The sequence below is a fragment of the Scyliorhinus torazame genome, chromosome 12 (genome assembly GCF_047496885.1).
Source record: "Scyliorhinus torazame isolate Kashiwa2021f chromosome 12, sScyTor2.1, whole genome shotgun sequence".
NCBI lineage: Eukaryota > Metazoa > Chordata > Chondrichthyes > Carcharhiniformes > Scyliorhinidae > Scyliorhinus > Scyliorhinus torazame.
Window position 1 is genome coordinate 218,528,735 of NC_092718.1, and position 144,179 is coordinate 218,672,913.

At 50.9% G+C, this 144,179-nt stretch overlaps 3 protein-coding genes across 3 annotated transcripts in view; all 3 read right to left on the reverse strand.

Annotated features, from left to right (window-relative positions):
- Positions 1-10,696, reverse strand: part of LOC140386994 (transient receptor potential cation channel subfamily V member 3-like) — a 40,687-nt gene extending 29,991 nt beyond the window's left edge. The window contains exons 1-6 of the mRNA XM_072469953.1: positions 10,545-10,696; positions 7,160-7,231; positions 5,566-5,678; positions 4,863-5,015; positions 1,863-2,003; positions 286-566 (exon numbers count right to left, since the gene is read on the reverse strand). Coding sequence (XP_072326054.1) covers positions 286-566; positions 1,863-2,003; positions 4,863-5,015; positions 5,566-5,678; positions 7,160-7,227 — 756 coding nt within the window. The 5' untranslated portion in view covers positions 7,228-7,231; positions 10,545-10,696. The remainder of the gene's footprint in view (positions 1-285; positions 567-1,862; positions 2,004-4,862; positions 5,016-5,565; positions 5,679-7,159; positions 7,232-10,544) is intronic.
- An 18,250-nt stretch (positions 10,697-28,946) lies between these two features.
- Positions 28,947-89,824, reverse strand: LOC140386993 (transient receptor potential cation channel subfamily V member 3-like). Its single transcript, XM_072469952.1, has 19 exons — positions 89,743-89,824; positions 88,289-88,442; positions 71,238-71,333; positions 68,542-68,637; positions 67,142-67,216; positions 63,885-63,935; positions 61,376-61,509; positions 48,085-48,264; positions 47,826-47,969; positions 43,490-43,779; positions 43,165-43,341; positions 42,243-42,443; positions 39,503-39,592; positions 37,244-37,317; positions 36,173-36,338; positions 34,481-34,547; positions 33,373-33,641; positions 32,436-32,572; positions 28,947-30,108 (listed from the first exon to the last, which is right to left on the reverse strand). The coding sequence occupies exons 2-19, from the start codon at positions 88,402-88,404 to the stop codon at positions 30,036-30,038; spliced, it is 2,436 nt and encodes an 811-aa protein (XP_072326053.1). The 5' UTR covers positions 88,405-88,442; positions 89,743-89,824; the 3' UTR covers positions 28,947-30,035.
- Positions 89,825-104,935: 15,111 nt separating this feature from the next.
- Positions 104,936-144,179, reverse strand: part of LOC140386995 (transient receptor potential cation channel subfamily V member 1-like) — a 125,015-nt gene continuing 85,771 nt past the window's right edge. Inside the window, exons 13-16 of the mRNA XM_072469954.1 lie at positions 141,515-141,807; positions 140,932-141,059; positions 111,060-111,178; positions 104,936-106,580 (exon numbers count right to left, since the gene is read on the reverse strand). Of these exons, the coding sequence (XP_072326055.1) occupies positions 106,435-106,580; positions 111,060-111,178; positions 140,932-141,059; positions 141,515-141,807 (686 nt within the window). The 3' untranslated portion in view covers positions 104,936-106,434. The remainder of the gene's footprint in view (positions 106,581-111,059; positions 111,179-140,931; positions 141,060-141,514; positions 141,808-144,179) is intronic.

Sequence of the window (144,179 nt, forward strand, 5' to 3'; positions counted from 1 at the left end):
CGTGCAAACTCCACACGGACAGTGACCCAGAGCCGGGATCGAACCCGGGAACTCGGTGCTGTTAGGCAGCAGTGCTAACCACTGCGTCACCGTGCTGCCCTCATGCACACATGAACACGCGTGTGTTCGTGTGTGACTCTGACTGGATGCAGCCTGGCTCTGGCGCCCCTTTCTCATGACAGTTGAGGTGGGCACGGAAACAGGGAGCTGCTCGGGGCAGCTGCTACCTCTCGGTAATATAGCATCCAGTGCCCATCCTTGAGGGGGAAAAAAAACGTTTCTTACCTCCAGCTTGCCCAGTTTGGCTGCCAGCTGCAACGGGGTTAGTCCTTTTGCATTCGTTATTTCTTCCAGATTTTTCTCTTTGTTTTCAAGCAGGATCCTGTTGTACATTTCTGTTACAAAGTTTGTGTTGTCCTCATTGTCATCAGCTATGGAGACCAGCGCATGTAGCACTGTGTTCCCCCAGGAATCCTGCTCCCCAACGTTCGTTCTCGGATTGTCCAAGAGAAGTGTAACTATCTGTGGTTGATTGGTGCAGGCCGCCAAGGCCAGCGGGAGCTCACCTGTGAAGTATGACGCATTTAGCAACAGCAAAAGCCATCACTGCCTCTGTCAGCTCCCAGACTTGACTTTTCCCTGAATGCTTGCGCCCCATTTATGACCATCCTCCAGACTCTGTAACTAAAACCTCTGCTGCCAGTAATAATAATCTTTATTGTCACCAGTGGGCTTACATTAACACTGCAATGAAGTTACTGTGAAAAGCCCCTCGCCGCCACATTCCGGCGCCCGTTCTGAGGGAGAATTCAGGATGTCCAAATCACCTAACAGCACGTCTTTCGGGAAACCCACGCAGACACGGGGAGAACGTGCAGACTCCGCACAGACAGTGACCCAAGCCGGGAATCGAATCTGGGACCCGGGCACTGCGGAGCAACAGTGTTTTTTTTTCTTTCTTTTAAAAAATAAATTTAGAGTACCCAATTGTTTTCTTCAATTAAGGGGCAATTTGGCGTGGCCAATCCACCTAGCCTGCACATCTTTGGGTTGTGGGGGTGAAACCCATACAGACACGGGGAGATTGTGCAAACTCCACACGGACAGTGACCCAGGGCCGGGATTCAAATCCGGGTCCTCAGTGCATAGTCCCAGTACTAACCACTGCGCCGCGCGCCGGCCCCTGAAGCAACAGTGCTAACCACTGTGCTACCGTGCTGCCCCTTGCACCAAGCACCAGAGTTGGTAGTTTCCCTCTACCCTATCCAACCCTTTTAACATTTTAATACCCCAATTAAATCATCCCTTAATCTTTAAACACAGGCGAAACAAGTCTCATTTATCAATTCTCCTTATAATTTAACTCTTTTTGGCCCAGTATCACTGGGGTGAAGCTGTGCCACACACACTCCAAGCCAATATATCTTTCCTGATGTCTCGCGACTGGAAAGGAGTTCCACATGGGTCTGATCAATGCTCTGTCGTTAAAAGCATCACCTCTTTCCCATTATATTCAAGATAAAAGCCAATATTCCATTAGCCGCTTTGATTGCCCTTTAGACCTGTTCACTGCCTGTTAGTGAATTGTATTCATCGATACCCAGATGCCTGTGCGCCTCTGCTCCTCCATGTCTCTCGCTATTGAGTAAATCCAAAACGGATGACCTCAGATGTGGCCACATTTATTTCCTGCATGACCCAATCACTTACCGCATTTCTTTTATCAATCCAATAATAGTTCTGATTTTTCTCTTCCTCATTCCTTTCTAACTTCAGATTCTCTAGTCCTCAACACTCTTCCTCTTTTTAAAAAAGAAAAAATTAATTTGTGCAACCTGGAACTCGCCGGTTATTTAACTCACCAAAATAAAAGCCGTTATGCTTCCTGCTTGATCTGAAAAACTTCCCGTTCGCCTTTGCGTTGACACTGGCCCCTTTCTCCAGCAGGATTTGCACAATATCCGGACAGCGTCTCTCGATGGCGATGTGCAGGGCGGTTTGACCTCGGGGTAAAACAAAAGCAAATGTCGCAAATCTGAGAATCTGTTTCCGTCCCAAGGTCAAGATTGTGCAACAGTTGCGGCAGCCTGGAAGGTTGCAAATGTAACCCCGCTATTTAATAAGGGAGAGAGTGAGGAAACAGGAAATTACGGGCGGGACGGCGGCGCAGTGGTTAGCACTGCTGCGTCACGGCGCCGAGGTCCCAGGTTCGATCCCGGCCCTGGGCCACTGTCTGTGTGGAGTTTGCACATTCTCCCCGTGTCTGCGTGGGTTTCGCCCCCACAACCCAAAGATGTGCAGGATAGGTGGATTGGCCACGCCAAATTACCCCTTCATTGGAAAAAAAAATTGGGTGCTCTAAATTTATTTAAAAACAGAAACACAACATTATAGACCAGTTGGCCAAGCATCTGAAGTAGGGAAAATGCTGGAGTCTATTATAAAGGATGCGATAACAGGACAGTTAGAAAATACCAACGGACCCTGGACGGGATTCTCCCTTCTGGGGACTAATCCCCATGCCCGCCGGAAAACGGGCGGGAATCACTCCGGACTTTTTCCTAGGAAGTCCGGGGTGATTCTCCGTCTTCAAGGGGGCCAGCAGGGCCCCGACGTGCGTCCTGCAGCTCCGGCTGCTGGCGGGGCCATGCAGTTACGGCCGCGCGGCTGCGCACGGCGGCCTGCGTGGGTCCGCGCAAGCAAAATGGCAGAGCCCCACAGGGGCTCAGCGTGGAGGAACATAGACCCTCCCCCCAGAACAAGCACGTCCAGCGATCGGTAGCCACCGATCGCGGCGTGGCCACTGTGGAGCCCCCCCCCCCCCACCCGGGGTCGGATTCCCCCGCCCCCCCACCAGGACAGCCCCTGCAGCCAGAACGCTGAAATCCTGCCGGGTGGAACCACGCCGGCGGAACTCGGCGGGCTCTTGGCCCGTCGATCGTGCGACTGGCGGCGATTCTCCGGTCGCTGGAGAACCGTGTGCCGCCGTGGGAGCCTATTTTGGGTAATTCTCCGCCCCCGCGCCGAGCGCGATTTCGGCACGGAGGGTCAGAGAATGCCACCCCCTGTGACTGCGTGTGTTTGACCCCCACAACCCAAAGATGTGCACGGTAAGTGGATTGGCCGCGCTAAATTGCCCCTTCACTTAAAAAAATAAAAATATCAACAGGATTGGCTGAATAGGGGCTGGTTTAGCACAGGGCTAAAGAGCTGGCTTTGAAAGCAGACCAAGGCAGGCCAGCAGCACGGTTCAATTCCCGTACCAGCCTCCCCGAACAGGCGCCGGAATGTGGCGACTAGGGGCTTTTCACAGTAACTTCATTTGAAGCCTACTTGTGACAATAAGCGATTGTCATTTCATTTTCATTTCATTTCATGAAGTCAACATGGATTTATAGAAAGGAAATTATGTTTAACAAACCAACTGGAGTTTTTCGAGGGAATAACTAGTGGATTAGATAAGGGAGAACCAGTGAATGTGGTGTATTTGGATTTTCAGAAAGCTTTTGATTAAAAGGTTCGTAGTCAGTGTGTAAAATGGAAGCACGTGGGACTGGGGGCAATATACTGACATGGATTGAGGAAACAGTATGTAGGAAGTAATGGGTCTTTTTCAAAGTGGCAGGCAATGACCAGTGGGGTCCCACTGTCCACATTGCACATCAATTATGAGGGAAGATCGGGAACATGAGGAGGAGGGTTCAAGATGATTTAGACAAGTTGAGTGAGTGGGGAAAATACACGGCAGATGCAGTATAATGTGGAATAGTGTGAAGTTATCCACTTCAGATGGAGGAACAGAGGGACCTGGCTGTCCTAGTACACAGTCACTGAGAGTAAGCATGCAGGTACAGCAAACAGGGAGACAAATGGTTTTGTTTGTCTTCATTGCAAGAGGAGCAAGGACTTCTGACTGCAGCTGTGCAAGGCCTTAGTGAGACCGCACCTGGCGTATTGTGTGCAGTTTTGGTCTCCTTCTCTAAGAAAGGAAATACTTGCCAGAGAGTGCAGGAAGGTTTACGAGACTGATTCCTGAGACGGTAGGATTGTCATATGGGAAGAGATTGGGTCGTCTGGGCCTTCCGTAGCGCAGTGGCATTGTCACTCGACTAGTAATCCAGAGATCCAGGTAATCCTCTGAGGACCTGGGATCAAATCACGCTCTGGCAGGCGGTGAAATTTGAATTGAATATAAATCTGAAATTAAAAATCTGATGATGACCATTGCTGACAGAGTGTAAAGAGCCATCTGATTCATTAATGTCCCTTAGGGAAGGAAATCTGCCGTCCTTACCCGGTCTGGCCAGCATGTGACTCCAGACCCACAGCAATGTGGTTGATTCTGAAATGCCCTCTGAAATGGTCCAGCAAGTCCCTCTGTGCAAGGGCAATTAGGGATGGGCAATAAATGCTCCAGCCAGCAACACCCAGGTCCCATGAATGAATTAAAAAAACACACACACACAAGCTATAAGGAGGAGGTGGGCTGCAGGAGGAAACGGAATTTCTATTCACTTGTCTGGCTTACACCGTAGAAATTCCTGTAAAGACTGGATTAGGCTGAACTGTTCATTTTGGGTCTCTGGAACTTTTTCGCAGTTAGTCCCGTTAACCTACCATTATATGTGGGCAGCATGGTGGCGCAGTGGGTTAGCACTGCGGCCTCACAGCGCTGAGGGGTCCCAGGCTCGATCCCGGCTCTGGGTCACTGTCCATGTGGAGTTTGCACATTCTCCCCGTGTTTGCGTGCGTTTCACCCCCGTAATCCAAAGATGTGCAGGGTAGGTGGATTGGCCACGCTAAATTGCCCCTTAATTGGAAAAAATGAATTGGGTACTCTAAATTTATTTTTATAAACCTACCATTATAATCTTTATCGCAATATTCAGCATTGATCAGCTGCTGTAAACAGTCATCTTGCTCCGCCACCGCTATCAATATCTCAACTATCACCTTTGTGTTGGCATTCAGGTTCAGTAAGGCTTTCATAAGGCAGGTTTTTCCTGTTTTGGGTTCTGTTTTGAAGGAAAAATAACAGTTATTGTACAATTCACTAATCCTCCCCCTCCAACTGGTTGACTATTTGGACTTTAGCGGTGTGACTTGCCTTCCTTACCCGGTCTGGGCCGATACGTGACCCCCCGACCCGCACTAACATCATGACCGACTCCTGCTCCTATTTCTTACCACCTTGTGACCCTTCACGGTCCTCCAAAGGCACAAGTCAGGAGTGCGATGGAATGCTCCCCAGTTGCCTGGATAAGTACAGCTCCAGCACCGCTCAACACCATCCAGGTCAGAGCGGCCGGCCATATCGCCCCATCTAACACCTTAAACTTTCACTTCCTCCATTACCGACACAAAGTGGACTGAAGTGAGGAGCGTTGGTACATTTACAGGAGTGCTGCTTAACCAAATGAGGAGAAAGGAATCGAAGGATATATTGATCGGGTGAGATGATGTAGAAGTGGGAGAAGGTTTGTGTGGGGGGGGTCGAAGAGGACCAGGTGGGCCGAATGGCCTGTATTTTGTTTTTGTGAGATCCAAGACAGTGTGACCCAATACCTGTGAGCTCTGTCAGCTTTACTCTGGCCGCCCGAAAACAACGCCTTATTCCATCCATATCCCCATCAGCAATGGAGGAGAACAACTGCCGTGTCAGATTACGCCGCAGGCTGCTGTGAAATTAAGAATAAATATATAATTGTTCATGTTTTTGAACAAGCTTCACAATATCCTTGTTTGTAAATGAAGAAAGTCCCAGAGAGGCTGATTATCCGCTCCCCTGCTCCAGATCCCAACAGATAACAAGGCACTGCTGACTCACACCATTTGCTCTGCAATTGTAGAACACGCATTTATTGAGCACCTTTCACCTTTATAAACATAAATTTAGAGTACCCAATTATTTTTTCCAATTAAGGGACAATTTAGCGTGGCTAATCCACCGAGGGAGAATGGGCAAACTCCACACGGACAGTGACCCAGGGCCAGGATTCGAACCTGGGACCCTGGCACTGTGAAGCAACAGTGCTAGCCACTGTGCTACGTGCATTCCAAATGACACTCAACAGGATACTTCACCCAGTCACTCCCTTCAACATCTCATAACATGGGTCGTGCGCACCCATAAAACCCTCTCTTGGCTGCTATAAGGATGCAGGTGGCCATTGAAGGTTGGAGGTGGCAATTGAAGGAGAGTTGATGCCATGGGCTGCTGGGACTGTTAGGTCAGCTTTCCACAAAGCCTTTCTACTGCTTTACCCGCAGACAGCGCGGGTTTCCTCCGGGTGCTCCGGTTTCCTCCCACAAGTCCCGAAAGACGTGCTTGTTAGGTGAATTGGACATTCTGAAATTCTCCCTCTGTGTACCCAAACAGGCGCCGGAGAGTGGCGACTAGGGGATTTCCACAGGAACTTCATTGCTGTGTTAATGTAAGCCTACTTGTGACAATAAAGATTATTAAAATTAAGTGAGCGCTGCACTCACCAGGACTGTCTGGAACAGTGATTGATGCGAGACCTTCTGACTATAATTCTTGAGGGTATTGGTGAGGCTGTGCCCGGAGTGGTGTGTATAGTTTTAGCCTCCTTACCTAAGAAAGGACATCCTTACTCTGGTGGGAGTGCAACGAAGGTTCACAAGACTGATTCTTGGGATGAGGAGATGAGGAGATTGTACAAGGCGGAAAGCCTTGATTCCCCAGAGTTGGAAAAATGAGAAATCTCGGCGAAACACGGAGGTTGTTTCCCGTGGCGGGGGAGTTGGGATATAAGGGACACAGTCTCAGAATAGGGGGCTGATCATTTCGGACAGAGATGAGAAATTCCTTCACTCAAAGGGTTGGGAATCTTTGGACTTCTCCTACCTCAAGGGTTGTGGGCGCCACAAGACTGAGAGTGATAGATTTTGGGGTATTAAGGAAACTCTGGAATATGGAGTTAGGAGGGGAAGCTGGAGTTACGGTAGAAGATCAGCTGGGATCTTGGTGAATTATGGAGTAGGCTCAAAGGACTGAACAACATGATCCAGCTCGTATTTCCCCTGTTCTAAGCAGGAATGCTAAGCACTGAGCTGAAGGCTGGTTCGCGTCCTGCGACTTGAGTAAAAGTACAAGCGCTATGGCTCGTGGTTTCACATTGATTGCAAAATTACTGACCTCTCCACGTTGTCAGCAATTCCGTCTAATATGTCAGACCGTATGAGTACTCGGAGATTTTTATCCATTGCCCTGTGGGAAACATACAGGAGAAAAGCGTGATACAAATGGGGCTACACTGTCACCCTTTAGCTTTGGGCAAGAGTTCTTTGATGTCAAGAAGAGATAAGTCAAGGAATATGAGCGGCAGAAACTTGAAGCACAAAGGAGGCCCTGCGGCCTGTCTGGTCTGCACTGGCTCTTTGAAAGAATAGCTGGGCTTAGTCCCACATCCCCACTTTTTTTCTGTGACCTTAAATTCTTCATCCTCTAGTACTTGGTCAACTCTGTAAAATAATTTATGGACTCCATGTACACCACTTTTTCGAATAGCGTTGAACGGAATGAAAAAAATCTCCATCTTCCCTCTGGATCCTTTGTCAATGATTTAGAATCTATGGGTTCTAGTTATTTATCTATTTGCCAGATGGGATGATTTTTCCCTCTCTGCTTTATTAAAACCTCTCACCTTAACCTTTTACTGGGTCACTTTCTAACCTTCTCAGTTCCAAGGAAATTAGTCCGATCTTTTCCAAAACCCTGCTCATAACTGAAGTTCTTCATAGCTCATCCATCGCTTCTCGCCTTTAAAAAGCCTTTATGTCTCCCCGAAGGAAGAAAACATTGCATTCATATAGCACCTTTGGTCCGTCGCAGTGTGCATTACAGCCAAATGTAGTCGCTGCAGTAACATAGGATATATGGCAGCCAATTTGTGCACTGCAAACTTATACAAATAGCAATGTGGTAATGACCAGATGATCTGTATTTACCACTCTTGGGGGAGGGCTCTTTTGGCCAAGACAATGGCAAGGCTGCCTCTGTTCTTCGAGTTGGTGCTCGGGGATCTTTTATATCCACCCAAAAGGCAAATTGGGCCTTGATTCAACATCTCACCTGAAAGATGACACTTCTGACAGTGCAGCACTCTCTCGATACTGAACTGGGAGTGACAGCCTGCATTACGTAGTCGATGAACTGGGGCTTGAACCTAACAGAACTTTGACCTCGTGGTCAGAGAGCTAACTGTTGAACTACAATCATAAAGATTCAGTGTTGATATTTGCTAGTGCCTGGCTGTGTGAGGGAAGATTAACCAGAATGATAGAGGAGCATTAGGGGTTAAATTCTGAGCACTGATTAAAGAAGGGTAGCTAAGCATCTCTAACATCCTAGTGTGAGTTAATAATCAGCAGGGACAGAAAGTGAATCCTTTTACTGGGGAGGAGCAGATCATGACTGACTTGGCCAGTCAACAAGACTTGCTGAGTTTTCCAGCATTTTCTGTTCTTATAAATGTGATCCTGGGCGAAATTCTCCGGTATCAGCGCGATGTCCGCCGACCGGCGCCAAAAACGGCGCAAATCAGTCGGGCATTGCGCCGCCCCAAAGGTGCGGAATCCTCCGCATCTTGGGGGGCCCAGCCCTAACCTTGAGGGGCTAGGCCCGCGCCGGACTGATTTCCGCCCCGCCAGCTGGCGGAAAAGGCCTTTGGTGCCCCGCCAGCTGGCGCGGAAATGACATTGCCGGGCGGCGCATGCACGGGAGCGTTAGCGGCCGCTCACGACATCCCCGCGCATGCGCTGTGGAGGGAGTCTCTTCCGCCTCCGCCATGGTGGAGACCATGGCGAAGGCGGAAGGAAAAGAGTGCCCCCACGGCACAGGCCCGCCAGCGGATCGGTGGGCCCCGATCGCGGGCCAGGCCACCGTGGGGGCACCCCCCGGGCCCAGATCGCCCCGCGCCCCCCCCCCAGGACCCCGGAGCCCGCCCGCGCCGACTTGTCCCACCGGTAAGGTAGGTGGTTTAATCCACGCCGGCGGGACAGGCATCCTTGTAGCGGGACTTCGGCCCATCCAGGCCGGAGAATCGCGGGGAGAGGCGCCAACCGGCGCAGCGCGATTCCCGCCCCTGCCGAATCTCCAGTGCCAGAGAATTCAGCAACCGGCGGGGGCGGGATTCACGCCAGCCCCCAGCGATTCTCCAATCCGGCGGGGGGTCGGAGAATCTCGCCCCAGTTATCTGAATCTCAGAGAACAATGGGCATCATCCAAGAGCAAAGTAAAATGGTTATGATTATTGAGGCCATTCATCTTATCCCCATGGTGGGCAGCACGGTGGCGCAGTGGCTTAGCCCTGTTGCCTCACGGCGCTGAAGTCCCAGGTTCGATCCCGGCTCTGGGTCACTGTCCGTGTGGAGTTTGCACGTTCTCCCCGTGTCTGCGTGGGTTTCGCCCCCACAACCCAAAGATGTGCAGGGTAGGTGGATTGGCCACGCTAAATTCCCCCTTAATTGGAAAAAATGAATTGGGTACTCTAAATTTATTTTTTTAAACGTTAAAAAAATCTTATCCCCATGGTCATTGCTGAGGATTTCCTCAGGGCAGTGTCCTAGACCCCACCATCTTCAGCTGCTTCATCGGTGACCTTCCCTCCAACATCAGGTTGGCAGTGGGGATGTTCGCTGGTGAGATGGCCAGTGCCATTCACAACTTCACGCAGACCAAAGCAGTTTATGTCTGTGCAGTGAGACATGGAGAACATTCAGGTTTGGGCTGACGAGTGCCAATTAATATTCGTGCCAGACAATGACCAACTCCAACATGAGAGAATCTAACTGCTCCTTCACCAGTCTGTACTGCCGGTGACTGAGGAGGACGTTCCCGTTACAGGAACTGCACGGCTAGCCTCGTTTTTAAGAAGGCCATTGACGTTTTGCTGCACTAAAACCCTCCCGGACTGTTCTGGAGTCTCCAGGCATTGAAGATTGGGCAGACACACAAAAACTTATTAGGTGCGTTTTTTCCCCAAAATTTTCTTTCAACGTTTCTGTTTATTGTTGCAAAAATATTGGCGCTGGAGAAAAAAAGAATATTCGACCGGCGGTCCCAAATTGTCCAGTCTTCACTTTGTGCCGCGCCTCGGAAGGTGGGCCGTTGAGGCGATGGACATTTCGGGCAACCAATTTAGGGGGGCGATTCGAGTGATTTAGGCCCAGGCACCTTAAGGCACAGCAACCAATGGTGGAGCAATTAAAATCAAGAGGGTGCAAGAGGCTCAAATTGCTTGAGCCGAGACTTTAATATGGAAGAACTTTAGGTTTCAGGAATGCAGTCGGAGGATGTGCAGCGACTACTGGCAACCGACAGCCTGTCATCGCTGAGAAATCAGCAGTGAGAGTGTCTCATTGCACAATGCAGTAAACCAGAAACAACTCTTAAAAAGACAACATACTAAATGAACGCTGGAAGTCTGAAATATAAACAGAAAATGCTGGCAAGCCACCAGTAAACCATTTGAATCATCATAGTTATCAAGAGGGTACAAGTGCGTATTAAGTCTCTTTACCTGGTTCTCACACTCACAAGGCTGAACAAACTTCTGCTGCTCCTGTTCCTGGCCTAACTGGCACATAAAATGGGGAAATGGAAAAGTGGAAATACAATCAGTGGTGTGGAAACCGCCAACCTCTTAGAAATATTCAGACACACATGGAAAGATCTAGAACATTTTAAGCAGTGAGGCTCGAGTACACAAACTGACAGCTCCCGAGCTGCACCCTCACTGTGAGGCAGGGGATCTGGGTCTCGGCCCCTCACAGCAGATCGTGTGAGGTTGTCTGTATCCTTGCGGTGGGTTAGGTTTCAGTGTCGACTGTAACGCAGTGGAAGGCACGCCCGAGTGTCAACAGGTTGTGGATTCATGTCCTACTCCAGAGATTTAAGCACATAATCCAGGCTGACACTCCCAGGGCAGCACGGATGGGACACTGCACTGTCGGAGACTCCATATTTTGGATAACACTCGTACTGAGGCTCCCCCGTCTCCTCGGGCGGATGTAAGAGATTGCAGGGGACAATTCTGCAAAAGAATAGGGGAGTTCTAGGCCAACTTGCAACTTTTAACCAATATCACTGGAAGTAGATTATCTTGTTATTATTAGATTGCTGACAGTGGGATCTTCCTGTGCACAAATTGATGCATTTTTAAAAAAGTACACGTGAAAGTACTTTGCGTTGTCCTGAAATATTTGCATTAGGTGCTGCATTGGTTTCTGTTCCTGCTTCTGCACTCTTACCTCTGGTCCTATCTCAACGCATCGGCTGATGAAACCCGCACCTGTGCATTTTGCTACCTCGAGACTTGACTGTTCCACGTCACTCCTGACCACCTCCCTGTATTCTACGCTCCATGAACTTGGGGTGATCTAAAACTCTGTTGCCCGTACTCCACTTTGCACCAAGCCCCGTTCATCCATCACCTCTGAATTGCTGAACTACATTGTTTCCCAGTTAACCAGTGCCTCTTCGTAAAAAATCTTTCCTTTGTTTTCAAATCTCTGTCTCTCTCTCCCTCCTTCAAGATGCTCTTTAAAACCTACCTGCCTTTTTGGTCACCTGTCTTAAAATTGCCTTCTGTGTTATATAAACACAAGTTGGTGTTTTAATAAAAATGCAAATCGATCTTCCTTTTCCTGTTCTGAGGGAGGTGATGGGCCTACACAGGCCAGGAGGATGGGAGCGATGGGGTTTTTCATGGACAGGATGTGGTAGTCACCACTGAGCAGTATTACATGTATTACAGTAAGACCGTATAGTAGAGGTACAGGGGTAAATCCCTGCCTGCTGGCTCCGCCCAGTAGGCGGAGTATAAATGTGTGTGCTCACCGAGCTGCAGCCATTCTAGTTCCAGCTACAGGAGGCACAACATCTTTGCTCAATAAAGCCTCGATTATTCCACTACTCTCGTCTTTGTGGTGATTGATAGTGCATCACAGGATTCTTATCTTTTCCTGCACAACTTTTAATGGACTGACTCAAGCAAGAGGTGTAGAGGAGGTAAGTGGAACTAACTTTTTCTCCCCACTCTTTGACCCTCCACCGAGGCTATCTGAGCTGCTGGGTGTGATCAGCGTTTCTGTTGTTTACCTCAGTTATTCAGCATCTGCAGGATTTTGCAATCACTCTACGAGCCAGAGAGTTTTGCAGCACAGCCACGAGGCCCTTCAGCCCATCGTGTCAGAGCCAGCCATCAAGCACCAGTCTATCCTAATCCCATTTTCCAGCATTGGTCCATAGCCTTGCGGGCTATGGATTTTCAAGTGTTTATCTTAAATGTTGAGGGTTCCCGCCTCGACCAGGGGCTGGTTTAGCACAGGGCTAAATCGCTGGCTTTGAAAGCAGACCAAGGCAGGCCAGCAGCACGGTTCAATTCCCGTACCAGCCTCCCCAAACAGGCGCCAGAACGTGGCGACTAGGGGCTTTTCACAGTAACTTCGTTTGCTGTGACAATAAGCCATTTTCATTTCATTTTTATTTTTCATTTTCGCCCAGCCTTTCAGGCAGTGAATTCCAGATCCCCACCACCCACTGGGTGAAACATTTCTCCTCAAATACCCTCTAAATCTCCTGCCCCTTACCATAAATCTATGCCCCCTGGTCATTGGCTCCTCCACTAAGGAGTAGATTTCCTTCCTATCTACCCCATTTTTGTCCCTCATAATTTTGTACACCTTGATCAGGTCCCCCCTCGGCCTTGTCTACTCCAAGGAAAACAACCCCAGCCTATCCAGCCTCTCTTTCTAGCTGAAACGCTCCAGCCCAGGCAACATCCTGGGGAATCTCCTCTGCACCCTCTCCAGTGCAATCACATCCTTCCTATAGTGTGGCGACAAGAACTGCACACAGTACTCTAGTTGGGGCTAACCACGTTTTATACAGCTCCATCATAACCTCCCTGCTCTTATATTCTCTGCCTCAATTAATAAAGGCCCTGTGCCACCTGATCTACCTCCTGCTGCCTTCAGGGATCTATGGACATGCACCCCAAGATCCCTCTGATCCTCTATACTTCCTAGCGTCCTATCATTCATTGTGTATTCCCTTGTCTTGTTCGTCCTCCCAAAATGCATCACCTCACACTTTTCATAGAATCTACGGCACGGAGACAGGCCCTTCGTCCAAAAAGGTCCCCATGAGGCGGAACGGTTCCAAGTGATTGAACACCTCCAGGGCCTCAGCCTGGATGAGGGCTGCCATTTTGCGCGCTTTTCGCAGACTCCCGCGCTTGTACGCACCAAACATGGAGGAACATAATGTGCAAGCGCGCACCACGCAGGACTGCTCCGCGCATGCGCGGTGGCGCAGCGAACGTCCTGACGTCGCAATGTGCGGCAACTGTGGCTCCGCCCATTTAAAGCAGCAATGCCCCGCAAAATCTCGACAATGCCTACGATGTGGAAGACTTGGCCACTATGCTGCCTGCTGTCGAGCAAATCTAGAATAGCCAATTCCCTTGATGGCTGAAGAATGTGCCGCTCTAAGAATCCATCCTTAAAACACTCGCTCATCTTCCAGGCTACACTAGCCAACCTGACTTGTCCAATCTATATGCAGATTAAAATTATACATGATTATCATCATATCTTTATCAAAAGTTCCCATTATATTTTCCTTTGTACCCTGTCCTACTGTGTGGTCACTGTTAAGAGGCCTATAAACGTGTCCACAAGTGACTCCCTACCTTTGCTATTTCCTACCTCGACCCAAACTGATTCTACATCTCGATCTTTAAAACTAGGTGATCTCTCTCTACTGATGTCATCCATAATTATCCATGTCATCCCAGGCATGACCATCTGGCAGCCATGACTCTGTTACGGCTATCAGGTCATACGTCCTTATTTCTATTTGTGGCCCTATTCATCTCTGCTGTTACAACTGCTGCAGGCATTTCGATACAGAGCCCTTTAGTTCTGCCCTTTCACTATTTCTCCAACCTTATCTGCTGCCCCACCTTCCTGCCACGCTCTGGTTACCACTTCTCCAACTGCTACCTTGCTTTCTTGCCTGGCCTTCCCTATTTGGTTGGCCACATCTTCCCAAACTTGACTTCTTGCCCGCATTGTTTAGTTTAAAGTGGCCCTAGTTGTACAACTTGCCAGAACACTGGTCCCAGCAAGGTTCTGCTGCAGCTAGTCCTTTCTCCAGTAGCGATGCTCATGTCCCGAGAATCTAAAGCCGTTTCGCCCACACCAGTCTTTGAGCCACACATTTAATTCTCTAATTTTATTTACTCTTTGCCAATTTGTTTGTGGCTGGGGTAATAATCAGCATTTTTTTTTTTTAACCTTTTGAAGTTCTGCTTTTTATAAATAAATTTAGAGTACCCAATTCATTTTTTTTTTCCAATTAAGGGGCAATTTAGCGTGGCCTATCCACCTACCCTGCACATCTTTGGGTTGTGGGGGTCAGCCCCACCCAGACACGGGGAGAATGTGCAAACTCCACACGGACAGTGACCCGGGGCCGGGATCGAACCTGGGACCTCGGCGCCATGAGGCAGCAGTGCTAACCACTGCGCCACCGTGTCGCCCCTGCAGTTCTGCTTTTTAATTTGGTCCCTATCTCCTCTTACTCTCTCTTTCCGACTCTTGCCTATGCTGTTGGCATCTACATGGATCACAACGACTGGATCGTCCCCCCTCCCATTGCAAGTTCCTCTCTGGTCCTGAGCAGATGTTCTCAAACCCTGGCTGTTTGGACTCCCTTGGCTGAGAGAACTGTGTCTGTCCCTCTGACTATGTTGTCCCCTATTACCCACTATATTCCTAGTAATTCCCACCCCGCCACACTTGAATGACTTCCTGTACCACGGGGTCTTGGTCAGTTTCCTCAACCACTCTACAGACACCACTTTTGTCCAAGCAAGCTGCAAGCACTTCAAACCTGTAGTACAATTGCAAGAGCTGGGGCTCCTCCACTTCTCCCGACCTGCCTCACTTGCAGTCACGCCCTCCTCTCCCCATCTGACCGCTGATCAAATCTGAAGACCCCATCCCAAGGGGTGTGGCCGCCTCCTGGAACGAAATGTCCAGGTAAACTTTCCCTTCCTGATGGATCACAGTGTCTGCAGCTCGGCCTCCAGCTCGTTGATTCAGACCCAAAGCTCTTTGAGCCACAACTACTTAATGCAGACATGTTTCTCTGGGTCACACCGGTATCCTGAAGCTCCTAGATTCTTCAGTCACCTGCCCTGCCATCTTTATTATGTATTAATTAAATATTTTTCTTAATTTATAATTAATAAACTCTTCGTTACTTAGGAATGGGGCGGCACGGTAGCACAGTGGTTAGCACTGCTGCTTCACAGAGCCAGGGACCCGGGTGCGATTCTCGGCGTGGGTCACTGTCTGTGTGGAGTTTGCACGTTCCCCCCCATGTCTGCGTGGGTTTCCCCCGGGTGCTCCGGTTTCCTCCCACAGTCCAAAGATGTGCAGGTTAGATGGATTGGTCATGTTAAGTTGCCTCATAGTGTCCAATCATTAGGTGGGGTTGCTGGGTTACGGTGATAGGGTGGAAATGTGGGTTTAGATAAGGTGCTCTTTCAGGGGCAGTGTAGACTCAATGGGCTGAATGGCCTCCTTCTGCACGGTAAATTCTATGATTCTAAATGACAAACAAAACACTCACCAACTGATCTATTACCTGTTTCCCACTGATGTCACAGTTTGATTTTGTTTTCCACAGGAGCGTCGGTCCACAGACTGACCTCGCCTGGATATCTTCCCTCCTCCCTCCTCCACCCACACCCCCTCCTCCACCCCCAACCCCCTCCTCCACCCACACCCCCCTCCTCCACCCCCACCCCCCTCCTCCACCCCCACCCCCCTCCTCCACCCCCCTCCTCCACCCCCCTCCTTCACCCCACTCCTTCACCCCCGTCCCCCTCCTCCACCCCCACCCCCTCCTCCACCCCCTCCTCCACCCCCTCCTACACCCGCACCCCCACCACCTCCTCCACCCCCGCCCCCTCATCCATCCCCACCCCCCTCCTCCACCCCCACCCCCTCCTCCACCCCCACCCCCCTCCTCCACCCCCCTCCTCCTCCTCCACCCCCTCCTCCACCCCCTCCTACACCCGCACCCCCACCACCTCCTCCACCCCCGCCCCCTCATCCATCCCCACCCCCCTCCTCCACCCCCACCCCCTCCTCCACCCCCACCCCCACCCTCCTCCTCCACTCCGCTCCCCTCCTCCACCCCGCCCCTCTCCTCCACCCCGCCCCTCTCCTCCACCCCCACCCGCCTCCTCCACCCCCCTCCTACACCCTGACCCCCTCCTCCACCCCCACCCCCTCCTCCACCCCCACCTTCCAACCCCACCACCTCCTCCACCCCCGCCCCCTCATCCACCCCCACCCCCCTCCTCCACCCCCACCCCCTCCTCCACCCCCACCCCCTCCTCCACCCCCACCCCCACCCTCCTCCTCCACTCCGCTCCCCTCCTCCACCCCGCCCCTCTCCTCCACCCCCGCCCCTCTCCTCCACCCCCACCCCCCTCCTCCACTCTGCCCCCCTCCTCCACCCCCACCCCCTCCTGCACCCCCTCCTCCACCCCCACCCGCCTCCTCCACCCCCCTCCTACACCCTGACCCCCTCCTCCACCCCCACCCCCTCCTCCACCCCCACCTTCCAACCCCACCACCTCCTCCACCCCCGCCCCCTCATCCATCCCTACCCCCACCCCCCTCCTCCACCCCCACCTTCCACCCCCACCACCTCCTCCACCCCGCCCCCTCATCCATCCCTACCCCCACCCCCCTCCTCCATCCCCGCCTCCCTCCTCCACCCCTGCCCCCACACTCCTCCTCCACTCCGCTCCCCTCCTCCACCCCCGCCCCTCTCCTCCACCCCCACCCCCCTCCTCCACTCTGCCCCCTCCTCCACCCCCACCCCCAACCCCCTCCTCCACTCCGCCCCCTCCTCCACGCCCGCCCCCTCCTCCACCCCGCCCCCTCCTCCACCCCCTCCTCCACCCCCGCCCCCCTCCTCCACCCCCACCCCCTCCTCCACGCCCGCCCCCTCCTCCACCCCCGCCCCCCTCCTCCACCCCCACCCCCACCCCCACCCCTTCCTCCACCCCGCCCCCTCTTTGCTGCCATTGGACCATCTACTGGGTTTTGAATTGGACTCCCTGTTTTAGCCAAACCTCCCTGTGTACTGGTAAAACCTCCAAAGGGCTGAGTCACCCACTGTAATTAGCAGTTCTAAAGAGCCACCTCACTAACTAACTGTGTAACTGTCACCAGCAGACAGCTACTTTACTGCTGACTAACACTGAAAGAAACTGCAAGTTAAGGTTGAAGTTACGGTAGATGCTATATGCAAAATGTAACTCATTTTTTAGAAAAAGATCAACTTTTAAAAGCCTTGAACGTCCTTCACTCCCTAAATCCCGTGAGGTTGGGATCACAGAGACGATCTGTGGAACTAGTCAAACAAAATCTCTGAATAAATAACCGGTTTGTTATTCAGTCAACTTGTTCCTGAGTGTTGGATCACAGACATAACTCTCCAAGTTTACATATTTACATTGAGGATGCCTCCCATTGTGTTGTGTGGCACTTCCACTGTGCCAGCTGGGATAGATTTCAAACAGACCTGGCAACACAAAACTGGGCCTGCAGGAGGCGCTGTGGGCCGTTACCAGCGGCAGAATTGTATCAACCCCAACCTGTAACCTCCTGGCCCGGCCTATACCCCGCTCCCCCATTACCCCCCAGCCAGGGGATGCACCCTGGTTTAAGGAAGAGTGCAGAACGGCACGCCAGGAGCAGAGCCAGGCATAACGAAAGATGAGGAGCTGGATTGTCCGGTTGCCAACGGCGAAATCGTGTTCGGCGATCGGCCAGAGAATCAAAATTCCCGACCAAATCGGGGGCAGCACCGCTTTCAGGATGCTCCCCTCCTCCAAGGCGGCGTACCCGCGCCACGTATCGACGGCCCCCCCCCCCCCCCCCCCCCCCATTCTCCGACCCCGATCGGCCGAGATCCCGACGGCGTCGGTCGCATGTGGTCTGATCCATCGGGAGCTCGGCGTGGTGGCTGCGCACTCAGTCCAGCGCCCCCACAGTTGGGGGAGGGCCGATCTGCGGGCAAGGGGGGGGGGACATTATTCGGGGCTGGGGCCACTGCAGGAGCAGGGGGCCGGGGCACGCGAGCCGGCCGAAGGGGGGTTACTATTTTGCGGGCCGCGTCTGCGAGCAGCCACCGTCATGTCGGACGGCGCGGCCGCTGCAGGCCGCCACCGTGCACATCCCCGGCCACGGACCCGGCAATTCTCCGGGCCGTATCGGCAGCAAGAGCTGGGAGCTCTACGCTGCCGGCATGCTAGCCCCCAGCAAAATGGGGAATCGATGGCCGTTTTACATCATCGTTCCCACGCCGGCGTGGGAATATAGCCCCAGAATCGGAGAACCCAGACCGAGGTGTCAACACGGTGACTATTACTTGAGGGCTACTTTGCTTGCCAAACAGCGGAAGCAGCATGAGATTGGCAGAGCTAAACACTCCTACAACTAACAGATCAGATCTAGGGCAGCACGGTGCGCAGTGGTTAGCACTGCTGCCTCACGGCGCCGAGGTCCCAGGTTCTATCCCGGCTCTGGGTCACTGTCCGTGTGGAGTTTGCACATTCTCCCCGTGTCTGCGTGGGTCTCACCCCCACAACCCAAGATGTGCAGGGCTAGGTAGATTGGCCACGTTAAATTACCCCTTAATTGGAAAAATTTAATTGGGTACTCTAAACAACCGATTAGATCTAAGCTTTGCCGTTCTGCCACGTCCAGCTGTGAATGGTGATGAACCAACTAAGCAAATCATTTGAGAAGCAATATCACATTCTCATTGATGGAGGAACTCGACACATCTGTGCTAAAGATCAGGCTGAAACATTTGCAACAATCTTCAGCCAGAAATGCTGTGTGGATAATCCATCTCGGCCTCTGATGTACCATCAATTGACGACAGACGAGGAGTTGGGAGAAAAGCTGTGGCTTTAACCAGCTTAAAGGCAGCTGCTGGCAGCCGGTCGCAGATGAGGGCAGGGCCGGAGGTTGGCCACCTTTATACCTGAGCCCGAGGGGAGGGGTCACAGGCGGAGCCAGCAGGGGCAAGCCCAGGCATGTAACAATACCACAGCCTCCTCCTGAGGTGCCCAACAAATGCCAGTCTTCAGCCAATTCACTCCATGTGGCATCAAGAAATGACTGCCAATGCTATGGGACCTGACAATGTTCTGGCAATAGTGCTGAGGACCTGTGCTCCAGAAATAGCTGTGCTCCTATCCAAGCTGTTCCAGTGTAGCTACAACACTGGCATCTTTCCGGCAATGGGGAAAATTGCCCTGGTACGTTCTGCCCACAAAAGCAGATCAAATCCAGCCCGGCCAATTACTGCCCTGTCAGCCTATTCTCAATCATCAGCAAAGTGATTGAAGGTGCTGTCGGCAGTTCTATCCAGCAGCCCTTACTCAGCAATAACCTGCTCAGTTTGGATTCTGCCGGGGTCATTCGGAACCTGACCTCACTACAGCCTTGGTTCAAACATGGACAGAAGCGCTGGGGTGAGAGTGGCTTTTCTTGACTTCAAGACGGCATCTAACAGACTTTGGCACCAAGACGCTCGAGCGAAACTGGAGTCAGCGGCAATCGGGGTTTCATACCTGGCACAAAGGAAGATGTTTGTGGTTGTTGGAAGTCATTGCAGGAGCTGCTCAGGGTCCAAACATCTTCAGCTGCTTCATCAATAACCATATTTCCATCGTAAGATCAGAATTGGGACTGCTCGCTGTTGCACAATGTTCAGGAACATTCGCGACTCCTCGAGTACTGTTCATATGGTAAGAATCAGGCTTGGGGTGGCAAATAACATTTGTGCCATATGAGTGCCAGGCAATGACCACCTCAACAAGAGAGAATATAAATATTACCATTGATCAGAAACTGAACTGGATCCAGCCATATTAATACTGTGGCTACAAGAGCAGGTCAGAGGCTGGGAATCCTGCAGAAAGTAATTCTCCCCCAGTCTCCCTAAAACCTGTCCACCGTCTACAAAACACAGGTCAGGAGTGTGATGGAATACTCTCCACTTGTCTGATGAGTGGCAATACTCAAGAATCTTCCAGGACAAAGCAACTACTTGATTTGCACCCCACCTGCCCCCTTCAAATTTCACTCCCTTCATCACCGACGCACTCTGTACAACCAACAGGATGCACCAAGACTTCTCCCGAAGCACCTTCCAAACGTGAGAACTCTATGACCTGGAAGCACAAGGGTAGCGGATAGCTGGGAACACCACCCCCTGCAAGTTCCCCTCCAAGCCACTCACCATGCTGATTTGGAAATATATTGCCGGTCCTTCCCTGTTACTGGGTCAAAATCCTGGAACTCGCTTCCTAACAGTGTGGCAGGTGGTAGCTCAGTTGGCGGGACAGCTGGTTTGTGATGCAGAGCGAGGCCAGCAGCGTGGGTTCAATTCCCGTACTGGCTGAGGCTATTCATGAAGGTCCCGCCTTCTCAACCTTGCCCCTCGCCTGAGGTGTGGTGATCCTCAGGTTAAACCACCACCAGTCAGCTCCACCCCTCAAAGGGGAGAGCAGCCTATGGTCATCTGGGACTGTGGCTACTTTACCTTACGAGGAGGTCCTACACCCCATGGACTGCAGCAGTTCTAAAATACAGTGCACCACCAGCTTTTCAAGATGTAAGGGGATGGGCAACTAATGCTGGCCTAGCCTGCAACGCCCACAAACTGAGAACAAATAAATAAAACTGCAGGTAGTGCATTCAGCCGTAATTCTCGGTAGCACTTTGCAGTATCTCCGAGATGTAACAGAATGGTTTCACAGTCTCGCTCTTGCATCCTGACTCATAGTCCAGATCTGAAACCAATCCAAATTTCAAAGACAAGGGATAAATTGTTTACCTGCCGGTGAATACAGAGTAGAAATTGAGTTCTGAAAATTCCCTCACGTCAGCCGCTGATACAGAAAGTGCCTGGGGCATGCTCCCAGTCCTTTCTATCCAATAGGGATTGTTCTATCAATCTTACTGATGCCGTTTGTTGTCAGGTGTTGCATTTCCAGTTTTTCGAGAATGGCACGTAAGGGTAAATGTTTGTCGTGTAGAATTGAATCTATAGAACAGATCCAGTCCACACTCCCCAACAGGTCTGTGCTTGTCTCTATATTCTGTCGCACAGTGGTTAGCACTGTTGCTTCACAATGCCAGGGTCCCAGGTTCGATTCCCGCTTGCGTCACTGTCTGTGCGGAGTCTGCACGTTCTCCCCGTGTCTGCGTGGGTTTTCCTCCAGGTGCTCCGGTTTCCTCCCACAAGTCCCGAAAGACGTGCTGTTAGGTGAATTGGACATTCTGAATTCTCCCTCTGTGTACCCGAACAGGCGCCGGAATGTGGCGACTAGGGTCTTTTCACAGTAACTTCATTGCAGTGTTAATGTAAGCCTACTTGTGACAATAATAAAGATTATTATTATTTCCACCTTTATTCCATTCTCTCTCATGTGTGCATCAAGCATTCCTTCATTGTTCTCTGCTCCAATCTGTTCCATGATATTATGTAGAATGTCTAGTACATAAAGGGTTAATGTAATATTATAACCGATCACTAGATGGAGCTGGGCAGCTGGCCTATAAAAAGGAATGCCTCTCAGGCTTCTGGGAGAGTCTGTAAGAAGGCGGGAGAAGATTAGAGAGACTAGGAGCAGAGCAGGGAACAATTTAAGATAGTGTGCATGAGACAAGTGTTGTATACTGTAGATTGTAGTTATAATATTGCTTGCTTTAGGAATAGTGATCGAACTGTATAATTAGTAGTGTAATAAATATTAGCTTTGTTTATTTGACTTTGCTTTTTGTCGTCTTTGTGTACACTACAAATCCATCTCGAATAAGCAACAGAAAGAATACCACAGGTTCCACCTGCTCAATGCACACTTTGTAAAGGAATTTCTCCTAAATTCCTAATTTGAATCTGTAAGTGACCACCTTCTATCCATGCCTTTCCAAAAGTGGAAACAGTTTTTTCACATCGAAACTCTGGAACCTCTTCATCATTTTTAAGAGCTCACTCAGGTCTCCTCTCAGGCTAGGTAAAATGGACGATGTTCAAAGGGACACAATGTGCAAACCTCTAGGTAAAGGAGAAAAACCATACCCAGTATCACCTTGATCCTGATGAGCACCTTTGTGCGTCGCTGCATTACGATGTGCACGGACCCTCAGTATGCAAGCACCAAGAGATTCTACCTGTCCCTGGCTTTGCGAAGGATTTGTTGGGCTATGTTGCGACGGAACGCTCGGACCGTGTGAAAAGGTTTATGCAGATAAACACCTTTGACCACAAATCCACCAGGCAGTGATCTGCACGTCACATCTGAGAAACTCTTGTCAGAAGGTTCGCTGAGCAGACATTTGGCAGAATGCCTCATTGCCAGAACTCTCGAACAAACAGCGAGACATAGCTTGGTTGGTGGTGAGAAAGACCCTCCCCGTCAGATCTTCCCTGTCTGCCTAGGGTTCGACCACCTTCTCGTGTTGCCCCTGAGGTGGCTGTCGTGGGGAACAGGCTGCTGTCCACCTACTCTGGAATGTGCCAGAGTACATTGCAAAGAAGGTCTGAAGAGCGATTGGTGCAGGGGTTTTTGTTGAGGCTGATCGCGAGCAGCTTCGTGACACTGCACTCCACGGGCTGTTCCCAGAGATACAGTGCTGGAGGACCATCAACTTGATGACAGACATTCTTTGGTCGGTTTACCTGAATGTTGTCCATTGCTGAGTGGATGCAGACTGGCACACATTCCAACGTTCAGGACTATGGCCTTGGGGCAGCTGCTTCAAAGATTGAGTGAGGAAAGGTCTTTCAGTCACAGCACACCAGGGGACCGATAACATTGGACAGCCCCTTGGGATGTGTGCCTGACATAGAATGTACATTGTAATTAGCAAGAATATTGCAACTGCATTGAGGCACCGAGGAATGGAATACACCATATGGAGATAAGTTGAATTTTATTGAACTTACTGTAATTTTCATGTTGAAATATTTGATATGCATTTTTATAAATTTTATGAATCAAGTATATTTTTGGAAAAGGGGAATTTTACATTTCTCCTGCCAACATATTTGAATATTTGGACGGCAAGGTGGCACAGTGGTTATCACTGTTGCCTCACAGTGCCAGGGACCCGGGTTCAATTGCAGCCTTAGGTGACTGACTGTGTGGAATTTGCACATTCTCCCCGTGTCTGCGTGGGTTTCCTCCGGGTGCTCCAGTTTCCTCCCACATTCCAAAGATGTGCAAAGATGTCCATTAGGTGGATTGGCCATGCTAAATTGCCTCTTAGTGTGCAAAGATTGGGTGGGGTTATTGGGTTATGGGGAGAGGGTGGAGGTGTGGGTTTAGATAGGGTGCTCTTTCCAAGGGCCGGTGCAGACTTGATGGGCCGAATTGCCTCCTTCTGCAGTGTAAATTCTATGATCTATGAATGTGCGAGGGGATCATAAAGTGCATTGTGTGGTTCCTCTCGTCCACACCAAACCTATCTCCCATTTCATGGGGCATGGCAGTGAAGGCATTGGACAGCACACTCATCCTTGGGCCTATTAAGGCTATATGGCTAATTAATGACCACTTAAAAGTGCCACATCCCACCACATCACTCTGCTACCCACAGGGGCAGACCCAGGCTAAATGGGAAACCCAGAAGGTTAGTGGGCAATCTGGTGCCTGGCAAGAAGGGGGAGGATCTCCTATGTGGGCCCTGTGCCCATCAGAGCATTCACCCCCCCCCCCCCGCCTCCCTCCCCCCTTGGTCCATAGCCCCTTGCGCCCCTGGCCTGTCATCAAATGCCACCCACCTCCCTCACTAGTGCCTGCCAACCAGACCCCTGCCGATATCCGGGACTTATCTGTAACCTCCTCTTCTTTGGGGACTGGCTGTAGCCCCAGTATGGTCACCTCTCGAGCCTGGCAGTTCTCGGACTACAGGGCTACTGGCCAATCTGATTGGCCGACAGCTCTCTCCCATGGGAGTTCCTCTCCAGGTGGCGATTTCATCAAGTTGGGTTGCTACTTTAGCAATTTATGTATCTCTATCTCCCAGATCTATTTGCTCCGCTACTCACTATTTAGTTTCTTGACCCATGTCAATCAACGGAGGTTTTGTCATATGACTCATTATTGACTTCCCCACAGCTTGGAATAGATTTAAATAGTTCCATGACACTGTGATGAAACTGAGACCCTGAAACATAATGGCCAGTCGCCCCCAGTGACAGTGATCACATTAGTTAGAGCAGGGTTTTTCAAAGTGCGGTTTGTGGGTGGGTGTCGGGGGCGGGCCGTGGAGTGATCAGTCGCGACGTTCCCGCTGTGGCCCCAATCGTGGGAGAAATGCTCCGCGGCTGCTACTGGCTTTTAAATGAGAATTAAATGAGGCTTTGTGCAGTCGTCCGACCATAGGTGGCAGCAGTGAGCAGGTTACACATCCTGCACATACATTTCCTGCACATACACTTGACGCCAAGCTCCCTGTACATCCATGCTTTTGGCACTAAATTATAGTGGAAAGCTTTGCCCATTTTCCAGTTACCGGCAAGCGAGGCATGAGGACTGTGAAGATGGATCATTTTGTTGTAAGGAAGAGATGGCCAGAGACACAAATAGGCAGTATGTCTACTGACCAAAAATTTACATCTGAATCTGCTGGAGAGAGCTGCTCAGGAGAATCCACTGCACGACATAGAAGTGTTAGTTGCTGTGCAGAGCTCCAGGGCCTCTGGTTAATAGCTTATGAAGAAGAAACTTAACTCCGGAATAAAGCAGTTTCGAGATGATTTCTTGAGGTATGGTTTTGTCAATTGTGCCAATGCAAATAAGGATGCAAAGCCCATATGTGTTATATGCAGGGAAGTACTGGCAAAGGGGAGGAGAAGTTTCAGATTTTGAAAGAGAAGAGGTGGGTGAAAATTTCCTTTTGAAGTTGACACCCCAGAGTCAGTTATTAACTTATAGCTGACTCTAAATGAAAAGACTACACTGCTGCACCTGACCTGTGACAGCACATTAAAAAATGCCAAAAATCCATGAGTCTGTCAGCATTCTGGAGTAGCATCTCCCAGGAGTATCTAGTGCTGAGTAAAACAAGCATTTTGTTGCTATTGTCCTTCACAACGACCTACATGTGCGAGGTTGGAATTTCCGACCTCACACAGATGAAGACAGCACAAAGGAATCGGCTGAATCCTGCACCTGATATGTACACTGCCCTCTCCTCCTCTGAACCTGATTGGAGTGAGATCGTTAGGACCAAGCAGGCTCACGTGTCCCATTAAAGGTGAGTGGATGTGGCGTGTGTCGCAAAGGTCAGCCAACTGGCAAAAATGGGTCCCGGGGAAAAGTTTGAAAAACACTGCGTTAGAGCACAAACGGGCTCAGGCCAGGAGGGGAAGGGAGCAGGATAGAGATTGAGAGAAAGGGAGGGGAGCAAATGGGGATGGAGAAGATGGGGGAGGGATGTAACTATGAGTGGAGGGTAGGGGAGGAGGGAGGAGAAGATGATCATTCCCATTTACTTATGAATTGCCTCTTCTAAGTATCCAAATGTAGTTCCTTTGTTACAAGTTTAAAAATAATTACATTTATTAAAAAGTAACTGAGATGCAAAGATTGAAATTTCCAGATCACACAATTTAATGACATATTTCAACAGAGGTTAAACATAGGAGACAATTCCTTTGCAAAATATCTTGTAAACTCTTAAGTTTGCAATATTCTAATTCACGATTAAGTTCCCTTATATTCAGAAAGCCTGTCGGATGGAAAAATCCAAGGGATGAGATAGCCTTTGGCAGTAGTGGGAGATCTCAGCTATCAATCAATCGGATGGGAAACAGGGCAGTGTTTATAATAGAGTGCCGGAAAACTATCGTCAGATTTACCCCTAGTCCCAATTCCAACCACCAATAGTATCATCAAAACGTTTTTTTAAATAAATGTAGAGTATCCAATTCATTTTTTCCAATTAAGGGGCAATTTAGCGTGGCCAATCCACCTACCCTGCACATCTTTTGGGTTGTGGGGGCGCAACCCATGCAGACACGGGGAGAATGTGCAAACTCCATACGGACAGTGACCCAGAGCCGGGATCGAACCTGGGACCTCGGCACCGTGAGGAAGCAGGGCTAACCCACTGTGCCACCATGCTGCCCACCAAAATGATTTTAGAGGGACTAGCCTGAGTGGCTCATTCTCCGTGTCATATTTTTTACTTTAACCTGCTGATATATATCATTGGAACAACACCACAAACTCCGCCATATCTCCATCGGATTGCTCGCAAAACCGAAACAGTCCAATTGACCGAAGCTTTTGGTCTACATGAGCTCCCTCGTACTCCTTGTTCTTCTCACCCTATCAAAATGTCCTTTGAAAGGGACATAGTCGCAATACAGTGACAAGCTGTAACGGAATAAAGTCCGACCGTTAGCCTTCTTTACAGGAGATTAATGGGTGACCTAATCAAGGTGTTTAAGATGATCAGAGATACGATAGGGTAGATGAAGAGAAAGTATTTCCTCTGATGGGGGTGGGGGGGGAAGGGGTGGGGGGCGTCCAGGGCAAAGGGGTAGAACCTTGAAATATTCGAGTCAGGCCGTCCAGGGGCGATGTCAGGAATCACCTCCTCACAGAAAGGAGGCTCAAAATCTGCAGCCCACTCCCCGAAAAATGCTGTTGAGATTGGGGACCAATTGAAAACTCCAAACTGAGATTGCACGTTGTTGATGGGTAAGAGTATTATGGGTCATGGATCCAAGATGGATAAATGGAGTTAAAATACAGATTGATAGCAGAGCAGAGGGCCAGGATGGCCTCTTGTGTTCCAGCTTTCAACATTTTCAAAAACTATTTCTGGCAAATGAGTGGTAAAGGTGTCTGAAACAAAGTCCACAAGGTGCCTGAACTTGATGTGTGTGTGTGTGTGACCCATCCAGGCCCATGTATGGCTGTGCGTGTGTGTGTCTTTGTGTGACCCAGCCAGGTGTGTGTGTCTGTGTGGGACCCATCCAGGTCACGTGTGTATCTGTGTGTGTGTGTATGTGTGTCTGTCTGTGTTTGTGTCTGACCCACCCAGCCAAGTGTGTGTGTCTGTGTGTGCGTGTGTGACCCAGCTAGGCATGTGTGTGTGTGTGTTGTCATGTGAGGGTACCTTTAAGAAATGGGTGTTTATCAGTGATGTCAGAGTGTGGGTGGAGCTGGGCTGTCTGTCAGCTTTTTACTTTCGCTTTAGGCTGTTTGCTGCAGTGTGTGTTTTAGTTTCGTTTTCAGAGCTGGATAGCTGCAGTCACAGCCAGAAGGTGTATGAATCTCTTGCTCCGTAATCTAAAGACTGTAAATCGATCCTTTGGTGATTTAAAACTAATAACTGCTCTCAGTAGTGACTTTAACCTGATTTGCTTCTGTTAAAAGTTTTTTAAAAAGTCTTATGGATGTTAAAAGGACAGCTTAAGGATTACTTAGTGTTGTATTCTTTGGGGGTTGTATTTAAATTAATGGTTGCTAAGATGTTCACTGTATGTTTTAAAAAGGTTAACTTGAGTTCATAGAATAAACATTGTTTTGCTTTAACAAATACTTTGCCATTTCTGCTATACCACACCTGTAGAGTGGGCCGTGTGCTCCCCATACCACAATCTATTAAAAGTTGTGGGTCAGGTGAACTCCATGATACACTTTGGGGTTATTTAAACCCTGGCCCATAACAGTGTGTGTGTGTCTGTGTGCGTGTGTCTGTGTGTGTGTCTGTGCGCGTGTGCCTGTGTGTGTGTCTGTGCATGTGTGTGTCTGTGCATGTGTTTGTGTGTGTGTGCGTGTGTCTGTGTGTGTGTCTGTGCGTGTGTCTGTGGGTGTGTGCGTGTGACTCACCCAGGTGGCCCAGGTATATGTTCTGGTTGGCGGAATGGGGCATAATTTAACTTGATCAATGGCCAGGATTGATTGGTTTCCTGATTTACACTCTACCTGGCGTTAAATGTGTGACGGACTCTCCCCCCACCTGGTCCAGTGCTGCTCCCAAAGTTGCCCTTTATTTTCAATATGTGGAATGCTGACGTCTGACATTTGGGACACTGCGTGCTCAAAGTCACTTAATATCGATTGTTCTGGTATTAAGTCTGCGGAAATAGTCCTCCCACAATGAACAGCAGAGTCTGGTGATATACCAGCTGTGACATGCTGACTGGATCTTCTATCCCTCAGTCAGGAGGTTGTGCGTTTATGTCCCGTTCATAAGAACACAGAACATTCCAGAGACTTGAACACAAAATCTGGGCTGACGTTGAGGGAGCGCAGCACAGTGAAGGGTCAACACTCCCTCAGTTGGAGGATCAGCACTGTGCGAGCACTGCGGTGTCAGAGGGTCAGAACTGAGGGAGTGCTGCACTGTCAGAGGGTCAGTACTGAGGGAGTACTGCACTATCAGAGGGTCAGTACTGAGGGAGTGCTGCACTGTCAGAGGGTCAGTACTGAGGGAGTGCTGCACTATCAGAGGGCCAGTACTGAGGGAGTGCTGCACTGTCAGAGGGTCAGTACTGAGGGAGTGCTGCACTGTCAGAGGGCCAGTACTGAGGGAGTGCTGCACTGTCAGCGGGTTAGTACTGAGGGAGTGCTGCACTATCAGAGGGTCAGTACTGAGGGAGTGCTGCACTGTCAGAGGGTTAGTACTGAGGGAGTGCTGCACTATCAGAGGGTCAGCACAGAGGGAGTGCTGCACTGTCAGAGGGTCAGTACTGAGGGAGTGCTGCACGGTCAGAGGGTCAGTACTGAAGGAGTGCTGCACTGTCAGATGGTCAGTACTGAGGGAGTGCTGCACTATCAGAGGGTCAGTACTGAGGGAGTGCTGCACTGTCAGAGGGTTAGTACTGAGGGAGTGCTGCACTATCAGAGGGTCAGCACAGAGGGAGTGCTGCACTGTCAGAGGGTCAGTACTGAGGGAGTGCTGCACTGTCAGAAGGTCAGTACTGAGGGAGTGCCGCACTGTCAGAGGGTCAGTACTGAGGGAATGCTGCAGTGTCAGAGGGTCAGTACTGAGGGAGTGCTGCACTGTCAGTGGGTCAGTACTGAGGGAGTGCTGCACTGTCTGAGGGTCAGTACTGAGGGAGTGCTGCACTGTCTGAGGTTCTGATTTTTGCATGCAACATTCAACTGAGGCTCCATCTGCCCTCTGAAGCAAACATTTCTCCCCATATCTGCGTAGATTTCCTCCGGGTGCTCCGGTTTCCTCCCACAAGTCCTGAAAGACGTGCTGTTGGGTGAATTGGACATTCTGAATTCTCCCTCTGTGTACCCGAACAGGCGCCGGAATGTGGCGAATGGGGGTTTTTCACAGTAACTTCACTGCAGTGTTAATGCAAGCCGCCTGCTTGTGACAATAAAGATTTATTATTAGAGACAATTCCATGACACTGTTTGAAAAATGAGCAGGGAGGTTCTTCCTGGTGTCTTGGTCAATATTTATTCTTCAACCAACATCGGGTTCCAATCCCACCGTGGCAAGTGATGGAATTTAAACTCAATAAAATATCTGAATCCATTGTCGATTGTCATAAAAACCCATCTGGTCCTTTAGGGAAGGAAATCTGCCGTCCTTACCCGGTCTGGCCTACATGTGACTCCAGACCCACAGCAATGGGGTTGACTCTTAACTGCGCCCTCAAGGGCAATTAGGGAGGGGCAATAAATGCTGGCCCAGCCTGCGACGCCCATGTTCCATCAACAAATAAAAAAACCTAAAAAGTTGATTAGCCAGTGCTGTGGCTAAATAGGCTCGATTACAACAGTGACTACACATCAAAAGTACTTCAGTGGCTGCAAAACACTTTGTGATGTCCTGACGTTGTGAAAGATGTTACCGCAATGCAAGTTCATTTTGTTTCCCTCAGTTACACACACCATCCGGGCAGCATTGTCGCTCCATCACTGGCCATCAATTGATTCAGTCAATGTTTCGATACGAGTGTCCCAGTCAATCCAGTTGACCTCGTTTAACCTGGTTCGTGTGAATTGAAGAACATGACATTAAATGCGGCTGATTGTTTATACCTGCTGTTGCCTATTTCTCCCCAGAGGTACTCGGTCTTGCAGGGGCAACACTTCCAGTGGGCATTGGCTGACATACTAGCACCTCACCACAAAGTCACACTTCAATGTCCCAATGGCTGCTACTGGTCATGGAGACCGTGGAGACCTCACCTGATATCCAGTCAATGCGAGGGTGGCAGTTCAATCTGTCATGGAAATTCGACAGTCCTGCCATTTGACCTATACGCTTCCCGATGTGATTCCATCTTAACGCCACCAACTTGGTGCGACCCCAGAATGAATGATGGCGGGGGAGGGGGTGGGTTGGTTTAAAACTGCTGGGTGTGCCCTGACTGGCATGAAGACTCACCTCTTGTGGTTCTAGCAGGGATCGGGCCTCAGAGAACATCCTGGCCTCGGAGAGAAAAAGCCCAAACGTTTAAAGGGACCTTGGTCAAAACCCAGTCTCAGCTCCCTGGCCTCCATTGCTGCCTTGGAGGTCGGGACCTCAGCAACGTTGTGACCACTCTTTGCGAACCCCCCGATCTAGCTGCTGTAAGGGTCCTTTCTGTTGATCCCCTTATTTCCACTTTCTTTATTTCTGCTGTTATCATTTTTATTGCTGGATGTTTAATGGACATACATCATAGAAACATCACAGTGCAGAAGGAGGCCATTCAGCCCATTGAGTCTGCACCGGCCCTTGGAAAGAGCACTGTAATTTTTGTTTTCCAATTTGAGGGGCAATTTAGCGTGGCCAATCCACCCACCCTGCACATCTTTGTGTTGTGGGGGCGAAACCCACGCAAAGACGGGGAGAATGTGCAAACTCCACACGGACAGTGACCCAGAGCCGGGATCGAACCTGGGACCACGGTGCCGTGAGACAGCAATGCTAGCCACTGAGCCACCGTGCTGCCCTCGAAAGAGCACTGTACTTAAGCCCACACCTCCACCCTATCCCCCTAACCCCTCCAACCTTTATTTTGGATACTAAGGGCAATTTATCATGGCCAATCCACCTAACCTGCACTTCTTTGGACAGTGGGAGGAAACCGGAGCTCCCGGAGGAAACCCACGCAGTCACGGGGAGAACGTGTAAACTCCACACAGACAGTGACCCGGAATTGAACCCGGATCCCTGGAGCTGTGAGGCAGCAGTGCTAAGCACTGTGCCACCGTGCCGCCCCTTTATCTTTAAGTCGAGCAGCGGATGTGAGGCATTCAAAAGTTTCAAAACAGAACACGGTGCTGGCCTTCTGACAGCAGAACACAGACATTTTGGCACTTGAGAGATCGGTGGGACTAGGTTCGATTGACCTGCTGGTGACCGATGAATTGGCCAAAAGGCCGTATTCTGCCGGTAACAGGTGGTGATTGGATTCAGCCTGAGTGGCATGATTTTCAGAGAGCCTGGGGAAGCTGTTGGGGTCCAGGAAGCGCAGAGGAAAGAAGCTGCTCTCTCTCCAGAATGGCCCCGTACCTGTACACAGAATTTACAGTGAATCCATTGACCTGAAAGCCTAGTTTGAAGGAAGGTGTGCTATAAAACAACCATCTGAAACAAAGACTTTTATCCCATTTACTTATTATTTTACCCCCCTTCTCCCCTCTGTGTTTGTCTGTCTTGTGTGTGTGTAGGGGGGTGGGATGAGTTTAAGTGCGGGGGGGGGGGGGTTAAGATTTAGATAATAGTTGACCTGTTGTATCAGCTGCATACTTAATTATAGTTATTGTTATTAATAAATTTAATTGTGTTTAAATGTTGCAAACCTGGTGACTGTAATGAAATTGGGCAACCAACCAAAGACTTTGGATGTTTTTCTAAGAATTATTTATTAATTTCCATTGTGTTGCGACTCCGGATCAAGAGGGGCTGGAATTGATCGTGCACTGGCCCAGGGGGCTGTAACACTGGTTACCGAGGTTTATTTTAATTTCACCAACACCCGTCCTTCCCATCCCCCACCATCCCCAGCCTCCGCTAATGAAAACCCATTCATTCCAGCCATGAGCAACTCCTGTGTTGGAAGGAGTGAATGGCTGGTGGGGAGGTGCAGGGCTGAAGGTTGAGATGCTGGTCTGATTTCTCCCTCGCCCCTGGTGGCCGATGATACCTCCCCAGCTCTTGTCCTGACTGACACTAGGAGCCGGGAAGTGGGGTTGGCTACGCGGCCATGTGTCCATAATGATCCAGTTGCCGTATGTTGTGGAGCACCGGCCAAACTCCAGAACCCAGTGGAGTGAGATTCCGACAAGTTTGTGTTGTTGTAAACGCTCGGACGCAGTGATTACCTCAGACAGCACCGCCTGTCTTCTCTCCCGTCAGGAGTGACTCCAACAGTCACCTCAGTGAAGCTGTGGCCGTTTTTACATCTGGTCCGTAGCCATTTAGGCAGCGTTCTCTCAAAGTGCAGAGTAGTCTCAGCTCTCTGGAAAGATCAGATAAAATTACATTGCACCTTTGGCCATTCGGCCCAACAGGTCCATGCTAGTGTTTATGCTCCATCGAGCGTCCTCCAACTTCCTCTCACCTTATCGATATACATCCTTCCATTCCCTTCTCCCTCATGTGTTTGTCCAGCTTCTCTTTAACTATATCTAAACTCTTCACTTCACCTGTTCCTGACGGCAGCGACTTCCACATTCCCACTATTTCCTGGGTTGAGATGTTTCTCCTGAATTCCCGATTGGATTTATTAGTGACAACTAGCTTTGTTGGCCCCGCGGTGGAAACATCCCAATATCTACCCTATTGGAAATATATCGGCCGTCCCTTCACTGTCGCTGGATAAAAATCCTGGAACTCCCTCACTAACAGCACAGTGGGTGTACCTACACCACACAGACTGCAGCGGTTCAAGAAGGCAGCTCACCACCACCTTCTGAAGAGCAACTAGGAATGGGCTATAAATGCTGGGCCTAACCACATCCCATAAAATGAATTTTTAAAAAGTGATTTAAAGACCTGTATCGGATCATCTGGGTCTTCTCTTTTCTCGAGGGAAGAGCCCAGCCCATTCACTCTTTTATGGGATTCTAGACATCATTGGCAATTAAGGCCTGTGTTTGTTACCCATGTGGCACTTTACAAAGAGTGTGCGCGAGCACCCACCAAGCTCGCATCCTGAGCCGCCCTTACACCATCCCACCAACTCTCCCACTCATCCCTTCCCAGCACAGGCAGGGGAACGGTGACGCGATGTGAAGCACCCGGGATTCCACCACCAACCTGCAGCTTCCAGATCTTCTCGCTTTCATTCGAAATCTTGGTCACGGTCTCTCCCATCAAGGCGATCAGCATGTTCAGGAGCAGGACAAAAGTCAGGATTACGTAGAGCACCAGGAGCATGCGGAAAAAGAAGGGGAATTTGGAATGTTCCTGGATGCTCAGGTCCCCCAATCCAATGGTGAGTTTGAAGAGCTCCAGGATGGCGGAGCTGAATCCATCATACGGACAGTCGCTATCTGGGGGGCATTCCTCAATCAGTGAGGCGAGTGCTGTTGGGAAAAGCACAGGCATTATTGTGACGTGTGCATGAAAATGAAAGGAAAGGGAGTGAATAGGAAGGGAGATTGCATTTCTGTAGCATCTTTCACAACCTCAGCGCATCAAAAAGCACTTTCCAGTCAATCGAGCACTTCCGAAGTCTAGTTACTATTGTCATGTAGGAAATGCAGCAGCCAATTTTTACACAGCAAGATCCCACAAACAGAAATGTAATAATGACCAGTTAGTTAGTGTTTGCGATGTTGGTTGAGGACACGGGGCGGGGAGGACAGCCCTATCGAGCTTCAAATAGTGTCCATAAGAGCTTTTGCAACGAGCTGACGGGCAGACCATGCCTCAGTTTAAGGTCTGATCCACAAGGCGGCACCTCTGATGCTGCAGTGCTCCCTCACTGGGAGAGTCGGCCAGGACTATGTGCTCATGTTTGTCTCAAACCCCTGACTTGTGCCTCCAGAATGAGAGTTGCTACTAAGTCACAGCAGAAAGAGCACTCCGCTGTATGTACCGGTGTACAAGATCGTCTCAAAACTCGACTCGAAGATTTAAGATTTGCGTGAACATACAGGAATAATAGTCAGGGGAAAATGCCAGCTGCCTCATTAAACCTGGCCCAACACCAAGGTTGCCACATTCCCTTTTCCCCGCTCTCCATTCCCACAACTCGGAACATTATAAAAAAAAGCTAGAAGGAACTCAGGGCAATGGGGGTAAATATTTCTCTGGGCTCCAACTCCACAGGCAACTCATTGCAGAAGGTCGCACAAGCCAAGTGTTCAACAAAAAGACAGCGACCAGCCAAGGGCACAAATATTTACAGAGACAACCTTACCTGCAGCAAATCCCACGATGAAAACTGCATAAACTAGTAGGAATCGCAGGATATCCTGCAGAATAATCTGTCAAACACAGTTAGAAGGATTTTTATTTAATTGAATTTGATTTTGCGGCTAGGGTCATTTCAGTTGTACCATAATCGCAGGGTAGGTAACCATGGTGATGGGTTACAGTTCATGCAGGGAGCTACTGTGGCAAAATTCACTTTTACATGCATGATTCTCTGGAGTTATGGATAGGGATGGTAGAGGCTCAAATGCCCTTTCCATCATGACTGGCCCGGAATCGCATCCACTCTTACCGCCTGCTATTGGTGTGCGTTGAAAGGATTGACTCAAGCTGTTTGGCCACATTATGAAATCACCTTCATATGGCTTCAAGGTCAGGTCACCGGCAAATCTGTGCACAAGAAGATTCCACAAAGGAAAGTACTTGCATTTGTGTAGCACCTTTCACCAACTCAGGACATCCCAACACCTCTTACAGCCAATGGAGCACTTTTTGAAGTGTAATTTAAGAAACAGAGCAACCAATTTGTACACAGCAAGCTCCCACAAACATCATTGCGATAAAGACCAGATGATCTTAATTTGAATGATGTTGGTTGAGGATGAAGTATTGGCCAGGACAGCCAGGATAACTCCCTGTTCATCATAAAGAGTGCCATGTTAGCTTTGTCATCCAGCAGAGCCAATGGAACAGGATTTGGGACTCAAACCTCTGCATGTCGGAACATAGCAACAGGAGGGGGTCGCACAGTGATAGAGTTTTGCAGCACAGTAAGCGGCATTTCGTGTCTGCACTGGCCATTAAGCACCTGTCTACTCTAATCCCATTTCCCAGCAGTTGGTCCGTAGCTTTGTGTGCTGTGACGTTTCAAGTGCTCACCTAAATGTTTCTTAAATGTTGTGAGGGTTCCCGTTTTTCCCACCCTTTCGGGCAGCGAGTTCCAGATTCCCGCCACCCTCTGGGTGAAAAGGTTCCCCCTCAAATTCCCTCTAAATTTCCTTTCCCTTACCCTATGGGCGGCAACAGGGGCTGGTTTAGCACACTGGGCTAAATCACTGGCTTTTAAAGCAGACCGAGGCAGGCCAGCAGCACGGTTCAATTCCCGTACCAGCCTCCCCGAACAGGCGGCGGAATGTGGTGACTAGGGGCTTTTCACAGTAACTTAATTTGAAGCCTACTTGTGACAATAAGCAATTTTCATTTTCATGTAGCACTGTTGCTTCACAGCGGCAGGGTCCCAGGTTCGATTCCCGGCTTGGGTCCCTGTCTGTGCTGAGTCTGTACATTCTCCCCGTGTCTGCGTGGGTTTCCTCCGGGTGCTCCGGTTTCCTCCCACAAGCACTGAATGACGTGCTGTTGGGTGAATTGGAGATTCGAAATTCTCCCTCTGTGTACCCGAACAGGCGCCGGAATGTGGCGACTAGGGTCTTTTCACAGTAACTTCATTGCAGTGTTAATGTAAGCCTACTTGTGACAATAAAGATTATTAGATTATTATTAAATCTATGCCCCCTGGTTATTGACCCCTTGACTAGGGGGAAAGGTTTGTTCTCTGCGTCCTTCATAATTCTGTACACCTCAATCAGGCTCCTGCGCAGTGGTACAGGACAGACCACCATTCATCCATGACCACAGTGTAAACAAGACACAATCTCACTGGGAACATTTCTCGACTTACTTTTTTAATCATCACGCAGTAAATCCCAGTCAGTTTGAAGCCACGTGTGTAATACAAAACGTTGAACCATCCCAGGGCCAGGGCTAGAACGAGCAGTATTTTGGAACCTTCCACTTCTGCCCAGCATAAGGTATTGAAGATGATCACGATGATAGACTGGAGAAAACTGACAAGAAAAAACAATTCACATGTTCACGAATACATATATGACCTGCACATAACTCCAGCATGGCTGTGCCTAACGCTCTCTCAGTGAAGCGAAGCTGTTGGGCTGACTGATCAATGTTCTGACACTGAAACAATTGGGAAAATTGCCAGAGGGGAGGTGTGCATTCTTAACACAGCACCTTAACATAATCTGGAACACGCTGCCTGAGACGGCAGGAGCAGATTCACAAATAATTTTCAGAAAGTAATTAATGAACTACTTCAGAAAGACGAAGGCCTGTGGGGGAGGAACAGGTGAGTGGGACGCTTTGGCCAATTCTTTCAAAGAGCCAGCAGAAATAAAATGGGCCAAATGGTCTCTGTCTTGTGACGTGCCAGCTTCGATGAGACACAACATTCTGTCTGCCTTCTTTTCTCTAATTTCTCTGCTCCTTTTCTGTAGACTTCGCCTTCATTGGGTAACAGCCCCTCTCAAGTCCGCCATCTTGCTCTCACTACTAGCTCACTCTAGCCCACCATCAAAGGAGTTCAAAGGGCGGCACGGTGGCACAGTGCTTAGCACTGCTGCCTCACAGCGCCAGGGACCCGGGTTCAATTCCGGCCTCGGGTCACTGTCTGTGCGCAGTCTGCACGTTTTCCCCGTGTCTGCGTGGGTTTCCTCCGGGTGCTCCGGTTTCCTCCCACAGTCCAACGATGTGCAGGTTCGGTGGATTGGCCATGGTCAATGGACGGGGAGTGGGCCAAGGTAGAGTGCTCTTTTGGAGGGTCGGTGCAAACTCAATGGGCCGAATGGCCTCCTTCTGCACTGTAGGGATTCTATGGAGTTGAGAATTGAGCAGGTGCTCATACAGACTCAGACTCTCATTCTCACTGACATTCACACTTCCAATGAATGGAACTTACTACAGAACATGAAAGAATCCATCCATCAGCACAGAGTGTAGAGTGGAACGACTCAAGTACATCATTTCTGCCGTCTGAAAGAAATAGAGGGAATTGATCAGCTTTGGATCTGTCTGCAACAGAAATGTCTGCTTCCAAATGCCTCCACTCCCCAGGCTCTATGAAAGAGGTTCCCCCGCCCCGTGGGCAGCACGGTAGCACAGTGGTTAACACAGTTGCTTCACAGCTCCAGGGTCCTAGGTTCAATTCCTGGCTTGGGTCACTGTCTGTGCGGAGTCTGCGCGTTCTCCCCGTGTCTACGTGGGTTTCCCCCGGGTGCTCCGGTTTCCTCCCACAGTCCAAAGATGTGCGGGTTAGGTGGATTGTCCGTGCTAAATTGTCCCTTAGTGTTCAAAAAGGTTGGGTAGGGTTACTGGGTTACGAGGATAGGATGGAGGTGTGGGCTTGGGTAGGGTGCTCTTTCCAAGGGCCGGTGCTGACTCGATGGGCTGAATGGCTTCCTTCTGCACTGTAAATTCTATGATTCTATGATAATCAATTCAATCCTCTGCCCGTTTCCCATTAACCTGCAACTTCTATCCCCTTCAAAGATATATCCAATATATCAATATATGCAGTGGTCCGAATGCAGAGGTGTTCAACACAGCTCCTCGCCGAGTGGGGAAGGTTAAAAGGTGATTCAACAAAACCCTGAAGGGTTTTAGAGCAAATGAGGAGAAATCGTTTCCAGTGACAAGTTTTGGCAGGCAATCAGGTGATTGGTAAATTTCAAAAAGGGCCTCACGGCGCCCAGGTACTTTAAAATCTTTTGTTTCTTTGCTTATCCCATTATATCATCTCCTGTTTCTGTGCATCATCATCCCTTCTGTCACTTCGGACTTCCTGCCTTCCATCCTGACGAACCTTCTATTTGCTTTCTTCCGCCACATGGCCATCTTCTCTCTGTCTAGACTTTCTGAACACCTCTCAGAGCTGTGTATTTCCCAGTTCTGACAGACATCATCGAGCTGCAACATTAACTCTGTCTCTTTCCCCACGGATGCTGCCTGACCCACCGGCATTTTGGCCGCAATTAGAATGGCCACGCTGCGCTGGAAAAGCAGCTCGCCACGGAGCAGCGAGGTTGATAAAAGCCGGTGATATACCATCAATTCACTGCGAGACTGTGAGAACGAGTGAACATAAGGCTTTATTATCCAGGAACTTGCCTGCCAGTGTCTGCTGTACAAATGAGTGCCGCCCACAGGTGGCCAGTCTATATATCGCCCTGGGGAGGGCGGAGCCAGAGGCGGAGCCCACCGGGGTTCCAGTACAATACCTGGAAGTAGATCGTAGTATCATTTCCTGGTCATAGGTCACAGTACTATACAGACAGTTCATATTCAGGTGAATACATTCACCACAGCTGGGAAACCCCGCACCTGGGATCTACCTGCCTCGCAACGCTTCGCGAGATGTTGCGATGTAATTTCTGCCCACAATGGTCTTTTGGCAAATCGGCATATTAGAGCGAGACAGTTAGTCTCATTCTAATGTGCAGATTCCCACGGTAATGGATGCGTTGGGATTCATCCTCTTCATCTCGGAGACCTCGGGCGAGCACCGTTTGGTACAAATGGGGACTAAACAGAACGGCATTCGTGGGGGTCTCCCAGGGGATTAGAGACCCTCAGCTGCATGCCTTCGGGCAGAGTGGTTCCCCGACACTGCTGGGACCATCTGGGCACCCTGGCAGTCCAGGAGAATAGAGTAGAAGAGGTAGAAGATGATTAGGCATAGGAGACATCAATTGTGGCTTTGAGAGTTCTGTAGTTAGAGATGACATAGTTTAATACAGTAACCTTATACTTTAGGAATAGGTACAAATCTTATTTAGTCGTGTTAATAAATTAGTTTTGTTCGTTAACGAAGCTTGTTCTTTGTTCAACGCAACGCAACAAAGCCACCTAGGTAAAGCAAAGCAGAGAACATCGCGCCCTCTTCTCATACCGTCTGTACTAGTGCGTGTGTGGGCCCAGGGGATGTGTGTGACGGAGGTTTTTTTAAATTCAGGAAATAGTTTATTTTGCTGACTGATTCTTTACAATCTGAAAGTATAAATCGTGGGATCCCTGTACTTTTGGCAAAAGCTCATCCTCTCTAAATTCACAAAAAAACCCTGTGATGGTCAGACCTGTGGAGGTAGAATAGGGGAATAATCTTTACCTCTCCTCACCTGGTCGTGACATATGCAAAGCACACACAGTACAGTAAACCCACCTCCTTAATCAGGAAGTACACAGCAGTCAATAGTATATAATCCTGTGCCTGAAAGTGCCAGGGCAAATAACTCAAGATAGATATCAGGGTCTGTGCAAAATCAGAGGAAAAGGCAATCAATTAAAATCATTAAAAATTTTATCAAAGATTTAGCGCACTCTTACAGCACATTAAAGCCACAATATAAAATACTAATAATGGTTAGTATTGTATTGTTTGTGTGGTCTTGCTGTTCCCTGACTGGCCGCAATGCTTCCTATATTACAGTTCTTTAAAGGCATTCATTCCATTTCATTATAAAACACTTAGGGGCAGCCGAATGTCGTCAAAGGCACAATACAAATAAATGCAAGTCTCTCATTTCCTTCCTCATTGAAGTGCAAATAATTAGTTCATTCATTCATTCATCACAGAATTGTTCAAGTGCAGATGCTGCCTGACCCACTCAGTATTTCAGGCATTTTAATTTTTTAAATATTTCTGATTGAGGCACTATCAATTACGACGAGACGAGAGGAGAGAGTAATCGAGGATTTATTAAGCAGAGATGTGTGGCCTCCTGCAGCTGCTGCCGAAATGGCTGCAGCTCGGTGAGCACACACATTTATACTCCGCCTACTGGGCGGAGCCAGAAGGCAGGGATCTACCCCGTACCTGTAGTACAGGAGTCTTACCGTATTACCTCTAATACACGTATTATACAAACAGTGGTGACGATCACACAGATTTCCAGTAAGGGCAGGACTTTGCTTTGTTCATTCTGGACACAAGGTTGGAAATCGCTCTCAAAGAACAAAGAAAGGCGCAGCTCAGGAACAGGCCCTGCGGCCCTCCAAGTCTGTGCAGACCATGATGCCCGACTAGAAACAAAACCTTCTGCCCTTACTCGGTCCGTGTCCCTCGATTTCCTCCCTATTCATGGACCCACCCAGATTCCGCTTAAAAGTCACCTTCCTCCTCAGCAACGCCAGCATTCCAACCAGAGTCCGGAGCCTCCGTACGGCCCATCCTGTCTACACCAGCTCTCCAAATCAGCATTTCACTTAGTGTCATCCCCCGGCCTTCTCCCCGTATCCCTGCACGTTGTCTCTTTTCAAATAATCATCTAACGCCCTCTCGAACGCTTCGATCGAACCTGCCTCCACCGCACTTCCAGGCCGTACGTTCCAGACCCAAACCACTCGCTGGGTGAAAACGGGTTTCCCTCACCTCACATCTGCTTATTTTGCAAATCACTTTGAATCTCTGCCCTCTCGCTCTCAATCCTTCCTCTACCATACTCCGTCCAGGCCCCATGAATTGGAATACCTCAATCAAACCTCCTCTCTTTTCGCCAAGGTAAAGAGTCCCAACTTATCCAATTTATTCTCATACGTTTCTCAAGCCTGGAACTATTCTTATAAACCTCTTCTGCTCTCTCGCCAATGCCTTCCTAGAATGCGACACCCAGAACTGTCCACAATACACCAGCTTTGCTCTAACTAGTGCCTGTGCAAGTTCAACATAACCTCCGTGCCCTTGTACTCTCTGTCCCTATTAATACATCCCAGAATACTCTCTGCTTTATTCATTGCTCTCTCCACTTGTCCAGCCACCTTCAATGATCCTTGCACATCGACACCCAGGTCCCTCTGCTCCTGCACCACCTTTAGAATTGTATCCTTTACTTAGTGGTTAGCACTGTTGCTTCACAGTGCCAGGGACCCGGGTTCGATTCCCGGCTTGGGTCACTGTCAGTGCGCACTCTGCACGTTCTCCCCGTGTCTGCGTGGGTTTTCTCCGGGTGCTCCGGTTTCCTCCCACAAGTCCCAAAAGACGTGCTGTTAGGGGAATTGGAAATTCTGATTTCTCCCTCCGTGTACCTGAACAGGTGGCGGAATGTGGCGACTAGGGGATTTTCACAGTAACTTCATTGCAGTGTTAATGTAAGCCTACTTGTGACACTAATAAAGATTATTATTATTAACCAATGCTCAATCCAGGCCAGTACATTACCTCCAATCCCGAGCATGTAGGATGGGAAGGAGGAGGAGCCACTCTTCGAGGTTTGCTCTTTGCTGATTGCAGGTTAAACTCCCCCCTTATATTGTACCCAACCCCTCCGTTAAGCTGGTATGGCAACTATTCGGTTCAAGACCGTAAGAAACTTCAGAGAGTCGTGAACACCGCCCAGTCCATCACACAAACCCGCCTCCCATCCACTGACTCTGTCTACACCTCCCGCTGCCTTGGGAAAGCGGGCAGCATAATCAAAGACCGCTCACACCCGGGTTATTCCCTCTTGTATCTCCTGCCCAATGGAAAAGGTTGGAAAAGTCTGAGAACACGTACTAACAGATTCAAAAAAACAGCTTCTAGCCCGCTGTTACCAGACTCCTGAATGACCCTCTTATGGACGGAACCGATCTCTCCACATATCTTCTCTACTGAGTAGGACTACACTCTGTATGCTTCACCCGATGTCTGTGTCCATGTATTTACATTGTGTATTTATCGTATGTCCTATGTTTCTCCGTGTATGGGGCGATCTGTCTGGACTGTACGCAGAAAAATACTTTTCACTGTACCTCGGTACATGTGACAAAAAATCAAATTCAATGCAAGCTAGACTTGCATCCAATGGCGAAGGGGATAGCGGGTTGGTTCCATTGGTAGATTTAGCTAAGGAATGATGGGAGGAGACTGGAGTGGAGCATAAGTGCCAGCATGACTAGTTGGGCCGAATGGCCTGGCTCCGTACCGTATATTCTCTGAAGGGGGAACATTCCTCTTGGTCCAGGGCTTTGCTTCTTTCTAGTCTGTAGGAGGCCACGAAGGTGAGGGTGATGATGTAGGTGAGGTAAAACAAGAAGCTAGCAATGAATAAAAACGCACCAAAATCCTCCCACTTCTTTTGGAGCAGTTCGTTCATCGGTTCGACACACAGCATCTCATGACGGTTCTGAAATCAGCAGCAGATTGTTAAATGTCCGCCCGTCCCCTGCAGCCAACATCTGTTCTCCCCAAAACACGAGCTCCCCCTCCCACCCTCGCTGACCCGTGGAGTCACCCAGAGTCCCCGAGACACTTCCTCCAAGTGACCAGTCATCACGCGTGAGCCCAGACGGGGACTGCTCGCAGGCTATCTCACTGCGTGGGGCATCACAGCTGAGAATATTGTCGTTTTGATTACTATTCATTCTCGCTTTGTAGGCATCAGAAGCAAGGAGAGGGGCGAGCAGGGAAGGGAGGGAGGGGAAGGAGAGACCGAAGGTTCTCCCAAGAGGAGAAGGAGGATGGGAAGGCGGAATGGGGACAACCCCAAAAGGAAGGATACGGAAGCCCCGCTGGGATCAGGTAACAACACACACCAGGAATGAACGCTGGGACCCGGGTAGTGCCAACTGACCCTCTGGAAAGAAAGGGAGGGGGGTCAGGAAAGTGCTGGAGATGTGTGGGAGTGGAAAGATGGGAGGGGGAATGGATTGATGGGGAAAGGGCTGGGAAGAGACAAGGAAGCAGAGGAGAGGGTTGGGAAGAAGGAAAGAGGTGGAGAGAGGGGAGGGGGGGAGGGGTGGGGTGAAGGTGGGGAAGGGCTGATGAGGCAGTGGGACAGTTTGATCACTTATTCCTTGCCAACCTCAGATGCCTTGAGTCAATTAGCTGTGGGTGCAGAAACCCACCGTGTTCCCACTGCTGTAGACGATTGTCTGAAGCACCGAATTCTCCTCAATTGTATCGACTCCAGACAGGTCATATAATGAACAAGACACGGGTCCATATTCCCACTCGGTGAACTTTCTGGAGAGGTGTTTGTACTTCTTCTGTTTTATTTCCCGTCCCAGGATGTGTTTAAATATCTGCAGTAAAGTGAGAAATGTTTAGTGTCCAGGGGGAGGCCTTTCTGAAAGGTGACAGGTGGGCAGCAGGCACCTGCCGACCTCCGCCATCGATCCCCACACCCGAGGGACAGCTACGGGTTAAGGAAGAATGTTGTGTGGAACGTACCCCGAACTTGCCAGTAAGGGCCGCCAGGCGCAGAGGGGTCAGGCCCTCATGGTTGGTGATGGTCTCCAGGTTGACACTGGGCTCAATGTCAGTGCTCTTCATCAGGATGAAGTCGTACATCTCCGTCACAAAGCTCCGAATATTCTCCGAGTCGTACGCGATGGACACCAGGGCGTGCAGCACTGTGTTCCCCACCCGGTCCTGCGCCCTGGGGTCAGCGCCGTGGTCAATCAGGAAGGTCACAATGTCCAGCTGGTTGGTGCAGGCGGCCAGACTGAGTGGGAACCCCCCTGTGTCCGGGGAGGGGGGGAGGTTGAAAAGGATAAATTTAGTCTCTGTTGAACACGTCTGGTTGACATAAAATACCGCTCCCCCCCCCCCCCCCCCCCCCACCCCCACCCCCACAAGACGCTGTGACTCTCCCCCTCATTATGATCGATCCTCTCCCCTCACGTTGTCACGGGAACATTCCCTGGATATTTGACTGCAGAGGGCATCGCATCGCTGATGCTGTTCATCTTTTTTATTCATTCAAGGGGTGTGGATGTCACTGGTAAGGCCAACATGTATTTCCCATCCCTAATTACCCCCGAACCGCTGCTGTCCCTGTGGTGTCAGCACACCCAGTGCGCCGTTAGGGAGTTCCAGGATTTTGACCTGGCGATCGCAGTGACATAGTTCCAGGTCAGGATGGTGTGTGGCTAGGAGGGGAACGTGGTATTCCTCACCCAATGTCCACTCTCACACACACGTGTCTTCCATCGGAAGTCAGAAGTCAGGATGTGAAATACACTCGGCGGTGCTCCATTTTCCCGCTTCCTAATCCAGGGCCAGGGACTGGTATAAATTCACCGGCTGGACTATAACCGAGCAGAGATAGGGATCAAAACCCAGCTCCTTTCTGGTCTGTGTCGCTCTGCTACTTGAAGCATTTTCCCGGTGAGACATGGGCAGGGAACACGGTCAAACGAAAGTTACTCTTAATTTTAGACATGCTATAAGGGGATCTCCTTTTCCCAGTGTCCTCTGGTACTGTCAGCTGAACACAGGGGGGTTAAAGTGACAATACATTATCACAGATATCTGGCCATTCAGCCCGTTCTCACCATTCTGTTCAGTTGTCACTTCATTGGTTTGATTACCTGTTCAGTTATCCATCTACACCAGTCTTGCTGGGGACCTGCTCCAGTTTGTGCTTGTGTGTATACGTCCATCTCTGCATATTTGGCTGTGCGTTCAGCTGTGTCCAGCAGTTATAGCCGAAGCGGAATTGCCCTTGAGAAGGGTGGTGGTGAGCTGTTGTGTGTATATTGGTTTATGCATGTTAGTCTGTGTCTATCTGTGTATATCTCTGTGTGTATTGCAGTGATATTCAGATATCAATATACATGATCAATGTATGTAAATGTAGTACAGTCATTTCAACACTAGATGGCTCCCAGTCAGATACTATAAGAACTGATTTCCCGCCTTTTCTAAGTCAGATGACATCAGAATAGTGAACAAGCAAGACATAGAATAGATAGAGTGAGAAAAGTTAGAACTAATTTGTTATAATAGTGTATAGTTATGTAGTTATCTGTATTGTACTTTAATTCTTTATTGTTAGTTTAGTATTAAGGCGCCGGAATGTGGCGACTAGGGGCTTTTCACAGTAACTTCATTTGAAGCCTACTTGTGACAATAAGCGATTTTCATTTTCATTTCATTAAGTAAAAGGACTCATAATTTATTATTTTGTTACTCATTAAATAGTTCATCTTTCAACAAGAAGACTATTGATCATTTTTACATCCTGGTGGATTCAAGAGTTATATATATTACTCTTGAATCCACCACATCGACTTATCTAGTATATATATTAGATAAGTCATTATTTAAAATATAACATGTATCTGTGTCTGTCTATCTGTGTGTGTGTCTGTTTGTCTGTGTCTGTCTATCTGTGTGTATATCTGTGTCTGTCTATCTGTGTGTGTGTATCTGTGTGTGTCTATCTATCTATCTCTCTATCTATCCATCTATATTTGTGCGTGTGTATATGTGAGTGTCTATCTATCTATCTCTCTATCTATCCATCTATATTTGCGCGTGTGTATCTGTGAGTGTCTATCTATCCATCGATATTTGTGCGTGTGTGTCTATCTATCTGTCCATCTATATTTGTGCGTGTGTATCTGTGAGTGTCTATCTATCCATCGATATTTGTGCGTGTGTGTCTATCTATCTGTCCATCTATATTTGTGCGTGTGTATCTGTCTGTCTATCTATCTATCCATCTATATTTGTGCGTGTGTATCTGTGTGTCTATCTATCTATCCATCTATATTTGTGTGTGTGTATCTGTGTGTGTCTATCTATCTATCTCTCTATCTGTCCATCTATATTTGTGCGTGTGTATCTGTGAGTGTCTATCTATCCATCTATATTTGTGCATGTGTATCTGTGTGTCTATCTATCTATCCATCTATATTTGTGCGTGTGTATCTGTGTGTCTATCTATCTATCCATCTATATTTGTGTGTGTGTATCTGTGTGTCTATCTATCCATCTATATTTGTACGTGTGTATCTGTGTGTCTATCTATCTATCCATCCATATTTGTGTGTGTGTATCTGTGTGTGTCTATCTATCTATCTCTCTATCTATCCATCTATATTTGTGCGTGTGTATCTGTGAGTGTCTATCTATCCATCGATATTTGTGCGTGTGTATCTATCTGTCCATCTATATTTGTGTGTGTGTATCTGTGAGTGTCTGTCTATCTATCCATCTATATTTGTGCGTGTGTATCTGTGTGTGTCTATCTTTCTATCCATCTATATTTGTGCGTGTGTATCTGTGAGTGTCTATCTATCTATCCATCTATATTTGTGCGTATGTATCTGTGTGTGTCTATCTATCTATCCATCTAAATCTGAGCGTGTGTATATCTGTGTGTATCTGTGTCTATCTATCTCTGTGTGTGTATCGGTGTCTATCTGTGTGTGTGTATATATCTGTGTGTATATCTGTGTGTATCTGTGTGTGTATATCTGTATCTATCTTTGTGTGTGTATATCTGTGTCTATCTGTGTGTGTGTATATATCTGTGTGTGTGTATATCTGCATCTATCTTTGTGTGTATATATCTGTGTCTATCTGTATGTATATATCTGTGTGTGTGTATCTGTGTGTGTATCTGTGTCTATTCATGTGTGTGTGTGTATCTGTGTGTATATTTAGGTCTATCAGTGTGTGTGTATCTCCGTGTATGCATCTGTGTGTGTGTATCTGTGTCTATCTGTGCATGTGTATCTGTGTGTATGTGTATGTGTATCTGTGTCTATCTGTGTGTGTGTATCTGTGTGTGTCTGTATCTGTGCCTATCTCTGTGTGTGTATCTGTGTGTATTTGTGTGTGTATCTGTGTGTGTGTATCTGTGTGTATTTGTGTGTGTATCTGTGTGTGTATGTATCTGTGTGCGTGTGTATGTGTGTGTGTATCTGTGTCTATATCTGTGTGTGTGTATGTGTGTGTATCTGTGTGTGTGTATCTGTGTGTATTTGTGTGTGTGTATCTGTGTGTGTGTGTATTTGTGTGTGTGTATCTGTGTGTGTGTATCTGTGTATTTGTGTGTGTGTGTGTATCTGTGCGTGTGTATTTGTGTGTGTGTATCTGTTTGCATGTGTATCTGTGTCTATCTGTGTGTGCGTATCTGTGTGTATGTGTGTGTGTGTGTATCTGTGTGTGTGTATCTGTGTGTATGTGTGTGTGTGTGTATCTGTGTGTATGTGTATTTGTGTGTGTGAATCTGTGTGTATCTGTGTGAATGTGTATCTGTGTGTCTTTGTGTGTGTGTATCTGTGTGCATGTGTATTTGTGTGTATCTGTGTGCGTGTGTATCTGTGTGTACTTGTGTGCGTGTGTATCTGTGTGTGTATCTGTGTGCGTGTGCATCTGTGTGTACTTGTGTGCGTGTGTATCTGTGTGTATGTGTGTGTATCTGTGTGCGTGTGCACACGTGTATCCGTGTGCGTGTGTATCTGTGTGTGTATCTGTGTGCATGTGTATTTGTGTGTGTGTATCTGTGTGCGTGTGTATCTGTGTGTATTTGTGTGTGTGTATCTGTGTGCATGTGTATCTGTGTGTATCTGTGTGTATATGTGTGTGTGTATCTGTGTGCGTGTGTATCTGTGTGTATCTGTGTGTATTTGTGTGTGTGTATCTGTGTGCGTGTGTATCTGTGTGTATATGTGTATGTGTATCTATGTGTGTTCTGTTGTCTGACTGTGTCTGTTTATGTACACGTGTGTGTGTGCTTTTTGCACTTTTGATTTTACTGTTTTGAACTCACCGAAGTAGAATGAACACTGCTTGTGTTTCTTGTTGCGAAAGAAGCTTCCTTTGGCCATGGCATGAACAGCAGCTCCATTTTTGACCAAGAATTTGACCAGGTCACACCTCCTGCGCTCCACAGCGATGTGAAGGCTCGTCTGTCCTAGAAACAGGGACACGGCACAATTTACCTTTAACCCGACATGTGGTGGGTGGGGAGTGACCAGTATTTCTGGCAGGAAGCAATGCAGGTGGAATTGGCTGGCGCAATTCCTTACCTCTGTAAATCTTGTCAGTGTAGGCTGCGTTAATGAAGACTTCCAGGTCTCCTGTCTTCTTTGAAAAGGAGATTAGTTTCTTGACAATTTCCACCATCTTAATGTCTTGGTCCATTTCCTCTGTTTTGTTTGTAATTTTTAGCAAGGCTTTCATCAGACACGTTTGGCCGGTGTTTGGATCTGTGTGTGGGAAAGCACGAAGTGAGGGAAGATCCACACAACCTGTCCAAGCATCTCCCGTTCGACCCCAATTCCAAGGGAACATTCTGCCGAATCTGCTCTATTTCCCCAAGGACAGAACTGCTGAGCAGTCAATCACGTGTTCACCTGGCCAGATCACAAGTGGACTTTGAGGGGGGAGATCCTTTGAACCCACTTTATATCATCTGTGGTGATGTGCATCAATGCAAATGCATGTAGGCTAGCTAGACACTAGATGGAGCACCAGAAACATCACACACACACACAACCAATAGATCAAGTAGATAGGACACGACCAATAGGCATTCACGGTACACAAGGAGGTGACACGACCACAGGGGGACATTACACCAACCCATATATAAAGGACACCACACGCATGATCTGCCTCTTTCCAGTGGAGACAGTCAGTGAGTAGAGACACAGGGCTGATTCAATATCACACCCACCATGTGGATTGCAGCAACTGGTTAGTCAGTCTGGGCAGCTATAGTAGGATTAGCAGTAGTGTCGAACCCGAGTAATAGAAGTGTAAATAGTTTAATAAACGTGTTGAAGTTATCTCCACGTCTGGACCTTCCTTTGTCAAGTGCACCACAAGGAAGCCGCTTATGTTACACCTAGAACATAACAAATCATGGTACCAGGACTGAACTGTTTCAATCCAGATAGCCATACCTCAGCGTACAGTGACAACCAGCAACGATATCCAGGCAAGATGTTCAAGATCCGGGTTCCGCAGCAGCTCCAGTGCCACGGCGATCTCCGCGGAAACTGGCGGGCATTCCGGCAAAAGTTTGAAATCTTCCTGGTAGCAGCCGAACTAGAAGAAGTGGCCGATGCGCCATGACGTCAGAGGCCCTGGACCACGCCCATTTAAAGGGGAAACATCCCAAATCAAAGAAAAAATCTTTTAAAGCTGTAAAACAACCTTCCTTCACCTGGAATGACAGCACAATGCCTCAAATTGAACCAGGAAATGAAATTAACCACCGAAGGACCCTGCAACAAGCAGTTACCTACGCCCAAACCGAGGATTCCAACGTTGAATACTTCGATACCGATCGTATTGAATCCGACGCAGACACGGATTCGTTCTTCGGATTTGAGGATCTTCAGCCCAGCAGATACGACATCCCGACTCGTGAGTGCAGGATGATGCTGCAGCCTGAAACCAAGAGACAGAGAGTGGCACAAGCCCACAGAGAGCAGCCTGCTGCCACACAGAGCGTGGTCCACGCACCGCTCAGGGTTCCCAACTCTACAAAAGAAGACACGCAAGACTCCACACCGCCGTCCTTGCATGAACAAGAAGTGACTCCAGTGTCACAAGCCTCCACAGCGAGCTCGTGGACAGACTCCACAATTGCAGAAACGCAAGACTCCGACGCGCAGTCCTTGCAGGAACAAGACCATGAGGGTCTAGCAACCTCCTCTGACCAACTAGCGGCAGACGATGCAAGTCTGCCATGCTCAAGTAAACAGCAAGAAGACTATGACAGTCTACCATGCTCCAGTGCACAGCAGGACGACCATGACGGTCTATCATGCTACAGTGAAGAACAAAGCGACGATGACTGTCCCAAGCCCAAATGAAGGACAACAGCAAGACGACAGTCCACCCACATTGTTTGCACCACCAGATGAAGACTCTGACAATTTACCCAACCCAAGTGAACAACAAGCAGCTACTGAGGCTCTACCCACGGTATGTGAGACGAGTGACAACAGCATCCCACTTCCCATGCAAGATGTGCAAAGTGACAGACCTCAGCTAGTGTGTACAGAGGCACTCGACGATCACTGTGAGACCACTGGTGACTCCGGTGACACCATGATACTTCCACCCTCATTCGCTCGAACCTCTCCACAAGTCAATGCATTCCTGCATGTTCCGACTCCAGACGTGCAGCTTCAAGAAATCTCAGCTGACTCCAGTGAACCTGCTAAGACTCCGGACGGGGAGCATCAACAAACCAACACTGACTCAGTTAAAACAGACCAGACTCCAGATGGGGGGCAACCAAACGCCAACTCTGATTCATGTAAGCCGGACTTTACTCCAGACAGGGAGTGCCGCAACCTCAGTGATGGCACGCTCAGGGTGACAGCAGATGCCACAATGACAGGAGATGGATCACGTAACAATTACACTGGGTCAGTAATAACAAGCAGCGGCTACAGTCCAAGAGGAATACACCAATATTCACCACAGCTATATCCACACATGTTTTCCACACCAGCAGTGCAGCCAATGACAGCTCATGCTGGACAAACCCAGTATTCAGGCATGCAGCAGCCAGCAGTCTATGCAGCATATTCTCAAACAGGCCAGCACTACGGATTGCCCACTAATGGAATCAAGACCGAAGGAGGACTACCGCAGGCGCAATCTGCAATACAGACTGGATTCCTTAGTTACAGCCCAGGATTTGCTACACCCCAGCCTGGCCAGACGGCATATTCCTATCAGATGCAAGGTTCTAGTTTCACACCATCACCAGGTATTTATGCCAGCAGCAATTCTGTTTCCAATTCGACAAGCTTCAACGGTTCTCAGCAGGATCACCCTTCCTGCACAGCACGTGGCCAGAACCAGTATGTACAGTCTTATCCAACTTCAACATATGGCACATCCATGACCTCGAATGATACTGTTGATGGTATCTCTTCAACGTCAACACCTCATCAGCTACAAGATGCCATCCGACAGCACCATCACAAACAGCAAAAAAAGAAAGGGACTCCAAATCAGACAGCGAAGTGATTTGACCACTTCTTGGTTCCTGTGGCACAGGGTCGTTGATGGCGTTCATAACCAAGAGACATTTGACCATGGTGATTGATGGTTTATGGACTCACACAAATGATTTGGACTTATTATTTAATTACTGTTCCCATGACTTGTATACCTTACCTTATCTCCCTATTCTTTGTTCAATTTTCTCAAAGTGTGCAGAAAATATGTAACATATAAAAAAGGGGGGATGTGGTGATGTGCATCAATGTAAATGCATGTAGGCTAGCCAGACACTAGATGGAGCACCAGAAACATCACACACACACACTCAGCCAATAGATCAGTTAGATAGGACACGACCAATAGACATTCACGTTACACAAGGAGGTGACACGACCACAGGGGGGCATAACACCAACCCATATATAAAGGACACCACACACATGATCTGCCTCTTTCCAGTGGAGACAGTCAGTGAGTAGAGACACAGGGTTGATTCAATATCACTCCCACCACGTGGATTGCAGCAACTGGTTAGTCAGTCTGGGAAGCTATAGTAGGATTAGCAGTAGTGTCTAACCTGAGTAATAGAAGTGTAAATAGTTTAATAAACGTGTTGAAGTTATCTCCACGTCTGAACCTTCCTTTGTCAAGTGCACCACAAGGAAGCCGCTTATGTTACACCTACAACATAACAAATCATCATCAACCTCAAACACCAATCCCGCCGTCTCCCCGTGGCTTTTGCAAGTTCACTCACCTGAATTCAATCATTTTTGCTCACAAATTTCCTAACTTGACAGAAAAATTGCAAAACCTGCATTGATAGTCCAACGTACGGAACAGGAAACAGCAAACTGTCCAAAGATCATCTCTCTCGCTCTCTCTCAACCTTTCCACATTCTGATGGTGCAAAGGTCAGACCTTTATCTGCTTCTGTAGCGAATCGTTCCTGGAACAGGTCGCGAGATATATAGCTTGAGGGGCACCTCTCCACATCAAGCATGACCACGCTCACACAAACTAAGGGCCAATTTAGTGTAGCCAATCTACCTATGCTGCTTGTCTTTGGAATGTCGGAGGAAGCCGGAGCCCCCGGAGGAAACCCCACGCCGATGCGGGGAGAACCCGCAGACGCCGCACAGACAGGCCCCAGGCCGAAATGGAACCCGGGCCCCCGGCGCTGTGAGGCAGTAGTGCTAAACACTGTGCCATTCTGTCACCCAAAAGTTCATCTCGGGTGACAATTATCTCAATGACTTCATCTTGTATTTCTGAATCTATAAAGTTTAATTATGAAGTTATTAATTTCACAAAAGATTTTTGATCCATCCACAAAAAATAATGATGCATCATGGGTGCAACCCCATCAATCTCACAATATGTGGATTTGATTCCTGTGAAGGTATGTAATATTCTCCTAATTCCTTCCCCCTCGATCCTCCCCAATGGCCAAACACTCTGAAAATCTATAGACCCCACATTTGCTGCATTTGTCCCATCCAGCACCTCCTCAAAGAGGAAGTCTCCAGATTTCCTTTCTGAATCTTGTTGTGTTGGGCGTTCTGGATCCGTGCAACACATACAGGTCACCAACGCTTGAAATAGTGCAACACTATTTTATTGAGTCATTAACGGTTTAACATACTCTCACTGTGGGTTAACACGATATTAGCTTTAACTAAAGACCTTTGCCTTGTCCTAACCAGTCGATGCACTCAGCACATGGTGAATGTCTGTGCTGCAGGCTGTGAGCTCTGTCCTACTAGGAAGCTGCTACTCGAATGAGCGGGAACTCTGATGCCCCCTGTCTTTATAGTGCGTGTGCTCTAACTGATGATTGGCTGTGGAGTTTGTGTGTGTTGATTGGTCCCATCAGTGTGTGTGTCTGCACCATGATATACTGGTGTATATTATGACATCCCTCCTTTTATAAAAGAATATACATGTGTGGCAATAAATAGAGTATGGTGAGAATGTCCCTAACTATGTGTGTGTGAAAGACATATTTACAGGACTATGTACATGAGAACTAAGCTATTTACATGGGAAGGTGCCTGGTGCAGAAAAACAGAATGCAAGATGAATAACGAGATGAACACGTTATACAAACCACGTAAACGATCAAACGGAAGAACAAAACAATTCAGAAAGTCTATAAGTCCACAAAGTTCACAAATTAAGTCTCAGAGGTGGGCGACGAATTCTGGTTGACCGCCTCAAGGGTGGGTCGGGAGCTGCCGGCTGAAGAGCGGGCTGGAATGCGTCAGAGTGAGGAGGATGCAGAGTGACCGGGATCTCTGCATAGTCCATGGCAGAGTCAGCAGGAGGGCGAGGCAACAGTGGAGGATCACGTAGCGAGCGCGGAACAAAACGAAGGGCGCGTCGATTGCGGTGCCGAATGGAGCCATCTGGTAGACGAACCAGGAACGAGCGGGGGGCCACCTGCCGAAGGACAACAGCGGTTGCAGACCAGCCACCATCCGGAAGATGGATGCAGACGTTGTCATCTGGAGCCAGAGCAGGGAGATCAGCTGCACGGGAGTCATGAGCCGCCTTGTGCTGTGCACGAGACAGCTGCATTCGTTGAAGGACCGGAACGTGGTCGAGGTCTGGGACATGAATGGATGGCACCGTCGTCCTCAGAGTGCGACCCATGAGCAGCTGGGCTGGCGACAGGCCCGTGGACAGTGGGGCGGAGCGATAGGCCAGCAAGGCGAGGTAGAAATCGGACCCAGCATCGGCAGCCTTGCAGAGGAGCCGTTTGACTATGTGGACGCCCTTCTCCGCTTTGCCATTGGATTGGGGGTACAGGGGACTGGATGTCACATGGGCAAAATTGTACTGCCTGGCAAAGTTGGACCATTCCTGGCTGGCGAAGCAGGGGCCATTGTCCGACATAACCGTGAGCGGGATGCCGTGTCGAGCAAAGGTGTCCTTACAGGCACGGGTGACTGCAGACGATGTGATATCATGCAATCGGGTAATTTTAAAAGTAGTCCACAATCAGGACATAGTCTCTACCCAGCGCGTGGAACAGGTCGATGCCCACCTTGGTCCAAGGTGACGTGGCCAACTCATGGGGCTGCAGGGTCTCACGTGGTTGGGCCGGCTGGAACCGCTGACAAGTGGGGCAGTTGAGCACTGTGTTGGCGATGTCCTCATTGATGCCGGGCCAGTACACTGCCTCTCGGGCCCGTCGGTGACACTTCTCCACGTAAAGGTGACCCTCGTGTAGCTGTTCCAGGTCGAGCTGGCGCATGCTGTGCGGGATGACAATGCGGTCCAGTTTCAGGAGAACCCCGTCTACTACTGCCAGATCATCTCTGACATTATAGAACTGGGGGCATTGGCCCTTGAGCCACCCGTCTGTTAGGTGGCGCATGACACGCTGTAGCTAGGGGTCAGCCGCCGTCTCGTGGCAAATTTGGACGAGGCGTTCTTCCGGGGCAGGTAGATTGGAGGCCACGAAGGCCACATGGGCGTCAACCTGGCAGACGAATCCCGCTGGGTCACACGGAGTGTTGACTGCCCTGGAGAGAGCGTCAGCAATGATGAGGTCTTTGCCTGGGGTGTATACCGGCTGGAAGTCATATCGCCGGAGCTTGAGAAGAATACGCCGGAGGCGAGGTGTCATGTCGTTCAAGTCTTTCTGTATTAAATTGACCAGCGGACGATGACTCGTGCCGTTTTCGTGTAGGACACAGGCCTCAATGGCGGTCGCTAGGGTGAGCTGCTTTACTTTGAGGAGCTGCTGACGTAGGGGATCCGACTGAACACCGAAAACGATCTGGTCGCGTATCATGGAGTCGGAGGTGGGCCCGTAGCTGCAAGATTGCGCAAGGATGCAGAGGTGTGAGAAAGGATTGGAAAGGTTCATCCTTACCCTGCAAACGCTGTTGGAACACGTAGCGCTCAAAGCTTTCATTTACCTCTACGCTGCAGTGAGTGTCAAACTTGAAGAGGACCGTCTTGAACTTTGTTTTATCTTCATCATCCGCAAAGGTGAGAGAATTGAAAATGTGGATGGCATGGTCTCCGGCCGTGGAGAGGAGGAGAGCAATCTTCCTGGTATCCGAGGTGTCCTCCCTGTCTGTGGCCTCAAGGAAGAGCTGGAAGCACTGTTTGAATATCTTCCAGTTGGCCCCGAGGTTGCCGGTGATGCGGAGCGGCGGCGGAGGGCTGATCTTGTCCATTTTGCAGGATGACGGAATGCTGGCGGAAGGCAGATCACTTGCAGGTAGGTCTAAGAAGTGCTAATATCCCTCAACTCCTGGTATCATGTTGTGTTGGGCGCTCTGGATCCGTGGAACACATACAGGTCACCAACACTTGAAATAGTGCAACACTATTTTATTGAGTCATTAACTGTTTAACATACTCTCACTGTGGGTTAACACAATACTAGCTTTAACTAAAGACCTATGCCTTGTCCTAACCAGTCAATGCACTCAGGACATGGTGAATGTCTGTGCTGCAGGCTGTGAGCTCTGTCCTACTAGGAAGCTGCAGCTCGAATGAGCGGGAACTCTGATGCCCCCTGTCTTTATAGTGCGTGTGCTCTAACTGGTGATTGGCTGAGGTGTTGTGTGTGTTGATTGGTCCCACTGTGTGTCCATCAGTGTGTGTGTCTGCACCATGATATACTGGTGTATATTATGACACTATTGACTGCTTTTAATTATTTTCTCTTCACTGAGTTATTTTGTACTGTCAGAAAAGTGGAATCTTACAGCACAGGCAGAGGCCATTTGGGCTGAGGTATGTGTGCTTAGCGCGTTCACAAATCAACCCAACTGGTCCCAGAGCCCAGTTGTTTCCTCGTAGCTCTGTAAATCAGTCCTTTTCATTGGTCCTTTTCAAAGTTCTTATTGAGTTTGATTCCACCATTGTCTCAGGTGGCGTACTCCCGGTCCGAACAATTCTCTGTGTGAACTTTGTTTTCTCGATTTCCCGTTACATTCTTTTGCCGATTCTCTTTACCATGTGTACCTCTGGTTCCTGGTCCTCCTTATTTACTTTATCAAAACACTTCATGATTTTGAACATCTATTTAATCTTCCCTTGATGTTTACTGATCTAAAGACAATAATCTCAGTTTCTCCAATCCCTCCAACTAAAATCCCACATCCTGGTATCATTTAGCAGATCTTAATAATAATCGTTACTAGTGTCACAGGTGGGCTAACATTAACACTGCAATGAAGTTCCCGTGAAAAACCCCTCTGCTCCAAGACTGTGACATCCTTCCTGAGATCTGGCCTAAATAGTCCAGCGGAGGGTGGCGCAGTGGTTAGCACTGGGACTGCGGCGCTGAAGACCCGGGTTCGAATCCCCACCCTGGGTCACTGTCCGTGTGGAGTTTGCACATTCTCCCCGTGTCTGCAAGGGTTTCACCCCCACAACCCAAACGATGTGCAAGTTAGGTGGATTGGCCATGCCAAATTGCCCCTTAATTGGAAACAAAATAATGGGGTACTCTAAATTTTAAGAAAAAAATCCAGTCCAGCGGAGGCTGAACGAATGACTTGTACGCTTTGTCATCTCTAGGTACATGAGGTACATTTTGAGCTCAGTTTGTGATTTAGGAGGAGTAGATGGCCTCTGCTCCTCAACATAATGAGCGAGCCAGGCAATGACATCTTTCAGAAGCTACGCGGAGAGGCTGAATAGACTCGGACTGTTTTCATTGGAAAGACGGAGGTTGAGGGGCGACCTGAAAGCGGTCTACAAGATTATGAGGGGCATGGATAGAGTGGATGGGCAGGCACTCTTTCCCAGGGTGGAGGGGTCAGTCACCAGGGGGGCATAGGTTTAAGGTCCGTGGGGCAAAGTTTAGAGGAGACGTGCGAGGCAGTTTTTTACACAGAGGGTGGCGAGTGCCTGGAACGCGTTGCCAGGGGAGGTTGTGGAAGCAGATACATTAGCGGCATCTTGACAAACACATGGACAGGACGGGTATAGAGGGATACGGCACAAGGAAGGGATGAGGGTTTTGGCCAAGGTTGGTATCATGACCGGTACAGGCTTGGAGGGCCGAAGGGCCTGTTCCTGTGGTGTATTGTTCTTTGATCACAGAATACAGAAGGAGGCCATTCGACCCATCGGGTCTGCACTGGTCCTTGTAAAGAGCACCGTACGCAAGTTCACGCCTTCACCCTATCCCACCTAACCTTTTGGACACTAAGGGGCAATTTATCACGGCCAATCCATCTAACCTGCACATTTTGGACTGTGGGAGGAAACCCACACAGACACGGGGAGAACGTGCAGACTCCGCACAGACAGTCACCCAAGGCCGGAATCGAACCCGGGTCGATGGAGCTGTGAGGCAGCAGTGCTAACCACCGTGCCGCTATCAAGCCATTCTTAATGGTGGATGTTGACGATTAAGTGTTGAACCGAAGTCCAGGGTCAGCACGGTGGTTAGCACTGCTGCCTCACAGTGCGGAGGACCAGGGCAGCACGGTGGCGCAGTAGTTAGCACTGCAGCCTCTCGGCGCCGAGGTCCCAGGTTCGATCCCGGCCCTGGGTCACTGTCCGTGCGGAGTTTGCACATTCTCCCCGTGTTTGCGTGGGTTTCGCCCCCACAACCCAAAGATGTGCAGGGTAGGTGGATTGGCCACGCTAAATTGCCCCTTAATTGCAAAGAAATAATTGGGTACTCTAAATTTATAAACAAAAAGCTGAACTGAGGCCCGGTCTGCCCTGTCAGGGGGCTGCAAGAGACCCCACAGCTACATGGAAGTTCCCCACCCCCATATCCTGGGCCAATATTAACCCTCAAGCGACATTAATAAAACAGGTTATCTAATCATGGACACATTGCTGTGCGTGGGATCTTGCTGTGCACAAAATGGCTGTCACGTTTTCTAGATACCAACAGTGACTACACTTCAAACAAGTGCATCATTGGCTGTATAGCACTCCGGGCTGTCCCGAGACGTGGAAGGTGCTATACAAATGCAAACTTTTCTCTTTCCATTATTGAAACCCCCACCCATTGGCAGCCAACATGATGGCGTTAACTCTTTCTGCCTTTTTTTTCCACCCAACCTGGCTGCCACAGAGGTGTTGCACTCACCACATGACATGTCTCAAATAACACAAATACCATAACCCCAGATTTCCTCAGCGCAGAAACGGGGAGTGTTGGAGGTGACAACCTTGGGGTGAGACAATAAACCTTGAGGCCGTCATTTGCTTGCCAATTGTTTGCTGACTGTTCGAATAGTGAGTAATAATAATAATCTTTATTAGTGTCTGATGCACTATCAATTACGACGAGACGAGAGTAGAGAGTAATCGAGGCTTTATTAAGCAGAGGTGTGTTGCCTCCTGCAGCTGCTGCCGAAATGGCTGCAGCTCGGTGAGCACACACCTTTATACTCCACCTACTGGGCGGAGCCAGCAGGCAGGGATCTACCCCCGTACCTGTAGTACAGGAGCCTTACCATATTACTTCTCATATACGTAAAATATACAAACAGTGGTGACTACCACATTCACCCCCTGTTGAAAAAGAGTCCAGCGGATGTGGTGGAAAAACTATTTACATGTATGTGAGCATTTTTAAAGTGTACATAGAACATAGAAAAATACAGCACAGAACAGGCCCTTCGGCCCACGATGTTGTGCCGAACCTTTGTCCTAGATTAATCATAGATTATCATAGAATTTACCGTGCAGAAGGAGGCCACCCATCCCATCGAATCCGCATCGGCTCTCGGAAAGAGCACCCCACCCAAGTATGAGAAGAAACTGATGCGACCATCAATTCACTCGAAGACACGTGGAGAAGTATAACATAAAATAATACAGTGCATTGGTGAATTATCAGTAATTATACATTCACCACAGAATCCCAGGCATCGTTTTGGGCAGTGGGTTAGGCAGATTTCAGGTCCACTGTAGAGAAGACCCGATACTGCGCAATCTGATTGACCATATCAGATGTGTGTGGGAGGGGGTACTCGTCGAGCTGCGTGTACCGATTGATGGTGTGACTGTAGTCAATGACCATCCTGTGTTTCTCCCCAGTCTTTACAACTACCATTGGGCTCTCCAGGGGCTGTTGCTGGCCTCGATGATGCCTTCCCGCAGCAGCCGCTGGACCTCCGACCTGATATGAAGGTCCTGTCCGGGGCGCTGTGCCGTCTGCTCCTGGGGGCGACGGGTTTGCAATCCGGGGTGAGGTTTGCAAACAGGGAAGGTGGGTCGACCTTAAGGGTCGTGAGGCCGCATACAGTAAGGGGTGGTAGGGGCCCGCCGAAACTCTACGCCCTGGACAGCGAGAGTGGCGGTGCAGTACCCCCGGATCTCCACGGAGTGGGATCCGGAGGCCAGGGAGATTCGTTGGGTAATGGGGTGCACCGCGAGGGAGCAGCGCCTCGGGGTGGATGAAGCTCTCCGTGCTCCCAGAGTCGAGAAGGCAAGGTGTGTTGTGGCCATCGACTTTCACCGTCGTTGTCGTGGTTGTGAGGTTGTGTGGCCGGGACTGGTCAAGCGTGATGGAGGCGAGCTGCGGCTGGTATTGTTGGGCCCCGGGCTGGTCATCGGCGGTTGCGGGCGATGAGCGGCCCGATGAGGTGCCTGACGAGCAGGGGTCCTGAGACACCGTCCAAAATGGCGGCGAAGATGGCGGCGCCCATGGGGTGCACGTGGCAGGCAGCATTAAAGATGGCGGCGCCCACGGGCCGCACGAGGTCTGATGGGGGAAGATGGCGGCGCCCACGGGCCGCACGTGGTGGGGTGCAGGAACAATGGGCCTGGTTACAGCGGCGATCGACCGGGCCTGGCACACCGCAGGCCTTGCAGATTGGGCTCCGCGCCGGGCAGCGCTGCCGGGGGTGCTTTGTCTGCCCGCAGAAATAGCACTTGGGCCCCCCGGAGTTGGCTGGCTGCCGCGCGGCGCAGGCTTGGGGTTGGCTGGGGACAGTCGCTGGTGGGGTCCACGATGTCCAGGAGGGGGGCGCCGTGCGGTCGGAGGCGTACGCTTGTACATTATGGGCGGCTACCGTTAGTGAGGTCGCGAGTTTCTTGGTCGCCGCGAGGTCAAGTGTACCCCCTTCTAAGAGGCGCTGGCGGATGTACACCGACTCTATGCCCGTAACAAAAGCGTCCCTGATTAGGAGTTCGGTATGTTCAATGGCCGAGACTGCCTGGCAATCGCAGTTCCTCGCCGGGGCGGGCAGGACACGCCATATATCGTCCAATGACTGACCGGGGAGTTGTTGCCGCATGGACAGGTGGTGCCTGGCGTAGAGTTTGTTGATCGGCCGGGTGTAGTTCTCTTTCAGAAGTGCCTCAGTGTAGTTGGCCGCGTCCCGGGTAAGGGGAAAAATATCAGAGCTCACTCGGGAGTACAGGATCTGGAGTTTCTGTACCTCTGAGGGTTGTTCTGTCGCTGATCCGATGTAGGCTTCAAAGCAAGCTAGCCAATGGGCGAAGGCCGACGTGGCGTTGTCTGCTTGAGGGCGCAGCTGCAGGCGATCTGGCTTGATGCGGAGAGCCATTGCTGTAAAATCTCTGCTTAATAAATTGATGCACTATCAATTACGACGAGACGAGAGTAGAGAGTGAGCGAGGCTTTATTAAGCAGAGATGTGTTGCCTCCTGCAGCTGCTGCCGAAATGGCTGCAGCTCGGTGAGCACACACATTTATACTCCGCCTACTGGGCGGAGCCAGCAGGCAGGGATCTACCCCCGTACCTGTAGTACAGGAGCCTTACCGTATTACTTGTCATATACGTAATATATACAAACAGTGGTGACTACCGCAATGTCACAAGTAGGCTTACATTAACACTGCAATGAAGTTACTGTGAAAATCCCCTAGTCGCCACACTCCGGCGCCTGTTCGGGTACACAAAGGGAGAATTCAGAATGTCCAAATTACCCAACAGCACGTCTTTCGGGACATAGATCATAGAATTTACAGTGCAGTAGGAGCCATTCGGCCCATCTAGTCTGCACCAGCCCTTAACCCCACTTAAGCCCACACCTCCACCCTATCCCCGCAACCCAGTAACCCCACCTAACCTTTTCTGGACACTAAGGGGCAATTTATCGTGGCCAATCCACCCAACCTGCACATCTTTGGACTGTGGGAGGAAACCGGAGCACCCGGAGGAAACCCACACACACACGGGGAGAACGTGCAGACTCTGCACAGACAGTGACCCAAGCCGGGAATCGAACCTGGGACCCTGGCGCTGTGAAGCAACAGTGCTAACCACTATGCTATGTCACCACACTTCAAATACAAATTGTCAAATTGTGAGAATTTATTGAGAGACAGGATTGTGGATGTTTTACAAACACAACCTCTCGCCGCATATCCTTCCTTACCTTTGAAATTTTGGTGAGAGAGACAACCATTAGATTCCTCGATAGTTTGTAGCAGAGCATCTACGGTGTTCAGATCTCCTTCAAATATGGCAGCAAAGAGCGGAGTCCTGTAGATTTTGTAATCGTGCTGATATCTGGATAGAATACGACAGGTTCAGTTTTCCATCAACGTCTCAGCGCTGTTTCCTAATCGCCCCCACCATCCGACCCCTCCAAGAATTGCTTTGAGGAGCACTGCACCACAGAATATTCAGGCCTGAGTCCATTCCCCAGCTCAGAAGGCCAAACATTGCCAGATGATGCTGGTTCCAGGCTAGCAATCCTGGGTTTGCGAGTTTCAAATAAAAACAGAAATGTGCTGGAAAAGCTCAGCCGTGTAGCCATCTGGGATGGCCACTTCCAGAATACAAAATGGATGATCGCAAAGACTGCAGGGAGCTATGGACAATGTTCGGAAAGCAAGCAGGCACAGAGCCTGTATGCATATTGAAGAAACAGCTCCCAGACGGGACTGAAACTGTAGGGCAATTAACATATTGATGGCCCATCCCCGGGAACAAAGGAAAGACACTCAAGCAACCGATCTAGCTCCAGACATCCCGTCGCCGGTTCCCCAAACCGAAAGCGTAAACAAAGCAAGGCCAACGGCCACATAGGACCCGCCCAACCATCAGGGCACCCACCCCTTTATTGGTCAAGATCAATACGAGTGATCAAGATACAACCCAATTAATTGGGGCCAAGTTCAAGGCCCACCCAAAAGCGCACGAAGCCCCTTCGGGTATGAGAAGAAGGCCCCGAGAGAGAATCGCTCTCTTGGATTTGGCTCTCAAAGCGGAGAGACCCTTCCACCAGCTGCACCAGAAGCAAGTAAGTCCAAGGTCAACGTTTGCTACCAGACGGACGACCTTAGCTGTTCTCCTGTACCACTTCGAACCCAGCAACCTCAGATCCAAACAACGGCCATTGTTCCTCTGACTGAGTGGGCACCCGAAGCTATGTATAGGCGTTAGCGGTAGAGATAGTTTGGTTTGTAGTACTTTGTGCATGTGTAGATCTTACTGTGTGTGTAAATAAATAGTATTGACTTTGAACTAACTAACTGGTGTATTGGCTCTTTGATCAGTATTCGGGTTTGAACCTTGTGGCGGTATCGAGGGAGAGGCCAAAAACAACAACCACGCCAGGCTGGCGACTCTAAAGCAAACATAATTAGGATTAAGGAAGGCGACCATATTGACCGCCATATTTAGAACCAGAGAAACAGAGCAACAGCAGGTCTGACAACATCTGTGGAGAGAGAAACGAGTTAACATTTCCAGTCCAGCATGACTCTCCTTCGGAACATTTTGGTTTCAGATACACAGCGTTTCACTTTATTGGTGTACTGCAATTACACCGTAGGAGGCTGGGAAAATAACCACAAGAATGGCCAGGTTGTCGTTGAAAACTCAGCTATTGTCCTTCAGGCCAGGAATCCGTGTGTGGTCTGGTTACATGTGACTCCCGTCCCTCGCTGCATGGTGGGGTTCTTAATCAAGGGTCTCCAGGACTATGTCAAAACAGCGTTGGCAACCTAACTCTTAATGCCATGGGGGGTTACTGAGAGATGGGCATTAAATGTAGCCTCGACAGGGTCACCCACATAGCATTCTCCCACAGCGAGGTCCTGTTATGACCAGGACAAAGTATTTTCCTTAAACGATGAACAGAAAAGGAACAATAGTCCCGCTCCAGAGGTTTCGACACATAAGCCAGGCCGAGATACTTGGTGCCAGTACTGAGGGAGTGCATGCTGGCACAGTGGTTAGCACTGCGGCCCCACAGCGTCTGGGACCCGGGTTCGATTCCGGCCTCGGGTCACTGTCTGTGCGGAATCTGCACGTTCTCCCCCGTGTGTCCGTGGGTTTCCTCCGGGCGCTCCGGTTTCCTCCCACAGTCCAAAGACGTGCGGGTTAGGTGGATTGGCCACGCTAAATTGCCCCTTAGTGTCCAGGTTAGGTTATGGGGTTACTGGGACACGGTGGGGCCGGCGGGGGAGTGGACATGGGTCGAGCGCTCATTCGAAGGGGCAGGGCAGACCTGATGGGCTGAATAGCCTCCTTCGGCACTGTAGTTATTCTGTGGAGCACTGCATTGTTGGAGGTGCCAACCTCCAATGAGACATTAAACCAAAGCCCTGTCTACTCCGCACTGGGCTCCTGCTCACAGCTGCTATTCGAAGAAGAATAGGAGAGTTCTTTCATTGTCCTGGCCAACATTTTCTGATCTTTAATCGCATTGCTTTTTTGTGGGATCTTACTGTGCATTTATTGAAGCCCAGTTTCCCTGTTACAACAGTCAGTATTTTTCGGGAGCGCTAATTTGGATATTGGGATGTACTGAGGGTGTGAAAGGTGATATAGAAATGTCTTTCTTTCATCCCATTCTGGCCCTCCTAAAAAATATTATAACCCAAGGTGTTTATCTTCACTGCCAACAATACCAGCGGAAGGAAGAAGGTTCTCACCTGGGTTCATCGCCTGTGTTGTTCTTCTTGACAGGAAAGCTATCTTCGTCCCTACTCAATGCGAGAAACAGGGTCACAAAATAAGAAATGAAAGTTTAAATACTTTTCCGCTGACTGATGCACGGATTAAAGGTCAGACTCAGGGAGATGGTGGCACAGTGGTTACTGTCACTGGACTAATAATCCAGAGACCCAGGTTGATGTCCTGGGCAATGGGTTCCAATCCCACCATGGCAACTGGTGGAGTTGAAAGCTGGTCTCAGTAATGGTGACCATGACAACTGTCATCGATTGCCATAAAAACCCACCTGATTCACTAAGAAATTTGCTGTCCTGTCCTATCTGGCCTACACGTGACTCCAGACTCATAGTAATGTGGTTGACCCTTAACTGCCCCCTGAAGTGGCCTCACAGACCACTCATCTCAAGGTGAAGGTTTAAGGAACTGGACTAATGCTCTCTCATCTTTGGGAATGGGCTGTGGACAGAACTGCTGCTCAGCAATGTTCAGCTACTTTGGAACCAACATAGAAATTAGAAGCAGAAATCGGCAATTCAGCCCCTCGAGCCTGCTCCTCCATTCAATCAGACCCTGGCTGATCTCTTCCTGGTCTCAAATCCACCTCCCTACCTGTTCCCCATATCCCTTTAACCCGTTTTTTAAAATCAGAAATATCTTGAAACCATTTAATGATTCCGCCTCCACCGCGCTATGGGGCAGCGAGTTCCACAAATTCACCACCCTCTGCGAGAAGTAGTTTCTCCTCATCTCAGTTTTAAATCTACCGCCTCCCAACCTATATCTGTGACCTCTCGTTCCAGATTGCCCCACAAGGGGGAACATTTGGTCGATGTTTACTTTATCAATCCCTCTTAGTATTTTATACACCTCGATCAGATCCCCTCTCATCCTTCTAAACTCCAGCGAGTATGAGCCCAAACTGTTTAATCTCTCCTCAAAAGTCAACCCTCTCATCCCCGGAATAAACCTGGTGACCCTCCTCTGAACTTCCTCCAAAGCCACCACATCCTTCCTCAAATAAGGAGACCAAAACTGGGCACAATACTCCAGATGTGGTCTCACCAACACCCTATACAATTGCAACAACACTTCTCAACTTTTATACTCCAGTCCATTTGCAATAAATTCCATTTGCCTTTTTTTAATTACGTGCTGCATCTGCCGAGACAGTAAGGAATGCAGAGGGGAGCTGATGGTTACAAAGGAACAGTGACTGAATCAGACGACAGAATCATCCAGTCCACCAGCAGAATGGCAAGATCTGTGGCTAATGCCTGGGATACGCGTGGCCACGAACTTTGGATAAAAGAAATCCAAGGAGGCAAAACAGAATCCAATATGCATGGGGTGATCCCAGGGAATCCAATATCCCACAGTGTAGAAACTAACAAACAGAATCTAGTAGACATAATGGACCTCAACATATAACTACCATCATTTGTAGGTGTTGGGAATGAAACAAGTACCTGGCTGTTTTAGCTGCATTAACTTGCCGAATGAGTACAGCACAATTATCCTTCACTAATTTCACTTCAGAGAGTTTTGTCAAGCTGTGAAATGAAATGTACCATGGGTAGATCAACAGGCCTGTTTGATGGTGTGGGGGGACTCCTGTTGCAGATGAGATCTACTCCATTGTTTATTGACAATGAACAACATTATTCATGATATTCACCGCCAAATACCGTTTATAGCAAAAATTAATACAGCAGAACAGAATCCTTAATTGCCATTGGGTATTCTTGTGAAAAATACCTGGACAGTGAGAGATACATTGAAGATTGGAGGGGATAGGGGGGAAAGATGAGTTGTGGGACTAGCGATAGAGAAAGAGGCTAACTGAAGGATTGTAATTAAAGAGATGGGACGAAGAATTATAATTGGACAGATGGACACACAGATGCTATGAACAAATTGGCAAATAGCTTTTCTGTTCACAAAAACTCAACAGCCGTTCACCTCCAACTAATTTTTGAATGGAAGTACGCAATTCTCTTTGTACCAGTGACTGATAAGCAGTGTAGCCATGGCTGAGCCTGAGGCAGTCTGAGAAAATGGACAAGTCTGCAGTTGAAAAAATGGCCGCAATTGCAGTTTCAGCTGTAAATGGCCAACAGGCCAAGTTCTCAAATCATGATGGGAAAATAAGCCAACCCTGCAGATTTCGTGATGAGGAGAGATGAAAGGTCAATTTTAATAAACTAGTCAACTGGACAGCGTCCTGTACTCAAGCCAATTAGCCCATTGTCCTGCATTTGTAAATGTGTCAAAACAGAAGGTTAATAGCCGGTCCGCAGGATTGCTGAACAAAAGGATGTCTTCAGGGCAGGCAGAGGGCGGTCTGTATTCCTGTGTTCCACTGTATTCCATGGAAAATTCTAATGCTGGGGAAAGAAATTGAATAAAAGCACAAAGACTCGGAACGCTGAACAGTGAGAACCCGGAAGTTACCCTTGCAACAACAAGGTGGCTGAACGGCAATTAAAGACCCTCTATTGCTTCTCGGCCTTTTGGCTAAGATGAGCGTGAGGTCAGGTGTGATGCCTGGATGTGGTACGTCTCTCTGGTGGGGACCATGAATTGGATTCAATTTGAATTGGTTTTTGGAGCAGGCAGGGAGCTGGATTAGGGGTGTGCCCCTGACCACATTCTGAACTCTGGCTTTGTAACTCTGATTAAGTAATAAAAAAAAGACTCATTGCCTCTGATGGAACTTGATCACGTCATTTTGTGTGGGTAATACCTCATCAGCTTTTTGCCTAGTCATCGGTTAATAGTTCGGTGTAGGTTAAATGTGCGAAGATTTGTCAATAAAGTTCAGTTGAGGGCAGCACGGTGGCGCAGCGGATAGCACTGGGACTGCAGGGCTGAGGACCCGGGTTCGAATCCCAGCCCTGGGTCACTGTCCGTGCGGAGTTTGCACATTCTCCCCGTGTCTGCGTGGGTTTCGCCCCCACAAGCCAAAGATGTGCAGGGTAGGTGGAGTGGCCATTTAAATTGCTTCTTAATTGGGAAAAATAAATAAATAATTGGGTACTCTAAATTTATATTTAAAAAAAATAAAGTTCAGTTGTATGAAGCTGTCTTTGTCCGAAATGTTGAACAATCAACACCAGAGTCGCTGTTTAATGGTCATGTGTGCTGGACATCAAACGACTTGACTACTCAATTATCACTTGTGAATAAGTTGCATTTTACATCTGATTCAACAGCATTAATAAATTGGAGCACATACCTGTTTGATTTACCTGAATCCATCTGATGGATGAAACATCCATCCATGACGTCCTCACTTTGAAAATACTCAGGGCTGTTGTATGGAATAAATAATTTGAATATTCAATTATTCTGAAACCATTTTGCAGATCAATAGAACATGATATAACCCAGTCCCAAATTGGATCCATCAGGAAATTATTTATTGTTACATTACAATGTTTATCATAGAATCTATAGTGCAGTAGGAGGCCATTCGGCCCATCGAGTCTGCACCGGCTCTTGGAAAGAGCACCCTACGTATGTCCACACCTCCACCCTATCGCCATAACCCAGTAACCCCGCCTAACTTCTTTTTGAAGATTAAGGCCAATTTATCACGGCCAATCCACCTAACCTGCACATCTTTGGACTGTGGGAGGAAACCGGAGCACCCGGAGGAAACCCACGCAGACACGGGGAGAACCTGCAGACTCCGTACAGACAGTGACCCAAGTGGGAATAGAACCTGGGACCCTGGTGCTGTGAAGCCACAGTGCTATCCACTGTGCTACTGGCTTGCTGGTGGGGGCCGGTTTAGCTAAGTCACCTGGACAGCTGGTCAGTGATACAGAGCGAGGCCAGCAGCGTGGGTTCAATTCCCGCACCGGCTGAGGTTATTCATGACGACCCCGCCTTCTCAACCTCGCCCCTCGCCTGAGGTGTGATCCTCAGATTAAATCACCACCAGTCAGCTCCCCCCCTCAAAGGGGAAAGCAGCCCCGTGTCTGCGTGGGTTTCACTCCCACAACCCACAGATGTGCAGGGTCGGTAGATTAGACGGGCTAAATTGGCCCTTAATTGGAAAAAAATAATTGGGTACTCTAAATTTATTTGAAAGACAAGAGGGGAAAGCAGCCTCTGGTCATCTGGGACTATGGCAACCATACCTTACTTTATGACTTGTTGCGTCATATTTGAGATTGCAGGATTGGGGACAGTTGTGGAGATTGTCAGATAGGTAGAGAATGCAGCCCTGTGATTGGCAAAACATATCTCCTATCATAGTTGAACAGAATCTACAGTACAGAAACAGGCCACAGTCTCACTTAGTGGAGCAGGTTTGATGGGCTGAATGGCCCATTTCTGCTCCTATTGGTGTGGCTCTGGCCCAGATGACAGCGCCCCGCATCACAAGTTTTCAGCCTCAAATTGCACTCCGAGGCTGGAGCACAAAGACCAGCGTTGACCCTCCAGTGTAACACTGTGGGAACGGCAACTGTCAGAGGTGCCATCTTGTGGATCAGACCTTAACCTGCTTGGATGACTGTAAAAAATCCCTCGGCATTATTCCAAATTGGAGCTGGGGATTGGGGGGGGGGGGGGGGGGGGGGGGGGGTGGAGTTCTTTTGACCAATATTTATCTCTCACAGCAATTACCTGATAATAGTGTTATTTTTATCCATTTGAAATGAAAAACACGCATTCATGCTCTCCTCTGTTATCGATTCAATCCCTTCAGGATAGTCTTCTGACCTGCAAATTCATTTTTTTTAAGAAAATATTTTATTGAGGCATTTATGATGTTAACAATTTTAAACACCAAGTTTCAACAGAAACAGAAACTATATAACCAACAACCACCCCCGGGCACAAGCCCCAGCCAACATGGCTTACACAAACAATGCCACCTTCTCCCACCATCCCTCCATTGGTTCTATCCTTACTCGTCTCTCCCATGCCTCCCATCCTCCTTACAACCCCCCCCCCCCCCCGGCGACCTGCTGACAGATTAATTTTCCTCGAAGAAGTCGATGAACGGCTGCCACCTCCGAGCAAACCCCTCGAGGCAAATTTAATTTTCTCGAGTCTGAGAAACCCCACCATGTCGCCAACCCACACCCCGCCTTCGGGGGCTCCGAGTCCCTCCAACCCAGTAAGATCCATTTCCAGGCCACCAGGGAGGCAAAGGCCAGGACGTCGGCCTTTATCACCCCTTGGGCCTTACTCTGGGATAACACAGGCTGCAACTCGATTCAGCTTTGACCAAAAGATACTCCAGTATCACAGTAAGTTCAATGTGATTTATAGAACCATCAGCACAGTTCTCTATGAGTTCGACTCTCCTGCTAATCTTTCTATAGTAACTCAGTCTAACTAACCAGTCTGCTCTAAGCCACGTGGTGGGTGTGATGCTGCTGATCTGCCCCTGTCCTACTCTCTAAGTGTCGCCTGTGGAAAGAGCCAGAGCCTGTGTGCCCTGTCCTTAGACATGGGTTGTGTAATGCCCCCTTGTGGTATTGTCACCTCTCGGTGTCTTGACTGCCCATTGGTCGTGTCCTATTCTATGTGTTCATTAGCTGCATGTCTGCATGTCATGACGTCTCTGGTGCTCCCTCTAGTGTTTACTTAGTCGTAGTGTATTTATATTAACCCCTTGTGTATTTACAGTGATACATATCACCACAGGCCTGACCTGCAAATTCAAATGAAAGTCGACAAACATCTATTACAAGACAACTTCATCAGAGTTGTATCTATAACAGAATAGAGCATCCCCAAGTCCCTCACAGGATGATTGGAAAAGCCCAACAAAGTTAAGGTGTTTGAATAAGAGTCTAAATTGAGGAGCAGGGAGGGTCGGGATTGAAGCGTACACGGTTCTGAAGTTGCTTGACAGGGTGGGCGCTGGGTGATTCTCTCCGCTGGTTGAGGAATCTAAAACACGAGGGAGGGGGGCACAGTCTGAGGAAAAGTGATCCATTATTGGGACTGGGATGAGGGTTGTGAATCTTTGGAATTCCCTGTCCCAGAGGATTATCGATGCTCCGACGTTGAATATATGTAAGGTGGAGTCGATTTGTAGTCTCAGGGATAGGGAGAGTGGGCAGGAAAGTGGAATTGCAACCCCAAGATCAGCCATGAATGAGGGAGGAGGCTTGATGGACCGAATGGTCCACCACTGCTCCTGTTTCTTGTATCCCTGTGAGAGGGGTAGGGAGTGTATTCCTAGAATTTACAGTGCAGAAGGAGGCCATTTGGCCCATCAAGTCTGCACCGGCCCTTGGAAAGAGCACCCCACTTAAGCCCCACACCTCCACTCTATCCCGTAACCCAGTGACCCCCACCTGAACATTATGGATACTAAGGGCAATTTACCATGGCCAATCCACCTAACCTGCTCATCTTTGGACTGTGGGAGGAAACCGGAGCACCCGGAGGAAACCCACGCACACACGGGGAGAATGTGCAGACTCCGCACAGACAGTGACCCAAGCCGGGAATCGAACCTGGGACCCTGGAGCTGTGAAGCAACTGTGCTCACCACTGTGCTACCGTGCTGCCCACTCTGAATGGAAATTAAAACATTTCAGTGGTTCAAAACATTCGAGAACGTGCCGAAGGCATGGACAGCAAAGGTGGGCTGATGGGAGGAGGGCTACACACAAGAGGCCAGAGATGGAGGAGTGTGTGCAGAGAGTCTTGTGGGGTGGGGTGGCGTTTGCACGATTGGAGGGGGTTAGCAAAATAGGGAGGAGCGAGACCGGGGTGGGGGAGGGGCAGGATTCGTGGACAAAGGTGAGAATTTTAATCTTTAATTGTGAGGACACTGGGAGTGAACAGGGAGCGCAGCGAGGGCAGAATGGTCAGTGAGCAGGGCAGGATGAGGAGAGCCATGTTTCTGGAGAGGACAGAGGGAGGGGGGGGGTCATAATATACACACAAGTATATGATGGTGCACAGACAGACATTGATTGACACAAAGGATGACCAATGAACACACAGAACATAGCAGCCAATCACCAGGCAGGACACGGCCACTATAAAATAGAGGGCACTAGTTTTCCCGCTCTCTGGGGATGCAGCCTCTGAGACAGTCAGAGCCTGTGAGCGACAACTAGACCATCCACCATGTGGCAGTAAGATAGTCTGGTCAGGTTAGCCTCAGGTCTCCAGTCAACTCAGCATAGTGTCAACCCACAGTTCAAGTATGTTTAATAGTTAAGAGTTCAATAAAATAGAGTTGCATTTCTTCAAGTGTTGGAAGCCTGTCTCTCTCTCTGCTCCAGTAAACGCAGTCCCCGCAGACCCAGCTTACCCAACACATCAGGGGGAATTGGGGAAAAGGCCAATACCTGCTTTTGGGATTGGTGTCCTTCCAGAATGTAAAACTTCCATTGTTGCTGTTGGCAGTCAGAGGCTCATCTACCCCTTCGGAAGGGCCAGCCAAACTGTTTAATTCAGATCAAAGAAAGACATGGAGATAAATTAGCATTGTAGCATTAACAGGGACAGATATACCCTGCGCATCTTTGGGTTGTGGGGGTGAGACCCACGCAGACGCGGGGAGAATGTGCAAACTCCACACGGACAGTGACCCGGGGCCGGGATCGAACCCGGGACCTCAGCGCCGTGAGGCAACAGTGCTAATCACTGTTCCACCACGCTGCCCTCTAATGAAGTACTTTGATGTGTAGTCACTGTTGTAAAGTAGGAAATGCAGCAGAGAATTTATGCACAGCAAGATCCCACAAATGGCAATGTGATAATGACACGGTAATATATTGAGCAGAACACAGGGGGCAAGGCAGGAAGGGCTGAGGCGGGGCCTTTCTTCAATAATAGTTGCGAGCTCAATTAAACATCTCAGCTGAGATCCTGAGGGGGTCTTGATGTGGATGTGGAGCAGACGTTTCCTCTTGTGGAAGAATCTAGAACCAGGAGTCACTGTTTAAAAATAAGAACATAGAACATACAGTGCAGAAGGAAGCCATTCGGCCCATCGAGTCTCCACCTATCCACGTAAGCCCTCACTTCCACCCTAGCCCCGTAACCCAATAACCCCTCCTAAACCTTTTGGTTACTAAGGGCAATTTATCACGGCCAATCCACCGAACCTGCACGTCTTTGGACTGTGGGAGGAAACCGGAGCACCCGGAGGAAACCCACGCAGACACGGGGAGAACGTGCAGACTCCGCACAGACAGTCACCCAGCGGGGAATCAAACCTGGGACCCTGGCGCTGTGAAGCCACAGTGCTAGCCACTTGCGCTACCTCATTTAAATCGGAGGTGAGGAGAAATAATTTCTCGCAGAAGGCCATGAGCTTCTGAACTCGCTTCCTGAAGAGGCAGTGGAAGCAGGAGCTTTGATCTTTGATTTTTTTCAAGGTGCAGGTGGATGGATACTTGGTAAGGGGGTGCTAGGTAGAGATGCAGAGTTGAGACGATTATCAGGTCAGCCATGATCGTATTAATGTGCAGTGCTCCCTCGGTACTGCACTGGTGTGCCAGCCAGGAGTTTTGTACACACGTCTTTGCAGTGGGATTTGTACCCACAACCTTCTGACCCAGAAGTGAGACTTCTGTCCACTGAATCACAGATTTGATATATGGGCTGTACAGCCGAGGTGGATAATAGAAGATACAATGCAGAAGGAGGCCATTCGGACCATTGAGTCTGCACCGACCCACTTCAGCCCTCACTTCCATCCTATCCCCGTAACCGAATAACCCCTCCTAACCTTTTTTCTTATGGACACTAAGGGCAATTTGGTATGGGCAATCCACCTAACCAGCACGTCTTTGGACTGTGGGAGGAAACCGGAGCTCCCGGAGGAAACCCACGCAGACACGGGGAGAACGTGCAGACTCCACACAGACAGTGACCCAGCGGGGAATCGAACCTGGGACCCTGGCGCTGTGATGCCACAGTGCTAACCACTGTGCCACGGTGCTGCCCTAATGACTGACCTGATGCATACGGATCCGGATATTTCAGTTTCAAGCCCCTCTTGGTGTCGGGTTTGATGAACTCTGCAATGATGGTGCATATGGATTTCACTTCAGCCCAAGCTAGAATTCCAGTAACTTCCCCACTCCCAATCAATATCCTAAAGGCTCGGGGAGAGAGATCCCGCGCAACCGGTCAATATCCCAAAGGCTCGGGGAGAGAGATCCCGCGCAACCGATCAATATCCTAAAGGCTCGGGGAGAGAGATCCCGCACAACCGATCAATATCCCAAAGGCTCGGGGAGAGAGATCCCGCACAACCGGTCAATATCCCAAAGGCTCGGGGAAAGAGATCCCGCGCAACCGATCAATATCCCAAAGGCTCGGGGAAAGAGATCCCGCGCAACCGGTCAATATCCTAAAGGCTCGGGGAGAGAGATCCCGCACAACCGGTCAATATCCCAAAGGCTCAGGGAGAGAGATCCCGCACAACCGGTCAATATCCCAAAGGCTCGGGGAGAGAGATCCCGCACAACCGGTCAATATCCCAAAGGCTCGGGGAGAGAGATCCCGCACAACCGGTCAATATCCCAAAGGCTCGGGGAAAGAGATCCCGCACAACCGATCAATATCCCAAAGGCTCGGGGAGAGAGATCCCGCGCAACCGATCAATATCCCAAAGGTTCGGGGAGAGAGATCCTGCACAACCAGTCAATATCCCAAAGGCTCGGGGAGAGAGATCCTGCACAACCGGTCAATATCCCAAAGGCTCGGGGAGAGAGATCCCGCGCAACCGGTCAATATCCCAAAGGCTCGGGGAGAGAGATCCCGCGCAACCGGTCAATATCCCAAAGGCTCGGGGAGAGAGATCCCGCGCAACCGGTCAATATCCCAAAGGCTCGGGGAGAGAGATCCCGCACAACCGGTCAATATCCCAAAGGCTCGGGGAGAGAGATCCCGCACAACCGGTCAATATCCCAAAGGCTCGGGGAGAGAGATCCCGCACAACCGGTCAATATCCCAAAGGCTCGGGGAGAGAGATCCCGCACAACCGGTCAATATCCCAAAGGCTCGGGGAGAGAGATCCCGCGCAACCGGTCAATATCCCAAAGGCTCGGGGAGAGAGATCCCGCACAACCGATCAATATCCCAAAGGCTCGGGGAGAGAGATCCCGTGCAACCGGTCAATATCCCAAAGGCTCGGGGAGAGAGATCCCGTGCAACCGATCAATATCCCAAAGGCTCGGGGAGAGAGATCCCGCGCAACCGGTCAATATCCCAAAGGCTCGGGGAGAGAGATCCCGCGCAACCGATCAATATCCCAAAGGCTCGGGGAGAGAGATCCCGCGCAACCGGTCAATATCCCAAAGGCTCGGGAAGAGAGATCCTGCACAACCAGTCAATATCCCAAAGGCTCGGGGAGAGAGATCCCGCGCAACCGATCAATATCCCAAAGGCTCGGGGAGAGAGATCCCGCGCAACCGGTCAATATCCCAAAGGCTCGGGGAGAGAGATCCTGCACAACCAGTCAATATCCCAAAGGCTCGGGGAGAGAGATCCCGCGCAACCGGTCAATATCCCAAAGGCTCAGGGAGAGAGATCCTGCGCAACCGGTCAATATCCCAAAGGCTCGGGGAGAGAGATCCCGCACAACCGGTCAATATCCCAAAGGCTCGGGGAGAGAGATCCCGCACAACCGGTCAATATCCCAAAGGCTCGGGGAGAGAGATCCCGCGCAACCGGTCAATATCCCAAAGGCTCGGGGAGAGAGATCCCGCACAACCGGTCAATATCCCAAAGGCTCGGGGAGAGAGATCCTGCACAACCGGTCAATATCCCAAAGGCTCGGCCCTCCCCCGACTGTGGCGGGGCTGGACTGACTGCGCAGCCGCCATGCCATGTTCCCGACGGGTGAGACCATGAGAGACCCACGCCTTCGGAAACTCGGCCGGTCGGGGGCGGAACATCGGGGTGTGGGCCTCAGGCAACTTCCTGAGGCAATCGACACAGCGCCCAGCGTACTCGCAGAGTCCGCCGCTTTGGAGAGGGTGGAGCACCGTGAAAGCGGCGTCACCCCCACTTTGGTCAGAAACGGGTATTCTCTGCCGATCGCTGAACGCAATTTCGGCGTCGACGACCGGAGAATCCCGGCCGGAGCCTCCCAGACAACCGATCACTATCCCAAAGGCTCGGACACAGAGACTCCCATCACGTGGAGATGCCGGCGTTGGACTGGGGTGTGCCCAGTAAGAGGTCTTACAACACCCGGTTAAAGTCCAACAGGTTTATTTCGAATCACTAGCTTTCGGAGCGCTGCTCCTTCCTCAGGCGAATGAAGAGGTGGGGATCACTTCAGCAGTCAAGGGCATTCGAGGAAAAAGTCCGGAGTGATTCTCGCCCGTGTTCTGGCGGGCGTGGGAACTTAGTCCCCCAGCAGGGAGAATCACGCCCAGAAACTGCCACATTCGTAATCCCTATCCAATGCTGTGACCTGGGATGTAGACACAGTTGTGGCTGGCGGGTTGGGGTGTGTGCGGTTCTTTGATAAAGGTGACGGGAGACAGGCGAGTAACACAAACAAGAGATTTTTGTAAAATACGTACCATTTATAGGTGAGCCCGGTTGAACCTCACCGGCTCCTTCCCGTCTCTCGGTCGGTTCCTACCTGGCTGACCTTATATAAAACATCGTATCAGCCCCGTAGTTAGCGGGGGAGCTCATACTCCTCGAGACACGCGGGGAGAACAATCAACCGTGTCCCGCGTGCTGCGTGCAGGGTATTGTAGGTTCACTATAAAAGGGTGCACCTAGCGATGTGCCTCCCCAGTCCAACAGGCCGACCACATCCAAAGTTCAGGTGGCAAAGAACAGGCCCTCTCTGAGCTGCTGCAGGCCGCCCAGGGGAACCCATCGCAAAGTGTCAGTGCCTCTGGCAGAGGGATCTGGTTTTACAACCTGCATCCACCTCTGATATGAGGGATGTGAGAAACGGGACGCATGTGGCCCCTAAGACTCTGAAGGGCTGTATTGTAAACCCGGAACAGGCTACGGTTCAGGAGTGTAGCCTAACGCCCGGCAACAGAACAGTGCAGTCATTTCAATGATTCTAAACCTATGATGTAATAATCCGGCTGCCATGTTGGTAATACTATAATGCAAGGGAGACGGTGAGAAGGTGTTAGTATTCAGCTCTTCCCCAACGGAGTTCACACCAGGAGTCCCCATTTACAATTGCAGGTATCTGACCATTCACCAAAATATATATAGATTTTTTCTTATTTTAAATAAATTTAGAGTACCCAATTCATTTTTTTCCAATTAAGGGGCAATTTATTGTGGCCAATCCACCTAGCCTGCACATCTTTGGGTTGTGGGGGCGAAACCCACGCAGACACGGGGCGAATGTGCAAACTCCACACGGACAGTGACCCAGAGCCGGGATCGAACCTGGGACCTCAGCGCCGTGAGGCAGCTGTGCTAACCACTGCGCACCAAAATATATTCTTTATGTCTGGGTCACAAAAGCCTCGGGCTTTGAATTTGCAACGATAGAAATGGAATTTATTTCCAAAAGCAATTCCCTCTAAGCCCCAAATCTCCCCCTGCCTTTTTCTGAAGGAGAACTGTCCTCTGAAAGCTGGGACCGTTTAATGGCACCTCATCAAAGTGCTAGTCCACATGGATAAAACTCAGACGGTGAGTCTGGTCACTCTCACTGACAGCCATGGAGCAATGGGTAATACTCGCTTCCTAGTCACAACTATGGGTTTGAGCCCTGTTCCAGAGATTTGAGCATGTAATTCAGGCAGATGTTCCCTGTGCAGCACTGAGGGAGTGTCATACGCCGGTTAGTCAGTACTGAGGGAGTGCTGTACTGTCAGAGGGTCAGTACTGAGGGAGTGCTGCACTGTCAGAGGGTCAGTACTGAGGGAGTGCCACACTGTCAGAGGGTCAGTACTGGGGGAGTGCCGCACTGTCAGAGGGTCAGTACTGAGGGAGTGCCACACTGTCAGAGGGTCAGTACTGAGGGAGTGCCGCACTGTCAGAGGGTCAGTACTGGGGGAGTGCCGCACTGTCAGAGGGTCAGTACTGAGGGAGTGCTGTACTGTCAGAGGGTCAGGACTGAGGGAGTGCTGCACTGTCAGAGGATCAGTACTGAGGGAGTGCTGCACTGTCAGAGAGTCAGTACTGAGGGAGTGCTGCACTGTCAGAGGGTCAGGACTGAGGGAGTGCTGTACTGTCAGAGGGTCAGGACTGAGGGAGTGCTGCACTGTCAGAGAGTCAGTACTGAGGGAGTGCTGCACTGTCAGAGGGTCAGTACTGAGGGAGTGCTGCACTGTCAGAGGGTCAGTACTGAGGGAGTGCCGCACTGTCAGAGGGTCAGTACTGAGGGAGTGCCGCACTGTCAGAGGGTCAGTACTGAGGGAGTGCTGCACTGTCAGAGGGTCAGCACTGAGGGAGTGCTGCACTGTCAGAGTGTCAGTACTGAGGGAGTGCCGCACTGTCAGAGGGTCAGTACTGAGGGAGTGCTGCATTGTCAGAGGGTCAGTACTGAGGGAGCGCTGCACTGTCACAGGGTCAGTACTGAGGCGCGCTGCATTGTCAGAGGGTCAGTACTGAGGGAGTGCTGCACTGTCAGAGGGTCAGTACTGAGGGAGCGCTGCACTGTCACAGGGTCAGTACTGAGGCGCGCTGCATTGTCAGAGGGTCAGTACTGAGGGAGTGCTGCACTGTCAGAGGGTCAGTACTGAGGGAGTGCCGCACTGTCAGAGGGTCAGTACTGAGGGAGTGCTGCACTGTCAGAGGGTCAGTACTGAGGGAGTGCCGCACTGTCAGAGGGTCAGTACTGAGGGAGTGCTGCACTGTCAGAGGGTCAGTACTGCGGGAGTGCCGCACTGTCAGAGGGTCAGTACTGCGGGAGTGCCGCCCTGTCAGAGGGTCAGTACTGAGGGAGTGCCGCACTGTCAGAGGGTCAGTACTGAGGGAGTGCTGCACTGTCAGAGGGTCAGTACTGAGGGAGTGCCGCCCTGTCAGAGGGTCAGTACTGAGGGAGTGCCGCACCATCGGAGATCAGTGAGATAGTCCAGATAGATTGAAGGATCCTGTAAAAGGTCACTGTTGTTAGTGCGAATGTGGACTGTTCCTGACAGTCGCCTGGAAATATCAGGAGATCATAAAATATTTGTGCTTTTAGGGAATTGTTAATCTTGTATTGGATTGTCGCATTCTGCTGCAGTAAATTCTTAGCGAAAACTATGAGATGTCGATCAGGAGCAGCAACAACACAATCTCAGAGAAATACTTGAAATCAGTGGTTTCTCATCAAAAATGTGTTTGACAAATCTCCACCTCTGAGAGGCAGGTACTGCATTAAAGGGTGGAAGCTGGATATATAGACTGACATAATGATAGGGTAAGATGAAGAGGAGGTAGTGTGTTAGGGTGGCACAGTGGTTAGCACTGCTGCCTCACAGCGACGGGGACCCGGGTTCGATCCCGTCCGGGTCACTGTCCGTGTGGAGTTTGCAAATTCTCCCCGTTTTCGTGGGTCTCACCCCCACAACCCAAAGATGTGCCGGGTAGGTGGATTGGCCACGCTAATATTCCCCCTTAATTGAAAAGAAAAGATTTGGGTCCTGTAAATGTATTTAAAAAGATGAAGAGGAGGTGGGAAGAGATTCATCAAGAGTATAACGCATTAACCAGGTGGACAGAATGAACTGCCTCTTGCTGTAAATTATTTCCCTTGCTGATGCCATGTGTAAAGCAGCGAAAGCAACTTGCCATTAGTGTCGTTACAAGGACTTTAAAAAAAAAGATACAGGGTAAGATTCTCCGGTCCGCCAGCCGCGTTTTCCCGTGTGGCGCGCCCTCGCCAGCAGCAGGATTCTCCTTTCCCGCCCCCTGCCAATGGGATTTTCTATTGTGGCCACCCTACGTCATCGGGGAACCCCTGGGCGAGCTGCGTACGCAGCGGAGAATCCCACCCCTGGAGAATCCAGCCAACAATTTCGAATCCTTTTTTCCCGTCTGGATTTAAAAATTAAGGAAATTCCTCTTCAGGCAATGCCGACTGCTAGATGTCTAACATTGCACAAGCTGGCATCCCGTCAAGTGGGATGAAACGGCACTGACACTCAAACCTCTGGGGTGTCTAAAAGACCCCAACACATGTTGGAGTTACACTATCGTGAACATTTTTGAGATGAAATATCAAAAATGCAATGACCTATTCTAAAGTGATGCCTGCAGCAGAAATGGGTTCATAGAATTCCTCTGGAATATACAGCTGGCAGGTTGGCTTCCGGAGACTGTTACCAAGCAGGAGAGAGATCAGGATACGGTACTGCAATTGGCAGCCAAAGGTTGTTTGCCCTTTCTTTCGTTCTTCCTCTCTCAAAAGTATTGTGTCCAGATTTGCAAAGTAAACATCCCGGGAGAAATCTACCACAAAGGGAGATCGTTCGGAAATAAAACGTGGAAATCTGCACCATGTAACTCCACCCAGGAAGAGAGCTGAATGAGACTGTAACATGGACTCACTGCATCGAGACCAGCCAAAGAGCGAAGAATGGATATGGCAACTCATTGCTTTATCTTCTTCCTGAACTGTAAAAAAACCCTTAAGTCTATCTCTTATTCTGCCATCTGTACTGGTGTGTGGGGGGGGGTTGAGGTGTGGGGGGGGGGGGGGGCTCAGGCAAGTGCGTATGATGTATGAATGGTTGTTGCAATTTAACACAAGTTTTAAATCCGAGAAATGGTTTCAATAAGCTTGACTTGTTTATTTAACCGAAGAAAACCTGCTGATTGATTCTTCACAAACTGGAAGTGTAAATGGTGAGGTTCTTGGCAAAACGCATCCTCTCTAGATTCACAAGAAAAATCCTGTGACGATCAGACGTGGAGTGGGAGAACGGAGGAATCATTCTCCCCCTCCTCATGGTGGCGGTAACACCGGACTTTCACTTTAGCAGAGAGAGGGCGAGCAGGAGAGAAGAGAGGATTTAGACTCCTGTTGCAAGGTTTCTTGCTGTGGATTGGCGAGATGCTTCAATGTCACTGTTATTCGGACATCTGATTCATTTGCCCAAGCCTGCCTCAAGCAAGGCGAGCACAACTGGCCATGCAGCTGAGTGGCAGATCTTCCTCTATTTCAATGCATTTGTTCATGCATTCCCCCCTTTCAGCTCCTGCGATTGGCTGCCTGCTCAATTATTGACTCAGAGCTTGTCAATGACATTAATGAGGAAGAGCTTCACAACAATGGGGGGGAGGGGGGGGAGGGGGGAGGTGACAGGGCACAGAGACCTCGCTAATCGCCATGGTGGTTGCTCCAGTGGTTCCAGCAAGAACTGAAGGAAGGGGACCTATTGCTGAATAATCCCACACAATGTTTGGTGTTTTAGTGCATTTAACGGTTACCGTGCTGAGCTCTTCCGAACCATTGCTGCTCCCAGCATCGTTACTCATCGGCTCAGCAAGATGAGGGTCCATTTCGTAACTTAGCATCTTATGGGAATCGCTCGGACTGTGATGTCACTGCCAGGTTTCCTTCTGTGTTGTACCATCTGGTGGTCATACTTTGTCCTGGAAAATACCATCTGGTTCACTTGCTTGATGTTCAACTACAGCATATGGATCTCCAGCTGCCTGTTAAACTCTGTGGCCTGGGTCGTATTCGATCTCTTGGAGAATATTGTGTGTAAGTCGCTCTTTCACACCACGTGGAGAGTTACTCTCTGGTTGTCATATGTTATTCTGGACACCAACCTTTGGCTCATATACAGCTTTTCAGACCAAAGCAATTGGTTCCTATATGTGGTCTATGACTACTTCAGGTGGCTCTCCCATGTGACGTCCAGCTTCTCCATGTGGTACTCGTATATTAAATCCAGTAGCAGTCTGTGGCTGGCGTACGCTTGGTCAGATTATATCCAGTGGCAGGCGTATGTCATCAGGGATTATTCCCTGCTACTCAGCTACACATTCCTGAACTACACCATGTATGTCTCGTACGTGATGCTGGACCTGACCATCAGCCTGTCGCAGAACCTACTGGGCCATGCAAAGTGGGTGTCCTTCATTTTACCAATCAACAGCGCCTGGGGATGCATGACCGACATGCAGTACGTCATCTGGCTCCTGTACGTGGTGAAGGACGCTGGCATCAACCTGTGGTACATCAGCGAAGAACGCATGCTCTACCTGTCCTACCTTCTGGCCGAGTACATCAGTTGGCAGGTGTACGTTCTGCAGGATTCCCTGCTATGGCTGTCGTACACCTTAGCGGACTCTGCCGCCAGGTTCTCGTACTGCCTGGGGGTGTACGGCCCTTGGCTCTTGTACATTGTATTTGATTATAACATATGGTTCTGGTACGTGCTGTTCCAGTATCTGCTCTGGTTCACCTACCTTTTCTTCGACTGTACCATTGGTCAATCCTACTTTCTGTTTTACTACACCATGTACTGTTTGTATGTTTTGATGGATTGCATCGCATACGAGTCACGCTTTCTGATGAACTACATCACATGGCTGTCCTTCATTTTATTGGACTACATGGAATGGTTGACTTGGCTTGTGTTACAGGTTTGCTGAGTGTTCGAGTAACAGTTTGATTTCAGAGATATTTTCCCAATAAAAGCATTAAAAATCCCGGATTGTTCCTATTCCTTTACTTTCCGGCAGTTCATTCCATTGATTCTCCCGACGTCACGTTACCCCGACTGTGCCCGAGAAGCAACGCGTGAGCGTGAGAGTGAGCAGTCGAGCTCCGCCCCCATAAAAGGGCAGAATTTCAGAGATCCTATAAATCAGAGAACCCTACAGTGTAGAAGGAGATCAGTCAGCCCATTCAGTCTGCACCAACCCTCGGAAAGAGCACTCTGCCTAAGCCAATCCTGGCCCAGCCAGCGATGCCCACATCCCAAAAATAGTCAATGAACGTGGAGAGGCAGGCGCAGAAAGCAATTGGAAAGGCAAATGTTAAACTGGCCATCAACGCACGTGAAGTTGAGTTCAGAAGTAGAGGTGTCTTACTGCCTTTATACAGGGCCTTGGTGGGACCACATCTCAAGTATTGTGAGCAGTCTTAGTCTCCCAACCTCAGGAAAGATATACTTGCCAAAGAGAGAGTGCAGAGGTTCACTGTGCTGTGGGGGTTGACTGTCCTATGAGGACAGATTGGTTCGGCTGGGCCTGTGATCACTGCTATTTAGAAGGGTGAGAGGAGATCTGATTGAAATGTATAAAGTTCTAACAGTCTGGGCAGACTAGGTGCAATGGGGTGCTTTCCCCGGGTGCAGGATCTAGGGCCGGGGACACAATCTCAGGATACGGGACCAACCATTCAGCATTGAGATGAGTAGAAATGATTTACTCAATGGGTAGTGAATCTGTGGAATTCTCTACCACAGAAGGCCACTGAATGCATTCAAGAAAGAGAGCGATACATTTTTAGGTTTTAATGGCGTCAAGGGGTATGGGGAGAAAGCGGGAATATAGCATTGAGATTAGATCAGCCATCATCATATTGAATGGAGTAGCAGGCTCGAAGGGCCAAATGGTGTGCTCCTGCTCTTAGTTTCAATGTTTCTAAAAGCAAGCAGAGAGCATGAAAAGAGACTGGCAGGTAACACAAAAGGTGATCCCAAGGTCTTCTAGCAGCATGTAAATAATAAAAGGGTGGGCAAAGAAAGAGCAGGGCCGATTAGTGATACAAATGACAACTTGCAGGAGGCAGGAGAAATAGCCGAGTTATTAAACGAGTACTTTGCATCTGTCTTTACAAATGAAGAGGACGCTACCCAGGCCGAGGTGAGAGGGGAGGTAACTGGGACACTCGAGGAATTTACAATTGAGAAGGAGGAGGTGGTGGAAAGGTTATCTTTACTTCAAATTGATAAGGTGCCAGGACCCAATGAGATGCATCCAAGGGCACTGAGGGGAGTGAGAGTGGGAATTTCAGAGGGACGAGTGATAATCTTCCCGTCTTCCTCACACCGGGATGATGCCGGAGGATTGGAGAATTGAGAATGTTACACCCTGGTTCAAAAAGGGAGCGAGGATAAAGGCAGCAACTACAGATCAGTCAGTTTGATTCCAGTGGTAGGGAAACTTCTGGAAACTATAGTTTGGGACAAAGTCCATAGTTACTTAGACAAGCGCAGGATAATTCAGGAAAGCCAGCATGGATTCATTAAGGGAAAATCATGTTTAACTTGCTGGAGGGTTTTGAGCAGGTAATAGAGAAGGTTGATAAGGGCAATGCTATTGATGTGATGTATCCGGATTTTCAAAAGGTATTTTATACAGTGCCACACAACAGACTTGGGGCGCGATCTACAGGACGTGTTGTGCCCGAAAGGTGGCGTGGCTGTTAGGTCCCTCTTCCAGGATCTACACGGCTCGACATGCCTCCTGAGATCTAACATGATCTCGCAAGACGTTGCTATCTGAATCAAAGAACAAAGAACAAAGAAAAGTATAAGCACAGGAACAGGCCCTTCGGCCCTCCAAGCCTGTGCCGACCATGCTGCCCGTCTAAATTAAAATCTTCTACACTTCCGGGGTCCGTATCCCTCTATTCCCATCCTATTCATGTATTTGTCAAGATGCCCTTTAAACGTCACTATTGTCCCTGCTTCCACCACCTCCTCCGGCAGCGAGTTCCAGGCACCCACTACCCTCTGTGTAAAAAACTTGCCTCGTACATCTACTCTAAACCTTGCCCCACGCACCTTAAATCTATGCCCCCTAGTAATTGACCCCTCTACCCTGGGAAAAAGCCTCTGACTATCCACTCTGTCTATGCCCCTCATAATTTTGTAGACCTCTATCAGGTCGCCCCTCAACCATCGTAATTCCAGTGAGAACAAACCAAGTTTATTTAACCACACTTCATAGCTAATGCCCTCCATACCAGGCAACATCCTGGTAAATCTCTTCTGCACCCTCTCTATAGCCTCCACATCCTTCTGGTAGTGTGGCGACCAGAATTGAACACTATACTCCAAGTGTGGCCTAACTAAGGTTCTATACAGCTGCAACATGACTTGCCAATTCTTATACTCAATGCCCCGGCCAATGAAGGCAAGCATGCCGTATGCCTTCTTGACTACCTTCTCCACCCGTGTTGCCCCTTTCAGTGACCTGTGGACATGTACTCCTAGATCTCTCTGACTGTCAATACTCAAGGGTTCTACCATTCACTATATATTCCTTACCTGCATTAGACCTTCCAAAATGCATTACCTCACATTTATCCGGATTAAACTCCATCTGCCATCTCTCAGGCCAAGTCTCCAAATGATCTAAATCCTGCTGTATCCTCTGACAGTCCTCATCGCTATCCGCAATTCCACCAACCTTTGTGTCGTCTGCAAACTTACTAATCAGACCAGTTACATTTTCCTCCAAATCATTTATATGCTTCACAGCTCCAGGGTCCCAGGTTCGATTCCGGCTTGGGTCACTGTCTGTGTGGAGTCTGCACAAAATCCCCGTGTGTGCGTGGGTTTCCTCCGGGTGCTCCGGTTTCCTCCCACAGTGCAGGGATGTGCAGCAGGTTGGGTGGATTGGCCATGGTAGATTGCCCTTAGTGTCCAAAATTGCCCTTAGTGTTGGGTAGGGTTGCTGGGTTATGGGGATAGGGTGGCGGTGTTGACCGTGGGTGGGGTGCTCTTTCCAGGAGCTGGTGGACTCGATGGGCCGAATGGCCTCCTTCTGCACTGTAAATTCTATGATAAATTCTATGATATATACTATGAACAGCAAAGGTCCCAGCACTGATCCCTGCGGAACATCACTGGTCACAGCCCTCCAATTAGAAAAGCACCCTTCCATTGCTACTCTCTGCCTTCTATGATCTAGCCAGTTCTGTATCCATCTTGCCAGCTCACCCCTGATCCCGTGTGACTTCACCTTTTGTACCAGTCTGCCATGAGGGACCTTGTCAAATGCCTTACTGAAGTCCATATAGACAACATCCACTGCCCTGCCTGCATCAATCATCTTTTTTACCTCTTCAAAAAACTCTATCAAGTTAGTGAGACACGACCTCCCCTTCACAAAACCGTGCTGCGTCTCGCTAATACGTCCATTTGCTTCCTGTCTCGAAGAATTCTCTCCAGTAATTTCCCTACCACTGATGTAAGACTCACTGGCCTGTAGTTCCCTGGATTATCCTTGCTACCCTTCTTAAACAAAGGAACAACATTGGCTATTCCCCAGTCCTCCGGGACATCACCTGAAGACAGTGAGGATCCAAAGATTTCTGTCAAGGCCTCAGCAATTTTCTCTCTAGCCTCCTTCAGTATTCTGGGGTAGATCCCATCAGGTCCTGGGCACTTATCAACCTTAATATTTTTCAAGATGCCCAACACCTCATCTTTTTGGATCTCAATGTGACCCAGGCTATCTACACACCCTTCTCCAGACTCAACATCCACCAATTCCTTCTCTTTGGTGAATACTGATGCAAAGTATTCATTTAGTACCTCGCCCATTTCCTCTGGCTCCACACATAGATTCCCTTGCCTGTCCTTCAGTGGGCCAACCCTTTCCCTGGCTACCCTCTTGCTTTTTATGTACGTGTAAAAAGCCTTGGGATTTTCCTTAACTCTGTTTGCCAATGACGTTTTGTGACACCTTCTAGCCCTCCTGACTCCTTAAGTTCCTTCCTACTTTCCTTATATTCCACACAGACTTCGTCTGTTCCCAGCCTTCTAGCCTTGACAAATGCCTCCTTTTTCTTTTTGACGAGGCCTACAATATCTCTCGTTATCCAAGGTTCCCAAAATTTGCCGTATATATCCTTCTTCTGTACAGGAACATGCCGGTCCTGAATTCCTTTCAACTGACATTTGAAAGCCTCCCACATGTCAGATGTTGATTTACCCTCAAACATCCGCCCCCAATCTAGGTTCTTCAGTTCCCACCTAATATTGTTATAATTAGCCTTCCCCCAATTTAGCACATTCACCCTAGGACGACTCTTATCCTTGTCCACCAGCACTTTAAAACTTACTGAATTGTGGTCACTGTTCCCAAAATGCTCCCCTACTGAAAGTTCTACCACCTGGCCGGGCTCATTCCCCAATACCAGGTCCAGTACAGCCCCTTCCCTAGTTGGACTATCTACATATTGTTTTAAGAAGCCCTCCTGGATGCTCCTTACAAACTCTGCCCCGTCCAAGTCCCTAGCACTGGGACTGAGTCCCAGTCAATATTGGGGAAGTTGAAGTCTCCCATCACAACAACCCTCTTGCTTTTACTCCTTTCCAAAATCTGTCTACCTATCTGCTCCTGTATCTCCCGCTGGCTGTTGGGAGGCCTGTAGTAAACCATAAACATTGTGACTGCACCCTTCTTATTCCTGATCTCTACCCATACAGCCTCGCTGCCCTCTGAGGTGTCCTCCCGCAGTACAGCTGTGATATTCTCCCTAGCCAGTAGCGCCATTCTGCCACCCCTTTTTCATCCCCCTCTATCCCGCGTGAAACATCTAAATCCTGGAACGTTTAGCTGCCAATCCTGTCCTTCCCTCAACCAGGTCTCTGTAATGGCAACAACATCATAGTCCCAAGTACTAACCCAAGCGCTAAGTTCATCTGCCTTACCCGTTATACTTCTTGCATTAAAACATTGTGGACGGGATCACTATTTTGCAAATCTGCATATTAGAGTGAGACAGCTAGTCTCACTCTAATATGCACTCCCCTGAACTACCTGAGGCATTGGGATCCAACTCCTTTGTCTTGAGACCTCTGCCATGTGCCATTTATCGTTGGTCCCCACAAATGGGGGCCAGGCGGAATGGCACTTATGGGGGTCTCCCAGGGGATCGGAAACAGGGTGGCACCCCAGCACTGCTGGCTTTGGGGGGGCTCGGGGGTCGTGTCAGGCAGGACGATCCTTGCTAAGGCCCCAAATTGACAGAGTCCCGATAGTTAGCGTAGTTTCTCAGTGCTGTGAGTGCCCGGAGACACCCGGCTAAACATGCTTGTCACGGGAGTCTGTTCCAATTTGGTTAGATCGGGCCTTTGGGAGAAAAACTCTAGCTCATGGAATAAAAGGGAAAGTAGGACTTGGATAAGAAATTGGCCGAATGACAGGGCACAGGGAGTGGTGATAAATGGTTGTTTTTCAGATTGGAGTAAAGTTTGTAGTGGCATTCCCCAGTGGTCAGTGTTGCTAATCCTGATATAATGACCTAGTCTGTGGTGTTCAGGGCAGGATTTCAAAATTTACAGACGGCATGAAGATTGGAAACATTGTCAACTGTGATGAGGATACTCTTGAACTTCAGAAGGACATAGACCTGTTGGTGGATTGGGCAGACAAGTGGCAGACGAAGTTTAATGAAGAGAAATGTGAGGTGATTTATTTTGACAGGAATATGGAAGAACAGTATGAAATGAAAATGAAAATCGCTTATTGTCACAAGTAGGCTTCAAAATGAAGTTACTGAGAAAAGCCCCTAGTCGCCACATTCCGGCGCCTGTTCGGGGAGGCTGTTACGGGAATAAGTATAAAATAAAGGGAGAAACTCTAAAGGAGGTGCTGGATCAGAGAGACCTCGGTGTATATCTACACAAGTCATTGAAGATGGCAGGGCATGTTGATAGAGACATTGAGTGCAAAAGTAGATCATGTTGAACTTCAATAAGACACTAGTTAGGCCTCATCGGGAGACTGTGTCCAGTTCTGGGTGTCAGACCCGAGGAAGGATGTGACGACATTGGAGAGAGAACAGAGGTGATTCACAAGAATGATTCCACAAGAAAGACCTGTAGCTATGGGGATAGATTGGAGAGGTTGGGACTGTTTTCCTGGGAGAAAAGAAGGCTGAGAGGAGACTGGACAGAGGTATTCTAGATCCTGAGGGGTTTAGACAGGGTAAATAGTGAGAAACTGTTCCCACTCAAGAGAGCATCAAGAACTAGACACAGATTCAAAATAATTGGCAAAATGGGTAAAAATGTGTGAGGAAATTGTTTTCACTTTGTGGGTGGTTGGAATCTGGAATGAACTTCCTGAGAGGGTGGTGGAGGCAGGTTCGATCGAGATATTCAAAAGGGAATTGGATTGTTATCCAAAAAGAATGTGCAAGGTTCCGGGGATAAGGCAGGGGAGCGGGACGAGGTAGAATGCTCTCCCAGAGAGCCAGTGCAGACTGGGTGGGCCGAATGGCCTGCTCCTGCACTGTAAACATTCGGCGATTCTGTGACCAACATGTATTTAAAAAGCGGCGTTCACATTTTAAAATGCTTTCAAGGAGCATCATCGGACTAAAGGCGAGTCAAAGGGATAGGTTTTAAGGAGCGTCGTGACGGAGGAAAGGGAATCAGAGAGCGGGAAAGGTTTGGGGAGGGGATTCCGGAGCCTGTGGCCCAGGCATCGAGATTGTCCACTCCACCCCAAACTCAATTCATGTTCATCAGTGTCTTACCTGCCCTGCCTCGCAAGTTCCTCTTCATAGAGGTTTCTGCTCGTGTTGATGTGGATGTCATCGGGAAAGTCCCAGGATTCCTCAGCCGGGCTCTGATTATCTGACCCGCTGCTCATTCTTCGCGCGGACGTCCTGCTGCCTGGATACCTGGAACCTGCAGCAATGGGGAAATGCCCGTCGGTCATTCAGAACCTGCAGACTCTGGACACAGACCTCCCTCCTCCCGCCTCCCTGATGATGTTGGCTCCTTGTGGGGGTGAGGGGGGGCAGTTGCGCCCTCAGGCACCTCGCCAGTGTGGCCTTTCCCTTGTGGGAAGAGCGAGCTTCAGCATGCTGTTCAGCTACATGAGGCATCATGTCCCAGCCGCCAGTTTGGTGTCAGCAGCGCGCGAACCACTGTCCCAACCCCAGGTTGTGTTTAACCCTGGAAGCCCAGCTCTCTGAAAGCTTCAGCCCTCGGTTCACCGGTCACTATGCACAGCTTCCACAGCAATTGTGAGTCCGTGTCAAAAGAGACTCTCTGTAACTTGCAGCATTCCATGTTACTGTAACGCAGGTAGAAGAGACTCTCTGTAACTTGCAGCATTCCATGTTACTGTAACGCAGATAGAAGAGACTCTCTGTAACTTGCAGCATTCCATGTTACTGGAACGCAGATAGAAGAGACTCTCTGTAACTTGCAGCATTCCATGTTACTGGAACGCAGGTAGAAGAGACTCTCTGTAACTTGCAGCATTCCATGTTACTGGAACGCAGATAGAAGAGACTCTCTGTAACTTGCAGCATTCCATGTTACTGGAACGCAGGTAGAACGCTCAGCAACGCTCTCACTGGACTGGATTGACACGTTCAGACTCACAGTTTTATAAATACAATTCCGGGCAAACAATGTCTAACTGGCTGGATCATAGAAAATATATGCCGGAGGCCATTTAGACCTCAGGCCTGAACCTCTACCTCAGCTACACCTTCCCAAACTATCCACATATCTCCCGACTCCCTTCGTTTCCAAAAATCTAGGAAGGTCTGTCTTGAATATACTCAGGTGAGTATATTCACCTGAGGAAGGAGCAGCGCTCCGAAAGCTAGTGACATCGAAACAAACCTGTTGGACTTTAACCTGGTGTTGTAAGACTTCGTACTGTGCTCACCCCAGTCCAACGCCGGCATCTCCACATCTTGAATATACTCAACAATGGAGCATCCACATGTCATTGGGGGAGAGAATTACCAAGATTCACAACCCCCAAGTGAAGACATTTCTCCTCATCTCAGTCCTAAATGATCGACGTCTTATCCTGTGCCTGTGCCCCCTGTGATCTCGATTCCCTAGCCAGGGCGAAAGACTCTCAACATCTCCCCTGTTTGTTCAGTCCCTTAGCGTTTCGGGTTTTAATGAGATCGCCTCATCCTTTGAAACCCCAGAAAACTGGATCAAATGTATTCAATCTCACCTCACAGGACTGTTCCCTCGCCTCAGGAATCAGTGCTGTTCGTGGTTCTCACTGTCCCCTACTCAAGGCTGAGCAAGCTGCAGTGAACAACTCCAGGTTAAACTATAAAATGGGGAAATAGAAACTGGAAACGCAAACAGATGTGTAAAAAGAGCTTCCGCCACCAAACTCTTAAAGGAACAATCACACAGAGGTGGAAAACTCCAGAACATTTTGTCCAACGATCTTTGTGACAGAGGGTCTTCTACAGGCGGGCGATTCTCCGTCAGTGAGTTGAAAACAAATTTAGAGAGAGTTAAAATTGGCAAAGAAAGTCCATTTTGTGCAGTGTCTTTCTCAACGCGAGAATGTCCGAAAGAGCGACACCGAAAATATGGACTTTTTAAACTGTTATAATAGAGGAAACGTGGGAGCCAATTTGTGCACAGCAAGTTCCCACAAACACCATATGATAATAACCAAATAATCTGTTTCGATCGTATTCATTGCAGGATGAATATTGGCCAAGACACCAGGAAGAAGAGCGTTCCAGCTCGGTGAAATGGTTCCAAGGGATCCTGAATGTCCATCAGAGAGGGCAACAGGATCTCCCTTTAATGTCTCTTCACAGAAATGGTTCATCTGACAGTGCAGCACTCCCTCAGTACTGACCCTCTGACAGTGCAGCGCTCCCTCAGTACTGACCCTTTGACAGTGCGGCACTCCCTCAGTACTGACCCTCTGACAGTGCAGCACTCCCTCAGTACTGACCCTCTGACAGTGCAGCACTCCCTCAGTACTGATCCTCTGACAGTGCAGCACTCCCTCAGTACTGACCCTCTGACAGTGCAGCACTCCCTCAGTACTGACCCGCTGACAGTGCGGCACTCCCTCAGTACTGTCCCTCTGACAGTACGGCACTCCCTCAGTATTGTCCCTCGGACAGTGCGGCACTCCCACAGTACTGTCCCTCTGACAGTGCAGCACTCCCTCAGTACTGACCCTCTGACAGTGCGGCACTCCCTCAGTACTGTCCCTCTGACAGTGCAGCACTCCCTCAGTACTGACCCTCTGACAGTGCAGCGCTCCCTCAGTACTGACCCTCTGACAGTGCAGCGCTCCCTCAGTACTGACCCTCTGACAGTGCAGCACTCCCTCAGTACTGACCCTCTGACAGTGCAGCACTCCCTCAGTACTGACCCTCTGACAGTGCAGCACTCCCTCAGTACTGACCCTCTGACAGTGCAGCACTCCCTCAGTACTGACCCTCTGACAGTGCAGCACTCCCTCAGTACTGACCCTCTGACAGTGCGGCACTCCCTCAGTACTGTCCCTCTGACAGTGCAGCACTCCCTCAGTACTGACCCTCTGACAGTGCAGCACTCCCTCAGTACTGACCCTCTGACAGTGCAGCACTCCCTCAGTACTGACCCTCTGAAAGTGCGGCACTCCCTCAGTACTGACCCTCTGACAGTGCGGCACTCCCTCAGTACTGATCTCTGACAGTGCGGCACTCCCTCAGTACTGACCCTCTGACAGTGCGGCACTCCCTCAGTACTGACCCTCTGACAGTGCGGCACTCCCTCAGTCCTGATCCTCTGACAGTGCGGCACTCCCTCAGTACTGATCCTCTGACAGTGCGGCACTCCCTCAGTACTGACCCTCTGACAGTGCGGCACTCCCTCAGTACTAACCCTCAGACAGTGCGGCACTCCCTCAGTACTGACCCTCTGACAGTGCAGCACTCCCTCAGTACTGACCCTCTGACAGTGCAGCACTCCCTCAGTACTGACCCTCTGACAGTGCAGCGCTCCCTCAGTACTGACCCTCTGACAGTGCAGCACTCCCTCAGTACTGACCCTCTGACAGTGCAGCACTCCCTCAGTACTGACCCTCTGACAGTGCAGCACTCCATCAGTACTGACCCTCTGACAGTGCAGCGCTCCCTCAGTACTGACCCTCTGACAGTGCAGCACTCCCTCAGTACTGACCCTCTGACAGTGCGGCACTCCCTCAGTACTGTCCCTCTGACAGTGCGGCACTCCCTCAGTACTGTCCCTCTGACAGTGCAGCACTCCCTCAGTACTGACCCTCTGACAGTGCAGCACTCCCTCAGTACTGACCCTCTGACAGTGCAGCACTCCCTCAGTACTGACCCTCTGAAAGTGCGGCACTCCCTCAGTACTGACCCTCTGACAGTGCGGCACTCCCTCAGTACTGACCCTCTGACAGTGCGGCACTCCCTCAGTACTGACCCTCTGACAGTGCGGCACTCCCTCAGTACTGACCCTCTGACAGTGCGGCACTCCCTCAGTCCTGACCCTCTGACAGTGCGGCACTCCCTCAGTACTGATCCTCTGACAGTGCGGCACTCCCTCAGTACTGATCCTCTGACAGTGCGGCACTCCCTCAGTACTGACCCTCTGACAGTGCGGCACTCCCTCAGTACTAACCCTCAGACAGTGCGGCACTCCCTCAGTACTGACCCTCTGACAGTGCAGCACTCCCTCAGTACTGACCCTCTGACAGTGCAGCACTCCCTCAGTACTGACCCTCTGACAGTGCAGCACTCCCTCAGTACTGCCCCTCTGACAGTGCGGCACTCACTCAGTACTGACCCTCTGACAGTGCTGCACTCCCTCAGTACTGACCCTCTGACAGTGCGGCTCTCCCTCAGTACTGACCCTCTGACAGTGCAGCGCACACATGAGTCACACCTGAAACCCATACACCTTTCACTTTGTGGCGGAGGGCATAGATGTGTGTGGGGTGGGGGGGGCGGCATTGGTGTGACCTTAGAAAAAGGGTTGGCAGTGAGAAGGCAAAGTGGTTAGGGAAGTGAGTTGGCTCAGGAAAGGAAGTGAAAAATGGGAAAGGTATTTGGGGTGGAGAGAGGGGATAAATATGGGGTGGTGGGTGGGTGGGGGAGGGGATGGTGAGAGGGTGGGGGAGGGGATAGTGAGAGGGCGGGGGAGGGGATAGTGTGGGTGGGGGTGGGGGAGGGGATAGTGTGGGTGGGGGAGGGGATAGTGTGGGTAGGGGAGAGGATAGTGAGAGGGTGGGGGAGGTGATGGTGAGTGGGTGGGGGAGTGGATGGTGAGAGGGTGGGGGAGGAGATGGTGAGAGGGTGGGGGAGGGGATGGTGAGAGGGTGGGGGAAGTGTTAGAGTTGTTGGGGAGGGGACAGTGAGTGGGTGGGGGAGGGGATGGTGAGAGGATGGGGGAGGAGATGGTGAGAGGGTGGGGGAGGGGATGGTGAGAGGGTGGGGGAAGGGTTAGAGTTGTTGGGGAGGGGACAGTGAGTGGGTGGGGGAGGGGATGGTGAGAGGGTGGGGGAGGGGATGGTGAGAGGGTGGGGGAAGGGTTAGAGTTGTTGGGGAGGGGACAGTGAGTAGGTGGGGGAGGGGATGGTGAGAGGGTGTGGGAGGGGATGGTGAGAGGGTGGGGGAGGTGTTGGTGAGAGGGTGGGGGAGGGGATGGTGAGAGGGTGGGGGAAGGGTTAGAGTTGTTGGGGAGGGGACAGTGAGTGGGTGGGGGAGGGGATGGTGAGAGGGTGGGGGAGGAGAGGGTGGGGGAGGGGATGGTGAGAGGGTGGGGGAAGGGTTAGAGTTGTTGGGGAGGGGACAGTGAGTGGGTGGGGGAGGGGATGGTGAGAGGGTGGGGGAGGAGATGGTGAGAGGGTGGGGGAGGAGATTGTGAGAGGGTGGGGGAGGGGATGGTGAGTGGGTGGGGGAGGGGATTGTGAGAGGGTGGGGGAGGGGATGGTGAGTGGGTGGGGGAGGGAATGGTGAGAGGGTGGGGGAGGAGATGGTGAGAGGGTGGGGGAGGGGATGGTGAGAGGGTGAGGGAGGAGATGGTGAGAGGGTGGGGGAGAGGATGGTGAGAGGATGGGGGAGGGGATGGTGAGAGGGTGGGGGAGAGGATGGTGAGAGGATGGGGGAGGGGATGGTGAGAGGGTGGGGGAGGGTATGGTGAGAGGGTGGGGGAAGGGTTAGAGTTGTTGGGGAGGGGACAGTGAGTGGGTGGGGGAGGGGATGGTGAGAGGGTGTGGGAGGGGATGGTGAGAGGGTGGGGGAGGTGTTGGTGAGAGGGTGGGGGAGGGGATGGTGAGAGGGTGGGGGAAGGGTTAGAGTTGTTGGGGAGGGGACAGTGAGTGGGTGGGGGAGGGGATGGTGAGAGGGTGGGGGAGGAGATGGTGAGAGGGTGGGGGAGAGGATGGTGAGAGGGTGGGGGAGAGGATGGTGAGAGGGTGGGGGAGGAGATGGTGAGAGGGTGGGGGAGAGGATGGTGAGAGGGTGGGGGAGGGGATGGTGAGAGGGTGGGGTAGGGGATGGTGAGAGGGTGGGGGAGGGGATGGTGAGAGGGTGGGGGAGGGGATGGTGAGAGGGTGGGGGAGGAGATGGTGAGTGGGTGGGGGAGGGGATGGTGAGAGGGTGGGGGAGGAGATGGTGAGAGGGTGGGGGGAGGGGATGGTGAGAGGGTGGGGGAGGAGATGGTGAGTGGGTGGGGGAGGGGATGGTGAGAGGGTGGGGGAAGGGTTAGAGTTGTTGGGGAGGGGACAGTGAGTGGGTGGGGGAGGAGATGGTGAGAGGGTGGGGGAGAGGATGGTGAGAGGGTGGGGGAGGAGATGGTGAGTGGGTGGGGAAGGGATGGTGAGAGGGTGGGGGAGGGGATGGTGAGAGGGTGGGGGAGGAGATGGTGAGAGGGTGGGGGAGGAGATGGTGAGAGGGTGGGGGAGAGGATGGTGAGAGGGTGGGGGAGGGGATGGTGAGAGGGTGGGGAGGGGATGGTGAGAGGGTGGGGGAGGGGTTGGTGAGAGGGTGGGGGAGGGGATGGTGAGAGGGTGGGGGAGGGGATGGTGAGAGGGTGGGGGAGGAGATGGTGAGAGGGTGGGGGAGGGGATGGTGAGAGGGTGGGGGAGGGGATGGTGAGAGTGTGGGGGAGGGGATGGTGAGAGGGTGGGGGAGGGGATGGTGAGAGGGTGGGGGAGGGGATGGTGAGAGGGTGGGGGAGGGGATGGTGAGAGGGTGGGGGAGGGGATGGTGAGAGGGTGGGGGAGCGGATGGTGAGAGGGTGGGGGAGGAGATGGTGAGAGGGTGGGGGAGAGGATGGTGAGAGGGTGGGGGAGGGGTTGGTGAGAGGGTGGGGGAGGGGATGGTGAGAGGGTGGGGGAGGAGATGGTGAGTGGGTGGGGGAGGGGATGGTGAGAGGGTGGGGGAGGGTTTGGTGAGAGGGTGGGGGAGGGGATGGTGAGAGGGTGGGGGAAGGGTTAGAGTTGTTGGGGAGGGGACAGTGAGTGGGTGGGGGAGGCGATGGTGAGAGGGTGGGGGAGGGGTTGGTGAGAGGGTGGGGGAGGGGATGGTGAGAGGGTGGGGGAAGGGTTCGAGTTGTTGGGGAGGGGACAGTGAGTGGGTGGGGGAGGGGATGGCGAGAGGGTGGGGGAGAGGATGGTGAGAGGGTGGGGTCGGGGATTGTTTTCAGCACCTTACTCCTCTTCAAACATTGCTTTCAGTTCGAGAAATTTACTGTAGATTGATTCAGGTCTCTAGTTTCAGAAATGCAGCACTCACAGTCTTTCTGGAGAGGGAGAGATTGCAGTTCCTTGTCTGCGTGTCTAGGAGTGAACTGCTCCCTCAGGTCTCTGAGAACAAAGGTGGCACGGTGTCGCAGTGGTTAGCACTGCTGCCTCGCAGCGGTGAGGACCCGGGTTCGATCCCTGCCCTGGGTCACTGTCCGTGTGGAGTTTGCACATTCTCCCCGTGTTTGCGTGGGTCTCACCCCCACAACCCAAAGATGTGCAGGGTCGGTGGATTGGCCACGCCAAATTGCCCCTTAATTAGAAAAAAAATAATTTGGTACTCGAAATTTATATTAAAAAAAGGTCTCTGAAACCATCCCCCTGGGCTAGGAACTAATCGCCACCGGGCAGAGTCCAGCCTTTTGGCCAATTCATTGTCCACGAGCCAATCAATCAAACCAAGTCCCACCCCATCTCTCTCTCTGGTGCCGAGAAGTCTGAGGCTACTGTTGAAAGTAGTAAAGACTCGCAGTGTTCTCTCCTGTAACTTCTGAATTGCTCATTCTCTCTGCTGCTTGACTTAAAGACACGTGTCCATTCATCACCCGTGGATCAAAAATGATAATAGCAAAATAAACGAAAGGGGAAATGAGGGAATAAACAGGAAGAACCCTTACAATATTCTTATTTAGAATTAAGACATTGGCATTGGGGAAAGTGGTGTTATAGAACTTGAATATTGCTGAAAAGGGAGACTTGTTGCACCCAACCTGACAAACACAGGAATGCCAAATTTCAAATAATCACATGAATTGATATAACTTGGCAGGCTCCATTTGTCCTGAATGTTCGAGCAACATTTCAGCAATATTCAAGAAAATGGTTTGTTTAATTGACAGTCAAGATTAATACAATCAAAGGGCGGGATCGATCCACTGCTCAAGCTGGGAGGATCTTCCAGTCTCGCTGACAGCGCACCCCCGCTGTGAGTTTCCCGGCGGTGTGGAGGTGGATTCAAGGGGAAGTCCCATTCTCCGTGGCAGGACCAGGGGATCCCGCTGCTAGCCAATGCCGGCCACCTCTCGCCGCGGAGGCACATTCCGCAGGGATGCCCGAGAATCCCGCCTAAAGAGTTTGCCCCCTTTCCAATTGGCTGTGGGAGTGGTGGTCTTCCTGGAGGATTGGCCAAAGGTGGGAATGCCAGAACTGCGCAGGCGAGAGGGACATGTGATGAAATCTCCAGGAATTGTCCGAACCAATGTTGGCAACCCGTGCAGCGAGGAGAGTTGTGAATCTGAGGAAGATTCACCAAACACAATGGGGTGAAATTACTCTTGGGCAGAGGGGCAAAACACACAGCATCCCAGTTAACATCCGATTCTACTCAGTCCCGTTAAAGTTCTAACTGACTTTGTTTTGGGTCTCTTTCCATGTGGCCTTTTAACCCCGTTTTCTCTCTCTCACTCTGTGTAAGCTCAGGTTCAGTAAAACAACAGGTTGTTAGAAATCACAAAGAACAAACCACGATCATTTATTCATTCCGGTAACCTTGAGCTGTCGCCATATCCAGGACAAGATGGTGACAGGAGGAAATGAGAGAGGGTTTAAACCACAAGGGCTTCCTGGGGTTTGGGTCAGGCGGTGATTCAGGGAGTTGTGGAATCCACAGCTGCTGCGACTGCTTCCTCTGCACAGCTCCCGCGTGATGATTCTGCCACACTTTGCTTTGCAAAAGGCAGAGACTTCCTGAAATTTCTTGTTGTGCTAACTGAAGGTTAACCAAGATGCAGCAATAACTCAGGATTGACCCTTCCACAGTTCAATGCTCCTAGTGTAGCACGCTGTCAGTACTGACCCTCTGACAGTGCAGCACTCCCTCAGTACTGACCCTCTGACAGTGCAGCACTCCCTCAGTACTGACCCTCTGACAGTGCGGCACTCCCTCAGTACTGACCCTCTGACAGTGCGGCACTCCCTCAGTACTGACCCTCTGACAGTGCAGCACTCCCTCAGTACTGACCCCCTGACAGTGCAGCACTCCCTCAGACCCTCTGACAGTGCAGCACTCCCTCAGTACTGACCCTCTGACAGTACAGCACTCCCTCAGTACTGACCCTCTGACAGTGCAGCACTCCCTCAGTACTGACCCTCTGACAGTGCAGCACTCCCTCAGTACTGACCCTCTGACAGTGCGGCACTCCCTCAGTACTGACCCTCTGACAGTGCAGCACTCACTCAGTACTGACCCTCTGACAGTGCAGCACTCCCTCAATACTGACCCTCTGACAGTGCAGCATTCCCTCAGTACTGACCGCCTGACAGTGCAGCACTCCCTCAGTACTGACCCTCTGACAGTGCGGCACTCCCTCAGTACTGACCCTCTGACAGTGCGGCACTCCCTCAGTATTCGTCCTCTGACAGTGCAGCGCTCCCTCAGTACTGACCCTCTGACAGTGCGTCACTCCCTCAGTACTGACCCTCTGACAGTGCAGCACTCCCTCAGTACTGACCCTCTGACAGTGCGGCACTCCCTCAGTACTGACCCGCTGACAGTGCAGCACTCCCTCAGTACTGACCCTCTGACAGTGCAGCACTCCCTCAGTACTGACCCTCTGACAGTGCAGCACTCCCTCAGTACTGACCCCCTGACAGTGCAGCACTCCCTCAGACCCTCTGACAGTGCAGCACTCCCTCAGTACTGACCCTCTGACAGTACAGCACTCCCTCAGTACTGACCCTCTGACAGTGCAGCACTCCCTCAGTACTGACCCTCTGACAGTGCGGCACTCCCTCAGTACTGACCCGCTGACAGTGCAGCACTCCCTCAGTACTGACCCTCTGACAGTGCGGCACTCCCTCAGTACTGACCCGCTGACAGTGCAGCACTCCCTCAGTACTGACCCTCTGACAGTGCGGCACTCCCTCAGTACTGACCCTCTGACAGTGCGGCACTCCCTCAGTACTGACCCTCTGACAGTGCAGCACTCCCTCAGTACTGACCCTCTGACAGTGCGGCACTCCCTCAGTACTGACTCTCTGACAGTGCAGCACTCTCTCAGTACTGACCCTCTGACAGTGCGGCACTCCCTCAGTACTGACCCTCTGACAGTGCGGCACTCCCTCAGTACTGACCCTCTGACAGTGCAGCACTCCCTCAGTACTGACCCGCTGACAGTGCAGCACTCCCTCAGTACTGACCCTCTGACAGTGCGGCACTCCCTCAGTACTGACCCTCTGACAGTGCGGCACTCCCTCAGTACTCACCCTCTGACAGTGCAGCACTCCCTCAGTACAGACCCTCTGACAGTGCGGCACTCCCTCAGTACTGACTCTCTGACAGTGCGGCACTCCCTCAGTACTGACTCTCTGACAGTGCAGCACTCCCTCAGTACTGACCCTCTGACAGTGCGGCACTCCCTCAGTACTGACTCTCTGACAGTGCGGCACTCCCTCAGTACAGTCTCTCTGACAGTGCGGCACTCCCTCAGTACTGACTCTCTGACAGTGCAGAACTCCCTCAGTACTGACCCTCTGACAGTGCGGCACTCCCTCAGTACTGACTCTCTGACAGTGCAGCACTCCCTCAGTACTGACCCTCTGACAGTGCGGCACTCCCTCAGTACTGTATCTCTGACAGTGTGGCACTCCCTCAGTACTGACTCTCTGACAGTGCGGCACTCCCTCAGTACTGACCCTCTGACAGTGCAGCACTCCCTCAGTACTGACTCTCTGACAGTGCAGCACTCCCTCAGTACTGACCCTCTGACAGTGCAGCTCTCCCTCAGTACTGACCCTCTGACAGTGCGGCACTCCCTCAGTACTGACCCTCTGACAGTGCAGCACTCCCTCAGTACTGACCCTCTGACAGTGCGGCACTCCCTCAGTACTGACCCTCTGACAGTGCAGCACTCCCTCAGTACTGACCCTCTGACAGTGCAGCACTCCCTCAGTACTGACCCTCTGACAGTGCAGCACTCCCTCAGTACTGACTCTCTGACAGTGCAGCACTCCCTCAGTACTGACCCTCTGACAGTGCAGCACTCCCTCAGTACTGACCCTCTGACAGTGCAGCACTCCCTCAGTACTGACCCTCTGACAGTGCAGCACTCCCTCAGTACTGACCCTCTGACAGTGCGGCACTCCCTCAGTACTGACCCTCTGACAGTGCAGCACTCCCTCAGTACTGACCCTGTGACAGTGCGGCACTCCCTCAGTACTGACCCTCTGACAGTGCAGCACTCCCTCAGTACTGACCCTCTGACAGTGCGGCACTCCCTCAGTACTGACCCTCTGACAGTGCAGCGCTCCCTCAGTACTGACTCTCTGACAGTGCGGCACTCCCTCAGTACTGACTCTCTGACAGTGCGACTTTGACAGTGTACACGCCTGGCAAGGAGCTCAGCATCACTGATACATTGTCCCGCTCCATCACATTGCCTGCTGAACCGCTGGAAATCATCCGGCAGATTGAATCACAGGTGCAGCTGTGTGCTGCCACCTTCCTGGCATCTGACGAGAATGTGATTCGTATCCGTGAGGAGACAGCCAAAGACCCCCTCTTGCAGCGTGTCATGCACCACCTCGCCAAGGGCTGGCAGAAAGGGCAGTGCCCTCAATTTTACAATGTAAAGGACGACCTGACGGTGGTTGATGGTATCCTCCTCAAGCTGGACCGGGTTGTCATTCCGCTCAGTCTCCAGAGCTTGGCGCTCCGCCAAATCCATGAAGGACACCTGGGCGTCGAAAAGTGCAGACGCAGAGCCAGGCAGGCTGTCTACTGGCCCGGTATTAGCCAGGACATCGCAAACATGGTCCTTAACTGTGCGACCTGTCAACGCTTCCAGCCAGCGCAGAGCAAGGAGACGCTCCAGCAGTATGAAATCGAGACCTCCCCGTGGCCCAAGGTTGGCATTGACCTCTTTCGTGTGAATGGTCGTGACTACGTGTGATTATTGACTATTTCTCCAATTACCCTGAAGGCGTGAAGCTCTCAGACCTCACATCTCGGACCGTCATCAAGGCTGTAAGGAGACGTTCTCCAGGCATGGTATCCCACTCACTGTCCTGAGTGACAATGGCCCGTGCTTCAGCAGCCACGAGTGGTCTATGTTGGCCAAGTCGTACCATTTCAGACATGTCACTTCCAGCCCACACTATCCGCAGTCCAATGGGAAGGTTGAAAAAGGGGTGCACATTGTGAAAATTCTCATCTGCAAGGCCGCGGATTCTGCATCTGACATTCACCTTGCGCTGCTTGCGTACAGGGCGACCCCACTGTCCACTGGCATGTCGCCGGCTCAACCCCTGATGAACAGAGACCTGCGAACGACACTTCAGCCATACACATTCCCAACCTGGATTACCTCCCGGTGCGGCAGAAGGTGCAGCAGCTCCGAAACCAGCAAAAGCAGGGCTCTGATGCTCATGCCATCGATTTGCCCGTGTTATCCCCGGCAGACACTGTCAGGATCAAGATACCGGATGGTGGCTGGTCTGCTCCAGCTGTCGTTATTCGACAGACTGCGCCCCGCTCGTATGTTGTATGTATGGCTTATGGTTCTGTTGTGCGACGAAACAGAAGGGCACTGCGCAAAGTTCATTCCCCGCAACCGCTTTCTTCTCCATTTCCGATTGTTGTTTTGCCACCTCCTGATACCTCGAACTACGAGGCCACCAGTCAGGCTACCATCCCGCCTTGTCAAGGTGCCGTCATCCCCACCACCACCTCTCCGGCTGTCGACCAGGATCAGACGCAAGCCCCAGAGACTGGACTTATGAACGTTTGTTTTGTTTGCTATGTTCTGTTTTCTCACATTAGACAGCTGTCTTCACATGTAAATACGTTCACATATGCCATCTCTTGTAAATATGTTAATATCTGCCACCACATGTAAGTACGTTCCCATGTGCCATCAAAACATTTTTTAAAAAGGGGAGAGGTCATGATATGCAGACATGCAAATAATGATATACAGACAGGCACAGACAGGTTTATAATGAACACAGAGAGCAGGACATGACCAATGAGCAGACAGGACACTCAGGGGTGGTATCTCACTATAAAAGGCACGAGGCACTCACACTCCGCCTCTTTCCACTGATGAACACATCTACAGAGTGAGTCAGGGTGTATGTACAGTATCACACCTCCAGCACGTGGCTAAGAGCTAGTCTGGTTCAGTCAGACAGAGTAACCACACTTAGGTTAGCAGAGAGTCGAACTCATAGAGAACTGTGCTACTGGTTCAATAAATCAGATTGAACTAACTTCAAGGTCTGGAGTATCTTTTGGTTAAAGCTGCATCCAGTTGCAGCCTGTGTTATCCCAGAGTACATAACACAACAGTACTGACCCTCTGACAGTGCGGCACTCCCTGAGTACTGACCCTCTGACAGTGTAGCACTCCCTCAGTACTGACCCTCTGACAGTGCGGCACTCCCTCAGTACTGACCCTCTGACAGTGCGGCACTCCCTCAGTACTGACCCTCTGACAGTGCAGCACTCCCTCAGTACTGACCTTCTGACAGTGCAGCGCTCCCTCAGTACTGACCCTCTGACAGTGCGGCACTCCCTCAGTACTGACCCTCTGACAGTGCGGCACTCCCTCAGTACTGACCCTCTGACAGTGCGGCACTCCCTCAGTACTGACCCTCTGACAGTGCGGCACTCCCTCAATATTGCCCCTCTGACAGTGCGGCACTCCCTCAATACTGACCCTCTGACAGTGCAGCACTCCCTCAGTACTGACCCTCTGACAGTGCGGCACTCCCTCAGTACTGACCCTCTGACAGTGCGGCACTCCCTCAGTACTGACCCTCTGACAGTGCGACACTCCCTCAGTACTGACCCTCTGACAGTGCGGCACTCCCTCAGTACTGACCCTCTGACAGTGCAGCACTCCCTTAGTACTGACCCTCTGACAGTGCAGCACTCCCTCAGTACTGACCCTCTGACAGTGCGACACTCACTCAGTACTGACCCTCTGACAGTGCAGCACTCCCACAGTAGTGACCTGCCCGATAGTGCGATGCCCCCGCAGGCGGAGGAGTGTCCTGCATACTGTGCTCAATTCTCCAGAATGATGCTTGAATCAACAACCCTCTGATTCAGGGGTGGAAGTACCAGTCTCCGAATCAACTCACACTTTGTAAATCCTTCTTCACATTGATTTCTATTTAATCAAACATTCACCAATGGGAAACAAAATGGACACAGAGATGGTATGCCAAAGCAGAAACATCTTTTACTGAAACTATAACCAGTAATAAAACAATACAGGTAAACACAATCCGGAGCAAGGAAAAGTTAACAGCATTCCCTCACCAGAGGTCCCTGTGACAACTCTGTTACGTTGTAGCTGTCAATCCTTTGACGTCTGGTCTGATTTCATCCATATCGTTCATGCTGTTGGTTCCACATTGGGGAAACGCTGGAGTTCAGTTGCCTCTGACCATTTCACGATCCGGTCATCAATTTGTCCAACATCACAGGCAGGCCACATTAAATTCTGTGACCTTCACAAACAGACACAAAGCATGCAGGAGATGTGCGCCACATAAGGCTACTGGACAATTCCTCTTTTGCATTGGGAGGAGAGAAAGAAAGAATTGTGCGAGGGAGACTGAAGAGGAAACACGTCAGTGGTTGCTGTGGTTCTATTTGTCTTTCACACCATTTCAGGTGTTTGTCCACATTGACAGGAGACGCTGAAAGAGGCAGTCGGAATCTTAGCGAAAAATCGTTTGGAAACTTCTTGTCTTCCCCGTCTGAGAGGAAATAGAGTAAAATGTCTTTCCTGAAACTATAATGTGTGCACATTTCAAGCTGATGGTGTTTGTAAACCGGGGGATTTTACACAGCATTTTACCAAATGTGTTACACCAGCCCAGTGGCCCAGCTCTCTGTGGCCATTTGCTTCCTGTACACCTGCAAAAATTCATTCAATAGTTGATCAAAATGTATGTTTGATCCATTAGACCCATCTGATGTCCAATCACGGGAGCACAGCAGTTAGCACTGTTGCTTCACAGCGGCAGGGACCCGGAGTTCGATTCCCGGCTCTGGGTCACTGTCCGTGTGGAGTTTGCACATTCTCCCCGTGTTTGCGTGGGTTTCACCCCCACAACCCAAAGATGTGCAGGGTAGGTGGATGGGCCACGCTAAATTGCCCCTTAATTGGAAAACAAAATAATTGGGTACTCTGAATTTTTTTAAAAATACTAATTTACACAAGATATGTACGTTTATGTGACCGTAATTTAATCTTTGTGTGTTTGTTGGTAAAATGGAGAGTTGAAAGGTAGGGTGTGCATTTTATAATCATTGTGGCGGCTTTGTATTCTTAGTAACCCAATGGCAGGAAATGTTAATTAGGTCTATCTACACGAGGTGAACTCCGCTTACCTCCAATATGTGTCAGGTGTTGTCCACTACAATAAGTGCTTGGGGCTAAAACTGTTATCATAGCCTGGTCTGGTGTTGTGCTGGGAAATACTGCAGCCGGGCCCAGCAGGTACAGGAGAGACACTTTGGTTCATTTTTATTAGACTGACCGTCTGATCAGATTCTGGGAGTCTGTAGGCCTTCCTATTTTTATTACGGGATGTGGGTGTCGCCGGCTAGGTCAGCATTTGCTGCCCATCCCTAATTGCCCCTTGAGAAGGTGGTGGGTGAGCTGCCTTCTTGCACCGCTGCAGTCCGTGTGGTGTAGGTACACCCACTGTGCTGTTAGGGAGGGAGTTCCAGGATTTTGCCCCAGTGACAGTGAATGAACGGTGATATATTTCCCAGTCAGGATGGTGAGTGGCTTGGAGGGGAGCCTCCAGGTGGTGGGGTTCCCAGGTATCTGCTGCCCTTGTCCTTCTAGGTGACCAAGGTCCAGGGTTTGAAAGGGCAAGTTTTTGATTGGCTGTATGAAGATGGGGTAATGTGAGGATGCAGCCAATGGCGGACGCGAGGGAGGGGGCAGCTGTTGGCTGGAGGTCATGTGGTGAATCCTGCAGAAAGAGCGGCACGGTGGCGCAGTGGTTAGCACTGCTGCCTCACGGCGCCGAGGACCCAGGTTCGATCCCAGCCCTGGGTCACTGTCCGTGTGGAGTTTGCACATTCCCCCCCGTGATTGTGTGGGTCTCACCCCCACAACCCAAAGATATGCAGGGTAGGTGGATTGGCCACGCTAAATTGCCACTGAATTGAGAAAAATAAAAAAATGAATCCTGCAGGAAATTTCCCGACAGAGTTCAGCAGCACTCTGAAAGAATGCAGTGAGACTGACCTGTCACTCTGTATGAACAGGGATTATACGTTCACTAAAATACAGCAGGGGGAGAATGAGTGAAAAGGATAGAATCGGCAGTTAGCTCCTGAGAAAGAGTTCTGCACCTAAACACCTGAAATTAAGAATCCTGACTATGAGAATTCGGTACAGCCGCAAAGTGGTTGTGTTATTGGACTAATAATCCGGAGGCCAGACTAATGACCTGCAGGCATCAATTCAAATCCCACCATGTAGCTGCGGGATTGAAAATCAATTATTAAATAAAATGGGCGGGGGTGGGGTGGGGGGTTGAGGGGGGTGGGGGGGAGAGGGGGGTGGGGGGGAGAGGGGGGTGGGGGGGAGAGGGGGGTGGGGGGGGAGAGGGGGGTGGGGGGGAGAGGGGGGTGGGGGGGAGAGGGGGGGTGGGGGGAGAGGGGGGTGGGGGGGGAGAGCTAACATCAGCGATGGTCAATGTGTAACAGTCGGACTGTTGTAAAAAGGCAACTGATTCACCTGTTTATTGCAGGCGTGGAAGTCTGCCACCCTTACCCAGTCGGGGTCTACTCAGAGACACAGCGATGTGGTGGACCCGAAACCACACTCTGAAAGGCCGAGCAAATCACTCAGTTGTGTTCAAGGCAATTCACCACCACCTTCCCAAGGGCAACAGGGAGGTGCAGTTCTTTGGTGTCTTTCGCAACCTCAGGGTGTCGCTAAGCACTTTGCAGCCAATGAAGGACAGTCACTGTTGAAATATCGGAAACCCGGCAGCTAATTTGCATACAGTAGGATCCCACGCACTGCGATGTGATAATGTGATAATGGCAAGATAATGTGTGGTTTTAGCGATGGGTGGTTACAGATACTCTCAGATCAGATCAGAAAACGCACTTATTTAAAAGAATAAAATATATATATTTTTTGATTCGTACATGGGGCATGGGTGTCGCTGGCTGTGCCAGCAATTACTGCCCATTCCTAATTTCCCTTGAGGGGGACAATTAAGAGTCAACCACATTGCTGTGGGTCTGGAGTCACATGTAGGCCAGACCGGGTAAGGACAGCAGATTTCCTTCCCGAAAGGACATTAGTGAATCAGATGGGTTTGAAAGGCAATCGACAAAGGTTTCATGGTCATTATTATACTTTAGATTCCAGATTTTTATTGATTTCAAATTTCACTATCTGCGGTGGTGGGATTTGAACCGGGGACCCCAGAGAATCACTCTGGGTCTCTGGATTACTAATGCAGTGACAACGCCACTACGTCACCGCGAGTGACACTGGCCATTGATTCAACCCTCCAGTACAATATGCTCCAATTGAATTTCCCAATCTCCTCCCCTCTGACAATAAACAATTTCATAGTCCAAGAAAGACGAAAGTTGGTTTGATGTTTGTCCTGCTCGTTATCATTCCTGTGGCCACAGTCTTTACGTGACCACAAACCCAACACCAGACTTTGGTTGGGGTACATTTGGTTCTCAGTTCATTCTCTTTAGTCACTGTGAGGGTTGCCAACTCGGTCTGGGCGTATTCACCGGGAGGTTTCATCACATGACTCCCGCGCACACTCTCCTGCCATTGGTTGTCTGACACAGGGCCCCACCTTCGCAGCCAATCATAATGCAAACAGACTATTCCTTCCCCGATTGGAAGACTCCTGTCAGTCACACTGCAACGATTTCCCCATCTGCAATACTATAGCAGCTAATAAACAAAAGTCTTTATGCTGAGCTTTAATGAAATAAAAAAGCACATATCTTTCAGCGCTCCCAGTGATTTTACTCCGCTGTCCTGGAGATTAATCTTCAATTCCAGGGAAATCCTGGAGGGTTGGCAACCCCGATTTTGGTGGACAATGAAGGTTTGACTGCATACGTTGTTCTGAGTTGCTATGTAGCCTGTGCATTTCTCCCACGCACACACGGTTCTGAGATCAAACTTCTTTCGCAGTTGTGCCACGCGTGTTCCGAGGGAGCGGTCTTGCCGGGGGAGTGCTTATCTCACGCAGTCGCACCCCCTCTTCCTGCTTCTCTGAGTTAGTTTCCTTGAGAAGGGGCAGCATCTTGCGCCAACTCCTCTCTGTTACAGGGCGAGAAATAGTAAAGGATCAACTGCGGGGAGATGGTAGTGGGGGGAATTTAAATTCAGTTAATAAATCTGGAAGATAATCCCAGTGACGGTGACCATTGATTGTTGTAAAATTCCATAGGATCTTAGCACTGCTGCCTCACAGCGCCGAGGACCCGGGTTCAATCCAGGTCACTGTCCGTGTGGAGTTTGCACATTCTCTTCGTGTCTGAGTGGGTCTCACCCCCACAACCCAAAGCTGTGCAGGGTAGGTGGATTGGCCACGCTAAATTGCCCCTTAATTGGATAAAAAGAATTGGGCACTTTAAAAAATTTTTACATTCCGTAGAATCGACAGAATCCCCACAGTGCAGATGGAGGCCATTCAGCCCATTGAGTCTGCACTGACCCTCTGAGAGAGCACTATACTTAGGTCCACTCACCTGCCCTATCCCCGTAACCCCATCTAACGTGCACATCTTGGGACACTAGGGGGCACTTTGATGTGGCCAATCCACCTAGACTGGGTATCTTTGGACTGTGGGAGGAAACCGGAGGAAACCCACGCAGACACGGGGAGAAAATGCAGACTCCAGTCACCCAAGGTCGTAATTGAACCCAGGTCCTTGGCGCTGTGAGGCAGCAGTGCTAACCACTGTGCCACCTTGCCGTCCGTTGGTTCACTAATATCTCCTTAGTGTTGGAATATTCGATTCACCCTCACCAACCCTACCCCTCCGGCCCCTGGGCTATAGAATGCTCAGCTACAGAAACAGACCATTTGGCCCAACATGACTATGTCAGTATTAACGCTCCACACGAGCCTCTTCCTGCTCCGGCTTCACCTCACTCTGTCAACAGATCCTTCTATCCCTTTCTCACACCTGTTTCTTCAGCTTCTTTTTAAGCATAACCTTTGAAAAAAAATTGTTCCAGCAATGTGAAAGGCCAGTCTCTGTTGCCTATCCCTAATTGCCCTTGAACTGAGTGGCTTGCTGGGCCCTTTCACAGGGCAGTTAAGAGCCAGTCACATTGTTGTGGATCAGGAGTCGCATCTTAGGTTTATCCCCTGAACGACATTAGTGAGCCAGATAGGTCCCTACATTACTGGTCCAGTAACATTATCACTATGTTACACTTCCCTCTGGTACACCAGCCCGATCAAAGACCTTGGGCTGGATTCTCCGATTCTGCGGCTATGTCCGGAGGATGCGTCTGGTCCTCCGACCAGAACGACGGTGGCGCCCCCACACCGATGCACCGCCCGGTGGGGGGTTAGTAGCCATGCCACGTAAAGCCCCCAGCTTTATCTGCAGACATGGCCACAGAATAGCCAGATACGTGGCCACGCATGCGCACGGCGGCGGCCTTGCCGTACAACGCGCGTGCCCCTCTGTAACCCCCCTCACCACCCCGGCCCACCCCCCACCTGTCCACCCAGCCCGCGCCGAAGCCCCCCCCCCCCCGCCAGCGGAATGGCTCCCCCCCCCCCCCCCCCGGACTGTGGCGGCGCTGGGCTCAGTCCGCAGCCGCCTCACAGGTTTACGAAAATTGGGAGGGCACACGGCCGACGCCGTTGGGAAGTCGGCCCACCGGGGGCGGAGCATCGGGGGAGGGCCTCGGGTGACGCCGTTGGGAAGTCGGCCCACCGGGGGCGGAGCATCGGGGGCGGGCCTCGGGTGACGACCGGAGGCCGACCCAACGGCGTGCGGCCTAGTCCTCGAGTTCGCCGTGTTTCAGGGGGCGGAGCATTGGAAAAGGAACGCCACCCCCGATTTTGGCATTAAAATGTATTCTCCGGCCCATCGCAGAATCCCGCCCCCTATCACTTCCATAGGGAGAGGGGGGAATGTGGAGTGTGCTCCCATAGGGAGAGGGGGGAATGTGGGACTCTCTCCCGTAGGGAGAGGGGGAATGTGGGGCTCGCTACCACGGGGAGTGGGGAGAATGTGGGACTCGCTCCCACGGGGAGTGGGGAGAATGTGGGACTCGCTCCCACGGGGAGTGGGGAGAGTGTGGGACTCGCTCCCACGGGGAGTGGGGAGAATGTGGGACTCGCTCCCACGGGGAGTGGGGAGAATGTGGGACTCGCTCCCACGGGGAGTGGGGAGAATGTGGGACTCGCTACCACGGGGAGTGGGGAGAATGTGGGACTCGCTACCACAGGGAGTGGGGAGAATGTGGGACTCGCTCCCACGGGGAGTGGGGAGAATGTGGGACTCGCTACCACGGGGAGTGGGGAGAATGTGGGGCTCGCTCCCATAGGGAGAGGGGGGAATGTGGGACTCGCTACCATGGGGAGTGGGGAGAATGTGGGACTCGCTCCCACAGGGAGAGGGGGGAATGTGGGACTCGCTCCCGTAGGGAGAGGGGGGAATGTGGGACTCGCTCCCACAGGGAGAGGGGGGAATGTGGGACTCGCTCCCACAGGGAGTGGGGAGAATGTGGGACTCACTACCACGGGGAGTGGGGAGAATGTGGGACTCGCTCCCGTAGGGAGAGGGGGGGAATGTGGGGCTCGCTCCCACAGGGAGAGGGGGGAATGTGGGACTCGCTCCCACAGGGAGTGGGGAGAATGTGGGACTCACTACCACGGGGAGTGGGGAGAATGTGGGACTCGCTCCCGTAGGGAGAGGGGGGGAATGTGGGACTCGCTCCCACAGGGAGAGGGGGGAATGTGGGACTCGCTCCCACAGGGAGTGGGGAGAATGTATGACTCACTACCACGGGGAGTGGGGAGAATGTGGGACTCGCTCCCGTAGGGAGAGGGGGGGAATGTGGGGCTCGCTCCCACAGGGAGAGGGGGGAATGTGGGACTCGCTCCCACAGGGAGTGGGGAGAATGTGGGACTCGCTCCCACAGGGAGTGGGGAGAATGTGGGACTCGCTCCCGTAGGGAGAGGGGGGAATGTGGGGCTCGCTACAACAGAGAGTGGGGAGAATGTGAAACTCGCTCCCGTAGGGAGAGGGAAGAATGTGGAACTCGCTTCCACAGGAAGTGGGGAGAATGTGAAACTCGCTCCCACGGGGAGTGGGGAGAATGTGGGGCTCGCTACCACGGGGAGTGGGGAGAATGTGGGACTCGCTCCCATAGGGAGTGGAGAGAATGTGGGACTCGCTCCTGTAGAGAGAGGGGGGAATGTGGGGCTCGCTCCCACAGGGAGAGGGGGGAATGTGGGACTCGCTCCCACAGGGAGTAGGGGAGAACGTGGGACTCGCTCCCATAGGGAGAGGGGGAATGAGGGGCTCGCTACCACAGAGAGTGGGGAGAATGTGAAACTCGCTCCCGTAGGGAGAGGGAAGAATGTGGAACTCGCTCCCACAAGGAGTGGGGAGAATGTGGGACTCTCCCCCATAGGGAGTGGGGAGAACGTGAGACCCGCTCCCACAAGGAGTGGGGAGAATGTGGGACTCTCCCCCATAGGGAGTGGGGAGAATGTGGGTCTCGCTCCCACAGGGAGTGGGGAGAATGTGGGACTCGCTCTCACAGGGAGTGGGGAGAATGGGGAACTGGCTCTCACAGGGAGTGGGGAGAATGTGGGACTCGCTCCCACAGGGAGTGGGGGAGAATGTGGGACTCGCTCCCACGGGGAGTGGGGAGAATGTGGGACTCGCTCTCACAGGGAGTGGGGAGAATGTGGGACTCGCTCCCACAGGAAGTTGGGAGAATGTGGAACTCGCTCCCAATGAGAGTGGGGAGAATGTGGAACTCGCTCCCAATGAGAGTGGGGAGAATGTGGAACTCGCTCCCAATGAGAGTGGGGAGAATGTGGAACTCGCTCCCAATGAGAGTGGGGAGAATGTGGGACTCGTTCCCACAGGAAGTGGGGGGAATGTGGGACTCTCCCCCACAGGGAGTGGGGAGAATGTGGGTCTCGCTCCCACAGGGAGTGGGGAGAATGTGGAACTTGCTCCCAATGAGAGTGGGGAGAATGTGGAACTCGCTCCCACAGGAAGTTGGGAGAATGTGGAACTCTCTCCCAATGAGAGTGGGGAGAATGTGGAACTCGCTCCCACAGGGAGTGGGGAGAATGTGGAGCCGGCTCCCACGGGGAGATTCGCTCCCATGGGGATTGGGAAGAATCTGCAACTTGATCCCACAGGCAGTGGGAAGGGAGTGGGGGAGAATGTGGAACTCACTCCCACGGGGATTGTGGAAAATTTGCAACTCGCTCCCACAGGGAGTGTTGAAGTGAGTACATTTCAGGGGAAACTGGATAGACACGAGTGAGAGAGGGATAGATGGATACGGGCATAAGGTGAGATCAAAGGGGGTGGGGAGGTGACTCAGGAGATAGTGCACACGAACAGGGAGCAGATGGACAGAGTTCTGTCTGTAAATTAAATTCTGTGTCATCCTATTTAAGGAGGAGGCCTGAGGGAGGCCACAAACTTGGCCAAAGAGAGGAGGTTTTAAGGTCTGGAAGAAGGAACATTGCTTCATTAGTGCAGTTGGGAATGTATAATATTCTGAGTTGCTGCGTCCCCTTACCCCAGCGAGCTGTTGTCCTTCTTCCCCTCGTGTTGCTTCGGACGACCTCTGAGTTTCCTGGTTCTTCGTTGATGAGCCCAAGGTTTGTGTTCCATCTCGTCCAGTTAACTTCGTCAACCCTGTGCAGATGGTAAGCGACAGTTTCCTGTTATTGTTAAATATCTGCATCCAGGACTCCCCCTTATCTCCATCTCCTACCCTCCCCAGCACTGAACTGTAATCAGTGCAGCTTGGAGACAGTTATTTGATTGATTTGATTTGATTTATTGTCACGCGTACCGAGGTACAGTGAAATGTATTGTTCTGCGTACAGTCCAGACAGATCGGCCCATACACGGAGAAATATAGAACATACGCTAAATACACAATGTAAATACATAGATACAGACATCGGGTGAAGCACACGGAGTGTAGTACTACTCAATAGAGTGGATGGAGTTATCATCAGTGCGGTCAGGCAGTACTTACTCAGCAATAACCTGCTCACAGACGCTCAGTTTGGGTTTTGTCAGGGTCACCTCGTTACAGCCTTGGTCCAAACATGTACTAAAGAGCTGAAAGCCAGAGGTGAGGTGAGAGTGACTGCCCTTGACATCAAGGCAGCATTTGCCCGAGCTAAACTGGTGTCAGTGGGAATCAGGGGGAAAACTCTCCGCTGGTTGAAGTCATACCCGGCACAAAGGAAGATGGTTGTGGTGGTTGGAGGTCAGTCATCCCAGCTCCAGGACATCACTGCAGGAGTTCCTCAGGGTAGTGTTCTCGGCCCAACCGTCTTCAGCTGCTTCATCAATGACCTTTGTTCCAACATAAGGTCAGAAGTGGGGATGTTTGCGGATGACTGCACAATGTTCAGCACCATTTGCGATTCCTCAGATAATGAAGCAGTCCGTGTCCAAATGCAGCAAGACCTGGACAATATCCAGGCTCGGGGCTGACAAGTGGCAAGTTACATTCGCGCCACACAAGTGCCCGGCAATGACCATCTCCAATAAGAGAGAATCTAACCTTGACACTCAATGGCTTTATCATCGATGAATCCCCTACATCCTGGGGGTTACCATTGACCAGAAACTAAACTGGACTAGCCGTATAAATACTGTGGCCACCAGAGCCGGTCAGTGGCTAGGAATCCTGCGACAAGTAACTCACCTCCTGTCCCCCCACAAAGCCTGTCCACCACTTATAAGGCACAATTCAGGAGTGTGATGGAATACTCTCCACTTGCCTGGATGAGTGCAGCTCCAACAATACTCAAGAAGCTCGACACCATCCAGGACAAAGCAGCCCCACTTGATTGCTCCCCCTTCCACAAACATTCAAACCCTCCACCAGCGACACACATTGGCAGCCGTGTGTACCATCTACAAGATGCACTGCAGGGACTCACCAAGGCTCCTCAGGCAGCACCTCCCAAACCCACGACCTCTACCATCTAGAAGGACAAGAGCAGCAGATACCTGGGAACCCCACCACCCGGAGGGTCCCCTCCAAGTCACTCACCATCTTCACTTAAGAAATATATCGGCCGTTCCTTCACTGTTGATGGGTCAAAATCCTGCAACTCCCTCCCTAACAGCACAGTGGGTGTACCTACACCACACGGACTGCAGCGGTGCAAGAAGGCAGCTCACCCCCACCTTCTCAAGGGGCAATTAGGGATGGGCAGCAAATGCTGACCTAGCCGGCGAAGTCCATATTTCATAAAAATTAATTTAAATAATACAGTATCAGATTGATAGTGACTTTAAAATCGCCACATATTCAAATCAAACAGTCTTCATCATGGGTACTATGGACGTGGCCCAAACACTTACATTAACGGGGCCGAGGGGCCCCGTCATGACCAGTTTCTCTAATTCTGCCTCAAACTTTGGCCCGATGGCTTACGGCACTGAACTAGCCTTTAAGCATCTCGCTTGGCTTTCGTCCTTAATCTTTAGCTTGACTGAGATCTCTTTCATGCTTCCCAGCTCTTCATTGAAGAATATGGGTGGGATTCTCTGTCCGGTCGCACCTGTTTTCTGGTGTGCGCTCTCCCGCCGGCAGCAGGATCCTCCGTCCCCAGCAGCCGGTCAATGGGGATTCCCATTGTGGCCACTCGCACACCGGGCCTCAGTGTGAAGGCGGGACTTTGTCTCCACAGGGACCGTGCGGTGGTCACTTCTACCGATACTGTCAGGGACAGGTGCATCTGCAGCAGGCAGGCTGGTGAGGGTGAGGTCCAGTGTGTTTTTCCCTCTTGTTGGTTCCCTCACCGCCTGCTGCAGTCCCAGTCTAGCAGCTCTGTCCTTTAGGACCCGGCCAGCTCGGTCAGTGGTGGTGTCACCGAGCCACTCTAGGTGATGGACATTGAAACCCCCACCCAGAGTATATTCTGTGCCCTTGCTACCCTCAGTGCTTCCTCCACGTGGTGTTCAACATGGAGGAGAACTGATTCATCAGCTGATGGTGGCCGGTACGTGGTAATCAGCAGGAGGTTTCATTGTCCATGTTTAACCTGAAGCCAGGAGACTTCATGGGGTCCAGAGAGATGTTGACAATTCCCAGGGCAGCTTCCGGCTATATACCACTGTGCCACCACCTCTGCTGTGTCTGTCCTGCTGGTGAGACAGCACATACCCAGGGATAGTGAGAATGGTGTCTGGGACAGTGTCTGTAAGGTATGATTCTGTGAGTGTGACTATGTCAGGCTGTTGCTTGACTGGTCTGTGAGGCAGCTCTCCCAGCTTTGGCACATCCCCCAGATGTTAGTGAGGAGGACTTTGCAGGGTCAACAGGGCTGGGTTTGTTGTTGTCATTGCTGGGTAGTCCGTCCCATTTCTTTTCTTTTTAGTAATCTTGTAGCAGTTTTTTAAAACTGGCTTGCTAGGCCATTTCAGGGGCATTTTAAGATTGGACCACATTGTTGTGGACCTGGAGTCACAGGGACTCCAGGCCAGGTGAGGACATGAGTGAATTAGTTGAGTTCTTTCCGACAATCGACAATGGTTTCAATGTCATCAATAGGCTTTTAATTCCAGATATTTATTGCATTCAATTTCCACCACCTGCCGAGGTGGGATCTGAACCCAGTTTGCCGGAGCATTACCTGGGTCTCTGGATCACCAGTCCAGTGACAATATCACTCGGCCACTGCCTCACTCTCTGCCTTTAATCGCTGATTTATTTCCTGGGTTGGCCAGGGGCCAGCATTTCAGTGAAGCTGACCCCAGATAAACGTGAATCCAGATTCACAACAATATTTGACCATTGTGACACACAAATTGGCTATTCAGATATAAAAGACTTCCGTTTAGCATCACGTCTGCCCCTGTGTTGTTCCAATGTACCATCGATCAAATTCTCAGTCCAGTGCTGCTCAGACGGTATCTCAGTCACTGGAAAGAATGAAGAGCACCTCCAAAATTTAGATGCTACACTCCTGAGACCAGAAGATTGCAGACTACGTGTATGGAAGCATAAATGCAAATTCTTCAGATCTTCAACTAAGTACCTGGAGACGACATAGATGCAAAGGCACTGCTCAAATCGCCTTCAAAAGTAAAGGTCACAACCAGCACCTCAACATAAATCAACTTTGTTCGTTTTTGGGCTTATTGAACTATTATAGAAGGTTTGTCCCTAATCTAGCAACTAGTCTCAAGCCTTTACACAACGTACTGTGTCAAGGCAGGAAGTGGAAATGGGTGGATCAGTGCGAGGGGGCCTTTGTACAAGGTAAAGAGCAGTACTAAAGTCAGGTGTCCTGCCACATTTTGATCCGAAGTCACCCCTGCGACTGGCTTGCGACGCATCACCTTGTGGGGAAGGAGCAGAGGTTTCTCACATACGCCCAATGGTGAAGGGAAGTCAATAGCGTTTGCATCAAGATCCTCGAACAAAGCAGAAATGAACTCTGCCCAGAGAGCAGAGGAAGTTTCAGGCATTACTTTCGGGGTCAAACATTTTTACCAATACCGCTCAGGAAGGAAATTTATTTTACTGACGGATCACCGACTACTTACAACGATACTGGGGCTGCACGCCGGAATTCCATCTCCAGCAGCGAGCCGGATGCGGAGATGAACATTGCTGTTGTCAGCACATATACACGGTAAAATACCGTCAATCAAATCTCCATGGGAACGCAGATGGACTCTCTAGATTACCTTTACCTAAAGAGTCGTCAATGCGTGGTAATATTTTCTATTTCGAAGAAGTCGATAACACTCCTGTTACCGCAGGACAACATAAGAAGTAGACCAGAAATAATCCACTCTTGTCAGAAGTTAAGGACATGGGGCTGTATTCTCTGATTCTGTGGCTAGCAGCCGAGCCACGTAAAGCCCCCGGTTTTACCTGCCGACACGGACGCAGAATGACCGGTCCATGGCCGCGCATGCGCACGGCGGCAGCATACAACGTGGCGCCGGCCACGCGCGGCCCACACCCCACCAGTCCCCCCGCCAAAGCCCCCCTGCCAGCGGAACCGCACCCCCCCCCCAACTGTGGCGCCGCTGGACACTGTCTGCAGCCGCCACACAAGGTTTACGAAGGTTGAGAGGACACGCGACCGATGCCATTGGGAAGTCGGCCCATTGGGGGCGGAGCATCGTGGGAGGACCTCAGGTGACATCCCGAGGCCGTCCCGACAGCGTGCGGCTGGTTTTGAAGGGACAGAGCATCGGAAAAATGGTGCCGCCCCTGATTTTGGTGTAACAAGGGATTGTCCGGCCGATCGCCGAACGCGATTTCGGCGTCGGCAATCGCAAACTGGCGCGATGTCCGCTACCCAAACGGCGCCGATCACTCCAGCGTCGGGCCGCCCCAAAGGTGCGGAATTCTCTGGACCTTTAGGGGCCAAGCCCTCACCTTGAGGGGCTAGGCCCGCGACGGAGTGGTTTCCGCTTCGCCGGCTGGCGGGAAAAGCCTTTGGCGCCACGCCAGCCGGCGCCGAAAGGACTTTGCCGGGCGATGCATGTGCGGGAGCGTCAGCGGTCGCTCACGGCATTCCCGCGCATGCGCAGGGGAGGGGGTCTTTTCCGCCTCCGCCATAGTGAAGACCATGGCGAAGGCGGAAGAAAAAGAGTGCCCCCACGGCACAGGCCCGCCCGCGGATCGGTGGGCCCCGATCGCGTGCCAGGCCACCATGGGGGCACCCCCCGGGGCCAGATCGCCCCGCGCCCCCCCTGGTCCCCGGAGCCCACCCGCACCACCTGCTCCCGCCGGTAAGGTTGGTGGTTTAATCCATGCCGGCTGGAGAGGGTTGACAGCGGCGGGACTTCGGCCCATCACGGGCCAGAGAATCGCCGGGGGTGGGCCCGCTGACTGGCGCGATTCCCGCCCCCGCCGAATCTCTGGTGGCGGAGAATTCGGGACACGGCGGGGGCGGGAGAGAATCGCGGCCAAGGTGTTTCATGGCAAGATCACGGGAGCAAACCTTGAGTTGAAGTCTTATGTGACCTGGGGCGTGATTCACCGACCCCCCACCGGGTCGGAGAATCGCTGGGAGCTGGCGTGAATCCCGCCCCCGCCGTGTCCTGAATTTTCCGCCACCAGAGATTCGGCGGGGGCGGGAATCGCGCCGCGCTGGTCGGCGGGAATCGTGCCAGTCGGCGGGCCCACCCCCGGCGATTCTCCGGCCCACGATGGGCCGAAGTCCCGCCGCTGTCACCACTCTCCAGCCGGCGTGGATTGAACCACCTACCTTACCGGCGGGGGCAGGCGGCGTGGGCGGGCTCCGGGGTCCTGGGAGGGGGCGCGGGACGATCTGGCCCCGGGAGGGTGCCCCCACGGTGGCCTGGCCCGCAATCGGGGCCCACCGATTGGCGGGCGGGCCTGTGCCGTGGGGGCACTCATTTTCTTCTGCCTTCGCCATGGTCTTCACTATGGCGGAGGCGGAAGAGACCCCCTCCCCTGCGCATGCGCGGGGATGCCGTGAGCGGCCGCTGACGCTCCCGCACATGTGTCGCCCGGCAAAGTCCTTTCGCCGCCGGCTGGCGTGGCGCCAAAGGCCTTTCCCGCCGGCCGGCGGCGCGCCAACCACTCCGGCGCGGGCCTAGCCCCTCAAGGTGAGGGCTTGGCCCCTAAAGGTTCGGAGAATTCCGCACCTTTGGGGCGGGCCGACGCCGGAGTGATCCGCGCCGTTTCTGGCGCTGGGTAGTGGAGAATCCCGCCCCTGAACTAACAGTACTGGCCGGTCACCTTCTCTGGGGAATGAGGGACAGCATTTCACCAGCTTGTTTCACAGGAATTTATTGTCCTGTCACAACTGACTGGCTCAAAGGTTGGTTCAAACACTGAAACATTCATTGACGGAGCTTGTGAGCAAGGATCATTGTCTGTACGACAAAGCCAATACCTGATCACCTACAGAAATATAACACGTTCAACAACCCAAAGTTATCTGACATTACTCGTGGCAAAATGTCAGTTCCGCACAGCTGAAGCTGCCGAAGACGAGGGAGGTTGTTGAGAGGAAACAGCAAAATCCGGTTTCGGGAGACCAGGGCTAAACGCTGTGCTTTTCAGAAAGGTCAGTAAGTGTTGGTAAGGGACTAGCCCGCTGGTGAGAAGTGGATGCCTGCCACGGTCTTCGCATAGACAGGACCCGTCCCCTACACCGTTCAAACTCGAGACAATGCAGTGTGGAGGATACACGCTTCCCAACTTTTAGAAACTAGAACTAGTTTGCAGAGACAAAGTCAAGCACAGCAAACTGAGCCAAGAGGAGACCTCGACATTCCTGAGAACATGACAATACCAGATGGGCAGAGCCCCAGGTGAGGACACTTCACTGAGTCAACCTGCAAAGACCACCTTGTCTCTGATTGAGGCAACTACGGACCGCATCCAGACTAAACCCAAAGGTTGTAGTCAACACGGTAAACGTCCTCCAAAACATCTAACTTATTGACTGCTGTGTTTGTTCATTGTTTATAGTGAAAATGTTGATCGTTAATGTTCTATTGTGTTTCATTGCAGGAACCTCTGATGTAAAGTGAGAGGAAATTGTTGTTTATTCATGTTGTTCCTCGTTGGAACAAGGTCACTTTAAGAGTTTGATCATGTGATGTACTGACAACATCATTGGCAGCTTGGGCGGGCAAACAGTCAGTCTGCGCTAGGAGCCTTCATGGACACACCGGGCAGGATCCTCTGATCCTGAGGCTAAGTATTGACGCTGTTGGAAACGCCGTCGCGATCGGGGCCCACCGATCGCGGCCACCACCCCGCTGGGGTCGATCCCCCCTCCCCCCAGGCCGCCCAGACCCTTCCCCGCTGAGGTCCCGCCGGCTGAGAGCAGGCGTGAAGGGCGCCGGCGGGACTCGGGTTTTTTTGCGACGGCCGCTCGGCCCATCGCGGGCCGAGAATCGCCGGGGGTGGACCCGTAGAGGAGCCCCCGACTGGCGACGCGCCGACCACGCCGGAGCCAATGCTGCAGATTCTCTGCTCGGCGGAGAATGGCGTCCCGGCGGCGGGGCGGCGTGGCGCGATTCACGCCGGTTGCGGAGATGCTCCGGCCCCGGGCTGAGAGAATCCCGCCAGCTGTCCCTGGTAAAGTGGTTTGATTTGTATCTTTGTGGTCTGCAAGTCTATACTTTAAAATACCACAACTAAATCTATGCAGAGTTAACGTTCCAGCTCCGATGTGACTCATCTTTGGATTAGTCCTGCTTTTGTTTTGTTTTTTGCTCCACAGATGTTGCCCGACCTGCTCAGGGTGTCCAGCAGTCACTGCTCTTATTTGAGACGTCCAGGAGAGGGCAGGCACAGCACGGGGTTAGATACAGAGTAAAGCTCCCTCTACACTGTCCCCATCAAACACTCCCAGGACAGGTAAAGCATGGGGTTAGATACAGAGTAAAGCTCTCTCTACACTGTCCCCATCAAACACTCCCAGGACAGGTACAGCACGGGGTTAGATACAGAGTAAAGCTCCCTCTACACTGTCCCCATCAAACACTCCCAGGACAGGTACAGCACGGGGATAGATACAGAGTAAAGCTCCCTCTACACTGTCCCCATCAAACACTCCCAGGACAGGTACAGCACGGGGTTAGATACAGAGTAAAGCTCCCTCTACACAGTCCCCATCAAACACTCCCAGGACAGGTACAGCACGGGGTTAGATACAGAGTAAAGCTCCCTCTACACTGTCCTCATCAAACACTCCCAGGACAGGTACAGCACGGGGATAGATACAGAGTAAAGCTCCCTCTACACTGTCCCCATCAAACACTCCCAGGACAGGTACAGCACGGGGTTAGATACAGAGTAAACCTCCCTCTCCACAGTCCCCATCAAACACTCCCAGGACAGGTACAGCACGGGGTTAGATACAGAGTAAAGCTCCCTCTACACTGTCCCCATCAAACACTCCCAGGACAGGTACAGCACGGGGTTAGATACAGAGTAAAGCTCCCTCTACACTGTCCCCATCAAACACTCCCAGGACAGGTACAGCATGGGGTTAGATACAGAGTAAAGCTCCCTCTACACTGTCCCCATCAAACACTCCCAGGACAGGTACAGCATGGGGTTAGATACAGAGTAAAGCTCCCTCTACACTGTCCCCATCAAACACTCCCAGGACAGGTACAGCACGGGGATAGATACAGAGTAAAGCTCCCTCTACACTGTCCCCATCAAACACTCCCAGGACAGGTACAGCATGGGGTTAGATACAGAGTAAAGCTCCCTCTACACTGTCCCCATCAAACACTCCCAGGACAGGTACAGCACGGGGTTAGATACAGAGTAAAGCTCCCTCTACACTGTCCCCATCAAACACTCACAGGACAGGTACAGCACGGGGTTAGATACAGAGTAAAGCTCCCTCTACACTGTCCCCATCAAACACTCCCAGGACAGGTACAGCATGGGGTTAGATACAGAGTAAAGCTCCCTCTACACTGTCCCCATCAAACACTCCCAGGACAGGTACAGCATTGGGTTAGATACAGAGTAAAGCTCCCTCTACACTGTCCCCATCAAACACTCCCAGGACAGGTACAGCACGGGGATAGATACAGAGTAAAGCTCCCTCTACACTGTCCCCATCAAACACTCCCAGGACAGGTACAGCATGGGGTTAGATACAGAGTAAAGCTCCCTCTACACTGTCCCCATCAAACACTCCCAGGACAGGTACAGCACGGGGATAGATACAGAGTAAAGCTCCCTCTCCACTGTCCCCATCAAACACTCCCAGGACAGGTAGAGCACGGGGTTAGATACAGAGTAAAGCTCCCTCTACACTGTCCCCATCAAACACTCCCAGGACAGGTACAGCACGGGGTTAGATACAGAGTAAACCTCCCTCTCCACAGTCCCCATCAAACACTCCCAGGACAGGTACAGCACGGGGTTAGATACAGAGTAAAGCTCCCTCTACACTGTCCCCATCAAACACTCCCAGGACAGGTACAGCACGGGGTTAGATACAGAGTAAAGCTCCCTCTACACTGTCCCCATCAAACACTCCCAGGACAGGTACAGCATGGGGTTAGATACAGAGTAAAGCTCCCTCTACACTGTCCCCATCAAACACTCCCAGGAAACGTACAGCATGGGGTTAGATACAGAGTAAAGCTCCCTCTACACTGTCCCCATCAAACACTCCCAGGACAGGTACAGCACGGGGATAGATACAGAGTAAAGCTCCCTCTACACTGTCCCCATCAAACACTCCCAGGACAGGTACAGCATGGGGTTAGATACAGAGTAAAGCTCCCTCTACACTGTCCCCATCAAACACTCCCAGGACAGGTACAGCACGGGGTTAGATACAGAGTAAAGCTCCCTCTACACTGTCCCCATCAAACACTCACAGGACAGGTACAGCACGGGGTTAGATACAGAGTAAAGCTCCCTCTACACTGTCCCCATCAAACACTCCCAGGACAGGTACAGCATGGGGTTAGATACAGAGTAAAGCTCCCTCTACACTGTCCCCATCAAACGCTCCCAGGACAGGTACAGCATTGGGTTAGATACAGAGTAAAGCTCCCTCTACACTGTCCCCATCAAACACTCCCAGGACAGGTACAGCACGGGGATAGATACAGAGTAAAGCTCCCTCTACACTGTCCCCATCAAACACTCCCAGGACAGGTACAGCATGGGGTTAGATACAGAGTAAAGCTCCCTCTACACTGTCCCAATCAAACACTCCCAGGACAGGTACAGCACGGGGATAGATACAGAGTAAAGCTCCCTCTACACTGTCCCCATCAAACACTCCCAGGACAGGTACAGCACGGGGTTAGATACAGAGTAAAGCTCCCTCTACACTGTCCCCATCAAACACTCCCAGGACAGGTACAGCACGGGGTTAGATACAGAGTAAAGCTCCCTCTACACTGTCCCCATCAAACACTCCCAGGACAGGTACAGCACGGGGTTAGATACAGAGTAAAGCTCACTCTACACTGTCCCCATCAAACACTCCCAGGACAGGTACAGCATGGGGTTAGATACAGAGTAAAGCTCCCTCTACACTGTCCCCATCAAACACTCCCAGGACAGGTACAGCATGGGGTTAGATACAGAGTAAAGCTCCCTCTACACTGTCCCCATCAAACACTCCCAGGACAGGTACAGCAAGGGGATAGATACAGAGTAAAGCTCCCTCTACACTGTCCCCATCAAACACTCCCAGGACAGGTACAGCATGGGGTTAGATACAGAGTAAAGCTCCCTCTACACTGTCCCCATCAAACACTCCCAGGACAGGTACAGCACGGCGTTAAATACAGAGTAAAGCTCCCTGTACACTGTCCCCATCAAACACTCCCAGGACAGGTACAGCACGGGGTTAGATACAGAGTAAAGCTCCCTCTACTCTACCCCCATCAAACACTCCCAGGACAGGTACAGCACGGGGTTAGATACAGAGTAAAGCTCCCTCTACACTGTCCCCATCAAACACTCTCAGGACAGGTACAGCACGGGGTTAGATACAGAGTAAAGCTCCCTCTACACTGTCCCCATCAAACACTCCCAGGACAGGTACAGCACGGGGTTAGATACAGAGTAAAGCTCCCTCTACACTGTCCCCATCAAACACTCCCAGGACAGGTACAGCCCGGGGTTAGATACAGAGTAAAGCTCCCTCTACACTGTCCCCATCAAACACTCCCAGGACAGGTACAACACGGGGCTTGATACTGAGTAAAGCTCCCTCGACACTGTAAACATCAAACACTCCCAGGACAGGTACAGCACAGGGTTAGACCCAGAGTAAAGCTCTCTCTACACTGTCCCCATCAAACACTCCCAGGACAGGTACAGCACGGGGTTAGATACATAGTAAAGCTCCCTCTACACTGCCCCCATCAAACACTCCCAGGACAGGTACAGCACGGGGTTAGATACAGAGTAAAGCTCCCCCTACACTGTCCCCATCAAACACTCCCTGGACAGGTACAGCACGGGGTTAGATACAGAGTAAAGGTCCCTCTACACTGTCCCCATCAAACACTCCCAGGACAGGTACAGCACGGGGTTAGATACAGAGTAAAGCTCCCTCTACACTGTCCCCATCAAACACTCTCAGGACAGGTACAGCACGGGGTTAGATACAGAGTAAAGCTCCCTCTACACTGTCCCCATCAAACACTCCCAGGACAGGTACAGCACGGGGTTAGATACAGAGTAAAGCTCCCTCTACACTGTCCCCATCAAACACTCCCAGGACAGGTACAGCCCGGGGTTAGATACAGAGTAAAGCTCCCTCTACACTGTCCCCATCAAACACTCCCAGGACAGGTACAACACGGGGCTTGATACTGAGTAAAGCTCCCTCGACACTGTAAACATCAAACACTCCCAGGACAGGTACAGCACAGGGTTAGACCCAGAGTAAAGCTCTCTCTACACTGTCCCCATCAAACACTCCCAGGACAGGTACAGCACGGGGTTAGATACATAGTAAAGCTCCCTCTACACTGCCCCCATCAAACACTCCCAGGACAGGTACAGCACGGGGTTAGATACAGAGTAAAGCTCCCCCTACACTGTCCCCATCAAACACTCCCTGGACAGGTACAGCACGGGGTTAGATACAGAGTAAAGGTCCCTCTACACTGTCCCCATCAAACACTCCCAGGACAGGTACAGCACGGGGTTAGATAGAGAGTAAAGCTCCCTCTACACTGTCCCCATCAAGCACTCCCGGACTGGTACAGCACGGGGTTAGATACAGAGTAAAGCTCCCTCTACACTGTCCCCATAAAACACTCCCAGGACAGGTACAGCACGGGGTTAGATACAGAGTAAAGCTCCCTCTACACTGTCCCCATCAAACACTCCCAGGACAGGTACAACACGGGGCTAGATACTGAGTAAAGCTCCCTCGACACTGTAAACATCAAACACTCCCAGGACAGGTACAGCACAGGGTTAGACCCAGAGTAAAGCTCCCTCTACACTGTCCCCATCAAACACTCCCAGGACAGGTACAGCACGGGGTTAGATACAGAGTAAAGCTCCCTCTACACTGTCCCCGTCAAACACTCCCAGGCCATGTACAGCACGGGGTTAGATACAGAGTAAAGCTCCCTCTACACTGTCCCCATCAAACACTCCCAGGACAGGTACAGCACGGGGTTAGATAGAGAGTAAAGCTCCCTCTACACTGTCCCCATCAAACACTCCCAGGACAGGTACAGCACGGGGTTAGATACAGAGTAAAGCTACCTCTACACTGTCCCCATCAAGCACTCCCAGGACTGGTACAGCATGGGGTTAGATACAGAGTAAAGCTCCCTCTACACTGTCCCCATCAAACACTCCCAGGACTGGTACAGCACGGGGTTAGATACAGAGTAAAGCTCCCTCTACAGTGTCCCCATCAAACACTCCCAGGACAGGTACAGCATGGGGTTAGATACAGAGTAAAGCTCCCTCTACACTGTCCCCATCAAACACTCCCAGGACAGGTACAGCATGGGGTTAGATACAGAGTAAAGCTCCCTCTACACTGTCCCCATCAAACACTCCCAGGACAGGTGAGCACGGGGTTAGATGCAGAGTAAAGCTCCCTCTACACTGACCCCCATCAAACACTCCCAGGACAGGTACAGCACGGGGTTAGATACAGAGTAAAGCTCCCTCTACACTGTCCCCATCAAGCACTCCCAGGACTGGTACAGCATGGGGTTAGATACAGAGTAAAGCTCCCTCTACACTGTCCCCATCAAACACTCCCAGGACTGGTACAGCACGGGGTTAGATACAGAGTAAAGCTCCCTCTACAGTGTCCCCATCAAACACTCCCAGGACAGGTACAGCACGGGGTTAGATACTGAGTAAAGCTCCCTCGACACTGTAAACATCAAACACTCCCAGGACAGGTACAGCACAGGGTTAGACCCAGAGTAAAGCTCCCTCTACACTGTCCCCATCAAACACTCCCAGGACAGGTACAGCACGGGGTTAGATACAGAGTAAAGCTCCCTCTACACTGTCCCCATCAAACACTCCCAGGACAGGTACAGCACGGGGTTAGATAGAGAGTAAAGCTCCCTCTACACTGTCCCCATCAAACACTCCCAGGACAGGTACAGCACGGGGTTAGATAGAGAGTAAAGCTCCCTCTACACTGTCCCCATCAAACACTCCCAGGACAGGTACAGCACGGGGTTAGATACAGAGTAAAGCTCCCTCTACACAGTCCCCATCAAACACTCCCAGGACAGGTACAGCACGGGGTTAGATACAGAGTAAAGCTCCCTCTACACTGTCCTCATCAAACACTCCCAGGACAGGTACAGCACGGGGATAGATACAGAGTAAAGCTCCCTCTACACTGTCCCCATCAAACACTCCCAGGACAGGTACAGCACGGGGTTAGATACAGAGTAAACCTCCCTCTCCACAGTCCCCATCAAACACTCCCAGGACAGGTACAGCACGGGGTTAGATACAGAGTAAAGCTCCCTCTACACTGTCCCCATCAAACACTCCCAGGACAGGTACAGCACGGGGTTAGATACAGAGTAAAGCTCCCTCTACACTGTCCCCATCAAACACTCCCAGGACAGGTACAGCATGGGGTTAGATACAGAGTAAAGCTCCCTCTACACTGTCCCCATCAAACACTCCCAGGACAGGTACAGCATGGGGTTAGATACAGAGTAAAGCTCCCTCTACACTGTCCCCATCAAACACTCCCAGGACAGGTACAGCACGGGGATAGATACAGAGTAAAGCTCCCTCTACACTGTCCCCATCAAACACTCCCAGGACAGGTACAGCATGGGGTTAGATACAGAGTAAAGCTCCCTCTACACTGTCCCCATCAAACACTCCCAGGACAGGTACAGCACGGGGTTAGATACAGAGTAAAGCTCCCTCTACACTGTCCCCATCAAACACTCACAGGACAGGTACAGCACGGGGTTAGATACAGAGTAAAGCTCCCTCTACACTGTCCCCATCAAACACTCCCAGGACAGGTACAGCATGGGGTTAGATACAGAGTAAAGCTCCCTCTACACTGTCCCCATCAAACACTCCCAGGACAGGTACAGCATTGGGTTAGATACAGAGTAAAGCTCCCTCTACACTGTCCCCATCAAACACTCCCAGGACAGGTACAGCACGGGGATAGATACAGAGTAAAGCTCCCTCTACACTGTCCCCATCAAACACTCCCAGGACAGGTACAGCATGGGGTTAGATACAGAGTAAAGCTCCCTCTACACTGTCCCCATCAAACACTCCCAGGACAGGTACAGCACGGGGATAGATACAGAGTAAAGCTCCCTCTCCACTGTCCCCATCAAACACTCCCAGGACAGGTAGAGCACGGGGTTAGATACAGAGTAAAGCTCCCTCTACACTGTCCCCATCAAACACTCCCAGGACAGGTACAGCACGGGGTTAGATACAGAGTAAACCTCCCTCTCCACAGTCCCCATCAAACACTCCCAGGACAGGTACAGCACGGGGTTAGATACAGAGTAAAGCTCCCTCTACACTGTCCCCATCAAACACTCCCAGGACAGGTACAGCACGGGGTTAGATACAGAGTAAAGCTCCCTCTACACTGTCCCCATCAAACACTCCCAGGACAGGTACAGCATGGGGTTAGATACAGAGTAAAGCTCCCTCTACACTGTCCCCATCAAACACTCCCAGGAAACGTACAGCATGGGGTTAGATACAGAGTAAAGCTCCCTCTACACTGTCCCCATCAAACACTCCCAGGACAGGTACAGCACGGGGATAGATACAGAGTAAAGCTCCCTCTACACTGTCCCCATCAAACACTCCCAGGACAGGTACAGCATGGGGTTAGATACAGAGTAAAGCTCCCTCTACACTGTCCCCATCAAACACTCCCAGGACAGGTACAGCACGGGGTTAGATACAGAGTAAAGCTCCCTCTACACTGTCCCCATCAAACACTCACAGGACAGGTACAGCACGGGGTTAGATACAGAGTAAAGCTCCCTCTACACTGTCCCCATCAAACACTCCCAGGACAGGTACAGCATGGGGTTAGATACAGAGTAAAGCTCCCTCTACACTGTCCCCATCAAACGCTCCCAGGACAGGTACAGCATTGGGTTAGATACAGAGTAAAGCTCCCTCTACACTGTCCCCATCAAACACTCCCAGGACAGGTACAGCACGGGGATAGATACAGAGTAAAGCTCCCTCTACACTGTCCCCATCAAACACTCCCAGGACAGGTACAGCATGGGGTTAGATACAGAGTAAAGCTCCCTCTACACTGTCCCAATCAAACACTCCCAGGACAGGTACAGCACGGGGATAGATACAGAGTAAAGCTCCCTCTACACTGTCCCCATCAAACACTCCCAGGACAGGTACAGCACGGGGTTAGATACAGAGTAAAGCTCCCTCTACACTGTCCCCATCAAACACTCCCAGGACAGGTACAGCACGGGGTTAGATACAGAGTAAAGCTCCCTCTACACTGTCCCCATCAAACACTCCCAGGACAGGTACAGCACGGGGTTAGATACAGAGTAAAGCTCACTCTACACTGTCCCCATCAAACACTCCCAGGACAGGTACAGCATGGGGTTAGATACAGAGTAAAGCTCCCTCTACACTGTCCCCATCAAACACTCCCAGGACAGGTACAGCATGGGGTTAGATACAGAGTAAAGCTCCCTCTACACTGTCCCCATCAAACACTCCCAGGACAGGTACAGCAAGGGGATAGATACAGAGTAAAGCTCCCTCTACACTGTCCCCATCAAACACTCCCAGGACAGGTACAGCATGGGGTTAGATACAGAGTAAAGCTCCCTCTACACTGTCCCCATCAAACACTCCCAGGACAGGTACAGCACGGCGTTAAATACAGAGTAAAGCTCCCTGTACACTGTCCCCATCAAACACTCCCAGGACAGGTACAGCACGGGGTTAGATACAGAGTAAAGCTCCCTCTACTCTACCCCCATCAAACACTCCCAGGACAGGTACAGCACGGGGTTAGATACAGAGTAAAGCTCCCTCTACACTGTCCCCATCAAACACTCTCAGGACAGGTACAGCACGGGGTTAGATACAGAGTAAAGCTCCCTCTACACTGTCCCCATCAAACACTCCCAGGACAGGTACAGCACGGGGTTAGATACAGAGTAAAGCTCCCTCTACACTGTCCCCATCAAACACTCCCAGGACAGGTACAGCCCGGGGTTAGATACAGAGTAAAGCTCCCTCTACACTGTCCCCATCAAACACTCCCAGGACAGGTACAACACGGGGCTTGATACTGAGTAAAGCTCCCTCGACACTGTAAACATCAAACACTCCCAGGACAGGTACAGCACAGGGTTAGACCCAGAGTAAAGCTCTCTCTACACTGTCCCCATCAAACACTCCCAGGACAGGTACAGCACGGGGTTAGATACATAGTAAAGCTCCCTCTACACTGCCCCCATCAAACACTCCCAGGACAGGTACAGCACGGGGTTAGATACAGAGTAAAGCTCCCCCTACACTGTCCCCATCAAACACTCCCTGGACAGGTACAGCACGGGGTTAGATACAGAGTAAAGGTCCCTCTACACTGTCCCCATCAAACACTCCCAGGACAGGTACAGCACGGGGTTAGATACAGAGTAAAGCTCCCTCTACACTGTCCCCATCAAACACTCTCAGGACAGGTACAGCACGGGGTTAGATACAGAGTAAAGCTCCCTCTACACTGTCCCCATCAAACACTCCCAGGACAGGTACAGCACGGGGTTAGATACAGAGTAAAGCTCCCTCTACACTGTCCCCATCAAACACTCCCAGGACAGGTACAGCCCGGGGTTAGATACAGAGTAAAGCTCCCTCTACACTGTCCCCATCAAACACTCCCAGGACAGGTACAACACGGGGCTTGATACTGAGTAAAGCTCCCTCGACACTGTAAACATCAAACACTCCCAGGACAGGTACAGCACAGGGTTAGACCCAGAGTAAAGCTCTCTCTACACTGTCCCCATCAAACACTCCCAGGACAGGTACAGCACGGGGTTAGATACATAGTAAAGCTCCCTCTACACTGCCCCCATCAAACACTCCCAGGACAGGTACAGCACGGGGTTAGATACAGAGTAAAGCTCCCCCTACACTGTCCCCATCAAACACTCCCTGGACAGGTACAGCACGGGGTTAGATACAGAGTAAAGGTCCCTCTACACTGTCCCCATCAAACACTCCCAGGACAGGTACAGCACGGGGTTAGATAGAGAGTAAAGCTCCCTCTACACTGTCCCCATCAAGCACTCCCAGGACTGGTACAGCACGGGGTTAGATACAGAGTAAAGCTCCCTCTACACTGTCCCCATAAAACACTCCCAGGACAGGTACAGCACGGGGTTAGATACAGAGTAAAGCTCCCTCTACACTGTCCCCATCAAACACTCCCAGGACAGGTACAACACGGGGCTAGATACTGAGTAAAGCTCCCTCGACACTGTAAACATCAAACACTCCCAGGACAGGTACAGCACAGGGTTAGACCCAGAGTAAAGCTCCCTCTACACTGTCCCCATCAAACACTCCCAGGACAGGTACAGCACGGGGTTAGATACAGAGTAAAGCTCCCTCTACACTGTCCCCGTCAAACACTCCCAGGCCATGTACAGCACGGGGTTAGATACAGAGTAAAGCTCCCTCTACACTGTCCCCATCAAACACTCCCAGGACAGGTACAGCACGGGGTTAGATAGAGAGTAAAGCTCCCTCTACACTGTCCCCATCAAACACTCCCAGGACAGGTACAGCACGGGGTTAGATACAGAGTAAAGCTACCTCTACACTGTCCCCATCAAGCACTCCCAGGACTGGTACAGCATGGGGTTAGATACAGAGTAAAGCTCCCTCTACACTGTCCCCATCAAACACTCCCAGGACTGGTACAGCACGGGGTTAGATACAGAGTAAAGCTCCCTCTACAGTGTCCCCATCAAACACTCCCAGGACAGGTACAGCATGGGGTTAGATACAGAGTAAAGCTCCCTCTACACTGTCCCCATCAAACACTCCCAGGACAGGTACAGCATGGGGTTAGATACAGAGTAAAGCTCCCTCTACACTGTCCCCATCAAACACTCCCAGGACAGGTGAGCACGGGGTTAGATGCAGAGTAAAGCTCCCTCTACACTGACCCCCATCAAACACTCCCAGGACAGGTACAGCACGGGGTTAGATACAGAGTAAAGCTCCCTCTACACTGTCCCCATCAAGCACTCCCAGGACTGGTACAGCATGGGGTTAGATACAGAGTAAAGCTCCCTCTACACTGTCCCCATCAAACACTCCCAGGACTGGTACAGCACGGGGTTAGATACAGAGTAAAGCTCCCTCTACAGTGTCCCCATCAAACACTCCCAGGACAGGTACAGCACGGGGTTAGATACTGAGTAAAGCTCCCTCGACACTGTAAACATCAAACACTCCCAGGACAGGTACAGCACAGGGTTAGACCCAGAGTAAAGCTCCCTCTACACTGTCCCCATCAAACACTCCCAGGACAGGTACAGCACGGGGTTAGATACAGAGTAAAGCTCCCTCTACACTGTCCCCATCAAACACTCCCAGGACAGGTACAGCACGGGGTTAGATAGAGAGTAAAGCTCCCTCTACACTGTCCCCATCAAACACTCCCAGGACAGGTACAGCACGGGGTTAGATAGAGAGTAAAGCTCCCTCCACACTGTCCCCATCAAACACTCCCAGGACAGGTACAGCACGGGGTTAGATACAGAGTAAAGCTCCCTCTACACTGTCCCCATCAAGCACTCCCAGGACTGGTACAGCACGGGGTTAGATACAGAGTAAAGCTCCCTCTACACTGTCCCCATCAAACACTCCCAGGACTGGTACAGCATGGGGTTAGATACAGAGTAAAGCTCCCTCTACACTGTCCCCATCAAACACTCCCAGGACAGGTACAGCACGGGGTTAGATACAGAGTAAAGGTCCCTCTACACTGTCTCCATCAAACACTCCCAGGACAGGTACAACACGGGGCTAGATACTGAGTAAAGCTCCCTCGACACTGTAAACATCAAACACTCCCAGGACAGGTACAGCACGGGGTTAGATAGAGAGTAAAGCTCCCTCTACACTGTCCCCATCAAACACTCCCAGGACAGGTACAGCACGGGGTTAGATACAGAGTAAAGCTCCCTCTACACTGTCCCCATCAAACACTCCCAGGACAGGTACAGCATGGGGTTAGATACAGAGTAAAGCTCCCTCTACACTGTCCCCATCAAACACTCCCAGGACAGGTACAGCACGGGGATAGATACAGAGTAAAGCTCCCTCTACACTGTCCCCATCAAACACTCCCAGGACAGGTACAGCACGGGGTTCGAGACAGAGTAAAGCTCCCTCTACACTGTCCCCATCAAACACTCCCAGGACAGGTACAGCATGGGGTTAGATACAGAGTAAAGCTCCGTCTACACTGTCCCCATCAAACACTCCCAGGACAGGTACAGCACGGGGTTAGATACAGAGTAAAGCTCCCTCTACACTGTCCCCATCAAACACTCCCAGGACAGGTACAGCACGGGGTTAGATACAGAGTAAAGCTCCCTCTACACTGTCCCCATCAAACACTCCCAGGACAGGTACAGCATGGGGTTAGATACAGAGTAAAGCTCCCTCTACACTGTCCCCATCAAACACTCCCAGGACAGGTACAGCACGGGGTTAGATACAGAGTAAAGGTCCCTCTACACTGTCTCCATCAAACACTCCCAGGACAGGTACAACACGGGGCTAGATACTGAGTAAAGCTCCCTCGACACTGTAAACATCAAACACTCCCAGGACAGGTACAGCACAGGGTTAGACCCAGAGTAAAGCTCCCTCTACACTGTCCCCATCAAACACTCCCAGGACAGGTACAGCACGGGGTTAGATACAGAGTAAAGCTCCCTCTACACTGTCCCCATCAAACACTCCCAGGACAGGTACAGCACGGGGTTAGATACTGAGTAAAGCTCCCTCTACACTGTCCCCATCAAACACTCCCAGGACAGGTACAGCACGGGGTTAGATAGAGAGTAAAGCTCCCTCTACACTGTCCCCATCAAACACTCCCAGGACAGGTACAGCACGGGGTTAGATACAGAGTAAAGCTCCCTCTACACTGTCCCCATCAAACACTCCCAGGACAGGTACAGCATGGGGTTAGATACAGAGTAAAGCTCCCTCTACACTGTCCCCATCAAACACTCCCAGGACAGGTACAGCACGGGGATAGATACAGAGTAAAGCTCCCTCTACACTGTCCCCATCAAACACTCCCAGGACAGGTACAGCACGGGGTTCGAGACAGAGTAAAGCTCCCTCTACACTGTCCCCATCAAACACTCCCAGGACAGGTACAGCATGGGGTTAGATACAGAGTAAAGCTCCGTCTACACTGTCCCCATCAAACACTCCCAGGACAGGTACAGCACGGGGTTAGATACAGAGTAAAGCTCCCTCTACACTGTCCCCATCAAACACTCCCAGGACAGGTACAGCACGGGGTTAGATACAGAGTAAAGCTCCCTCTACACTGTCCCCATCAAACACTCCCAGGACAGGTACAGCACGGGGTTAGATACAGAGTAAAGCTCCCTCTACACTGTCCCCATCAAACACTCCCAGGACAGGTACAGCACGGGGTTAGATACAGAGTAAAGCTCCCTCTACACTGTCCCCATCAAACATTCCCAGGACAGGTACAGCATGGGGTTAGATACAGAGTAAAGCTCCCTCTACACTGTCCCCATCAAACACTCCCAGGACAGGTACAGCATGGGGTTAGATACAGAGTAAAGCTCCGTCTACACTGTCCCCATCAAACACTCCCAGGACAGGTACAGCACGGGGATAGATACAGAGTAAAGCTCCCTCTACACTGTCCCCATCAAACACTCCCAGGACAGGTACAGCATGAGGTTAGATACAGAGTAAAGCTCCCTCTACACTGTCCCCATCAAACACTCCCAGGACAGGTACAGCACGGGGTTAGATACAGAGTAAAGCTCCCTCTACTCTACCCCCATCAAACACTCCCAGGACAGGTACAGCACGGGGTTAGATACAGAGTAAAGCTCCCTCTACACTGTCCCCATCAAACACTCTCAGGACAGGTACAGCACGGGGTTAGATACAGAGTAAAGCTCCCTCTACACTGTCCCCATCAAACACTCCCAGGACAGGTACAGCACGGGGTTAGATACAGAGTAAAGCTCCCTCTACACTGTCCCCATCAAACACTCCCAGGACAGGTACAGCCCGGGGTTAGATACAGAGTAAAGCTCCCTCTACACTGTCCCCATCAAACACTCCCAGGACAGGTACAGCACGGGGTTAGATAGAGAGTAAAGCTCCCTCTACACTGTCCCCATCAAACACTCCCAGGACAGGTACAGCACGGGGTTAGATACAGAGTAAAGCTACCTCTACACTGTCCCCATCAAGCACTCCCAGGACTGGTACAGCATGGGGTTAGATACAGAGTAAAGCTCCCTCTACACTGTCCCCATCAAACACTCCCAGGACTGGTACAGCACGGGGTTAGATACAGAGTAAAGCTCCCTCTACAGTGTCCCCATCAAACACTCCCAGGACAGGTACAGCATGGGGTTAGATACAGAGTAAAGCTCCCTCTACACTGTCCCCATCAAACACTCCCAGGACAGGTACAGCATGGGGTTAGATACAGAGTAAAGCTCCCTCTACACTGTCCCCATCAAACACTCCCAGGACAGGTGAGCACGGGGTTAGATGCAGAGTAAAGCTCCCTCTACACTGTCCCCCATCAAACACTCCCAGGACAGGTACAGCACGGGGTTAGATACAGAGTAAAGCTCCCTCTACACTGTCCCCATCAAACACTCCCAGGACAGGTACAGCACGGGGATAGATACAGAGTAAAGCTCCCTCTACACTGTCCCCATCAAACACTCCCAGGACAGGTACAGCATGGGGTTAGATACAGAGTAAAGCTCCCTCTACACTGTCCCCATCAAACACTCCCAGGACAGGTACAGCACGGGGTTAGATACAGAGTAAAACTCCCTCTGCACTGTCCCCATCAAACACTCCCAGGACAGGTACAGCACGGCGTTAAATACAGAGTAAAGCTCCCTCTACACTGTCCCCATCAAACACTCCCAGGACAGGTACAGCACGGGGTTAGATAGAGAGTAAAGCTCCCTCTACACTGTCCCCATCAAACACTCCCAGGACAGGTACAGCACGGGGTTAGATACAGAGTAAAGCTACCTCTACACTGTCCCCATCAAGCACTCCCAGGACTGGTACAGCATGGGGTTAGATACAGAGTAAAGCTCCCTCTACACTGTCCCCATCAAACACTCCCAGGACAGGTACAGCACGGGGTTAGATAGAGAGTAAAGCTCCCTCTACACTGTCCCCATCAAACACTCCCAGGACAGGTACAGCACGGGGTTAGATAGAGAGTAAAGCTCCCTCCACACTGTCCCCATCAAACACTCCCAGGACAGGTACAGCACGGGGTTAGATACAGAGTAAAGCTCCCTCTACACTGTCCCCATCAAGCACTCCCAGGACTGGTACAGCACGGGGTTAGATACAGAGTAAAGCTCCCTCTACACTGTCCCCATCAAACACTCCCAGGACTGGTACAGCATGGGGTTAGATACAGAGTAAAGCTCCCTCTACACTGTCCCCATCAAACACTCCCAGGACAGGTACAGCACGGGGTTAGATACAGAGTAAAGGTCCCTCTACACTGTCTCCATCAAACACTCCCAGGACAGGTACAACACGGGGCTAGATACTGAGTAAAGCTCCCTCGACACTGTAAACATCAAACACTCCCAGGACAGGTACAGCACAGGGTTAGACCCAGAGTAAAGCTCCCTCTACACTGTCCCCATCAAACACTCCCAGGACAGGTACAGCACGGGGTTAGATACAGAGTAAAGCTCCCTCTACACTGTCCCCATCAAACACTCCCAGGACAGGTACAGCACGGGGTTAGATACTGAGTAAAGCTCCCTCTACACTGTCCCCATCAAACACTCCCAGGATAGGTACAGCACGGGGTTAGATAGAGAGTAAAGCTCCCTCTACACTGTCCCCATCAAACACTCCCAGGACAGGTACAGCACGGGGTTAGATACAGAGTAAAGCTCCCTCTACACTGTCCCCATCAAACACTCCCAGGACAGGTACAGCATGGGGTTAGATACAGAGTAAAGCTCCCTCTACACTGTCCCCATCAAACACTCCCAGGACAGGTACAGCACGGGGATAGATACAGAGTAAAGCTCCCTCTACACTGTCCCCATCAAACACTCCCAGGACAGGTACAGCACGGGGTTCGAGACAGAGTAAAGCTCCCTCTACACTGTCCCCATCAAACACTCCCAGGACAGGTACAGCATGGGGTTAGATACAGAGTAAAGCTCCGTCTACACTGTCCCCATCAAACACTCCCAGGACAGGTACAGCACGGGGTTAGATACAGAGTAAAGCTCCCTCTACACTGTCCCCATCAAACACTCCCAGGACAGGTACAGCACGGGGTTAGATACAGAGTAAAGCTCCCTCTACACTGTCCCCATCAAACACTCCCAGGACAGGTACAGCATGGGGTTAGATACAGAGTAAAGCTCCCTCTACACTGTCCCCATCAAACACTCCCAGGACAGGTACAGCACGGGGTTAGATACAGAGTAAAGGTCCCTCTACACTGTCTCCATCAAACACTCCCAGGACAGGTACAACACGGGGCTAGATACTGAGTAAAGCTCCCTCGACACTGTAAACATCAAACACTCCCAGGACAGGTACAGCACAGGGTTAGACCCAGAGTAAAGCTCCCTCTACACTGTCCCCATCAAACACTCCCAGGACAGGTACAGCACGGGGTTAGATACAGAGTAAAGCTCCCTCTACACTGTCCCCATCAAACACTCCCAGGACAGGTACAGCACGGGGTTAGATACTGAGTAAAGCTCCCTCTACACTGTCCCCATCAAACACTCCCAGGACAGGTACAGCACGGGGTTAGATAGAGAGTAAAGCTCCCTCTACACTGTCCCCATCAAACACTCCCAGGACAGGTACAGCACGGGGTTAGATACAGAGTAAAGCTCCCTCTACACTGTCCCCATCAAACACTCCCAGGACAGGTACAGCATGGGGTTAGATACAGAGTAAAGCTCCCTCTACACTGTCCCCATCAAACACTCCCAGGACAGGTACAGCACGGGGATCGATACAGAGTAAAGCTCCCTCTACACTGTCCCCATCAAACACTCCCAGGACAGGTACAGCACGGGGTTCGAGACAGAGTAAAGCTCCCTCTACACTGTCCCCATCAAACACTCCCAGGACAGGTACAGCATGGGGTTAGATACAGAGTAAAGCTCCGTCTACACTGTCCCCATCAAACACTCCCAGGACAGGTACAGCACGGGGTTAGATACAGAGTAAAGCTCCCTCTACACTGTCCCCATCAAACACTCCCAGGACAGGTACAGCACGGGGTTAGATACAGAGTAAAGCTCCCTCTACACTGTCCCCATCAAACACTCCCAGGACAGGTACAGCACGGGGTTAGATACAGAGTAAAGCTCCCTCTACACTGTCCCCATCAAACACTCCCAGGACAGGTACAGCACGGGGTTAGATACAGAGTAAAGCTCCCTCTACACTGTCCCCATCAAACATTCCCAGGACAGGTACAGCATGGGGTTAGATACAGAGTAAAGCTCCCTCTACACTGTCCCCATCAAACACTCCCAGGACAGGTACAGCATGGGGTTAGATACAGAGTAAAGCTCCGTCTACACTGTCCCCATCAAACACTCCCAGGACAGGTACAGCACGGGGATAGATACAGAGTAAAGCTCCCTCTACACTGTCCCCATCAAACACTCCCAGGACAGGTACAGCATGAGGTTAGATACAGAGTAAAGCTCCCTCTACACTGTCCCCATCAAACACTCCCAGGACAGGTACAGCACGGGGTTAGATACAGAGTAAAGCTCCCTCTACTCTACCCCCATCAAACACTCCCAGGACAGGTACAGCACGGGGTTAGATACAGAGTAAAGCTCCCTCTACACTGTCCCCATCAAACACTCTCAGGACAGGTACAGCACGGGGTTAGATACAGAGTAAAGCTCCCTCTACACTGTCCCCATCAAACACTCCCAGGACAGGTACAGCACGGGGTTAGATACAGAGTAAAGCTCCCTCTACACTGTCCCCATCAAACACTCCCAGGACAGGTACAGCCCGGGGTTAGATACAGAGTAAAGCTCCCTCTACACTGTCCCCATCAAACACTCCCAGGACAGGTACAGCACGGGGTTAGATAGAGAGTAAAGCTCCCTCTACACTGTCCCCATCAAACACTCCCAGGACAGGTACAGCACGGGGTTAGATACAGAGTAAAGCTACCTCTACACTGTCCCCATCAAGCACTCCCAGGACTGGTACAGCATGGGGTTAGATACAGAGTAAAGCTCCCTCTACACTGTCCCCATCAAACACTCCCAGGACTGGTACAGCACGGGGTTAGATACAGAGTAAAGCTCCCTCTACAGTGTCCCCATCAAACACTCCCAGGACAGGTACAGCATGGGGTTAGATACAGAGTAAAGCTCCCTCTACACTGTCCCCATCAAACACTCCCAGGACAGGTACAGCATGGGGTTAGATACAGAGTAAAGCTCCCTCTACACTGTCCCCATCAAACACTCCCAGGACAGGTGAGCACGGGGTTAGATGCAGAGTAAAGCTCCCTCTACACTGTCCCCCATCAAACACTCCCAGGACAGGTACAGCACGGGGTTAGATACAGAGTAAAGCTCCCTCTACACTGTAAACATCAAACACTCCCAGGACAGGTACAGCACGGGGATAGATATAGAGTAAAGCTCCCTCTACACTGTCCCCATCAAACACTCCCAGGACAGGTACAGCATGGGGTTAGATACAGAGTAAAGCTCCCTCTACACTGTCCCCATCAAACACTCCCAGGACAGGTACAGCACGGGGTTAGATACAGAGTAAAACTCCCTCTGCACTGTCCCCATCAAACACTCCCAGGACAGGTACAGCACGGCGTTAAATACAGAGTAAAGCTCCCTCTACACTGTCCCCATCAAACACTCCCAGGACAGGTACAGCACGGGGTTAGATAGAGAGTAAAGCTCCCTCTACACTGTCCCCATCAAACACTCCCAGGACAGGTACAGCACGGGGTTAGATACAGAGTAAAGCTACCTCTACACTGTCCCCATCAAGCACTCCCAGGACTGGTACAGCATGGGGTTAGATACAGAGTAAAGCTCCCTCTACACTGTCCCCATCAAACACTCCCAGGACTGGTACAGCACGGGGTTAGATACAGAGTAAAGCTCCCTCTACAGTGTCCCCATCAAACACTCCCAGGACAGGTACAGCATGGGGTTAGATACAGAGTAAAGCTCCCTCTACACTGTCCCCATCAAACACTCCCAGGACAGGTACAGCATGGGGTTAGATACAGAGTAAAGCTCCCTCTACACTGTCCCCATCAAACACTCCCAGGACAGGTGAGCACGGGGTTAGATGCAGAGTAAAGCTCCCTCTACACTGTCCCCCATCAAACACTCCCAGGACAGGTACAGCACGGGGTTAGATACAGAGTAAAGCTCCCTCTACACTGTCCCCATCAAACACTCCCAGGACAGGTACAGCACGGGGATAGATACAGAGTAAAGCTCCCTCTACACTGTCCCCATCAAACACTCCCAGGACAGGTACAGCATGGGGTTAGATACAGAGTAAAGCTCCCTCTACACTGTCCCCATCAAACACTCCCAGGACAGGTACAGCACGGGGTTAGATACAGAGTAAAACTCCCTCTGCACTGTCCCCATCAAACACTCCCAGGACAGGTACAGCACGGCGTTAAATACAGAGTAAAGCTCCCTCTACACTGTCCCCATCAAACACTCCCAGGACAGGTACAGCACGGGGTTAGATACATAGTAAAGCTCCCTCTACTCTACCCCCATCAAACACTCCCAGGACAGGTACAGCACGGGGTTAGATACAGAGTAAAGCTCCCTCTACACTGTCCCCATCAAACACTCCCAGGACAGGTACAGCACGGGGTTAGATACAGAGTAAAGCTCCCTCTACACTGTCCCCATCAAACACTCCCAGGACAGGTACAGCCCGGGGTTAGATAAAGAGTAAAGCTCCCTCTACACTGTCCCCATCAAACACTCCCAGGACAGGTACAGCACGGGGTTAGATAGAGAGTAAAGCTCCCTCTACACTGTCCCCATCAAACACTCCCAGGACAGGTACAGCACGGGGTTAGATACAGAGTAAAGCTACCTCTACACTGTCCCCATCAAGCACTCCCAGGACTGGTACAGCATGGGGTTAGATACAGAGTAAAGCTCCCTCTACACTGTCCCCATCAAACACTCCCAGGACAGGTGAGCACGGGGTTAGATGCAGAGCAAAGCTCCCTCTACACTGTCCCCCATCAAACACTCCCAGGACAGGTACAGCACGGGGTTAGATACAGAGTAAAGCTCCCTCTACACTGTCCCCATCAAGCACTCCCAGGACTGGTACAGCATGGGGTTAGATACAGAGTAAAGCTCCCTCTACACTGTCCCCATCAAACACTCCCAGGACAGGCACAGCACGGGGTTAGATACAGAGTAAAGCTCTCTCTACACTGTCCCCATCAAACACTCCCAGGACAGGTACAGCATGGGGTTAGATACAGAGTAAAGCTCCCTCTACACTGTCCCCATCAAACACTCCCAGGACAGGTACAGCACGGGGTTAGATACAGAGTAAAGCTCCACATTATTTTGCATTTAATATTTGGCTGATGTTGGAATTGATTCGAGGGGCTGAATGGCATCCTCCTGTTCCTAATGTTAACGGGTTCGTTACCGAGTGCTCCGTAAAGAGAGCTCCCATTGGATCCGTGCTCAGAGGCACTGCAATTACTGAGAAGTGAACAGGCTGCTTTCTGAAAGTAGAACTTGCATTCATATAGCAGCATTTATGATTTCAGATCACCCTAAAGTACTTTGTGAGGCTCATTAATTACTTTGAAATTTAGTCACAGATGGAATGTCGGGAATGTGGCAGCCAATAATCTCTTTTCCTGTTTATCGTGATGGAGGAATAAATATTGGTCAGGAACACTGGGAAGACCCCCACCCCCCCATCGTGCTATGTTATCTCCTACATACACCCACCTGAAATGGCAGGCGGGCTTCAATTTCACAACTTGTCTAAAAGGCAGCGTTTCTGACAGTGCAGCACACCCTCTGTACGCTGTTTTGTTCTGCCCGTGACGTAGCATAAGCTGCTTCCTTGATGTGCACTCTGACAAAGGAAGGTTCAGACTTGGAGATAGCTTTAACACATTTCTTAAACTATTAACAATTCTCCTACTTGGATTCGACTCTACTGTTAATCCTTCTATAGCTACTCAGACTGACTAACCAGTCTGCTGCAATCCACGTGGTGGGTGTGATGTTGAATCAACCCTGTGTCTGTACTCACTGAGAGTCTCGACTGGAAAGAGACTGAGCATGTGTGATGTATCCTTTTATATGGGTTGTTGTAATGCCCCCCTGTGGTCGTGTCACCTGTGTGTGTATCTTGAATGCCCATTGGTCGTGTCCTATCTTACTGACCTATTGGTTGACTGTCTGTGTGTCATGTCTCTGGTGCTCCCTCTAGTGTCTAGCTAGGTGTGGTGTATGTACATTAACTCTTTGTGCACTTACAGTGATGTATATCACCACATACGCCACTGGAGGGTCAGCCTGGATTAATTTGCTTAAATTGTGAACAGTGCAGCTTTCTGACTCAGATAGTGAGAGTGCTCCCAAATGGGACATGCTCAGATAGTGAGAGTGCTCCCAAATGGGACATGGCTGAGATAGTGAGAGTGCTCCCAAATGGGACATGGCTGAGATAGTGAGAGTGCTCCCAAATGGGACATGGCTGAGATAGTGAGAGTGCTCCCAAATGGGACATGGCTGAGCCAGCAACACTGAGGACAGAGTCACCGGGATATTGACTGTGCGTCTCCATGTCGGTTGAGATTGGTTTGGGAAGCCTGGTCCAGAATTTGCGCTTCCCCAAATGATACTAAATAATCCACCTGGGGAGAGCTTGGTGTAGCAATTTCAGAAATGGAGCAACTTGTGATACTTGTAGCTAATTTAGAAAAGACATTTCTTTAAAATCTTGTGGATGGTTCTTCTCTGTAGCCCTCCATTTCGAGTGACAAACTACAGCATTTGTTCTGGTCCTGTATTGAAATGACTGGGTGAAAGTTGGCATTTGGCACACTGCCGATTGACCTTACCTGAAGCACCATCGATGGTCTTCGCTTCCATTAACCGTGAGGCCCACAATCACAGGCTCGCCTGAGCGGAACCTCGCTCGGAGAAACCGAGGCAGACTTCTCTCCAAATCCAAAATTGTTATTGCTCGCTAGAAAATAAGGTCACAAATTTGAGAATCACAGAGAACAACTGCAAACAAAAAAAAAAGACAATGAAACTTTGGTTAAAAATGGCAATTTTAGTAATGAGGTTCGAATGACTTCGGGGAAATAAAACTGACCAATTTGAAACCTCTCTTTCTGATTGGCATTAAGTCACTAACTGGAGCTTTACTCTGTATCTAACCCCGTGCTGTACCTGTCCTGGGAGTGTTTGATGGGGACAGTGTAGAGGGAGCTTTACTCTGTATCTAACCCCGTGCTGTACCTGTCCTGGGAGTGTTTGATGGGACAGTGCAGAGGGAGCTTTACTCTGTATCTAACCCCGTGCTGTACCTGTCCTGGGAGTGGTTGATGGGACAGTGCAGAGGAGCTTTACTCTGTATCTAATCTGTTCTAGTTTAGGAGAAGCTGGGAGGGAACTGACAAGAATTTAGTTCCTTACCTGAAGTTTCCAGACACTCTTACTGTCTTTCGAAACCTTTTCCACCGTCTTACTCATCAATGCAATTAGCAGGTTGAGGAGGAGGATGTACGTTAGGATGATGTAAGATATCAGCAGGAAGATGAAAACCTCTTTGAATCTGTAGTTGGTAGTGAACTCCAGATCGCCCATCCCAATGGTGAAGCGGAAAAGTTCCAAGAAGGTTGTTGAAAAGCTCTTGTAGGTGGCTGGCTCCTTGTGACACCGTGATTTGGTGTTATTGTAAACACGATCTTCAATAAGCACCACCAGAGCTGTGGGGACAAGGGCAAACTATTCAGAGGGCAAGTTTTTTGTTTCTGACAGGAACGTCTGCTCACCATATGATTCCATTACACAATTGCACCAATCGTAACAGAAGTTATAAATAAATGACACCATTGTACTGGACACGCCTGACATGTGGTCGGAATTTGCACTTGTGATAAAGAAAAATAAGAATATTTATGAACAAATGAGACAAGTGGTCTATTTACATTGTAGTGACCAGCATGGTAACGATACGGTCCCAGGTGTCCCTTTGCAGCCTGAGCCACTGACTGTCCACTGGGTGCCACACCCCAGGAAGGGGCAAAGCGGGAGGTGAGATCGAGCACGGCGATTACCCCCTTTGTATGGCCATGTTTCTGTTTGCAGGCACCCTGTGCACTGCGCCTATTGTGAAGATTTGACCTCCCCCTCACTGTGGCGTGGGTGTTACCTCCTCCCTTCTCCCCCCCCCCTCCCATCCCCCGCTTGCCTAGCCTCCAACTCCTTCCTTCTTGATTTCTGCCCCCTCCCCACCGGTTGGTGGTCAGGAGTCAGGAACACGTCTCCGAAGAGGCTGGTGTATTGCTGCCACTTCGATGGAGCCCTCCCTCTGAACCCCGGATAGCGAATTTTATTTTTTCTAGATTTAGGAACTCCGCTAGCCTGGATAGCCAGTCTGAGGCCCTGGGTGGCACTGTCGAGCAGGAGCCGGGTAATCAGGGAGGCGAAGGCCAGGAGTCGGCCCCTGTCCCCACAGAGAGCTCAGGATGCTCCGAAACCCCGAAGACCACCACTGAAGACCATGGCTCCATCTTCACCCCCACCACCTTGGGCATGGCCTCGAAGGAGGTGGTCCAGAACCCGATGAGCTTGGGACAGGACTAGAAGGTGTCGCTGTGGTTGGCTAGAACCCCCTGACATCACTCGCACTTATCCTCCACCTCCGGGATGAACCTGCCATGCATGTTCTGCTCAGGTGCGTCCTGTGCACCATCTTTAGCTGCGTTAGACTCAGCTCTGCACATGAGGAGGTGGAGTTTACCCTCTGCAGAGCTTCGATCCAGAGTCCTCCCCCTATCTGCAAACTACCCAGTCTTCAGAACAGTGACCACGACACCACACAACCCTGTCATGGCAATCTCTGCAAGACGTGCCAGATCATCGACATGGATACCACTATTACACGTGAGAACACCACCCACCAGGTACGTGGTACATACTCGTGCGACTCGGCCAACGTTGTCTACCTCATACGCTGCAGGAAAGGATGTCCCGAAGCGTGGTACATTGGCGAGACCATGCAGACGCTGCGACAACGAATGAACGGACATCGCGCAACAATCACCAGGCAGGAATGTTCCCTTCCAGTCGGGGAACACTTCAGCAGTCAAGGGCATTCAGCCTCTGATCTCCGGGTAAGCGTTCTCCAAGGCGGCCTTCAGGACCCGCGACAACGCAGAATCGCCGAGCAGAAACTTATAGCCAAGTTCCGCACACATGAGTGCGGCCTCAACCGGGACCTGGGATTCATGTCTCATTACATTCATCCCCCACCATCTGGCCTGCGAAATCCTACCAACTGTCCTGGCTTGATACAATTCACACCTCTTTAACCTGGGGTTACCCCATCTCTGGATTTGTAAAGATTTAATCACCTGCTAATGCTCGCATTCCAAGCATTGTTTGGCATCTTTGAATTTGTCTATATATGTCTTTCTGGAACATACCTCTTCATTCACCTGAGGAAGGAGCAGCGCTCCGAAAGCTAGTGATTCGAAACAAACCTGTTGGACTTTAACCTGGTGTTGTAAGACTTCGTACTGTGCTCACCCCAGTCCAACGCCGGCATCTCCACATCATCATCTCCTAACAGTTAGCAGTGCCGACTATAGCTCCGCTTTTACCCTCGTCAGCAATTTAGTGGCCACAGAGCAATCCGAAACGAGAGGCGCAAAGAAACTTATTTTATTGCAAAGTAAACTATATGCGCAGCCTACCCCAGGACCCAGCTGGGACGACCCAAGCTCGGTTCACATCTGGGCCGGTTTTATGGTAGAGCCCATGACCACGTTGTTGGGCCCCCGCCCCTCAGTGGTGAGTTTTGTATTCTCTGAGTCTCACGGGGAGGCTAATTGGTCTTTCCCCATCTGCCTCGTGTGAGTTCCAACAGTCTCCTTATCTGAGGAAGGATGTTCTTGCTACAGAGGGAGTGCAGTGAAGGTTTACCAGGCTGATTCTTGGAATGGTGGGTGTGACGTACGAAGAGAGATTCAATCAGTTAAGATTGCATTTGCTAGGGGGCGACACGGTGGCGCAGTGGGTTAGCACCGCTGCCTCACGGCGCCGAGGACCCGGGTTCCATCCCGGCCCCGGGTCA

Excerpts from the sequence above, each read along its gene's own strand:
- LOC140386993 (XM_072469952.1), bottom strand. The coding sequence starts at position 88,404 with ATGAGCAGCGGGTCAGATAATCAGAGCCCGGCTGAGGAATCCTGGGAC. Across the intron at positions 63,936-67,141 it reads GATTCAGGTAAATCAAACAG|GGACGAAGATAGCTTTCCTG; the intron begins GTATGTGCTCCA and ends CGCATTGAGTAG. Across the intron at positions 36,339-37,243 it reads GGATTCTTTCATGTTCTGTA|TTTTCTCCAGTCTATCATCG; the intron begins GTAAGTTCCATT and ends TTTTCTTGTCAG.